Source organism: Haemaphysalis longicornis, unplaced genomic scaffold (assembly GCF_048455015.1).
Source record: "Haemaphysalis longicornis isolate Haplotype H1 unplaced genomic scaffold, Haemaphysalis longicornis Haplotype H1 scaffold_7, whole genome shotgun sequence".
NCBI classification, from domain to species: Eukaryota; Metazoa; Arthropoda; class Arachnida; order Ixodida; family Ixodidae; genus Haemaphysalis; species Haemaphysalis longicornis.
This window is the reverse complement of record NW_027526422.1, coordinates 59,655,816-59,799,994: the sequence shown is the minus strand read 5'-3', so window position 1 is coordinate 59,799,994 and position 144,179 is coordinate 59,655,816. Positions and strand designations below refer to the sequence as shown.

The window sequence follows — 144,179 nt, the reverse complement described above, 5'->3', positions numbered from 1 at the left end:
AAGGAACGTGTCGGGAGGGACTGAGACAAGTGCTGAAAGTGCGGCTCCGCGGCGATCCACCAGAGATCGACGCAAGCCTGCGTGGCTGGCTGAATATGACTTATGAGACAATGCAGTGACTGTGCGCGCCCAGGGGATGTTGTGTTGTGCGACGGTGTGCTACCCCTTTTTGGAGGAGGGGATATTGTGTTGTGCGACGGTGTGCTACCCCTTTTTGGAGGAGGGGATATTGTGTTGTGCGACGGTGTGCTGCCCCTTTTTGGGAGGAGGGGATGTTGTGTAATGTAGTTCAGTTCATGCCACCAGGTGGCGCACAATGCTAAGGTGGCCAAATTCCACCATCATCATCAGCACCCGCAAGCCCGGTTATAAATATCGTGTAAAAAGAATAAAGGCTCTCTTTTCCGTGGGTACGTGGTAGCGTCTGCGTCTCTCTGCCACGTATGGTGCGCGGCGGATACAACATATAGAGTTTTCGTTTTGCTGATGTTTGACAACAATTCTCCTTCAAACTGCCATTTCACTGAAACCCTTTCAGCATCGAGCCTAGATATACGCACTCCTGTACGCCATGGCCAATCCTCTCTAATGCAACTATCCCTACATGGACTTCGGCCACCGACTAAGCCCAGGACTTGGTCTTGGTACCGCTACACATTTCATGTTTGCACACGTTTGGATGAGCAGCTAGGCGGGCTATTTTTGTTTGCGTGCACCACAAGCATACTGCTGCTCCGTTCACATATGACGCATGTACGTGGAATAAGATGTCTTGCCGTTTCGGTCTTGACGATGGCTTTCTGCTTGAACACGAACCACTTGATGCCTTCTGTGCATGGAGGTGTTGTGAGGGAGCCGCTGTACGACAGGTAGTCCGGGTTATCGAGCCCACCGAAAAACTTCTTCATGTCAAGCTCGGTCCCGTCTGTCTCCTGTTTCGGCAGCGAACACGAGGACGAAGTTCGTTACAACGTCTTACTCGCACAAGGAGCTCACAGGTGACCCTTTCTACGTTTGCTTTGAGGGGGCCACAAAGACAGAATACAAGCTGGCTCCATTAAAACGACTGCTTCGTCCCGATAACAATGATAACGAATTAGTCAAAATTCTCTCCGGTCATTCTACCTACACTTTTGAAGGCTGCCACCATAAAGCTGCCTCATTTCCAACGCAACGCCTCACGGAAAATCAGAATCGCGCGGGTTACAAGTGCTCCGAGTCCTTTTTCTGCAGCAGGCAATTGGTGATCTTTGTTGTTTTTATTGGAGCAAGGCCAACATAGAGTAACGAGTGCCATAAAAAATAAATACTGATAAAGTGGCACGCAGAGTAAACAAAACTATGCAGTTGAAATAAACGTCTCTAAAATACACTAAAAATGACTGCTTTATAGGGCCAGGTTGCTATTACATGCGATAAAATATGAGCTGTAAAAATTTAATCTCAAATAAATACTTAAAACACGCTTAAGAAAAAATATGGTATCATTAGCTAAAACCTACGATGGCTGCAGCGCAACGTCGTTTCTCTACAGCTCTGGAAAGTTTTTGTGTCGTCTTGTGTCGAGTGTTTTGTATTTAATTAGAAGCGAATTATGAATAGGACATCTCCCAACTTGCCACACAGGGGTCTTGAAGATTCACCTAATAGAGGTGAGTGCGTGTATCTGTGTAGCCTATATGTAGTCTAGCTAAGGCAAATTCCGTCTGCCTGTTTTGAGAGCCAATCGTGTACCATCCCAAGTGGGGTTTCATTACGTGCCGTTTATTGTGTGCCTGTTCACTCCAGTCTGCCTGCCATGTTTTATGAATTTATTCTGTGATGTGTTGCTTGAGGTCAGTATAAGTTAGTGTTGTTATGTTGACTGACTTCCCAAGTGCAGCAGAAGCCACTCTTTGATCCGCAACGTCGTTCCCGGCAATGGCATAGTACGCAGAAACCTGGTACATAGCGACTTAGTTCAAGATTTCACGTCTATGCAGACAAAATAGCATTAAAAAGAGATCGAGAACGTGGTTTTTACAAAGCTTTCCAGATGATGGGAATATGATGGACGTAAGAATTTCTTGTTCTAAACTGTGATTGACAACAAGAAGAATGGTTTTCGCCTGTGCTTTGAAAACACTGCTATTAAAGTCCACAGTCCTGCAGAAATTTAACTTGGAACTGTGTTCAGCAGAAGACACCATGGAGGCAGTTTTGGACAAGTCCCAATAATATTTGCCGCAGTTGTATTTCTCCCACAGAAAAAAAAAACAAGTACTGCAGAATCGCTCTTTTTGGTTGGTGCCCTCGTTTCTACCTTTTGGGAAAAGACAGGCCCACGACATAAGCTGGAAATGCCTCGGAAGCATAGAGAGTAAGAGATGGATGTTTTGTTTGTGCCGAAAAAGATGGCCCCGAAAAAGAAAGGAGTATAAATAACTGGATGATTTATAAAAAATGCAGTAATCAAGTATCATTAATGGCGGAATTATCAGGAACGTTACCCATTGAGATTTTTTCGAAAACGTGTTACAATTAAACATACACCCCCTGATGCATTTCACTTCCAGTTTTTCACAGGACTAGTCCGGCAAGCGCCACACCCAAGGAGAAGCCCCAGGTGGAGCACTGGGTTCAGTACTTTTAGTGCTGTTTTTGTAGCTGACCAATATACCACAGTTGCTTAGTTCACCCTCGACCCCACGACGCACGCGAAAAATCGCAGCAGATATTCTTGTTCACACCACTGGAGCGGTGTGAAAGTAATTTGAGAATGTTCATTGCCTTCAAGCACCTAAAGTTTAGTTGTTGAAGTTGTTGAATGAATATGAGTTTTCCTTGGAGCTCTGCATATAAAACAGTTTGTTCTTTTATTAGAGGAATCGAGACACCGTGCAGAATGCAACTCTTCATGCGCAGTTCTAGCTTGCGCGGTGCAATCGTTACCCATAAAAGAATAAAGTATGACCATGGGTGGTGTCTTGATTTGTAACTAACGATATCAAACGTGTATTAGTGGCTTTACTACACTTGCTACATGGACGTAGGAGAAGAATCTCGCAGGAAGTTTAAAGGAGTACTGACACGAAATTTTTATGTTACGTTTTTTTCGCTGCTATGCGTGCCTACCAGCCCACTAATCATAGAATGACAGATTAGACGGTCGAGCGCAGCGTAAACATTCATTTACGGCGTCGTTTATTCGTGCCAGTTTCGGTTTCGACTGAAAAACGCCGAGCGGCCGCCATGACAGCATGTATAACATGACGTCACCATTCTTGCCGTATCGCTGCCTCTCTGGAAGCGCGCGCGAGCGAGCGCACGCGCGCGCCCAGACCGGCCGAGGTTTTCGCCGTCCCCACAGGCCCGGGCAGCATGACGTCAGTCGCAAAACAATGACGTGTACACACGCCCGAGCAGCGCGCGCCAACCACAGCCAGCGCGTCGGCTTCGTCACGGGAGCCCCGAAGTCGGCAGTTTGGGGCACGTAGCAGATGATGTCACGTCGGCCCGCTCTGGGATTTCTCGTGCGGGTGAAGATTAAAATGAATTTTAAATATGTTTCGCTGAACGGTTGCTGTTGAAACTTGCTGGGAGATATCTCCTGATAAAAAGGAAGCGTTTTACATAATCATCTCAGCTTTGAAATTTCGTGTCAGTACTCCTTTAAGTACACACCTCAGTACACCAGTCCTCGAGAATTGAATTTTCGCTTGCCCGCGTTGAATGTGGCTTAATTCTTGTTTCGTTGACATTCGCTTTACCAGTCCTCCTAACCAAAGGCGGCGTTTGACCCCCAGGACTTTACACGAACAAGAGCAGGGGCAAATTGAAAGTGGTAGGTACCTGTGGTGTTGTCATCTTTTTCACAAGGGGCTCCAGTGTATCCTTTGGGTTGCTCTCAGCACCCTGCGGCACAAAGCGCGTTGAACGCATTGGGAAACACAGAGCTTTACCGTGAAATGAGCACCTCATTCTCACGCAGTGAGGACGGGCAGAAAATGGTTGGGAGCTAACGTACAAAAAATTATTTCAGGAGCGGGAACTTGTTAGATTCTGCAAAGACATAACACACTCGATGAAACGATTGGCACTTAGTTCACAGGTTTTTTGTGACTAGTGACCCCTCCGACAACACAGTGTCCTGAGTGCCCAGTGTTTCAGGATTGATCTCACCACAAAAAGTGACTAGTGTTTGGAAAAGGAGATACACGTGTACAAATAACAAATATAAGTGCGCTAATTATAAAGAGAATTTAAATATAAATTTGTGAAGATAATGTAAAAAACATATTTGATAATGATACTTTTGTCGCATTTGGAAGAAGGTTACAAGGTTGCCTTAAGCAGCTTAAGGCAAATGGTCAGACGGACTCAGACGGACCCGTACGAGCCTCCGCGCATTGGGGACTCACTGATCCTTTTTTTCAAGGCTGTCCACGAATGCTTCGTTTCCCGATCAGCTTCCTTCGGGCACCTGCAGCCATGTGGTTCTTGCCTCTGTCTAACGACGGTCTCAAACCACCATTAAAAAATGCCTCTCTTTCGTTCTTTTTTACCATTCATCACCAGTAGGCAGAGGGTGGCATGCTTCTCTGCCATCCACAGACTTTTCGTTCAGGCTTTCGAGCTTCGACTCTCCAAATTTTATGTATCTCTCTCTCTCTCTTTCCACACGCAGACGCAGCACGCCGTTTTCTCTGTAGACACACATCGGTTGAACTTTATGCGTCTGTTTTCTGTCTATCAATGCCGCAACTGTGGCTCCTTTCCATTTACACCTTTCCTCTTTCCCTTCCTCTTTTCTTGCTTTTTTCCACCTTCTGTAGTATAGTTACGACATCTTATTCTTACTCTCCCCCTCTTTTACTCTCCCCGAGAGCTCTCATTGACGAGGGTGAGGAGAAAGGGAAGCCCTCGGAGGCAAAGTGTGTATAAGCGTTTTTCTGTCTATTCTAAAATAACCCCTGAAGAAGAAAGGTTCTCCTTTCGAAACTGTTGGGAACAATAAAACCCTTGTTCAGTGTTTTCCAAGTGTCTGCACCCAAGTTTTGACCTATTGCTACGGTAGTCCGGAACTTCTTACCTGCTATATATATGTATATATATATATTGAAAGCCGATGACTTACCGCCGCGAACAGCGCCGCCAGGACAGCGACGCCGCCAGGATTTATGATCGCCTCTTCAAGGGTCGCGTATCGCGCATCCATGTGCACAAGGTGTACCTGCATTGGTATGGTGCAAGGACGATTTCAACAAGCATAACAACTGGATCCGTAACGAGGGCTTTTTCGACCAAAAGAAAGCGATGTATACTAGTAGAACAATGCCTCCGCCATCTGCTACAAAATAGCCGCCACTCCTTGTCAAAAGATTGCCCAACAGTACCGGCGCCAAAACCAACAGCGTTTTGACATCACTGGCCACCGAAGTGACCTCAAACGTGTGTCAGTCTGAAAATTGAAGTTGCTCACCGACATGGTGGCTCTTGTTACTACTAAATCCAGTGTGAAAAAAACGCCTCGTTACAAAAGGTTAGTGCACTAAGCATCGTAATCATCTTCTCTTCTGTTTGTCCAGCAACTTATCTAAGAGTTCCGGCAGACGCGCAAAGTAGGTATACAGTGGCGGTTATCTCTTAATTACCGGTTGACCCCTGGCGTAAGGGCAAACACAACTCGGGGCATCTCTCCTTGCTGTTTGCTGCGGTTTCTCGCATTTGTCTCTATTCCCATGTTGCGAGCATCATCTCGTTACCACGGGGCTCTCAGCTGTGTTTGTCGCATTTGTCTCGAACCCCGGGGTGTGAGCCTCATCAGGTTATGTCGAGGCTACGAGCTGGGGTGCATTATTCTATCACCATAAGGAACATCTTCTCTCGATGCGTCCCTCATGCTCGGTCTGCCACGTACCTCGAGTGGATACGCCTTTCCATCGAGCGTGTGCTCGGAGCCTTTTTGGTCGTCCGTGCCGAGGTGGATGTGGAACTGGACCAGCTTGTAGTTCGTGGGCGGGTTAGTCTCATTGTCCGCCACGGTCCACTGGTAGTCCTCCTCGTCGACTTTAATGAGCACTGGGCGCGCACGGACAGTAGCTCACTCGGGATCGCTTCAATTATTTTGATATTATGATAGCATTGTTTCCATTACTCGCGCGACCACTTTCGTCATTCATTTACACCCCTGTTTCGTTCCCAAAGAATTTAGGCCAGGAAGATACAGCCCACCGTGGTGCTGTGTGAACAATACTTGGAGAGTAAAGGAAATACACGGAACAACGAGATATTTTTTAAGGCAATTCAAGGGAAAGAAACCTATTTTTTCATTCTTACACAGAACGTGTCGACTTAGTCGTATACCTGCCAATGATTCGTCCATACAACACATATTTAAAAACTAAAGCGTGCTTCGCGTCGTATACACCAGTAAATGTAGAACGATGCAACTTCTGTGATCAATTCTGGTAGACAAAAAACAAATATAGGTCGCAAACTGCTCAGAAGGGCTAGGGAAGGGCCTAGCTGTCAACGGGGTCCAAAGCAGAGACAGTGTCTTTGAATGATGAGAAAAACAGTGCTAACAGTTCCTAGCCCACGGGTTCGATACCGACCACAGCGGCTGCTTGCCAGATCGGGATCGGGGGTGGAAGCGAAAACGCCCCTGTGTAGAGATTTCGGCGTAGGTTAAGATATCCAGGTGGCCAAAATTAATTTGCAGCCCCGCAAATTGGAGCCCCTCATGGCCCAGGTTTCATCAGCGAACAAGCACCGAAAAGAATTTGGTTCAGCAATGCGGACCTGGTGAGACTAGAAATGCTTATTGCGTTAGGGTATCAGGAAAACATGTCTTTTATTCGTTGACTTGGAGCATCAGAGACAACTTGAGATTTCTCTGCATTTGATTTCCTCTGGCGCGTAGTCCACTCCGAAATCTACCATTTAAATTAAGAGAGTGGCTAGTGTCGCATGGGCTCAAAATTCTGACCTACATAGATTATGATGGGTAGAAGAGGTCGAGTGCTGCGGCACGATAAAAAACCTGCGACTACGGGTCTCTCGACTCACTAGCGTGACCGGAGTCGGTGACTGTGTACTTCGTCGTCGTTTTAAGGGACGTGGGAAGCGTCAGGCGCGGAGGCTCGGCCGTGCCGGGCGTCGTCAGTGCCACCGGCGACTGGTGCCGACCGCCGCACTGGTTGTTGCTGATGCACTTCATTGTGGCCCATTTGGACGCTCCTGTGCGCAGCCAACAAAAATATGTACCACGGGAAGGGAGCGTCTAGCGGCCTTATCACGCGTTAAAGGAACACCAAGGCAAAATGCAACTTTGTTCAATATGAAAGAACTTTCCGTTGGTAACTCACTCAGCTCCATTACAGCCACGGAAGATATATTCTCAACTAAAAAATGCCAGGATTGTTAAAACAAGCTGACCAATTTCAGGCTACATTGGAGAAATACGGGAAGGAGTAACGTATTATGCCTTTATTCGCACGCAGTAAGAGACAGCTATGAGTGCGTTAACTGCAGGTTAGAATTCCAGTGATATGATGGAACGGAATTAGAGGCCTATTATCACCCAGACTTGTTTCTTCTTTGGTGGCCTAGGTCGACTGCCGCCAATCACAAAAACAAGATTATGTGATGTCATAGATAATTCGCACCGAAAGTTGTTCGAGGGTCGTTGTTGCATCCTCTGTTTTCTTTAATAAACCGGGGTTTTAAACTAACCCAACTATTTTCGTCTTCTTGGCCGGTTTAAAGTACAGGCGTGCGAGGGCCCGCGAATGTCGAGTGGTTGCACGACGCCTGGCTTTTCCAGCTAGGCATAAAGACAAGTCCCGTGCTCGAGCAAACTGCACCATACTTTTCTTTCCCAGTGACGCACTACTAAGCAGAAAAGCCTGCCAGACAAAATTTTTCAAGCCATATGTTTGGCAGTTGAAGTATACGAGCGCTTTCCTACTCCGTTCGGGCCGAAATTTATCCTCAAAGGAAAACTGAACATGCACCTTAAAATTATCTTTAACATTCAACGGAAATATTGCTGTAAGTCGAAGCTAGGGTTCTGAAACAAAATGACTTCGGATCTTCCCGCTTCGATTGAAATATTTTCGAAACCCGATAACGTTTTTGCACTGACAAGTATTCATTCACTCCTCGGTTTCATATTTCCGAGACCAGGAATCCATATTTAATTTCGACTCCTGGAACTGGTGGTCCCCCAAAACAAGAGCATTCCAATGACCGCCTCACCGCGTGGTACCCACTGAATTACTGCCTTCGTGCACCACCATTCAGGGTGCATCTCGATTGCCTCGCGCGCACAATCCCCGTCGCAAAAACCTGTGACGTTAGCCCCGTGTCTCAATAATACCCCGCCAACAACAATAGTCCCACGCCATAATCACCGCTTGCCGAAAGCCCCAATGCCAATTTCCTCGAACCATTCTTCCGTGGATATACTACGAGGCGCCATTGTTGGATGCCTAAATGATTTAGAAATAGATAATGAACAACTCAAAAAAGGGCAGAAAGAGCGAAAGGGATAGTCACAGAGTTCAGAAGGGCAGACCATTGGCTTAAAAGCGCTTTAATTGCGTCTTTGTCGAAACGACACATCTCGGCTCACCCTTACTAGCATTGGAATGGCATGCATTCTGCCCTTAGCAGCACAATTAGTTGCATCGCCTTAGTAGGATTTGCGTGAACGCCATTACCACGTAAGTGATCACCAGCAGTGAACTTCATCATGGCGGCGTCACTGGCGTAGCCTAGTGGCCCGCGAAACCAACTGTTTCGTGGTCTTAGGGTGTGCCACTTCAGCCGAGCCACATCTGGGTCGACGGAGCGCAACATTCAGCAAGAAATGAACTACTTCACCATGGAGGTGATTCTGAACAAAAATACAGACTCCGCTGTTTTTAGACGGCCAAGTATGTTTTGCCAACATCTATGGCCAACATCAAAACTAACTGATAATTGCCTTACGCCAACTTAGAGGACGAAAACATGCACCATTTGAAGAGCTAGAAACATCGGACAAAGGTACCTTTACTTTTCCTCTATCTTTTAACAGCTATGATGTTTAAGTTGGGCCGGCGAACGTGCGCAGAAAAACCTCGTCGAGAGATGACATCACCGTGCGGGGAGGCACTAAGGTACCTTTGCCGCGTTGCGTACGGGAGAGACTCGTGGCGCCACTTCTAGGCGGCGCGATAAAACTTGTACAAATACGGCTTTGCAAACGCACCGCGGGGTTGCTCGCTGTGTCGCTTGTTGCAACGAGTGGTGCAGTTTCGATGGTGCAAAGAGAAGTATTAACGGCAAAATAAAAGAATCCCGATAGAGCGGAAGCGATAACGTCAATGAAACTGTTAATTAGCGTCCCCCATGCCAGACCACACAAGCGGGACGGTGGCCACAGAACGAGTTCAAAACGTTGAACAAACGCTCGCCGCGCTGCGCCATCCACTTCTCTTGGAGCTTCACAGCAAAGCCAGTGCGCACGCGTTCATTGTACATAGCCTAATGACCGAGTGTTCATTTCTCTATAAGGGTAACGACGAAACCACGCAGAAAACTCAATCGAGCCTAAAAGCACCACCACGCAGAAAACTTGGCCCAGCCTCCAAGCATAGCCATGCATAAACTTAGCCGAACCACGAATACGCAACGTGGGGCTGCCAGCTTCGCTGTTTGCTCAGTCTTCGCGCCACTAGTGCGAAGCTTTTTACTCTTTTTACTCTTTTTACTCTTTTTACTCTTTTTACTTTACTCTTTTACTCTTTTTACTCCTTTTACTTTCTTACTCTTTTTTACTTTTAATTTTTTTACTCTTTTCATATCCCGTTTATAAAAAAAGCATAAAAATACATTTAAATACACTGATGTCATATTAAGAGTACGGTACTTAATTTTGTAGTGGAGCAGTCGGCGAGGGGAAAATGTGTCACCAGCTTATGAGTACGGAGCTCTCCAAAACGTGGCATAACACGTGGGGCTTCCGGTGCGAGGTGGTCGTCCGGGGCATTTTAAATCGCGGGATTTCGTGCACAACCTTTTCCAAATAGAGAATTTTTGAAGGAGACATCATTTTTTTTATTGCGTGACAGTGTCACCTCTCCCTCAGCTCATTTATTGTATACGGAACCACATCCAGCACTGCCTCCGATGACGCCAGTGCCTACAGCACGGTGAGGTCAACGCAAGCAGCTTTCCGCCCTGTGGATACCTCGCAGTCATCTGTCATGCCTGACTCCATCGGTAGTGCCCACCCCTTTTCCCGCACACAAAACGTGAGCTCAATTTTTACCAGTGACCGGAAACACGGACAGAGTGACTGATGAATGGGTGGACGGACAGATGGAGAGACAAACAAAAATGTCAACGTGTGCCTAAGCAATTAAACACATTCGTCTTCAAAATGTGAACAGAATACCCGAAAGAGAAATATCCCGGATACACCAATATAATGGCTATCCGTGAAGGCAAGTCGCAGTATAAACTCATGTCGTTAAATCTCTGCACAATTTGTATTCGACGTAATACAAAAGTAAGGTTGATATGTTTCAAGCATCCGCTTACCGCCGTGGCCGTAGGACCAGTGGCACCCTTCGTCTGCGAAGAACTCGCAGCATTAGAAGAAAGCGTGGTGGAAACAAAATATGAAACACAGGAATGCACGTACCAGTTTTACATGTAACCGCGGTCAGACGAACGCGCTAATAGATGAGAGTTACTTTATACAAGATCGCTTTAATCGAAATCGCGCTTACTCGGAGTGTGTTGTGTGTCCCGCGTTGCAACGCGTAGAGAGCGAGTAAATCCTGCTTTTCTCGAAGGGTCGCTAAGTCAGTTTTCTGTCTTGATTACTTCGCTATCCTGAGGGCTTACTCTGTTTACTGAAAGTGCCATTCCCTTCTACCTCAATCGCATTTACGCAGAGCAGTAAGCGCGCTTACCCGCACTCCTTCACACATCACACTCGCTAGCCGTTAATGCTGCTCATTTACACTCGCCTATTGCGGAGCAGATGGCTCGGATAAAAATATCTGATAAATTTCTTATATAAACGTTTATATCACAATCTAAAATATCTCATTGACTGTTGCTTTATCGTACAAGATTACGAGTCGGTAGAAGAACACCACGGTGAAAAATGCCGCGCCTGTCAGTTAATTTCACAAGTGGAAACACATCAGCTAACGTGGAGATATTTTTTAAAGAATTTTAAGCGTTTTTATTTACGAGAAGAACAGCTTCATGAAACGTCGATTCGCTTTTGACATCAACTTAATCTGACATGCAAAACTTTGTTTTTCGAGACTTTTAGGCGCTTTTTTTACAAAGCGGAAACCTGCGTCGAAAGTGCAAGTTTTTTCTTGGCCGCATAATATTTTTGACGACGAAACATGTGACATATCGGACGCCATGGCCGGGTTTGTATGCTAGGCGGAACAGCTGGATTGCCTCAAGGGCTAAGGCAGTTGCTTTTTGAGGGAAGGGAAAGAGGAAGCTGTTGTTGAACAAAGTGTATAGAAATAGTGGACAGGAATTGTGTACGACAAACGGAGCTTTTCATTTATTCCCTCTCCGTTCTCCTTTACTCCCTCCCGCCAAATGTAAAAGTACACCTGGTACCTTCATAGACGAAGTAGTGCGCCGAAGTGCCTAAGAAACGGTGCAATTCATCTCCCCCGTTCTTGTTTTTCCATTTTCGCACAAGAGCCCAGATGGCGCGCCAACGTGCGCACGGGGGAGCGCTCTTCCTACGTCAGCCTAAGCAATTATGACCTTGTTTTTTGCAATGTTGGGTTGAATTTATTTCAAGAAAAGCCAACTACGTACTTGAAAGCACGATGCTTGTTCTGTTTCGTTTAATATTAACCCGTCGAAAGTTGCCACTTGCCTACTCCTGGCGCGTGGAACTATAGCTCTTAAGCTAAAGCAGCTACTTCGTAAGCTTTCATAGGTAGCACTTAATTTAATACCGAAGCGTAATTCTAAACCTCTCTAGCTGAAGGGCTGCAAATGCAGCTCTTCTGTGGAAATAACAACCAACCAAAATCGAAAGAGCTCGGTTCGGGCGCATGCGCACGCACGTGTGTGCATGTATGTGTGTGTGTGTGCGTGTGTGTGTGTGTGCGTGTGTGCGTGCGTAATAGCGTGCCTCAATACGCGACCTTTTAAAAGAGCGGGATGGCCGCAGAAAATGACTGTGTATTTATTGGAGCTACCCCGAAACAAATGCGATGGTACTATAATGTTGGGCTGGATGCAATACATAACCGTGAAGAGTTTTCTCTCAAAAGTTAGCATGAATAATAATCAGCCGCAAATTTAATATTGCTACTATGAAGCCGTCGCTCCTATACAGTATTCCTGAACCATCACAAAGCCACTGTGTGAAACGGAAAGTCCGATCTTTTTCTGTTGAAATAAAACTGCTGTCCTTGTTTTATTAGTCTAATAACAGGGAAATAAGGTGCACCGGAAAATAGAAGCAAACATGTTTTTCTCCCACACTCGTTAGGTATTGGGCATGTATATATGGACAGCGTCCCAGTCAATACACTTGAGAATAAGGTATGGTTGAATTGCTAACTTACGTCCATTTGTATGTTTATCTGCAACATCATTTTCATGGTTATTTCATTGTTGTTGGGTGAAGGTAAATGTCAACCAATTGTTGTTCATAATATAACATTGAAATCTTTGTAGCGCAAACGGCACCGGTTCCATCGCTTTTCTACGTTTATAATGAAGAATCCCTGGCATTGGTACCGAATTTCGGGCTACATCGCCATCTACTAAAACAAAATTGTTTATAAATCTACAAAGGCACATATCTGCAAGGATTAAAAGGTCCACGTTAGGTGCGCGCCATGACCTCTCAAACTCACCGTGGAAATTGGTTTCTGTGGTAGGCTTGAAACCAGGATCACTAGGCTTGCTTTCGGGCGTGGCGGTGGTGGACGATTCTCCTACGCGAAAACATTCTAATTACAAGTGTAGGCTTCCGACAGTTGGGTATATTAAAAAAAAAAAAAAAAAAACAGCTGTAAACAGCGCAGCCGGCAAAGAACATTATATTTTTTTAACGCACGCTATTTCCGATATCGGCGCACACAGGTGAACACCGTGTTCTATTGATTCCGTAAAGACCAGAAAGGACTCACTATACCTTTATGTTAAGATGGTGGTAAACCAGCGCTGAACAGCCGACGAGAACTCCTTGGCCCAACCTCCGCGAAAGAGGCTTGCGTCGACCTGGGGCGTTGACTTTGGCCACACGCGGCTCTATATTCAGTTTCTATAGGTCCTTCAGGTGCGCCTGTCAGCGTAGCAACGCACTATTACACTACATGGTTGTGTGCGGCCTTGATCTGCGGAGTTCAAAGTTCTTTCTCGGCGCTGCCTCCGTTCGTAAAGTTCGATATCCGTAAGTGTAAGCAGCCCGCTTGAGTTATCACCAGTCACTTTTACCTCGCGTTACACGAAAAGACGGATCAAAGGTAACGGCGTGATTACAGCAGCTCGAGAAGATAACGGTTTTTTAAGTGACCAGAGCACAAGACGTCACTGACAGATTTAACTGCCGGGAAATCTGGTAGTAAATTGAAAGGGAAAAGAAGACAGCGATGCCCCGCGTAGAATTTTTTTTTTTCTCCGCGCTCGTTTCACGTAGCAAGACTCCAGTGCGGTACGAAACGTTGCGCTGGCGGCAAAAAACACAGCAAAGAAACGGCACGGAAGACGAGAAAGAAACAAATGCGGGCGCTGTTCTTTTTTTTTTTTTTTCGTCTTCCGTGCCGTTTCCTTGCGCTGTTTTTCGCCTTCCGTATGACCCAACTAGCCCGCCTTCACACTCTAGTACAGTTGCACCGACGCGTCCGGCCCACCATTCCGCAATAAGGACGCCTCACAGCGGGTGGGTGCCCTAACACCAGTACCTCGACTCAAAGGAATAATGGTTATTTCATAATAGTTATCCTTTCGAGACACGGGGGTAGAAAATGTAACTGCAGTGAGCGCATGCCTCTGTGATCTTGGGCGGCATTTCTTTGCCCGCCTGCAGCTTCTTGTTGACCCCGTTTCACAGTTGCCGCTTAGGTAGACGCCTCCGAATCCCTGACAGTAGTGACCACGCTGGTGAAATTCAGAGAGGAGTGTGGTATGCGCCGCAGCGCGCTTAGTTCATGCAATCATAACTTTATGAAATCAAAATATATTCAATGTTACGTCGGCGCTTTGTGCGGTCCTTCGTAAAATACGTCCGTGTTTTGTGAATCTTCAAGATGACAGCAAACCAACTCGCTCAGCTTTTTGCGGTGACTTAGGGAATAAGTATGATGTAGAACGGGGGTCTTCGCTTTCAGGGCAGCCATCGGGTCTAGTAACTCGACTGGGTGGTTGGTGTAGCAGCTTAACTGCTGCCTTTAAAAAAAAAACGATCATGCTTTAGATGCATGAAAAAGTGGGCACAGACAAATTGGTCGGTGGTTATCGGTGACGTGTTTGGCCTTCGGAGTAGGAATACATAGAGGAGGCGAAACAACCATTGCGGTGTGCGTGGGCGGGTGACCAGGTAATGTCACAATGAAAGCTAAAGCGGTCTACTAAGCCTCATAGCTGCGACGGTGAAGAAGATGACATAGGCACCTCATGGGCGCGAGAGTAGCGGCCTCTTCAAGTATTGGCCGCTAACGGTACGCCTTCGCCCAGACTCTTCCCGTCCAGCATCACTCCCCCTCCCACACCGAAAACTTAGTCCCTCATTCTACCACCACTTTCACCCCTCGAATTTTCTCAGCTCAACTGTTCCCGCTGTGTACTCAGGGTAACCTTCCATCACCAAATTCGGGAGTGCTGGGCCCGCCCCTTTTCTCCCCCCTCCACAGCCTCTCTCAATAGGTGGCGTTGGTAAGCGATCCGGCCGCAAAACGCAGAGGCTTCTCGCCATGCGCGAAGCGGCAGTGGCGCCCTCACCGGCAGAGCTTCCACTCTCTGTGTAGTCTCCAGCACCTGGAAAAGATACAATTATTCATTCACTGAATCATTCATTCATTCATTCATTCATTCATTCCTTCCTTCCTTCATTCATTCATTCATTCATTCATTCATTCATTCATCCATTATTCAATTCAATTCAATTCAATTCACTTTTATTCAGCAAAAAGTAACGAAAACATTCGCATAACACTGCGCGGACCCTCTACACACGGCGCTAGCTTAACTTGCCACGGTGCTTCGTACATTATCTCACCGCTCCAGGAAGCGATGTTTCCCCTCCTGATTTCACTTACTCTTTGGTTGGGTTCCTCACTATTATTTGTCTTGGACATTGTTAATCTAGCTGTGAAGGCCTGTTGTGGCGGCTTCGTGACAAGTCGCTCGTGCAAAGGAAAAATGGTGCCATATTGCAAATGAAATTTCTTTGCTTTAATTTCCTAGTAGTTTGGCGCAAATTACTGCCAGGAGTCATTTCTGTTACATCGTGTATGAGCCTGTTTTTTTCTTGCTTTCGTTTTTTCGTCATACGGCGAGTATTTAGTCATCAAGCAGACTGGCAAAGGCCCCAGCTTCCCTAGAAAAATAGCTCCGCGCAGCTGTTGTCCACCTATTATATTCACGTGGCATACCATTTGGGTGTCACGTGACACACACTATTCCACAACTTTTACTTTTACCATTCATTATTTTGTGAATGTCTTGAGGCCGGCCCGCTGCCTCTGAGTGCTCCAAATTCCTGGTCAATGCCATAAGCTGGTCGGGGCCACGAAAAAAGGAACAACGACGGCAACTTCTCTCCCACTCTGGCACTGTGCAGAGATTGCACAGTTTGTAGAGCACTAGCTGGGCCGCATGCTGTGCAGACCAGTATTCGAATCGCCTCGCGTCCTCCTGGCCCTGATGGCGGCCACAGACGGCGGATGGTGGCCACAGACGCCCTGAACCTCCTGAGCCCCCGCCCCCCTCCACCCCGGCTAGCAGACCCTGTGGGAAAGGCCAGTGTTCACACATCCGGCAGTGGAACTGCAACGGCCTAGGCCGTCGCAGCGCGGAGCTGATTGAGCACCTGCGGCGGGAGTCCTCCGACGTGCTGGCACTGCAGGAGGTGTACATCTACAGCGACACGCCGCACCTTCCGGGCTACGTGTGTCATCTCAGCGCCACCAGCTGCCGCCTGAGGTCTTGTAGCAGCCCACCGTGCCTGGACGCCACCCATCCACCGGGAAAGTCGCGGGCAGCGGTCTATGTGCGCGCCACCCTCAACAGCGCTCATGTTGACCTGGTCCCAGTTGCTGACCGCCCAATGGAGTGTGCCGCCATGACAGTACGCATGGGGACAACGGACACTACCATTGCCAGCGTTTACATCCGGCCGCAGAATTCATGGTACGCCGTGGCGCTGTGTCGGCTGCGCGCTAACCTGGGCTCGGACGCTGTACTGTGCGGCGACTTCAACGCACATCACCCGGCCTGGGGGAGTCACCGAGCCACCCGAAGGGGACGAGAGCTGTTGGACGCCGCCCCCACCTGTGGACTCCACGTGGCCAACACCGGCAGTCATACTTTCGTCCGCCCTTATCGTCGTCGTGGCACGGTCCAGCAGTCATGCATCGACCTAACCCTGGTGACCCAGCGGTGCGCCTATTCCTGGGAGACCGCCGCCAGCTCGTGGGGTTCTGACCACTACCTCATACTTGTCCCCTCGGGAACCATCGCAAGCGAGCCGACACAAGGACGTACGCAGTCACTAGCTGGGTCGACTTTTGCAAGTAAATGACCAAATGCAACGAGGACTCGGAAGTCGACTTCCTCGCAGCAGTCGTGCGGAGCGCCGACAAGGCAACTGTACGGGGTGGGGTACCTCTCGGCGTACTACTCCCGGACTTCTAGCTGCTTTGGCTTCGGGCCCGCCGCAACCAGCTACAAATGCTTTGCGAAGCAAGCCCTCAGAGGATTGGACGGAGTACCAGCGGGCGGACTCTCAACGCCGCCGACGGGCACGGCAGCGTCGCAGGCAGGGCTGGGAGACGCTATGTTCGTCCATGGACTCTTGCAGGAACCCGGGCAGAGCCTGGCGTATCTTTAGGGCTCTGCTAAGGCCAACCACCACCAGACGGCGTCCCGTGCTCGTGGTCGCCATATCCCTGGGCATCACAGGGCCCTGGCGGAGGCTGTTCGCCGACCAGTTTGCCAGGGCCACTCAAACCCCGCCTCCAGTTCTTACGGCCTCCCCGGACGTGGCGCCACGCGCCCCACACGACCAGAGAGTGGTGTCGCTCTGCTCCACGGACATCACGCTCCGTGAGCTGCAAGCCGCCCTGAATCGCTGCCCCAAGCGGCGGAGCGCTCCTGGTATGGACGGGGTGGCGTACCAGATGCTGCGGAACATGCACATGACTCAGCTGAAGCCACTTCTGCGACTGTTCAACCGGGTCTGGCAGACTGGTGTCCTCCTACCACACTGGCTCGTGGGGCTCATCTGGCCAATTCTCAAGGTCGGCAAGCCCCCGACGGAACCAGAGTCCTACCGGCCCGTGTCCTTGGCGTCGGCTGCTGGGATGGTCATGGAGAGTGGAGCCCTGGCCCATCTTGAGTGGATCGCGGACGACAGCGGCGTCTTCCGGGAGCAGCAAAGCGGCTTCAGGTGGAAGCGCTGCATGGCTGACTCCCTCGGGGACGTCATCTGCATGCTGGAACAGGCCCGGTACGACAGGGAGATGGCATTCCTGCTCTTCCTAAACATGCGGTCGGCATTCCGCACGGTTGCCCACGGGGCCATCCTGGAGGCCCTGGACGGCATGGGCGTTGTGGGGCGCCTAGGAGTCTATATCCGAGCGTTCCTGTGTGACCGGACCCAGCGGGTGAAGGTCGGCCGGGCGACCAGCAGTTCTCGAGACGTCCGCTCCGGGCTGCCTCAGGGAAGCGGGCTGAGCCCGTTACCTTTCAACTGGGTGCTGGCTCCTCTCCCCGATTACATCCCTCCAGGCTTGCGACACCCAGTGGAGGTGGCGGTTTACACTGACGACGTGGCACTCTGGGCCCATGGCCCCACCAAAGACTGCCACATAGTCAAGGAATGCCTCCAGGAGGCTCTGGGAGCAGTGGCAGTCTTCCTCGACAGCCGTGACCTGCATCTCTCGGAAGCCAAAACGCAGGCCCTTATGCTGCACCCGGGAGGATGCAGCGCTCGACGGGCAACACTGTCCATCCCACTCAACGGACGGCCTCTTCCCTGGCGGCTGACCGTGAAGTACCTGGGGCTGCTCATTGATTGCCGGCTCACATGGCTGCCAGCTGTCAAGGCCCTCCGGGCACGCAGCACAGGGTGCTCCAAGGGATGCGGCAGCTTCCGGCACGAGGCAATGGCTGCTCACACCAAGTAGCGCCATGCGTGTTCCAAGGCATGGCCTCCGAAGTAGTGCTGTACGTGCTTTCACTCGCCTACCTGGGAACTCGACGCTGGCAGGAGCTGGAGATCGACCAGCGCAGCGCCATCCGCCTTTGCCTAAGCCTCCCCTTCACGTCCCCGGTGGCGGGCACTTACACAGAGACGGGCACCAGGCCCATCGAGGTGCTGGCCTTGCAGACGGGGCTGCGGCACATCCAGCGCCTGCTGACCGCACGCGACGGGGCTGCGCTCCTGCAGAGGTTCCGTAGCCGGCCCAACTCGCACATGGGAGTGCTGCTCAATATCTTCGAGGAGGGCATCGAGGTTCCGAATCGACCGCGCCTGGAGCCGCCACCACCAAACACCGGTGAGGCCCTGCAGATCTCCAAGACCACCGCGGGGTCCGCAACAAGTGAACTATATCACCCCAGGCCGTCCTCCACGAGGCGGCCGACATGCTGCAGGACGAGCTGAGCAGCTACCTGCATCTCTTCACGGACGGCTCCGTCAAGCACAGCAAGTGAGCGGGGGCGGCTGCGTGCGTGGTGCCTGAGCTGGGAGCCAGCCGGAGCTGCCGCCTGCCCTTCCCCACTTCCTCCACACAGGTGGAGCTGCAGGGCTGCACCTGGCCGCCGACTTCCTCCTCGAAAGGGGGCCCATAACCACCCCGGGGCGGTCATCCTCACGGACTCTAGGACTGCCCTGCTGCGGCTGCACGCAGCCGATCAGCCCAACAACAGCGGCTACCCGGAGCGCTGCCTTGCAACCAAGCTGCGCACTGTGGCCTCCCGAGGCTGCGACATGCGGCTCCACTGGTTGCCGGGCCACAGTGGCATCCGGGGCAACGAGGACGCCGACGCCCGAGAGGCCCACCAGGAGGACACCTCAGTCTCCCAAGACTTCACCTCGTTCGACGAGGCCCGCACTGCCCTGGCCCGCATGGTGCAGACGATCCACCCCGACCCTCGGGTCGTAAGCGGCCTGGCGCCCCGGCCGTTGCCCGCCCGCATCAGCAGGGTTGCCCGCTGCCTGCTTCTCTGCATGCGGCTCGACTGCTGCAATGTGGCGGAGCGTCTGCACTGACACGGGCGCAAGGACTCCCCTACATGTGCGGACTGTTCCGAAGTGGAGACGCTGTAGCACCTACTCTGCTTCTGCCCTCACCACGCGGGGCCGGGAGCAGAGCTCCAACGAGTGCACCATCGTCGAGGTCTTCCCATTGCCGGCATGGAGGACCTTATGTTCCCGAAGGGGCCTGCGGCAACCCAACGGGAAGTCTTCGCTTATCTGCTCCATTATCTGGAGACGACCGGCCTCACGCAGCGGCTGTAGCCCGGAATGCAGTGCCCGGACTCACAGCTATCTAGGACTGACAGCTCTCTTTATACCTTTCTCTCTCTCTCTCTCTCTACTTTATCCTATCACTCCCCCTCTACTTCCCTCCCCCTGCACTGGGTTGTATGCAGGTGAGCTCCCTGCCGAGCTCAAAATATCCCCAGTGAATTTCCTTTCCTTTTCCCGTCGCACACCACAACCACCAATCACCTCGTGTCATACATGTGTTTTTATTTGTTTATCCTTTACAGCGGCCGCGAACTGGACATTTACAACTACAACATTGGCCCGTTTTCGCAAAATGGTTAGCTTCTGACTTTCGCTTTAGAAAAAAGATATTCTAGGGCGGATGGCGAACGCTGTAGAGGAAATGCAGAGGACTTTAACCCTCCTTATTCATTGCCCGCGATGTTTGGAAACACGAATGATTTTGGCGCGCCTCTTTTTACGTCGAAGAAGCCACTGTTCATTGTAAAAACAGAATCTCGCATATCAGAGAAAAAGCGTGTTGAATAAACACTATAGGAGAATAAACTATGTCATGTTTGAGAGAAACAAGTTTCGCTTTCCGCTTAACGAGTTCACCGTAAGGTTTACTCCTGCAGCGGTTGCCCTGTTGACTCCTGTTCCCTTCTCTTGCCCTCACCAACCATTCTTGGGGCGTAGCATTTTTTTTTAGCTTTACGATAACGGGAGGCCCACTGGAAATCCCTGGGACTATTTCTCAAACTTTTCGCGAAGCACGGGGACGCCTTGATCTCTGATGAGTGCGCACAGTACGGCTTCCGCTATAAAAAGGGTACTGTTCCAGTAACAGCGTCAGCATGCGTACGCACCTCGTTTCAACATCAGAGCCAATCCGGCGCCTGCGGCGACCACTGCAGCGCTGAGCACGAGAGCCACCATGAGCATTGGGCTCAGAGCGGACGGTGACTCTCTGCGTGGAAAATGCAAATAAGCATTTTACCGATGCCAAGTAAGCGCCAGTATACGAACTACAACGGTAGAAAAAGAAGCGATTATGCCCGATTTTTCATCCCGCGTAGCTTCTGTCATTCTGAACGGATTTTTTAAACTTTTGCGGGACCCTTTATTTCTGAATTCTTGTTCCTTAATTTGTTGGCCAAGAAATCGTTATATGAAATATGGGCTGGCTATAAGGCTCGGGGCTCTTCTCAAAGTACTGTGGTTGCTATACAGGCTGATGAGCTCGGAGCAATACAACCCACAAACATCTGTTACGGACCTTGGACTCCGAGACACGCACCGCCGTTGGCTCCGCTCGGCGGTACGTCACGCTTTTGTGAGCAGCCGAGGAGCATGCTCAGCTTACCACTGGTGGCACGCGGGGGTAGCCAGTTGCACTGTTCCTGCACTGCTAGCGTCTACATGTCAGAGTTATGATGCGGGAAACGAGTGTTTGGGGACCAGATAGGGAGCCCCAAAACAAGATGCTCGCTCATGAAAATTTTAATTTCCACTAGCGCCCTTCATTTCTTCCATGCGGGGCTGCCGTGGTGAAGAGGTCCGTCCATGGCCGGTTGGCGCAGAATAGTAGTTGTGGCGGTATGCTTGTGTTTATTGACGCCAGGGTATCTACGACCAAAGAACGCCAATGCTCTATTAGGTGGTTTTTCGATGTCACGTTCAGGCATACAATATGTATGGGATGGGTATGGTACGACCTAAAAAATCTGTCTACATGAGTTGTTGCGAATTTGCCATCCCACCGCTGGCAACCAGTTGTGCGTACGTGACGGCGTTCCGAAACGGGCTCCGTCGCCTCCGTCATGCGAGGTAGCATGGGGGTCGAGCGGCAAGCAAAGGTGCCGCCTTGTTGACGACGACAAGAAGCCGAAGGCAAACTTAACTGGGTTACTGCATGGCGAGAGATGAGCCGAAGCAGCAAAAGAACAATACCCTTCTGGGCGAGGTTAGAGCACAGGACTCGCGCAGAGTGACAGCATTGATTTGCTGCTCCAAAACGAGTCGAACTTCTTGCCTCGGGCCCCGTATTTATGTCCAGAGCGCAAACGGTCAAGCAGTACTCCTAGTGCTTTTGCACACAGCGCGAACATAGTAGACAAACACAACACTCTTTCTAGAACTCGTGAGTGATCGCTGATAGTGGCGCACGCTGAGTCTCTGAGAGGGGGAATAGGAGATCTCTGCTGCTGCGTCCGCTACCTTCGGGCAAGTCGCTACACGTAGTGTTTACAACTGCCGAAGTTCGAATCACGCCGACAGCTTGGCGCCCGCGATGATCCGGCCGTTCCAACGCACGTTGCGGCTTCTCCGAGGCAGCTTTCCCACACACCGGCGGACTCCGCAAAACTTTGCATTTCGCGCGGACGTGATAGCGGTGCGCAGAATCATAACAGGGTGTAGAGGGCCCGTATAATAAAACATGAAGACGCTCATAATGGAGCATAAAAGAGTATTATGGTTTGGTCGTGACATCGCCTGGAGGCTCAGTGCGTGCTGCGGAAGCGGGGCTCTTTGTGCACACAATAGAATCACCAGGACCTCCCTCAAGGATAAAAGGGTCTCAAGTCATGCCCTGCGCGATATGAGTTTTAAGAAGAATTGATATACGCAAGATAGGCCAGAACACATTTGTAAGTGTACATTGTTTCACCTCCTAGGAAAAGTGACGGGTGTAGCGCAATGTTGTATGTGTAGATTTTAGGGAAATGTCGTTTTTCTCGCAGCATTGCAGGATGTGCACTCAGTGAACATGTCATCGCCGCAGTTTTTCGGACACCGCTATAAGCAGCCGCGCCGATGACTACACCGTGTGCAATTTTTACCAGCAATATCACCGCTTTTCACGAATGTGTAAACTAATTTTCAACAACAGGTCTGTTCTGGCGGGCGCCGACAAGTTTTAGCTTCTCTTGGTTCGTACGCGGTCGTCCTCGCCCATAGCGCAGGCAGATGCTTGCGGCGGTCGCGTGTGGAGATTTTCCGGCGTTCACTATATCTTGTAAACGACGCGCTTATCCACATACTAAGCTAAGCTCGTGTGCAGAGACGGCGACGGTCGGCATTCCTTCCTAGAGGCACGCAGTGCCAAGGAATAGCTAGCGTATACGGCCGCTAGAACCGCCGAAACCACTGGCGGCTTCCCCCAGAGCCGGAAACGGTAATTGGCTGTAGCATTTGAGCAAATCCGCCAATAGCAGCGCCGCAGTCTTCAACGCCAGTGTGTTTTAGCCTCACACCCTAACAGGTACGTCAGTGCTCTCTTGAATGGCGGCAAGGTCTCACATGTAAACAACGAACGAAAGAACTATTTTCTTGCTTATTTGTATGACCGTTTAACAACGCACAGGGGTAACGTTTCGTATGCTTTCGTGAACACGTAATCTAGCGATTGCGTGCGGGAAATCACGGAGTTGGGAAGCCTATTTTGGGCGCTGTTAAGGGAATAAATTTTAATATATGTTGTAGGCTAGCTTACGCTATCCTGAAGAAAGTTACCACATCCACATCTATTAATCACTCCCTAGAAATCAGTTTTCATTTGTATGTGTACTTTACTCAGCGATTCCTTCTGTTTACCTCGACCGACCGATCGACCGACCGACCCACCGATGACGAGGACAGTGACAATGCAGCAGGACAGAGATTTCGGCTACGTACTCATCATGATTGACAAGCAGACAAAAAAAAAAGAACGAAGGAAGAAACAGACGAAGCGGTTGCTTCTGACTTTTCCCCTGTTTTCTGAGCTAATTTGGTACCAACATGGGCAGTGACAATATTAAGATTAAACTCCTGGCCCAATGTGTTGGGATAATGAAAACAACAAAATACGCGGGCGGGAACTGTTTTAGATGCGACTGCATCTCATTCACTCGCCTTGTCCCTCCATACGGCGTTGTTGTTGTCCGTCCACACCCCTCCCCCATTCTCCTCGCCGCGCGAGGTGCGCTCTCCGCCGCTCACCCCCTCTCCTCTCCGATAGCGAACACCCTCTCGCGAGGGGCATTGGATTGGATTCGATTGGCTTGGCTTGGCTTGGATTTGGATTGGATTGGATTGGATTAAAGTGGATTGTGTTGGATTGTGTTGCGTCATAGCCGCCCCACATTGCGTCATAGCCGCGACAGGGGGTTCACGGCACGTTTCACGCGATGGGAGAATCAACCTAACGGAAACAACAACGGAACCCCCTATGCGTCGCATCTACACAGGAGTTCCCGCGAGAGGAGGTGGGAGTAATTTTTTGCGAACTGCGCAGGCGAAGTCCCGATGTCACAAACTTTTATGGATTCTTGTCAAATCGATTGCGTTCTAGAAGTCGTCGTATATCAATGGCAATGACAGTTTGTGTGTCGTTCCTGTGTGAATCTATATCACCGATAAAGACGACTATAATAAAAATCGTGCACCCCTACATCTAACGACAACGATTGTTGAACGCATGATGGATTCCTTGGTTGTCGTCTGAGCTTGGACTTTGACTTGCAGACGATCTAAGCTTTGACTCGTTGCGATTTGACTTTGACACGCACGCAGCTTCGACTTTTGGTTGCAGCAGCTTTAACGTGGACCCTTTTCCATTTGATATCGCACGAAGGAAGCTTCGCATTCCACTACCCTCGTCGTTAGACGGAGGGGTGCAGGCATTTTTTGCCCAATTTTGCACGTCCAAACGCCATTTTCCAAATAAGAACTGGTTGGACCATTACGGGAAGTGCGAAATGGGATAGACGTCGGCCTCATAACACGAGGGACCCAGGAACGATTCCAAGAACGGGGGACGTTTTTTCTTCCATTTCACACACGATCATCATACTCGTCAAAGGAAGTTGGCTTTACTGCAGTGCGTTCCGGACGGTACATACGTCATCACTGCGACATAGGCTTAGCTTTAAAAGGCCCTACATAGGGCACTCAGATTTCTGACGGCTTGTATGTCATGGAAGCCCGACAATCTGCCGTACTCAGCTGACGCCATAACACTCCTAGCTGATTCATCCCCTAGCCACCCTCGTTCTCCGAATCCTTGCTAGTACAGAGAGCCTGCATTGGCGTTGAAGACCGGTGCTTTCGCCCATATTCAGATGCCATGTGACCACACATACGTTTCTCTGCTGGAGTCCTCCGTGTGGACAGGAGCAGCTTCGGGAGCCGGATTCGGTGCAGGGACAATTCCTGGATGCGGAGTTGCAGCTGCAATAGAGATAAAATAACTGTCCTCTTTAGCCCACAACAAGCTTAATATGTGAGCTTAGTACTCAAATACGGCAGTTACAAAGGCCCCTCCGGGAAGTCAAACACACGCTTCTGCTGGGACACACAACACACCACACGCACAAACACATGCTTTTGTCCAGGCAGGACGAGAAACAAAAGATAAAGAAAAGGATGTGAGCTGTCCCAGGAGAAGGCGAGTCAGCACTGCGAAGGCGGCAAAATTGAATTGCATTGAACAAACCTTCGTTCAATACATTAGGAGACACTGGGCCCCCTCGATTATCAGTCCTGGATCGTCCGCGGACTGCCGAGACGCGATGCGGCGCTCGAGTTTCCCATGTGTTCGTATTGAACTTACGGTCTGAAGGCAGTCCTCGGTCTGCCGGCGGACCGTCCAGGACTGGTAAATCGAAAAGCCCCATTAAGCGGAACAGTGTGAGGGGTAATAGCCTAGAGTGAATCACTGCTGCATACTAGACAGCTTTCACGTTTAGTGGAACTGCTTTGATTTTTCTTTTATATTTCGCGTTTGTGCATCTGAGGTGACCGTAGCTTCGTGTCACCGCACTTTTGCCTGCTCCAGCCTTAGGCATGGCTATCTGCTTAGTTTCATTGAGAGCTTTTCGAGCACTTCTTCATGCGAGGCAGCAAACTGCGCAATGCCACCTTTTTGCGCTGCACGAGTTCTTTCATATACGAAGCTGCTTGTTAGCGACGAAGACTGTGAATGCCGGACGCTTCCTTAGTACATTCTCCATGCTTTCTGTCTGATGCAGGAGCAAATACCGCAGGCGTCCATTGTGTGTCACAGCTGCTTTCAGTTTCTCTTCCGCTTTCCATTGTCCTGGAATCATGCTGCAAGGCTGGGGTGAACGATTGCTATTCAGTGTGTTGAGGTTTGATTGGTATATCCAGTGGAATAAATGCACTAAGAGCGTCGCTGCGGATCCCAGCGCTAGGTGAGTTTCAGCGGTGTTTCAAGTTTTTTAGGACGCATAGGAGATTCTGGGCATGGAGACGTTCAAATCCTCACTTAAGAAGTCTGCCAGCGTCTTTCTATGTATAAACCTGCTTCTCCCCTATTTAAGCAGCACTTAAGACGAGATAGCGGTAGCTCGCCGTATCATTTCATATACAAACCACTTTAAAGCGAAGATTTCCTGGTCTGACTGATTCGGCGTCGTAACCAGTAAGCACTGAGGACACAAGTTGGCGATGATGATGATAATGATGATGACATAAAAACGCTTCATGTCGTCGGAATTGAACTTGGGCTCCGTGCGTAATGAAGCAGATCTCTATCCGATTGCACCATTTCACACCACTAAATTTGTGGTGTTGAACTAAACACCACCCGCTACACCTTTAGCGCATTATCTGTTCAAAAGTTCAAGTCCCCTCCGTCTAACGAGGACGATTGCTTGGGGGAGGTGGGGGCGCTCAGCTTTCCCGTGAGGGATTCATTTCTGTCGTCATAGTATGGACTTTTAGTAGCAGGCAGTTTGTACCTCTATCGTTGACGTTTAACTTTGAATTTAGCAACTTTGACATTGGCACTCAACCTTTTGATTTTCGCACCCAAGAAAGCTTCGCGTTTCAACCATCGTCGTCGTTAAACGCAGGATCCTGTGGAACACCAATATTCAATAGGAGGGAATATGGACATCCTATCATCGTGGATAATGATTTATTATTCCATACAAACTTATCCAACAGAACAGAGCAAGAACTACTGTGGTGTCGAGTACAAAAGGTCCTTACAAGCAATTTTCACAAAGAATGCATTTTCAAATACTGAAGTACCGTTCTGGTCGCCTGCAGAGCAAATCACTGAAATTAATGGTAAATTCCGATGTATACGTAATACGTATTGTACTTAAAAAAATGGCGAAGATTGCACTAAGTTGCGCAAGGCTTGAACCATAGCGAACCTGCAGGATATGTTTCTACGTAAGCACTGAAGAACGCATCACTACGCGTTTCTACAACTTTGGAAATGTTTTTTTACTTCTTCCGTCATCGCTTTGCACTGAGGCAGTAAATAGTCGTCGTGATATGCATCGATATCGTCGTGTTCCCCATGCCAAGCAGTACATGTGCGGTAGCCCTTGATCACAGCTGGGGCGCACGGCGGTGTGTGCGTGCACAATGCATGCGTCCCGTTCCCGTAGTGCACGTGTGGAGGTTCCATAGAGCAGGTGTTGTGCGAGATGTGGCGTTGTTGGTTGCTAGGCGATGCCAGGCGCTCCTCGGGGTTTTCGCCAGTTCTGTTTTTTTTTGTTTTGCTAAAGCCACTGGCCGAGCCTGGTACTCTAGGCCTCATGTTACGCCTCGTTTGGTAACAAGTATCTTACATGTCAACACTCATGCAGTGGCTTCTCAAAGTTTAGGTGAGTTAAGAAAACAGGGGATGGAGTATGACAACTACAACAGTCGGCATGGATAGCAGTGTCCACTGTCCACCACTTTGTATTAACTCTTGGTTGTTCACGCACTCTTTCGCAGCCGAAAGCATCGAAATTACACGCAATCCCAAGCGTAACCATTAAGGTCATGGCATGGACCGCTTGCAAAAGGAATGGGGAATGCGGACGACGCCTGTACTCAATACTCTTTTCAGAGACCGTGCTCACCGGCCATGTCTTGGTTGCGGAGAAATGTGTGGCCACCTGGGAAAAGGAAACACAGGGAAGAAGTTGCGCACCCACACCGACGGCGGCGGCAAAAACAACACCTAACCTTCGTCAGCGACTTTCTAACAGCGAATGTACATCTTATTAAAACGACGAGGGTAGTTTAAACTGCTCAATTTAAATGACAAACTGGTGATTCAAGAGGAGATAATCTGAGATGGCGGATAGTTTGTTGCCGGGATTGTTGACGCCAGTTAAGTTGCTCGCGAATGTTACAACACAGTTAATAAATGTGCAGTACTGCTGCTACTTCAATTAACTGAACTCCGACTTTATAAACAATAGCGTCGGACTTGTCCGGTTCTCATATGCGGGTGGTCTTCTACCGCTCCTTTGTTTCACAATGTTGAATAAATGAAGTAAGGCCTCAAATTCAGACTGTGTACCATGCTGCAGGTAGGCAGAAGCTCCCCTTGTATCTGTATTGCGTGATGCGCGTGTTCCTTATTCAAAATTAAATTTATTTAATCGGATCTCCCGAAATAACCATCTGAGGAAACTATGTGGAGAAGTCACGCAGCAGAGAAGGCGCCGGAAGACCCGAACGCGCGAAGGAAGTCTGAGAAAATGCAGTTTTTCTTGAATTACTGTCCAGAAAAAACTGCATTTCCCCAGAGTTCTACAACGATAGCTTGTCGAAACAAAAATACAGACTTAAAGATGTAACAACACACTGTACTCACCAAGATAAGATATGTATCATATTCCTATCCCCAGCACATGTTACAAATCAGCGAATTTTCTACGCCCTCGACGGGGCATGCATGAAGATAACAAACTAGGAGTTTGTTTCATTAAATACAGTGCGTTGTGACGATAACAATAAAACCAATTTTATCGCCAACTTCAAACACATAGTGGATATATTAGTTAAAACAGATGAACCAGTGGCTACTCACCAGCGACTTTCAGGTGATCTTTTTATGACGTCACAGCGTATTGCTGTGACGTCACCGCCAAGGAGCATGACTGGGCGGTTGAAGTATGAGCTTCTTATTATGTTTGATTGCATCTTTTGAGTGGTAACATTCAGTTAACACGCTGGTAAATCCCTCTGAAGCCCATATCGCGTCACTGCAGCGTGAAACTACATTTCTTGCGTTTGTTTGTTTAAAAGGCTAACAACCAAATGCTTAAAGCTAGAGCGTTAAAAGCCACGTCCTACGTGGCTGCAATGTAGCTGAGTGAGCTACCAAAGGCTAGTTCTATCAAATCGAACAGGGTTATAATGTTTCTAATGGCCCTTTTAACACCAAGGGTTTTGTTCGACGGCGCTGAGTGCGCCTTTATTTGGCACAAAATTTGCTGCCAAAGGCTACTGCGGAGTCCGTAGAAATAAGGTAGCAATATGTAGTATAAAAGTAATAAAGATCCTCATCCTAATAAAGAAAATTGCAGCAATTCAGATAATTTTCTACTAATGTGTAGTATTCTTATTCCGCATGTCTAGAGTGTGAGTTCTTAAATCCAAATATTGGTAAGAGTAATGAAAGACGTTCGAATATTTTTATATTATGTTTAAGTTTTATTTGCTTTTTTTTTGCGGGTGATATGAATAGACACCATTATAGCGCTGAAGTGCCTTTGCTTTGCCAAGTATGTTTTTCCTCTGTAAAACCGAGGCGTACTGCAGACTGGTCTCTTCCCGCTATTTTTTATTTATATTTCCGAAGTTATTTTGCAGACTTTTCTTGTTAAGGCGCTGACTATCTGCGGAGGTGTATGTATAAGAGGCACTTCTTGATTTTTTCAGCTCATCTTTTGTGGGAAAAGATTTTTCTATTTTAATTTTTTCGTTCTTCAAAATTATGTGCGACCGATTATCTCCATTTAGGCTGTTATAACGATTACATGCATTAAGAAAAATCTTTATTTTGGTGGTAATGCAGGGAGTTACATAAATCGCGATTTCCGGTATTCGTTATTCGCATTTGTTTACGTTTTCTTGTGGACTTCCTTCTTTTATTCATAAATTTTTAGGGGAGGTGTGTAAGATGTAGATTTTTGGTTTTGTCAGGTCGTGTTCGTGCAAATTTTATGGCTTTTTTTCTTATTTTCTTATGTTTTTCTTAGTTTTGAGCGTGTCGAAATTCTCCACGACAATATTTCGCTATTTAGGCGCAAATATACAGAATAAAGGTATTACTTTGGCAAAATCTGCCTCTTTGTGAAAATTCAGGGCGTTACACGGTCCTGGATGGGGGGGGGGGGGGGTGTGCTCAGCTGAGGGTGCTATGAATTAAAGCCAAATACATTTCTTGCGTCGAAGCATCGCAGTTATGGATACCAGGAAGAGTATTTTTTGACACTGAAACGAATTTGAGCATTCGGATTCCAGTTATCAATGCCAGACGAGCAAATACGTTGACAAGCTTACCTGCTGTTCTGGAGCTGCAGAAACCTACGAACGATGATGATGATGTTCCTTGGTGAACTGCATGGCCACCTCGCCTTCTTTTTTATTTTTGAACGACATCAACGGAGGCAAGACGAAGAAGACGATGAGAGCCTGGTCGAATTCAGCATGCACACACGAGTTCATGCAGGAGAGCTTGTGGCTGGGCGAGTGTTTCTTACAAGAGGGACTAACAGTCGCCACAGATGCATGAATTGTCTGGTGCTCAGAAGGTACAGAGTTAACGGTAAGAAACGCGGACGCTGTTTGTTACTTTTCCACAAGGTTAGGATGATGATGATCCTTGCTGAGTGGCGCATTCCCAATAAGAAAGACCACCAATCTCACCTGTTAACGTTCGCGCCTTTGCCTTTGTGTTTTGTGTGCTTGTTTCAGCGGAGCTTCACTCTTACACCAAGTCCCTGCAGTAGTATCGCATATTGTTTCTTAAAGCCTAAAAATTCCTGCTAGCCTTTCTTCTGTATCAATCATGTTTTTTGTCAAATGAAGTTCTTCCGCTAAGTGTAATTTTTTTTTTCGACTCGGAAACAGGAGACTCGAAGGACGCGTTTAATGACGACCCTCGCCGAGAGGCCGTTGCAAAAAGCGATGGTCAAGAAGGCACGAGGATGAAAGATGAAGAAGATGGTGTGGTGCTCGCGTGCGCCACACTGATGATGAGTTGCTAGATGGGATTGGCCATTCGAGTAACAGTTATGAAAGAACGATGACGCCTGTGCTCACAATATCACCGATTCTTTTCAACGTAGCGATGAAGGACCTTCCCCCACTTCTGGAAGACATCCCGCATCTCCGGCACGCACTGTACGCAGATGACCTCACCCATTGGACCCCCACAGGATTGATAGGTGAACAGCAAGATGCTATGCAAACAGCCATAAAAGCGGCGCATCTTTATCTGTGGGCTATAGGTCTCGAATGCGCATCCAGAAAAGTCAGCACTCCTTGCCCTCAGTAGTGGGACGGCTCAACGAAAGAATAGGTGCATCCCGGATCCGGAAATACACATAGCAGGCAAACCAGCCCCAAAAGTATCCCATCTGCGCAATTTTGGACTAACAGTCCCCGAACATGGATAAGGCTTCCACACCCTAGCCCCACTACAAAGGACGCTCAGTGAATTGGTTCATTTAATACACCGCGTATCAAATCGCCGATTTGGATTGCAAGAGTCGGACACCTTGCGCATGGTGCAGGCAATACTAGTCAGCCGGATGGCCTACGGTGCTCCGTACTTGGCTCTCAAAAAGAATGAGAAGGCAAGATTGGATATCTTCGTCTGCCAAGCCTATAAGACTGCCATAGGATTACCCTCAAAGACATCGACAAATACATTGCTTCAACTTGGATTCCACAATACCTGTGAAGAGATACAGGAAGCCCATCATACCTCACAAATAGAACGCCTCAAATTAACGCCAACAGGGCGAACGACTCTCAGAAGATTGAACTATACGACACCGCCAATACAAGACCACAAGATTAGAATTCCCCTACTTATTCGGCAGAACATTAGGGTAACGCCACTACCACGCCACATGCACCCAATTTACAGTCAAGCTCGCCGAATCGCGCGAGCCAGGGTCATGGACATAAAGTATGGCCGAAACCCGACTACAAGGTATACTGACGCGTCCCCTCATCTTCAGCGGCCAGCCCATGCGATATGCATCACCAGTTCAATGGTGCAAGTAATGACCTGCCTCACCGTCCGTACAACACAGACGGAAACCGCAGAGGAAGTGGCTATTGCTCTAGCCGCAAGAACTAGGGAGGTTGCAATCACAGTTCTTACGGATTCTCAAGCAGCGTGCCGCAGCTATCTACGGGGACGCATCTCTAAAGCAGCCCTCCGCATCGTTGAAACCAAGGGTCAGCTACCCGAAATAGAAATCGTCTGGGTACCCGTACACATCCCTCGCCGGTAATGCGGGCGCCCATGCCGCTGCCCGCGCGCACGTACATTGGGCCATTATCTACGAGGGACAAACATCACCTGCTGCTCCCAAAACGGAACCTCTTGTCAAATATGGAGATATTCTGGCCCACTATCGCCAAAGCCGAAGAATATTCCCGACTCCACATCTCCAGCTATCTAGACAAGAAGCCACCAGCCTGAGAAGACTACAAACTCCTATCCCCATCGCATCCTTCTTCACGCGATCTACCCCGCCATACACCCGGCCATCTGTAATTTCTGTCCTTTGCCTGGCACGCTAAACCGCCAAGTATGGGATTGCGGACAAACCCCCGGCCTACCCCCCAACCCTTCCCCCTCTTACGAGCAGTTGGTGGCCTGCCTGAAAAGTCCGGTCCCTGCGACCCAGCGCATGCTGGTGAAGAGGGCCTGGACTGACAGCCAAGGCCAAGACATCCCGGACTGGGGACGCCCCCCACCGGGCGGGTGTCCTAACAGCAGCACCAGCGCTCGTAAAATAAACATTTATTCCTCTTCCTCCACCCATTCATTTCATGAGCTATGGGAGACATAGTTAACCAGCAGTCGGCTGGAGGACCAGACTATCCTGGTGAGTCGGGCCAAGACGGGTAGTGCAACGCAAGGATTCCCAAATTAGGGTTCCACTCCCATTATTGTGCTCATTAAAATAATTTTCTTCTCTCTCTCTCTAGCTTCTGTTAGTTTAGCAAAGTGTTCCATACAACACTATAGCGCATACCGGTAATGTTTGATTGGGCAACTCCTCCACCTCCCCTTGACCCTCCAAGCGAAATCATTGCCTAGCGAAGCAGTCCTGCATCATATTCACGCTTCCCACTACGCCTCCCCCCCCTCTTGTCGGCCCTCGCTGAGGTGAAAGTGCCAGTAAATTTTGGTTCGTCGGTCATGTTGGGTGTTGCCGTAGTGAAGGGGTGTGAGGCACCCGATGACAAGACAAAGGCCCCAGATGAAGAAGAAAAGTTTATTTACCCGTATGCGCAAGTACTTATAGCAGAGATCAGCCACAAACAGAAGAAAAAAGAAAAACTGCGTCGAAAATAAATTGCGCCGGGCTATAAAGAAGGGCATCGCCGCACATTCCCTGATAGGGGTCGGAAGCCCCAAAAGTTGCCGAACCGCCGCACGGTTGGTGAGAAAAGCGTGGGGCTCTGACGCCCAGACACCACCACGGGAGCAAGTCCCGATGCGAACGTTCTGGGCCACAGCTCCGGACAAACTCGTTGAAGTTAGCACGTTCCGCGACCGGCTTCCCTTCTTCAACCGGTCCTCGCCCGAAAGCAGTGTCCCGACTACCTGAGGGGGGAGTTCAACACCTCCGTCTGACTTTCTGACGATCAGAAGGAAAGAAAGGCATCCTCCGACCTAGTTCAGGGAAGAATACCCTGGCGTGGGTGGCGGCAATTCCTTTCGCTCTTGCCGACGAAGGGGAGACCGAACAGAATAAACACAAAGAGAGGGGTGACCTAACCCTGTCTGGGCCCATCGGCACTGCCATTGCCTCAGTACCCCAGTCCAATGCCAACGTGGGTATGAACAAAGGGTCCATTCAATCCAATTAATTCCCATTAGTGCGAACAGGACCCACAGCTCCTAAAGTCGTCGCTAGTAGACTCGGTACCCTCACCCCCGGTCCTTTTCTCCCTTAGTCTTTTTCCACCAATACAAAATTGTCTTCTTGTGCGCTCCCTCCCAGAATCTTTCGCCATGCAACCCAGTTCCGTTGCGCTTTTTCGCCCTTTCCCCTCTTTTCCCTATTTAATATTCCAGGTTTCCTCATCCCGCTGCACTGGACGGTCCCTGAATGTCAAAAGGGCTCATAACCTGAGGCAGTGCATGAGCGCTGGAAAAACATTGCTGGCAGTAGTACACTCTGCCTCGGAGAAACACCGCGATTAACCTCTGCATGCTACCTGGGAGCAAGAAGTCGCCCGGGGAACCTGTCTATGCCGATCACCTTTGTCGTTCTGCACATTGTTGACAGACTACACCATGAACTTGGGAATGTGGGTGGGAGTAACAGGATATGAAACACAGACATGATTATTCGGAAAGCGGTGAAACAGACGAAAAAAAAAATGTAACGCAAAAATAAGCCGGGTACCTGCTTGCTATGCCGCAAATGACACCTTAGGGCAATAACGCTCCCCGAGTCCGGTCACACGGTAACTTTTTTCCGGTTGAATGACATCAAGCGCTTTGTTTTCCTACCCTGTCACTTTCCGACCTCTTATCCTCCCCTCTCCCTTTACTGCCCCTTACTCCATCCCAGCCTTGCCTCTTCTTCCTGGCCTTTCCTATCCCCCCTTCACACCTCCCCTCTTTCCCAGCTTCCATGCAATGCCTCCCTGTCCCCGCTATTCTGCTCTCCCTTAGCCCTGCCAACATTACCCTCCCTGCTTTCACCCTCCACTTCCCCATCCATCCCTCACTCCTATCATATACTTCTCCCTGAAATGAATGGGTTTATCTCCTACTCGTGCAAGGCAAAAAACGCCACATTTGGGAAACCAGAGAATCCCCAGCTTCGAGGGCTCGAATCTTGTTCTTAATGAAGTGTAACCACCGAGGGAGTTTGCATAGCGTGGGAGAAATCGTGAAGACAAATGAACTGAGTTTAAAGAAAAGTGCACGCAAACTGATTTATGCCGGGAGGAAGAACTTCCTAGAACGGCATTCGCGTGAACATTTCACAAAAGGATTGCGTAGGAGAACAACGGCCTTTGTTGCTATCCTACCTTCTATGAAGGCGTCAGGAAATTCGCCATAACAGCAACCAAGGTGGCATTACGTTATTTAGGCAAGTCTCGCTTGGCGAACAAAAAGCGGTCTCCCGATACCATACCTTGGCAAAGTTGGTCCGGCTCACTCAAACTCACTCACAACTTTACTTTCGAAATAGTTTCACTCAAACTCAGACTCATTGCTGAGCAGCACATCTGCACTCACTGAAACTCAAACTGACAGTGCACGCTAAACTCAGAACTCACTCGGACTCAAAACTCAAAATGTATTCGAAACTCAAAATGGACTCGAAACTCAAAATGCACCCAGAACTCAAAATGTACTCAAAACTCAAAATCAACTCAGACTGAAAACTCAAAATGAATTCAGAACTTAAATGGACTCACAACTCCCTGGTGGTAGGAATTTACTGAGGCTCAAATGGACTCAGAATTCATTAGCAGTCAGAGTTTTAAAATTCACGCGTGGTAAAAATATTACGGGTGCAAATTCGTGAGCTCACACTCTTGCGTTCGGTAACACATGACACCGTAACTCCTGTGAGGTCGGAAACAATTTTTGTTGCAGATTTATTACAGCTATACCTGCTGGCCATGACGATTAGCGCGGCTTGCAAGAAATTGTAATCATATATTGGATACCAAACACTTGATATAGGCTGCGTGTTCGTGTTCATGACAGAGGGGGTCCAGACTCGATAGTGTGCTGGGGCCCTGGGGAGAAACAAACAACATTGTGCGAGGGGACGTGCGCTCACTTCTCAGTTCATTGACATCGAAGCTGGTTAGGCTTACGGTCTCTTGCATTCTTTGTCTGCATCCTGAAAAAACACCTTGCGTCAAAGCGAACTGTCCCCACGATTCTGTGATGCGCGAGGCGTTCATGGATATGCCTTTGCTTTTTTAATGCGTAGCATTCTCTGCCGAGTACCCCCTCCTCACTCCCCAGCCAGGAACGTGTAACGCCCTGCATTTAACAAAAATGCAGTTATCGCGAAAGTTCAACCTTTAAGCATTATAAAAGCGTAAATGTAGTTCATTGATCAAACGAAATTGAAGAACAAGAAATCAGAAAAAAGAAAAAGTAAGGAAGGAAGGAAGAATGTAGAAGAAAGGCAGGAAAGTTAACCTGGCTAGAGCCTAGTTTGCTATCCTGCACGTGGGAAAGGGGAAATGGGCAAAAAAGAGAGAGGAAAAAAAAAGAGGAAAAGTTGGACCAGACACGTATGCCCAGCACTGAGGCACTGACAGTGATTGACACTGGAAGCTCTCAGTCTGTAGCCTAGTGTTCTAGTTCGTCGCCCGTAGAAAACGTAATAGCTCCTTAGTCGCCTTCTGAGCGGATGACTGAGAAGGCCAGTGGCACAGAATCTTTCCCACCGAAAATGGCCGCCGAGAGTCCAGGTTCCTCAGCGCTGACGACAGCTTTTTTCTTTCAGCCGAGTAGCGTGGGCACTGGCATAAAACGTGGCGTATCGTCTCCGATGTGCCGCACGTTTCGCACTCCGCCCTTGCTGCCATCCCTATTAAGTACGAGTAAGCATTTGTGAATGCCACCCCCAGCCAGAGACGGCAAAGAAGAGTTGCGTCAGACCGTGGGAGGCCTAGTGGAAGGGGACGTTGCAGGTGCGGGTCAAAGGCACCAATGCGTGCGCATGTGGAATCTTCTGGAGACCATTGGGAGATAGCTGTTTCCCGGGCAAGAATGCGGAGGACCCTAGCTGCGTCCGTCCTAGACAATGGGATGAGTACAGTTGTCGCTGTTTGATGCGCCAGCCGGGCGGCAGCGTCCGCACTTTCGTTGCCGACAATGCCGACAATGCCGGAAGCCACTGTAGGGTGACATCATGACCCGCCTGGGCAGCACGGTCGTATACCATTCTTATTTCTGTCAGGAGCTGTTCGTGAGGTCCCCGGCACAGCGCTGACTGGAGTGACTGAAGTGCAGGCTTCGAATCACAGAAGATAGCCCATCTGCGGCACGAACTTTGCTCGATGGTGTGAAGAGCGCTACGGATGGCCGTAATTTCTGTAGCCGTGGATGTCGTAAGATTGGCTATCTTGAATTTGCTGCACAGTGACAGTCGTGGTATAACAACAGCTCCGGCAGAACCCGACGATGTTATCGAGCCATCAGTGTATACATGGGTTCGGTCACTGTATGTCTCGTGCATGTACGTCAAAGCGAGCTGTTGCAGGGCCGGATTTGGAAGATCGCGTTTTTTTTGTCACTCCTGGGATATCTAGCCACACTCGGGGCTGCATCACACACCACAGCGGAACGAGCGGTCTCATCGCCGGCGTGTAGTTCGATGGAACGCTGGTGTTGTGGGCAGCTACTACCCTTGCGAACGACGCCCGGGGATGGGTCGCTGGTATTCCATAGTGCCCCTGTCCTTTCTGGAGCGTGCCGCACAACTACCCGGGCACTTCAGGGTATTCAAGCTCAGGCCCTGCGAACCTGTCTTGGCCTACCACGATGTACGTCCACAGCAGCGACCATTGCCCTGGCTCGAAATCACCCTTTGGCAACCTTTGTGGACGTCGAAATATCAGGACACATATCAGGCACCTCGCCCGTCTACCAGAAAAAAGAAAAAAATATCGAAAATGGGGAACCGTGTAACGCGGGAGGCATGGATAGCCAGAGACTGGGTTAAAATTCAAAGTGATGTGCCGCTAGGGCATGTGGGGTATCTAATTGATTGTCTCGAGAAGAGAAATCACGCGAGAGAAAAAAATGCTTTGTTGTCATCATCATGACTTGTTATAGTTAGTTATAATACTGGTTGGAATTCATAATTATGACCCGAAAGCGTGTGGGGTCTCGAATTAAAGGATTCGATTAAGAAAACAACGTTGGACAAAGAAGAAATACACCATGGTTGTAATCATGACATAGTTACGGTGAGTCATACAATGGTTTAAAATATATTGGAATGCCGATAGTGTGTGTGGAGTATCGAATTGAAGATCTCGGGGAGGGGATTCACGTGGTACAAAAATTGCTTTGGTTATAATCGTGACAGAGTCATGGTGAGTCATAGATATGGTTAACATTCAAAGTGGTGTGCGCTAGGGCGTGTGGGATGTCAAATTGAAGCTCTCAATGAAGGAAATCACGTGATACAAATAAAAATTTCTCCTTGTCATTATCATGACATAGTCATGGTGAGTCATCGATTGGGTTAAAAATCAAAGTGATGCCGCCGTCAAGCATGGGGTATCTATTGGAAAGTCTTGATGAGGGGAATCAATTTGGAAAATAATGGATGCTTCCTCGTTACCCTCATGGGATAGTCATGGTAAGTCATAAGTTAGGTTAAAATTCAAAGAAATGCTGCCAGGGTGTGTGGGGTATCAAATTAAAAGTTTCGATGAATAAAATCATCTGGTCAGATAAAAAGGGCATCCCGCTGATCAACTGTGCAGATTCATCGCAGATGCCAGAATTTCAGCACAAAGGAATTGTGGTGTCAAAGGGAAGGGTTTGAGGGAGAAAATTTGAACCAGGCAATGACTGAATCGTAAGATCATTATGTGCAGTCACTTTATAAGGAAAAATTCGGAGTGTTTTGTAAGCTCATCAGGGCTGTACAATTATTAGTTTCCGTGCCAGATTCGCGTCTAGCTAAAGCAAACCCATGCTATTAGAAATGGCGTGTTCAGCTTTGAAGGACGGCAGTATTGTAAGCGCGAAGCTAGGAAGCGTGGAAATTAATTTATTTCACTTCCACATTATCCCCATCATCAAACACTTGGATGAACACTTCGTATTCTTCTGGATTGATCATCATCATCGTCGGTTCCTGGACCGGTGTTTGGAGACGGCTGTGTCGTAGAATAAACTTCCTGCTTCACCAAGTACCAAAGGCCCTTACAATATTCAAAAACCCTCATTGGGTGCTTCAGAGGCATCAGTCGTGCTTGCGGCATCTCACCAGGCCATCTTTAACGCGTGGCTTGGTCGGCACCCTGCGGCTCGCAATGTCTGGGAAAAGCCCCCGTAGCCACCAAAACAACGCTGGTGAACGGTCACAGGACATGATGGAGATGGAGATCGGGGAAACTTTTAAATGTTGGGAAGGGTAAACATCCGCAGCCATCCACTTCTCCCTGTACCGCGCTTCTATAACTTGTATAGATCGGAGTTTTGCTGGGCCGGCCATTTCCTAATAATCGAGGCACCACCTGGAGGCCTTTTCGTGGGGACTGCGGGGCGAGCAGACGACGTCGCAGTCCCACGCTGTTGCTCCGCGCCGCGCGTGGATATCAGACGTCTAGGCGGCATCGAAAATCGGTGTCATTTATTCTGTACGTCAGCAGCGACAAGTTCAACAGTGCTTTAAGGAGAACGTTCAAAGCGTCCGAGAGCTGTCAGATTTGGCCATAAATTCCATCCCCAACCCTCCACGCGGCGGTCCACCCCACACGTGCTTTGTCCTGACGGGGGATGCCTGTGAGGATACGTTTCGCAGTGCCAGCAGGACGCCATACTTTTCAATTGATGTTTATTTTCGTAATTGTGGGCAGGTTGCCGTCATTGCCTTTACTTGGCGATGTAGAGAAGCTAATCGCCCGGGCGTGATTACGCCGTTGTTGGCTGCACCAACAATCAGCGTTATGGTAAAGTGCTTCTTATGCAAGAAACGTGTGAAGTGCACCACGATAAAAGAAGTGTCTGCATGTGCGGAGTCTATTCGCCGCACAAATTTCCCGCGACCCTTGAGCGCCGCCGCGAATTAGTCGTCGGGCTGAATCGGAACGACTTCGAACCAAGCAACTTTGCCAGAATACGTACGGTCATACGCTGCTTCTAGAAGCGCGGTTTATTGACCCCCATGTTCAATCCCTATCGCACGTTTATGTTCCCTGGAGGTATGTCGTGTTCATCTTATCGATGGCAAGCAGACAAAGATCACCTGGACGCCTATGCTGCTGGGATGTGCGAAAAAGTTGAGCCGAAAGCGAAATAAAAGCGTCGCGGTGGCAGAGAACGCCCGGTCATAACAGGAAATAGGTTTTCGCGGTTCCCACCCGGTGCTGAAACGCTAAATTTCTTTTAAGCATGCTAACGGCCGTGAAATCTTGGTGTAAAAAAAAGTTTCCCCTGTTTGGCAGCAGGAAATGGTGTTATGCGGCGGCAAACATTTTACTTTTATGATCATGTACGTCTACGACCTGCACAGTTAAATGAGTATTTCAGGGCCTTGTTTACCAACAAAACTCTGTATGAGGTGTGGGAGCGCGTCTTAAATGTCAACACGTTCGCGCACCGACAGCAGCAAGCCATGCTTGGAAGTTTGAACGATCGCGCGCGATCGGAGGCATTCGGTCATTGCGCCAACCCACTCAATTCTGAGCGTACGTAGGAGGCCGATCAGTCCAATAGTTCGTAAGCTGTTTCATGGGAACGCAGACTTGTTGACGGATGTTGAGTGCTGTAACGTGTCCAATGAACCACACTTTCAAGATAGCGCGCGCCAACAATTAACGAGCACAATTATGTCTATAGGGCACTGAATAAGACTTTTTTACATAACTGGCTATTATTCAGTGCCATGATTTATGATGGTTGCACTCGATCCACCTCCCTTCACCGATACAAATATTTTGATACCCCACACGCCCTATCGGCATCGCTTTGAATTTTAACCCAATCTGTGACTAGCCTTGACTACATCACGATGATAAACAGGACGCATTTTTTAATTGATTCCATGCCATTTTCCTCGTCGAAAATTTTAATTTGATAATCAAGAAGCTCTAGTGACGTTACTTGGAATTTTCACTCAATCTATGACTCACCACGAATATCTCATAACTATAACCAGAAGGCATTTTTATATTTGTCCCACGTGATTCCCCACAACAAGACAATGTGATACCCCCCACACTATAGCAGGATCTCTTCAATGGAAAGCGCTTAAACTTTGACTGGTAAACAAGGACGAGAAAAACTACAACACAGGACGAAGCGCGCTTCGTCCTGTGCTTCGTCCTGTGCTTCGTCCTGCGCTTCGTCCTGTGTTGTAGTTTTTCTCGTCCTTGTTTACCAGTCAAAGTTTAAGCGCTTTCCATTCAAGCTATGCATAACCAACTAGCCCCAACAGATGCCCTATAGCAGGATCATTTGAAATTTTAATCAAATGTGACTGACCATGACTCTCATGACTGTAAGCAGAACGCATTATTTATATGCCCCATGTGATTCCCCTAACTGAAACCTTCGATTTGATACCCCACATGCTTTAGCGGCCTCACCTTGAATTTTAACCCAATCTATGACTTACCATGGCTATCCCGTGACTACAACCCGGAAGAATTTTTATATTTGTCACACGTGATCCCCTCATCGAGACCAATAATTGATACCCAACACATCCTAGTGGAGTCAATTTGAATGCAGATCCAAACAATGAATAACTATCTCATGATATCCATACCGAATTTTTGTCCCATGTTACTTCCTTCGTTGCAACCTTCAGTTTGAGGCCCCGCACAGCCTAGTGTCATTATTTTGAATTTGAATCGAAGTTATGACCCATTATGACTATTTCATGATACTAATCAGGAAGCATTTTTGCCTTTGTCTCACGTGATTCCCCTCTTCGAGAACTTTAATTTCATACGCCACACGCCCTAGCGCTATGAATTTGAATTTTAACCCAATCTACGACTATTCATGACTAGGTCATGATATAACCATAAAGCATTTTTATCCCACGTGATTCCCATAATGTAGTCCTTGAATATGATTCCCCACACGCCCTCGCGGCATCATAATGAATTTTAACCCAATCTATGACTTATTATGACTGCCTGATGACTATGCACACGAAGCATTTTTATTTACCTCACGTGTTTCGTTAATCTGGACCTTTAACTTGATACCTTACACTCCTTAGCGACATCAGTTTGAATTTTCACCGAATCTATCTCATAATGCGGTCATTATTCTATCTAAATGGACGTCGCCCAGACAATTCAGTTGATAACTCATTTGAACCGCGGAGGGGACAGTCGCCGCCCCTTCTCACCCCGGCGCTCAGCGCTTCCTTTTTGACCTGAGCAAATCAAGCCGTTAACAGATGCAGGTGGTCAACAGCAAGCAAGCGCCACCGTGTGCTTTCACAACCCTCTCCCATCTTCTTAGACCATCCATCAAAAGGAATAGGTGAGATAACCAATTTTATGACCTCACCAGTCGACTATCATTCACCCGCCCAACCGATGATGATGATGATTGCTATTGGTTTCCCCTTTGAAGCGGGGTGATGACATGTCATCTTACCAAAAAGGACTAATATAACCATGTTTTACACTCTTGGTTTAATACTAGCGCTGCTTAGGGCAGGCACTAAAGCTTATTAGGCCCGAAATACCGCAAAATCAGAAACCCTTCCCCCCCCTCCCCCCCCCCCCCCTTTTGCAGCAACCGATCATGCGCATCGCGGATGCTGCCGTACCCGTAGGTAACCTGAATTTCGAGCCGAAAGCGATGCACGAAACTTAACAGCCAACCATAGCTGCCTCCTAGGATACCCATGTGTACTCAGAACTCAAACTGGCGTCAGAACTCAAAATGTACTCAAACTCAAAATGTATGCAAACTCAATATGGACTGAGAACTTAACCTGTACACATAACTCAAAATGTACTGACAACTCAGAATGCGGACTCAATCTCAAAATGTACTCAGAACTCAAAATGTACTCAGAACTGAAAATGTACTCAGAACTCAAAATGAAATCAGACTCAAAATGTACTCAGATCTTAAAGTGTACTTAAACTCAAAATGTATTCATACTCAAAATGTACTAAGAACTTATAATCTACACAAATTGAAAATAGACTCATAACTCACTCGGTCTCAGGCGTACTCAAACTCAGACGGCCTCAAAGCAACTCAAGCTGAAACTCACCGTGCCACACTAGCCTCGCGCACACTCAAACTCAAACTCACGCCTGAGTTTGAGTCCAAATGAGTCTGAGTGAGTGGACTGCTTGGTGGCCTGGCTGTGGCTACCTGTAGCTGGCTGGCTTTCTGGATAGCCAATTTCCTTCCGGGCACTAATTAGCAAAGCCAAACCAACGCTCTTTCCCTCTGCCTGATGAGCCCACATACATGTGCCATCCGTGTTCCTGCATTCCAGGAGGCGATATTTCCCCTTCTTTGACCCCTTCTTCTCCACCTACGAGGCATCGATCTGGCGCAGACTTCACAGCATCCCTATTAAGACGACACCAGCTTCCCCACATACCCCTCTCCATCTACGACTCCATATGACAGTACTGTAACCACCTCTACTACTAAAACCACCTACTACTTATCCTGGCTCTTGCCCACACATACCACACCGTCCACCGATTCCCCTCCCCCTTGAGTACCGGGAGACCATGCTTGAGCTGTCACCGGAGCACCTACGAGCCCTGGTGACCAAGCCCTGGAAGCAACGCAAACTCGCGGACTCGTGGATCAAGCAGGCTGGCCACATTTTCTATCCCCTCCTGATGCCAAAAAGCGTACACTGCTGCTTACTTACCTTTATATATGGAGAGCTGATCTTTGCAGCACATTTTTCCGCGGAGGAAAGGTTAAAAACAACCGAATTTATTAACTAAATGAGCCTTCCGTGTCCACTTTTTTTCCCCGACGCGTTTGTCATCGCACGATCCGGAGTCACTGTGGGAAGACCGTACCGTAGACGTCGAATTGGTGATGGTGGGGGCACTTGAACCGAACAGGAAACTGGGAGATGAAGGGCACACAGGAGTTCATTCTGTTTTCTACGCCCGAAAGTGCTTGAGTACGCGTCCATGTAGGGGCTGAGGCGGCCTGTAGTTTTTCTTTGAGTGCGATGCAATGTGCTTTCGGAACTCTGCGAGCTGAAACCAGAGCAATGAGAGAAATGTGGCTTTGACTTCGATTCTGCGTTTGGCGCTGCTAGCTGATGATGAATACCATAAAGACACCACAGAACTTTGTTTTTCCTAAGACTGAGATGTTCATATTTGGCCAATATTTTGTTCGAAAATAAATGTTTCCTTCATCACTCAGTAAGTTCCACATTTACCGGAAATTACCGGGAGTTACTGTTTAAACACCAGATGAAGACAAAATACAAGTTTGGTTCATGTCAAAAATGTAATTTGCTTCGAAACACTGGCACCAGTTTTATCAAAAACGTCGAACAAATAATGGAGGTAGTAATGAAAACAAATGATGCTTAACAAAGTGTGCTGTTGGGTGAGTTTCTATTCGCGCTTTAGCTATTTTTTTGAAAACGAATGAAGCAGTGGCAACTCCCAAGCCACTTTCCGGTGATTTCACTATACTTCATAGACTCTAGTTTGTGCGATTCGCCTCCGCCTTGGCGTTTGTATTGCGGCCTCTATTTCCGTTTGATCGGAACTGGAATTTAACGTGCACATAACACAACATTATAGTGCTCGCCCATAATACGTCACTTCTGTCCATATAATATCACGGCTTCACAAATTTGGAAGTATTTTATTTTTCCGCGGTTTTTCTGCTAAAACACTTGTTTCGTGTCTGGAATGCAGCTGCATGAGTTACAAAGGGCTAGTTTCTTCAAAGTGAACAAAGGAGCATTTTGCCTTCAGAGCCCCTTAAAGGAGCACTGACACGAAAATTTTATGTCGCATTTTTATTGCTTTGATCGCTGCTTAATGGTCTGGCGAACACGAAACTGCACTTTAAATACTTCAGTGGGCGATAATTAATTACAATTGAATGGCCTGAAAGTCGTCTGTTTCAATTTTCCGCGCTTTCAACCCGAAAGGCGCACATGACAGAATTCCGGCATGACATCACCGCTTTGTGCGGACGTCAAAACAGTGAGGAGGCTGGTGGGGGCGTTGCTCCGACCGCGCCGCTGCTAGAGCTGAACGGCTGAGCTGCCCGAAGGTGCTAGGCCTACCATTGCGGCGGAAATTCTATGACCGCTTTCAATAAAAGTCCTGACGGCGACTTCTGTTGCGATTCCGGGGTATATTATCACTTGCTTTCCCGTGTGTGGAACTGTATTTTTGCCACAGTGCCTTTCCGGGCAGCGGTTGTGCCTGTAGCTCTGGCTACGTGCACCCTTTTGGGAATGCGCCGGCACCCAGTCGCCGCTCGCGTGGCCGCGCCTTTCGCGCGCGTGAAGTGACGTCACGGGTTTTTGACGAGCGCTGTCCGCGTCACTTTTTGTGGCTACCACGGGATGACGTCACGCTAATGTACATTTGCTGAGTGGCGCTCCGTCTGCTGTCCCGTCAGCGTGATAAGCGCGATCCAATTAAAGTATGTTCTTCCCGTCCGCAGGCCCCTGATATTTCAGCCAGGGTATTCTGTTGAGTAAAGGAAGCGAACTGTGCGAAATTATCAAGCCAAAAATTGGTGTCACTACCCCTTTAAATGGCAGTGCTGCAATCAGATGCACTCATGCAGGTAGCCAGTGCGTTGACCAGTACAGTAAAAATAGCCAGTATGTTGACTTGGCGCCAACTAAGGGGGTGTGATAACTGGAAGACCAGTTATAAACTAAACTTTGGTAAAAGAACGAAGTAGTATAGCGTGTGATTTTATTCTAGCGTAGTCCAATAAATATGGCAATAATTTGACATAAAATGAACGTCAGAGAAAACATAAAAAAAGGTAAAAAGAAAAGCAAAACGTAAAATGTCTTAGGAACCAAAACACAGAACCCATTCAGAAAGAAAAATAACAGAAGTAGACGTGACCAGAGGTTATTTTGTTGATTTTTCTGCTCCTTCAGGGACATTGCAAAATGGCTGATCGTTGCGACGTGACGATACATCAAAGCCGGGTAAGGTTGGTGCGTAGCTTTCGACAGAAAAATAATGGCCAGTTGTATTTATTACTTTAGGCAGAGTTAATGGCGTTGTTTAGCTAAGCCCCCGCCCCCGTCCCGCCACATTTTTGGGGAAGAGGGCACGGCCGCCATGCTCCCAACGAAACAAAACAGTTTGCTACCTTGTGGGCCAGTTCAACAAATGTTTTGTATTCCTTACTGCCCAGGGGCGCAAGGATGCAAAAGCCAATTTTGCTATTAAGTTCCGTGGCCCGAGAGTACATTCACGACAGCAGTACAAGATACCGCATGAAAATTTTGACAACCAGCTGCTACCGAAACAAGTTAGTGTAAACTCCACCAAAGTATTAGATAGTTCGTATAAACGTTTCGTTTTGTTGATGTTTGACTCTAATTACCATTAAAACTGCCATTTCACTGATACCATTTCCGCATAGAGCCCAAATACACGCATTCATGTACGCCCAGGCCAATCCTCTCTAATGCAACTATCCCTACATGGACTTCGGCCACCGACTAAGCCCAGGACTTGGTCTTGGTACCACAATACATTCCATGTTTGCACATGTTTGGATGAGCAGCTAGGCGGCCTATTTTTGTTTACGTGCACCACAAACATACTGCTGCTCCGTTCACATATGACGCATGCACGTGGAATAAGATGTCTTGCCGTTTCGGTCTTCACGATGGCTTTCTGCTTGAAAACGAACCACTTGACGCCTTCTGTGCATGGAGGTGTTGTGAGGGAGCCGGTGTACGACAGGTAGTCGGGATCTTCGAGCCCACCGAAAAACTTCTCAAGGTCCAACTCGGTCCCCTCTGTCTCCTGTTTCGGCAGCGAACGGCAGGTCGAAGCTCGTTACAGCGTCTTACTCGCACAAGGAGCACACAATGGACCCTTTCGAGCAGTGCTTCGAAGGGGCCACGAAGACAGAATACGAGTTGGCTCCATTAAAACGGCTACTTTGTCCCGACTACAATGATAACCAATTTGTGAAAAATTCTCTCCGCTCATTCTATCCACACTTTCGAAGGCTTCCAGGAGTAAGCAGCCACATTTCCAATGCAACGATGCCTCACGGAACACAAGAAACGCGCGGGTTACAAATGCTGCGAGCCTTTTGCTGCAGAAAAAAGATGGTGATCTTTGTTTTTTTAATGATCTTTGTTTGAAGAATAGCAATAATTAGACGATTTATAAAGAGTTGCAGTGAGCATGTATCATTAACGGCGGATTTATCAGGAACGTTAGCATTAAGAAATTTTTGAAAACATGTTGCAATTAAACGTACACTCTCTGAAGCACTCAAGTTCCAGCTTTTCATAGGGCTAGAGCGGGAAGTGCTGCATCCAAGGTGAAGCCCCTGGTGCAGCCCTAGGTTGAATACATTTAATGCTGTTTTCAGAGCTGACCAACACACCACACTAGCTTAGTTCAGCCACAACGCGACAAATCAAGCAAAACATCGCAGCACAATTTCATTGTACGCACCATAGGTGTGCTGTGAAAGTCATTTGAGAATGTCCATTGCCTTCAACCATCTAAATTTCAATTGTTCAAATTGTGGAATGAATCTGAGTTTTCCTTCGAACTCTACACAAAAAAACCTTTTGTTCTTTTGTTCTTTTAATACAGGAATCGATACACCGTTCAGTTTGAAACTTCGTGTGCAGTGCTAGACTGCGTGGTGCAACCGTTACGAATTAGAGAATACGTAAGACCACGGCTGCTCTCTGGATTTGTAGCTATCAAGCCTGCCTTAGTGGCTTTATACTACAACGAGCACTTGGGCGTAGGAGAAGAATCTCGGAGGAAGTTCAAGTACACACCTCAGTACACCAGTCCTCGAGAATCGAATTTTGTCTTGTCCGCGTTTAATGTGGCTCAATTCCTGCTTCGTTGACAATCGTTCTACCAGTCTTCCTAACCGAAGGCGGTGTTTGACCCCCAGTACTTCATACGAGCAACAGCAAGAGAAAAGTGAAGGTGTTAGATACCTGCGGTGTTGTCAGCTTTTTCACTAGGGGCTCCAGTGCATCCTCTGGGTTGCTCTCAGCACCCTGCGGCACAAAGCGAGTTGAACGCATTAAGGAACACAGTGCTCCAGCGTGAAATAAGCATCTCATTCTTACGCACTGAAGACGGACAGAAGACTGTTGGGAGCTAGCGTACAAAATTTTTTTTCAGGAGTGGTAACTTGTTAGATTCTGCAAAGACATAACAAGCTTGATGAAACGATTGGCACTTAGCTCACAGGTTTTTTGTGACTAGTGACCCCTCCGCCAACACACTGTCCTGAGTGCCCAGTGTTTAAGGAATGATCTCAGCACTAAAAGCGGCTAGTGTTTGGAAAATGAGATACATGTGTGAAAATATCAAATATAAGTGCGCTAATTATAATGAGAATTTAAATATAAAATTGTAAATATAATGTAAAAAATGTGTTTGATAATGATGCTTTTTCTCGCATCTGGAAGAAGGTTGCAAGGTTGCCTTAAGCTCTTGACACTAAGGCAACCTAACGTCGCTTTGTAGAGAGGTCAGATAACAACCTGAGAAGGGCAATCACATGATCAAGCAGCAGCTACGGGAGATACAGCATGTAGGAAACATAATAAAAAACAAACATAATAAAAAACTAACTCAGAAAATGTAGGAACTTGTTGCGAAACTTGAGGACATGAAAGTTTCGAGTACGGCGAATCAAACTGAATTAGCAGAGCTATCGAACCTGAATAACTGAAGTAAAACTAACGACATCTGTGCGTTCAGCTAGGCGGTGATTGGCAATGCGCTGAAAATAAGGGGAAGATCAAACGCAACAAAGCGGAAGCTAGCTAAAGGCAAACACAGAATGAACGCAATCAGAGACGAGGAGGGAAGCAATCCGCACATGTACGAGATAATTAACGTAGCAGAACTATTCTACGGGAGGCTCTATGCTAGCGAAGTTAGACAAGGAGAAACTACAGAGGGTACAAGCTTAGCTTGCAATGTCCAACTAGTGACTAAAGAGGAAGTTGAAAATCCTCTCTCAGGCATGAAAAGCTGCACGTGACGATGACATGTCATTAAACCTTTTAAAGGAGGGATAAATATGGTACTGGAAAAGCTTTGTGCAATATTTTCAGAATGCATAAGGACGACCATAGGGCAGACAGACTGGAAAAAACATCCATATAATTCTCTTTCACAAGATGGGATATGCCAAAGAACTTGAGAATCACAAACGCATTCGTCCACTTTCAGTTGTATGCAAACTGTTTACCAATGTAATTGTTAACCGCATAAGTGACAGCTCACATTCCTGACAACACAGACAGCAGTGCTTCTGAAAGAATACTCAACAATGGACCACAGCCACGTCGTCAATGACGTCAGTAAAATGACAGAAAACCCCCGGGAGTTTCGAAAGCCCCTTTACACGACATTTTAGACCATTAAAAAGCGTTTGAATCAGTAAACACGGCCAGTGTGCCTGAAACCTTGAAAAATGAGGGAATCAAGGAGACCAAAGTAATGAAAGCCCCTAAATGACGTATTTAATGCATATACGGGTAGGATAGGATAGGCCATTATGCTGCGTTTTTGTAGCCGCCCCTTTCCATAGGGACGATTTCCTGTGCAATCCGGGTGAACTTCCCAAGCGTTGTAGTCCCACACAAGGGTCGAGTGCCAGGCCGGGGAGTAGTTTGTAGCTATTTTACCGGTATGTTCCCGGCGCCACCAAGGCGCACGAATGCACATGGTGCCTTCCACAGCCACAGTGGACGCTCAACTGGTAACCCCTGTGGCAGGACATGCCACCAGACTCATTCAACCCCCGGCAATGCTGTGTTGTAGAAGGCCGGGATGCCCCGCTCGATGGACAATGGTCAGGGGCCCCGTGCAAGTGTAAGGCAGCTTTCCAGGCGTGAATTTCCCTTTCAAGGGTCCGCACTTGACAAGGACGCCTGTACCCATAAAAGAACCGGTGGGTTTCAATCTGTTTCAATGACCTACCATATCCTCCCCTTTGCTTTCCGAGGTTTTCTTGACTGCCAAGCTTTATTTCTGTCTTATTTTCAACGAGCCCCTCTTTTCCTATTCTGATTCGCTACATGCATAGCGAGGGCCTCTGTTCTGGCAGTCTTGATGCCATAGGAAGCTTAAGAGTGTTCAACGCTGGTCGACCACTCTCGACATGGCGTAGACACTCGAGTCACGGCCCGGGGGTTAAAATGAAGGTCCCCTTCACCCCGAGAAGTCGGACTGGCGCTGGCTACCACCCCCAAGCACAGGAAAAAATTACATTGACATAAATACCCCAGAAAGTGGAGGGGAAAAATAGCCCCGCCGGTAGCGTAGTGATTATCGCACCAGACCGGTATTCTGGAGGTCGTGGGTTCGGATCCCACCTGGCGGGCATTTTTTCTCCACTTTCTTTCCAAATTCTTTATCTGCTTCACTTTTCAGGGGTTTCTTTCTTTTTCTTTTCTTTCTTTTTCAGGGGTTATTAAAATAACCCCTGAAGAAGAAAGCTTCTCCTTTCGCAATTGTTGGGAACAATAAAACCCTTGTTCAGTGTTTTCCAAGTGTCTGCAACCAAGTGTTTTGCCATATATATATATATATATATATATATATATATATATATATATATATATATATATATATATATATATATATATATATATATATATATATATATATATATATATATATTTATTTATTTATTTATTTATTTATATATACTGTAAGGCACGCACCAGGAGTATTGGGGGACGTCTTCATTAGGCGAACCTTGTCTTACGTGACAGGGAGCGAGCACCAAAGAACAACGAAGACGGACGTTGATGATGATAGAGAACTAATGACGATGATGAAGCATAACTGCGTGTGGAAGACAAGCCTGCGAAGTACCAGTCCACTGGCGCATACCCTTCTGCTAGTATTTGGCACATAGCGTTTGTGTACAACTACTGGGGGATTGTCCGGAGGCATATTCCTTTGGCGTTGTGGCCCTAACCGGCGCTTAAATTATATATATATATATATATATATATATATATATATATATATATATTCCTTCCTGGCACACACTGAAAGCCAATGACTTACTGCCGCGAACAGCGCCGCCAGGACAGCGACGCCGCCACGATTTCGAATTGCTTCTTTGAAGGTCGCGTACCGGGCATCCATGTGCACCAAGTGTACCTGCATTGGTACGGTACAAGGACGCGTTGAACAAGCGTAAAAGCTGGCTCTGTAAAGTAGGCTTTTTCGATCAAAAGAAATCGATGTAAACTAGTACAACAATGCCTCTACCATCTGCTACAAAATAGCTGCCACTCCTTGGCAAAAGATTGAACAAGAGTACCCGCGCCAAAAGGCAACAGCGTTTTGACATTACTGGCCACCAAAGAAACCTGAAACTTGTGTCAATATAAAAATTAAAGTAGCTCACCCACATGGTGGCGCTGCGTTACTACTAAGGGCAGTGTGAAACACCGCCTCATTACAAAAGGAGAGACCACTAAGCATCATCATCGTCATCTTCTCTTATGTCTGTCCAGAAACTTATGTAATAGTTTCAGCAGACGGCTATATTAGGCGCGCAACGGCGGTTATCTCATAATTACCGGTTTACCCCTGGCGTGAGGGTAAAGATGGCTGGGTGGCATTGTTCATTACTTTTCCCCGCTGTTTCTCGCATTTGTCTCTATCGCCATGTTGCAAGCATCATCTGGTTACCACGGGGTTCTCAGCTTTGGTGCATTATTCTATCAGTATCAGGAACGTCTTCTTTCGATGCGTCTCTCATGCTCGCTCTTCCCCGTACCTCGAGTGGATACGCCTTTCCGTCGAGCGTGTGCTCGGAGCCTGTGTGGTCGTCCGTGCCGAGGTGGAAGTGGAACTGGACGAGTTTGTAGTTCGTGGGCGGGTCGGTCTCATTGTCCGCCACGGTCCACTGGTAGTCCTCGTCGTCGACTTTAATGAGTACTGCACGGGCACAGACAGAAGCTCACTCGGGATGACTTAATTGTTTTGATGTTATGATAGCATTGTTTCCATTTCTCGGGCGACCGATTTCGTAATTCATTTCCACCCTTGTTTCTTTCCCAAAGAATTTAGGCGAGCAAGATACAGCCCACCTTGAGGCTACGGGAACAATACTTGGAGAATAAAGATATACACTGAACAACGACATACTTTTGCAAGGCACTTCCAGGGAAAGAAGGATATTTTTTGCATTCTTCCACCGAACGTGTCGACTTAGTCGTATATCTGCCTATGTAGCTGAGAAGAACCTCCTGCTGAACTAGTTGGTGAATAGTTGCCATGATCTAAAGCGCAACAAAAAACACGGATGAAGAAACAGAGTATACGAGAATGCCTTCCATTCGTTGACTTGGAGCATCAGTGACAACTTGAGCTTTCTGTGCATTTGATTTCCACGGGCGCGTAGTCCACTCCGAGATCTACCATTTAAATTAAGAGAGTGGCTCGTGTCACATGGGCTCCAAATTCTGACCTACCTAAATTATCATGGTAAGAAGAGGTCGAGTGGCCACGGCATGATAAAAAACCTGCGACTCGACTCACTAGCGTGACCGGTGTCGGTAACTGTGTACTTCGTCGTCGTGTTTAGGGACGTGGGCAGCGTCAGGCGCGGAGGCTCGGCCGTGGCGGGCGTCGTCAGTGCCACCGGCGACTGGTGCCGACCGCCGCACTGGTTGTTGCTGATGCACTTCATTGTGGCCCACTTGGACGCTCCTGTGCCCAGCCAACAAAAAAAAAGCACCATATGAAGCGAGTTTCTACCGACATTATCACGCGTGAAAGGGCCACCAAGACAAAATGCAACGAGTTCAAAATTTTTGAACAAATGCTCGTCCCGCTGAGCCATCCACTTCTCTTGTAGCTTCACCGCAAAGCCAGTGCGCACGCGTGCATTGTACATAGCGTAATGACAGAGTGTTAATTTCTATTTAAGGGCTAACGACGAAACCATTCAGAAAATTCGATCCAGCCTGAAAGCATAACCACAGAAAACGTGGCCTAGTCTCCAAGCGTCATCATGTACAAGCTTAGCCGAACCACGAATAAGCAAGGTGGGGATGCCAGATTCGCTGCTGGCTCAGTCTTCTCGCCACTAGTTCGAAGCTTTCCTAATTTTTTGACTCTTTTCATATCCTGCTTATAAAATAAACAACGCGTAAAAAATACATGTACAATACCGTGATGTCTTATTAAGATTACGGGACATACACAGCGCATCTTTCGGAGCGGAGAAGTCGGCGCGGAGAAACTGTGTCACCAGCTTATGAGCCCGGAGCTCTCCAAAACCTGGCATAACAAGTGGGGCTTCCGGCGCGGTGCAGACGTCCTGGGCATTTCAAGTAGCGGGATTTCGTGCACAACCATTTCAAAATAGAGAAGTTCCGAAGGAGACCCCATTTGTTTATTTTGGCACAGCGTCGCCTCTGCCACCGCTCATTTATTGTATACGGAACCCCATCCATCACCGCCTCCGATGACGGCATTGCCTACGTCACGGTGACGATCAATCCAAACAGATTTCCTTCCTGTGGATACCTCGCAGTCATCTTTCATGCTGGACTTCATCGGTAGTGCCCCCCGTTTTCCACACATAAAAAGTGAGCTCGATTTTTCCCAGTGACCGGAAACATGGACAGACTGACAGATGAATGGGTGTACGGACGGACAGACTGACCAAGATGTCAACGTGTGCCTAACCAATTAAATACATTCGTCTTGGGTTTGTGAGCACAATAAACAGAAGAGAAACACATACACCAATTGAATGGCTATCCGTGATGTCAAGTCGCAGTGTAAACTCATGTCGTTAAATCTCGGCACAAATTTGTATTCGGCGTAATACACAAGTAAGGTTGAAATGTTTAAAACATCCGCTTACCGCCGTGGGCGTAGCTCCAGTGACACCCTTTTTCTGCAAAGAATTCGCAGCATTAGAAGAAAGCGCGGCAGAAACAAAACATGAAACACCGCAATGCACGTACCAGTAATATATGCATTCGTGGTCATACAAACGTGCTCATAGGTGAGAGTTTCGTTATAAGAAGATCGCTGTAATCGAAACCGCGCTTATCCGGAGTGTTTCGTGTGTCCCCCGTTGCAACGTGTAGATAGCGAGTAAACCATGCTTTTCTCCAAGGGTCGCTTATAACGAAGTCAGTTTTCGGTCTTTATGACTTCGCTATCCCGAGGGCTCACTCTGCTAATAGTGCCATTCCCTTTTACGTCACTCGCATTTGCACAAAGCAGTAAATGCGCTTTCCCGAAGTCCTTCACACATCACACTCGCTAGCCATTAATGCTGCTCACTTACACTCGCCTCTCGCGGAGCAGATGGCTCGGAGAAAAATATATAACAAATTTCTTACATAAAGTTTATACCAAAATCTAAAATATCTAATTGACTGTTGCTTTAACGTACAAGATTACGAATCGGTAAAAGAACACCACGGTGAAAAATGCCACGTCTGGCAGTTAATTGTGGTCACAAGTGGAAACACATCAGTCAACGTGCAGAAATTTTTTAAAGAATTTTAAGCGCTTTGATTTACGAGAACAACTTCATGAAACGTCGATATACTTTTGACATCAACTTCAGTATGAGATTCAGAAATTTTGTTTTTCAGAGTTTTAGGCGCTTTTCTTACGAGGAGGAAACCAGCATCAAAAGGGAAGATTTTCTCTTGACGTCATATTGCATATTTGAAAACTAAACCGGTGACGTATCGGACGCCATGACAGGGTTGGTATGCTTGGCGGAAACAGCTGGCTCGCCTGCAGGGTAACCCAGTGTCTTTTTTAGAGGAGGAAAAGAGGAAACCATTGTTGTGTACTACAAGTGTGTACTACAAGCGGAGCTTTTCATTTACTCCCTCACCGTTCTCGTTCACTCATTCACGTCAAGTGTAAAAGTACACCTGGAGTCTTTATAGATTAAGCAGTGCGACGCAGTGCCTAAGAAAGTGCTTAATTTCGCTCCTCCTTTCTTGTTTTTCCCTTTTCGCACAAGAGCCAAGAAGAAACGCACAACGTGCGCACAGGTGCGCACGTTGTTATGTGCGTTCATCCTACGACACCCTTAAGAATTATGGACTGCTTTTTTGCAATGTTACGTTGAATTTATTTCAAGAAAAGCCAACTATGTACTTGAAAGCGCGATTTTTGCTTGGCTTCGTTTAAAATTAACAAGTCGAAAGTCACCCCTTGTCGACTTTTGGCGCGTGGAACTAGAGCTCTTAAGCAGCTACTTCGTAAGCTTTCCTAGGTAACAGTCAATTTAATACCGAAGCGTAATTCTAAATCTCTCTAGTTGAAGGGCTGCAGGCGCTGCTCTTCTGTGGAAATAACAGCCAACGAAATCCGAAAGAGCTGGGTTTGTGCACGTCCGTACGTGTCTGTGTGTGTTCGTGCGTACAGGCATGCGTGCGTGCGTGACAGCGTGCCTCAATACGCGACCTTTTATAAGAGAGGGATGCAGCAGAAAATGACTGCGTGTTTATCGGAGCACCCCGAAACAAATGTGATGACACTATAATGTTGGGCTGGATGGAATACATAACCGTAAAGAGTTTTCTTTCAAAAGTTAGCATGAATATTAATCAGCCGAAGATTTAATACTGCTACCTTAAAGCGGTCGGTCCTAAACTATTCCTGCCCCATCGAAAAGCCGCTGTGTGAAGGGGAAAGCCCAATGTTTGTCTCTCAGGACAAAAATGCTGTTCTTGTTTTATTAACCTAATAACATGGAAATAAGGTGCACCGAAACTACACTCGTTTGGTATTGGTCTCGTGTATTCGGACATAATCCCGGTCAATATATTGTATATACACTTAAATTGTATACACTTTAATTGTATTGTATGCACTCGAGAATAAAGTATTGTTGAATTGCAAACTTACGCCCGTTCGTATTTTTATCTGCAACATCACCTTGATTGTTATTTACACAGCTTCACTGTTACATCATTTAAGTGAAGGTCCATGTCAAACTTTTTTTAAATTTATAACCTAACATTGAAATCGGCGTACTGCAAACGGCAGTTTCCGTCGCCTTTCTGCGCATAATTAACAATGCCTGATATTGGTAGCAAACTTCGGGAAACCTCGTGATCGACGAAAAGAAAACTGTTTATCGATCTACAAAGGCATATATGTGCAGGGATGTAGTGGTCCACTTGAGATGCCCGCCCAGACCTTTCAAACTCACCGTGGGAATCGGTCTTTGTGGAACCTTTAATACCAGGATCACCGGGCTTGTTTTCGGGCGTGGCAGTGGCGGGCGATTCTCCTAGGCGAAAACAGTCAAATAATAAGTTTAGGCCTCTAACTCCGTGGTTGCATTTGAAAAAAAAAAAAGCTGTAAACGGCGCACTCGGCAAAGAAAATGCGATTTTTTTAGCGCGCGCGTTTCTTTCAGTATAGGCGCACGCAGGTAAACGCTGTGTTCTATCGCTTGCCGTCGAGACCCGAAAGAACTTATTGGTAGCACCTTTATGTTGACATGGTGGTAAAATAGTATCAAACCAGTATCAAACAGCCGACGAAAACTCCTTTGCCCAACCACTCCGAAACAGGACTTCGCCGACCTGGGGCATTGATTTGCCCTCACCCGGTTCTATATTCCGTTTCAATAAATCTTTCCAGAACGCCCGTCAGCGTGGCAACGCACTCTTACACTACATGTCTGTGTGCGGCCTAAATTTTTGGAGTTCAAAGTCCTTTCTCGTTTCTGTCCCCGTTCGTAAAGTTCAATATGCATAAGCGTAAACACCGCGCTTGAGTTATCACCAGTCACTTTTACCTCGCGTCATGCCCCCGGCGTCCTCGAAAAGACGGTATCTAATGTAACGGCGAGATCACAGCAGTTCGAGAAGACAATGGTTTGTTTAAGTGACCAAGAACACACGAAGTCACTGACAGATTTCATTGCCGGCCAATCTGGTAGTAAATTCAAAAAGGAGAAGGAAACACCTTTGCGCCGCTCAGAATTATTTTCTTCTCCGCGCCGGTCTCACAAGGCTTCAGTGCGCCGCGAAACTTTGCCACGGTGAGTCAGGCACAGCATCCCGGACTAAGGACGCCTCCTACCGGGCTGGTGCCTTAACACCGGAACCTCGAGTTAAAGCAATAATGCTTATTTCATAATAGTTATCATTTTGAGACATGCGGGTAGAGGATTTAGCTGCATTGAGCGCGTGCCTCTTTGATCGAAGGGCGGCATTTCTATGCCCGCTTGCAGCTTCTTATGAGGCGTACACCTGCGTGCGCGACCACTTGTTACAGTTTCCGGTGAGGTAGACGCCTCCGAATCCAAGGCAATAGTGACCATGACGGTGAAATTCGGAGTGTGGTACGCGGCACAGCGCGCTTACTATATGCCATTATAACTTTATTAAATCAAAATAAATTCATTGTTGAGCCTTCGTTCTCTCCGTTCCTTCCGCAACTACATCCGTGTTTCGTGATTTTCAAGATGGCAGCAAACCAACTAGCTCAGCTTTCTGTATTAACTTAGGAGGTAAATATGAAGTGGAACTGGGGTTTCCTCTTTCAGTGCAACCGTCGGGCCGAGAAACGTGATTGGGTGGTTGGTAAAGATGCTTAGCTGCCGCGTTTTTCAAAAACGAGAATGGTTTAGATTCATTAAGTGGGCAAGCGTAAATTGGTGGGTAATTATCGGTGACATGTTTGGTGCTCCGAGTAGGAACATGTCAAAAGCCCCTTCCGCTCTAAAATTACTCCTATACAAAACACTAATTCGCTCAAAACTAGAATACGCAGCAGCAATATGGGATCCCTTTCACGTCAATTTAGTACAGTCACTAGAAATGGTTCAGAATAACTCGGCTCGTTTCATTACATGTAATTACAATCGCACCGCAAGCATATCATCCATGAAAGCAGACCTTAGTCTATCATCCCTTGCATCACGCCGTAAAGTTTCCCGCTTATGTCTTTTTCACAAGCTCTACCACCATGCCTTCTTACATAATGAATTCATAATCCGTCCACATCACATTTCACAACGTTTGGATCACGCCTTCAAAGTCGGCATTCCTTCATGCAGAACTATCTTTTTTTCGAAGTCTTTCATGCCACGTGCATCAAAGGAATGGAATGGCCTTCCAAACCCGACAGCAACCATTCGAGACTTCAACCTTTTCAAGAACGCAATAGCTAACATTGTATGACCAGAAACGTGCTGACTGTATAACTATTGTTCTCTTTTTGTTCTTTCGTTGTGTTGTTATTTACTGTTTCTCCCTACCCACTCCCCTCTGTAATGTCTATTGACCTTGAGGGTAAATAAATAAATAAATAAATAAATGTAGAGGAGGCAAAACACCCATTGCGGCGGGCGTGGGCGAGCGGCCAGATAATGTCACAATGAAAGCTGACGCGGTATAGCAAGCCTCTGAGCTGCGACAGTGAAGAAGATGATAGAGGCACCTCATGGGAGAAAGGGTAGCGGCCACGCGAAGTATTGGACACAAGACGGAACTTCTTCGCCCAGACTCTGCCCCGTCCAGCGTCGCTCCCCCTGCCACATGGAAAACTTAACTCCTCCTCACTCCCTCCCTCTACCACCACTTTCACCCCTTGCTTTTTTCCACCTCAACTGTTCCCGCTGTGTTTTCAGGGCAACCTTCCAACCAAAGGCGGGAGCGCTGGGCCGAACCATTTCCTCCCCCTCCACACCATCTCCCAATAGGCGGCGGCGGTAAGCGATCCGGACACGGGGGGTGCAGAGGCTCCTAGCCATGCCCGATGCGGTAGTAGCGACCTCACCGGGAGAGGTGCAACTCTCTGTGTAGTCTGCAGCACGTGGGAGCGATGCATTCATTCATTCATTCATTCATTCATTCATTCATTCATTCATTCATTGCTTCATTGCTTCATTCATTATTCTCCCCCTACAGATGGGGCTAGCTTAACTTGCCACGGAGTTTCTTGCAATAATCGGCCGTCCCAGGGAGAGAAGTTTCCCTTCTGATTTTGTCACTCTTTGGTTTGGTTCCTCAACTTCATTTGGGCTTGATATTATTAATTTAACTGTTAAGGCCTGTTGTGCCCACTTCCTGCCAAGTCGCTCATGCAAGCAAAAAGTGGTGTCATATTGCAAATAAAATTTCTCTTGCTATAATTTTCTTCTATTTTGGCCCAAATTACTGCTAGGAGTCATCTCTGCTACTTCGCGTATGCGCGTGTTTTTTCGCGTTCGTATTTGCGTCATACGGCGAGTATTTAGTCATCTAGCAGACTGGAAAAGGCCCTAGCTTCCCTAGAAAAATGGCTCCGCGCAGCTGTTGTGCCCCTGTTATATTAGACGCAACGCATCTCATGCTCGCCCCTCTGTCCTTCCTGCGTCTGTCCGGCGTTGTCCGCACAGCTGCGCCTCTCCTCCTCTCCTCTCTCCGATAGCGAACACTCTCTCCCAAACAGCTGCGGGTTGGCGCAGCACGCTCTCACTCCATTGCTAGCCGCCGGTGGGCGGCGCTGCGCATGTGCAGTACTCTCTCTCTCCGCGCTCTCCTCTCCTTCGGGCGCTGTGAATATAAAGCGGCATGCCGCGCTCCGACGGTCTCAGTCGATGGTCGTCCGCGTTACGCTTGCACTCTCTCGCAGTACTCGACGATTGCTTGATGCAATCGTCGAGCCCCTAACTGTGCACTTTACGGACCACAAGGCACTCATTCTCGTCTGCAATAAAGACCGTACCTGAGCATACGTGTACTGCATGTGCATTGCATGGTGAAAATGGAAAATTACGCCCACCTCCCCTTCGCGTGAGAATCCCTGCCATAAGCGTAATCAATACGATGGAAAACGCCAATGGAACCCCCATGAGATGCGTTGCATCACACCAGGGTTCCCGCGAGGGGAGGTGGGCGTAATTTTTCACGTTCCATACCATTTGAGTGTCCCGTGGCACACACTATTCCACAACTTTTACGTTTCCCATTCATTGTTTTGTGGATGTCTTGAGGCGGGCCCGCTGCCTCTCAGTGCTCCAAATTCCTGGCCAATGCATAGGCGCGTCTGTGATACGAAAAAAGAAACAGCGACGGCAACTGTTCTGCTACCCTGTTCTCCTACCTCCTGCGCAGTTTGTAGAGCACTAGCTGGGCCGCATGCTGTGCAGACGAGTATTCGAATCGTCTCGAGTCATATATGTGTTATTAATTTGTTTATCCTTTACAATGCCGGGCCGGGAATTAAACAACTACAACAGCCCGTTTTTGTAGAATGGGGAACTTTAGACTTTTGCTCTAAAAAAAATCTTGGAGGTGTCTTTTATCCTTGTTTTACGGTAACGGGGGCCCCTTGAAATTTGCGGGATATTTCTCAAACCTTGCGCTAAGCGCGGGGACGCCCCGATCCCTGATAGGTGTGCGCAGTACGGCTTCCGCTGTAAAAAGGGTAACAGCGCCAGCATTCGCGCTCACCTCGTTCCGACATCAGAACCACTCCGGTGACAGCGACGACCACCAAAGCGCTGAGAACGAGAACCAGCATGAGCATTGGGCTAAGAGCGGACGGTGACTCCCTGCGTGGAAAATACGAATAGGCATTATGATGATGCCGATTAGCGGCAGTACAAACTATGAGATCACGGTAGAAAAAGGAACGTTATGTACAATTTTTCATCCCGCATAGCTACCGTGTTACTAAACGCATTTTTTGTAACTTTTTCGGGACGCTCTAATTCTTAAGTACTGTTACTTAAAGGGGCCCTGAATGGCATTTTGAGCACACTAAATGAAGTAGCGCAATCTTTAGATTGGGTCGTCAAGGTCACCTGGGCCAAGTATTACTCTTTTACGCGCAGCGGAAAGCTCACACTTTTGTTGCAAAGTTTGTCGCTTTTTTTTCACCCTTTCCTTCGTGTTTTTGGACGCCGCCATCTTCACATGTCTACATCATCGATTCCCAGATGTTCGTCATGAGCTAGACATCCTGCTATTGGGCGGCTTTTTCACGCACTTCCGGCAAAGAGATGAGTCGTCTGCTCAGCGTCGACTCGCCGGCTGATCTGCCAGCGTAGTGCCGGAGTGCTTGGACATTTTACGACAGACGAAACAAGTGTAAACAAACGCTTAACCTTTCGTATTGAATGCAACACGGCCATAACACGACATGGATATTCTCTTACCGGAGTACGTTCCATAAGGAAAGCGTTGAAGCCCCGTGGCACTTCTTTCGTGCAATCACAGAGAACGCCCTGAGCCGAATGCCCGGGTTTGACGGATACATTTTTTTTTCCACTTCAAAACAATCCAGAGATGCGTTTCGAACGAACACAACGTCACAACATGCGTTGCAAGTCTGAACCGCGATTGACAGACGATGGGTTGCCTCCTCCTGCCCGTCGTAAATTCGGCACTCACCTCGCGCGCGGTTTGCGGGGACGAACAGCAAGTCACTTAACTCTGGCGCGCAAGCCGAGATGGCTTTTAGCCACGCATACTGCACATACCCCATGCGAGGTTGAGTCGTACGTCGCTCGAGAAAGATAATCCAGACCATGGGAAGCACTATCCACCCGCAGAAGCACAACGTCGCATTTCATCGCGAAACAAAGGCGTCCACAACACACACACTATCGCCTCCTGTAATGCCAAACGCATCTCACACTTCCTAATGAGAGTGAGTGGTACGTCTGCACTGCCCGCATGTCGCGAGGTGGGGCCCCGAGCTGAACCGGGATCACGCAACCGTAACTGACCTCTGGGGTGGTTTGTGCCTTGTTGCCAAGGCAACCGATGTTTGAGATCGTCAAAGAAAGGCGCTCGCTCCAGCGCTAGAAAGCTCAGAGCAGCGCCGGAGCATGTTTTGCCAACGTTGCTGCTCTCCACCACGCGTCGCCCCAAGCTGAACTGGTCACATGATTGAAGCGTTTTGTGCACGGGTTCTGTATCGGTTTAAAATGTCTTTTTCACATGGCGCCGGCAGGAATTACCACCACCGCAAAATAAGACCCGGCACCAGCGGGGCCACATCTTATACGGCGCTTTTTGGATAAACAGTGCGCGGTGCATGAAAGGGACCCAACGCAAGATGCTCCCCAGCGTCTGCCAGTTCGCCGCCGATTAAAAGTCACGTGCTGCACTGCAGCAACGCACACTGCGAAAGGGCAAGGCCAGGCCACCGCACACATGCGGCCAGATTTTTCGTTCGCTTATCCATCCTTGAGCGGAGTGCGGAATTCATGGTGTCAACAAAACTTGCCCGTAGCAGACGGCAGTCGGAGGAGCGCAATGCGGAAGTACGACACCGCTGACTAGCGCAGCATCATGGGAGGGAGTGCTTGCGCGCCGTCAACAGTTGAAAAGAGGAGGAAACGCGGCGCGACGATAATGCGTGGTTTTCGATTTACGATTTCTCAGCTAATACTCATCGCTTTAACAAAATTCTTGCGGGAGGAGATTGCTAAGACATTGTCTTATTTGGTTACATGTACATCCATGCATCGGCGAAAGGTATTTCAGGACCCCTTTAATGTGTTTGCAAACTAATCCTTATCTAAAATGTGCCGGCTATAAGGCTCGGGGTTCTTGCTTTTTCTGCCCGCCTCTAAGCACTGTGGATGCTACGAACAGAACAGCTTCAACCAAGACGACGTAGAGATCTCTGTCAAGGCCCTTTGGCTCCGAGATAAGGGAGGGAATTTGCTCAGCTCGGCGGTACGTCACGCTTTTTTGAGCAGCCGACGCGCAAGCGCCGCCTACCACTGGTGGCGCGCGGGGGTCACCAGTCACACTGTTCCTCGCTTCTGCCGTGCTAGCGTCGGGATGTCAGACTCATATAATAGAGGAAACGAGCGTTTGGGGACCAGATAGGGAGACTAACACAACATGCTCGCTCACAAAAATTTTTGATTTCCCCCAACGACTAGCGCCGTTCATCTTTTGCATGCCGCGTAGCAGCGGCGAACCGGTCCCTCTGCGGCCGGTTGGCGCAGAATAGTAGTGGTAGTGGTATGTTTGTGCTTATTGACGCGAGGGTATCTACGACCAGAGAGCACCAAGAATATATTAGGTGATTTTTCAATGTCAGGTTGAGGCATGAAATATGTATGAGATAAATATTGGACTGCCTAAAAATCTGTATATATGGGTGTAGAGGGCCCGTAGACTAAAACATGAAGACGTTCGTCGTCGTCGTCGTCATCATCATCATCATCATCACCACCACCACCACCACCACCATCATCAACAGCAACAGCAACAACAACAACCTGTCTACGATCACTGCTACGCTCAACAGATCTCTAATTATCCCGGTCCTGTCCTAACTGCGACAATTTATTCCCGCAAACTTCTTGATCTCATCTGCCCACCTAACTTTTTGCCGCCCCCTGCAACGCTTGCTTCTCAAGGGATCCACTGTGTTACCGTTAACCCTGTAATGCCCAAACAATGAAAACAGTAGATAAAAATTCTAAAGCTTTAGGTTGTGACTCAAAGAGTAAAGATATTCAGATGCCATGTGACCATACATACTTTTCTTCCTTGAAGACGTCCACGAGGGTAGACCCGGTTGGTACACGAGAAGCTTCCGGAGCCGGAACCTGTGCAGGACCATCTGCCGGCTGCGGAGGTGTAGCTGCAAGAAAGATAAAATAACTGCCTTCGTTAGCCCACAACACGCCTAATTTGTGTGCTTAGTTCTCGAATACGGCAGTTACGATGGCCCGTACGGGAAGACAAACACACGCTTCTGTGGGGGCACACAACACACAACACGCATACAACATGCACAAACACATGCTTTAGTCGAGGCAGAACAACAAACAAAAGATAAAGAAAAGGATTTGAGCTGTCCCAGCAGAAGGCGAGTGAGCACTGCGAAAGCGGGAAGATTGAATTCCATTGAACTAACCTACGTTCGATACAAGAGACACAGAGTGGAAGCGTATAACGAGAAATAGCCAAGAGTGCACTTCCGTGCTGTGCACTTGACAGCTTTGACGTTTAGTGGAAATGCTTGAATTTTTTCTTTTAATATTTTGTCTTACAGCAGCTCAGCCGACCGTAGCTTCGGTTCTGCGCACTTTTGTCTGCTCGAGCCATAGACATGCTTTTTCTGCGCACTTTCTTTAACAGCTTTTCGAGCCCTTCTTCATGTGAGGCAGCAAACTGCGCATTGCCACCTTGTTGCGCTCCATGAGTTCCTCCATTCACCATGCTGCTTGTTAGCGACAAAGACTGTGGAAGCCGCCACCCCCGCTTCCTGTGTTCATTTTCGATGCCTTCTGCCTGTGATGCAGGAGCAAATACCGCAGCCATCCATTGTGTGTCACAGCTGCTTTCAGTTTTACTACCGCTTGCCGTTTTCCTGGAATCATGCTGCATGGCTGGGTTGAACGTTTCTTTTCCAGTTTGTTGAGGTTTGATTGATATGTTGAGTGGAATAGATGCACCTTAAGTTTCTATGCGGATACCAGCTCTAGCTGGTTCCAGTAGTGTTTCAAGTTTTTTATGACACACACGAGAGTCATACGGAGACTCTCATATCCTGACTTTATCAATCTTCCAGCATTTTTCGATGCATAAACCTGCTTCTCCCCATTTTGAGCCGCACGTAAGACCAGATAGCAGTAGTCCGCCGGATTATTTGACATACAACACGTTTTAGAGCGAAGCATTCTTGGTCTAACTGATGCGGTGTCGGTACCACCAAGCACTGCAGAAAATCCAACTTCACACAATGCGGGGACACAAGATGCTGATGATGCTGATGCTGATGCTGATGATGAATTGGCTCCAATCCACGCTGTGAATGTGGTTGGAGAGCAAAGTTTTAAGCCACACCCCCAACAATTGCCCATGCAACGTCTCTTGAATTCGGACGCGTGGATATACAAAGAGTGAAACCAGAGGTGCTGCCAGCCGTTACGTGGAATTCGCGGGGGTGGCGTCCCGAATGCAGCATTGGCGTCGGCCAAGGCCGGGCCTAAGCGGTGGACGCCGACGCTCTAGCACGGGGGTAAGTCGGGAGACAGAAAACGGAGAGGAGGGTCTTTCGAAGGGTCAGACAGCGGAACCTAGCCATCCGGATGTGCTAGCTCGGGGCTGCACGACCGCGCCACACAAACGGAGACACCGAAACAATTCGGCATGTGAGCTTAGTGATTCCCATTTATACCCAGTTAAACTAGTTAGTTTAGTAAGTTTAAGAATTGCGAGAAAGGTGAGGGAACTGATATAATTGCGATTTAGCAGAACCAGATGATACTTTCGCCTTTGTAATACCTCTTACAACCGAATTGGTATTCACCGATTTAGAAAATGAAGTCCCATTCGTGGAAAGCACTGTGCAAGAGGTAACGTTTCTCTATCGGCGATATGTCTATATGGTTTGTACATTTTGTTTTCCCGCCTGCAAAGCAATCCTTAACGTACGTTTGCCGTACGACCACAGAATTGCGTCGGGTACGGGTTACCCAGGACGTGCCGTCGAACAAATTAATCAAGCCGTGCGAAGGCAGCGGGCAATGTACGGGAAGCTGCGCCAAAACAGGCCCACCACAACTACCGCTAAAGCAGACGACAAAGCCATGCCGCCGACGCCACCGCCGGCGAGCAGGCGCTCACTTTTTTATTTGCGATAGAATGCCCGTTGGCATAAAAGCCTATTTATAGGTAGAGATGGGCCCCCGTCTCTAGGAGGAATGCAAGAAGGGAGCGGTGGTGGGGTCCCCAGAGCCACCGCTGGAGGTCGGGGTGTCTTCCAGGATGGAGGCCTGTGCCTCTCAGGGGTCGGTTTCTGGCTGAGTTTAGTGAAGTACACGCCCATATTAGGTGGTCCGAATCAGCTTGTGCGGCAGGAGCTGCGCAGAAGGGACAGGTGTCATCGAACGGGGCATGGTAGCGTGGTGGCCACGCCCGGGTCACAGCAGGTGAAAGCGCGGAAAACGCTCGGTAAATCCGCCGCGCCATCTACAGTGTGTTGAGGCGTGCGTGAAACCCTCTGCCCGCCCAACGCCAACCCCCCCCCGCCATCGCCTCCGCCGCGTTAAGAGTTTGTTGTCCCGAAGTCTACGAAAGCACCGTTGGCAGGTAGAGGCATACAGCTTTGCTTTAATACGCTACCTGTCGTCGGAATCGAACTCGGGCTCCTTGCGTAATGAAGCAGACGTCTATCGAACTGCGCCTTTCCACGCCGTTGCGTTTGGGCTGTTGAGCTAAAGACCACACACTACACCTTTAGCGCATTCTCTGTTAAAAGTTCAAAAACGACTATTGGTTAGGGGAGGAGGGGGTGCTCAGCTTTCTCGTGAGGGATTCCTTTGCTGTCGTCGTAGCTTGGAATTTTAGTAGCAGGCAGTTCGCACTTTCATCTTTGCCGCTTTGACTTTGATTTCAGTGGCTTTGACTCGAAACATCTTTTGATTTCGCTCGCACGAAAGCTCCGCGTGTCAACCATCGTCATCGTTAAACGCAGTGGATTTGATTTTTCATCGAGATCCTGGTGAACACCAACACTCAATTGCAAGCAATATCTGCGTACCATCATCGCTGGTAAGGATCTGAGATTCCATACCAACGTATTGAACAGAAGAACAGAGCGAGAAATACTGCGGTGTCGACTCTAACACGGCTGTACAGGCAATTTTCACGAAGCGGTTAACATAATGAAGCGCAGTGCCGGTCTCCTGCCAAGCCAAACCAATGAAATCAATAGGAAATCACAATGCATGCGGTTCATTGTAATTTACGAAAATAAGGTTGCGTTTTGACGATTAATGATGATGTTCGATGCGGAGGGGTTCGAAATCCAACGTGCGGACAACAACGCAGGTGTCTCTTTCAGATATGCGGCCATATCATACCATCACTCGTACCTTTTGAAATGCGCTCATCTTAGCGAAAAGCCACACCATTTTTTTGCCATCGCGCCCTCATAGCGGAGTTCATCCCGCGGGCTCTGCATCAGCATTTAAAGGGACGCTAACACATCCCATAAACGCTTTCACTGTTTCCTTCGCGCCTGGAAGCACTGCGAAAGCTACAGTTATCGACAGCCCGGAGCGACACTGTGATTTGCTCGTCGCCGCAAATACGCCTTCCCTTTCTGCTTTGCTTTTGTGAATGTTTTTGTGAAGTGCTATCGAAGCCATTAATTGCTGCAACTGAAATAGGGCTGACCAATAGCCGCTATCCCACTGTAATGGCGTAATTCGAGCGTCCGAAAAACGCCAAGACCGGGAAAAGCAGAAAATTTTTCGAGCAAATTTTTCAGTTATCTGATGGGCACAGAGCCGTAGTTTTTGGCTGAGATAATTTGCGACCACCAATGCAAAGTACTGGATGTGTTTCTTGACTACGTTCTGAAGACATTTAGGACATAAAAAAGGTCGAAAGAAAGTGTTGCAGGGTCCTTTTAACAGTGGTAAACAGAAGCTTCTTAAGTTAGCGTCGTCCATGCCGTATCGATGCTTCGAATTACCACGCAAGGCTTCTTTCAACGCAACAAGTAAACCCAATAATCACAGTTAACCTGTTTCTCTAGAAGCATTGCAATACTCGCAAAATACTCAAAAAACACCCATTGGTGGCAAAATCAAAGCTGTTATGGTCAAGGCGTAGGGCGACGAGCAGCTGCAGTTGCTCTCACCATGCATTTCCAGGTCCATTGCGGCCCTCCCTGCAGTTTTCCGCTGGTGGAGAAGCATAGCCGCCAGTTTAAGGGCCCAGCCTCCGGTAACATCAACGTGGACACGCTAAGGGATCGGGTGTGCCGTAAGACAAACCGCGAAAGAAGACGTCGCCGTGTAGCAGGAGTCGACTGATATTGCTATAGCCGTCAACGAGCGGTCATCGGAACCGGACAGAAGTGATCCTGTCGGATATTGGAAGCATATGCAGGTTCATCACCGCCAGTTTGACGAGCGACGATGTCACCACCTCCGCGGGGAATAAAAGCCGCTTCTGCCACCCCACCGGAGCGCGTACCCGCGGGAGACGCATAGTGTTTCACACAGTTGCCTGTAGAGTAACGTGACGCTGCGGTTTCCCGCCACACCGGAACCACGAGAACGAAGCGTAGCGACGACTGCAGTGGCGCTTGGCAGATTCTTCACAGCACTACAGAATTTACCATCAGCCCTACGCTTTTGGGTTCTGTGCAGCCGGTTTGTATATTTAGTACGCTCAACAAGTTTAACTCGGGTGCACCAGCTATGCTTTTGAAAGAAAATTGAAGGTGTAATGTGCAAAAACACGCGCTTGCAGGCGTTAATGCTCGCTATTCGAAATTTGTATCGTGATAAAATGTAATGCCGAACAGTGTATCAGGCGGAGATTCTGTGAGTGGCACATGGGGCTATATGCAACTATACAAGCCGACTAGTCTTACATTTAAGTCAATTAAATCCCATAAAGATGGGTTGTTACTTTAACGGCAGAGGTGTTTAAGCCTTTAGTTCCTCCGTATAGCGTTACCAGGAAAAAAATACTAAGAAAAAAGACCGAGCGCACGTCAGCGGGCGGCTCGTGTGGTGCTCCCGGCGTCGGCCACCTCGACCTTAGAGAACAGTCTGCCCGAGTTGCAGGCGATCTCTCGCGAGAACCTTTATTTGCCAGTTCACGTGCGTTCGCACCTGAAGTGGGTAGCACAGACGCCGAGTTCGCGCTACAGACATTTAGTTCGCGAAGCCGGCGGCTGCGGGTTCTAGCGCGTGCTAACGCGGTCAGCTTTGGGAGAGCTGGGAAAGGCTGCGGACAACGCGTTCCGGGCCAGCCAGTGATGGAAAACTTTCAGCGGGAAGTGCGGAAATCAATGTGACGTGCAACAGCCGGGTCCCCGACGAAGGGCGAGGGTCCGCCAGTTTTAGATGCGACGCATCTCATTCACTCGCCTTGTCCCTGCATCCATCCGGCGTTGTTGTCGGCGTTGTCGGCTTCCACCCCTCCCCCATTCTCCTCGCCGCGCCAGCTGCGCTCTCCGCCACTCACCCCCTCTCCTCTGCGATAGCGAACACTCTCTCGCGAGGGGGATTGGATTGGATTGGATTGGATTGGATTGGCTTGGTTTGGCTTGGATTGGATTGGATTGAATTGGATTGGATTGGAACTCTGCGATGCTTCGCATCACCTCAGGGTTCCCCTCGGGAAGATGGTGTAATTTTTTGCTGTTCTGCAAGCTTCGCGAATTTTTTTCCAACCGGATGCGCAATCGCCAACTCACAATTCACATATTATGTCTCTGTTGATTCTGGCAAAGAGAAAATAGTCCGGCAACAATTTGAAACAGCGAAGCAGGACTTGTGAGGCGGGTCGATAGGGTTCAGTAAAGAAACGCCGAAACTGCAATTTCAGAAATGGAGACTAAAACAATAAGGGTCGGAAATGATACACTCTCTGTGCAACATGTTCAATCGATGATTCGAGGTAAGCTTTCTACGTAAAAACTAAATGGGTGATAAACGCACTCATAAATTTTCCCTCGAAACGGTGCATATTACAGCCAGTCCGAAGTTAGATGGAACCGCGTGCCAGAGGCAACTCTCGGTGAGAAAACAAAGAATCGTCACAGAAACTGCAAGAACGCCATCTTGGCTTTCCGTAGCTTCTACTGCATCGTAATTTGTCTCTTACGGTGCGATAGGTATCGGGATTTGATATTTTCTTTGTGGTATTAACATCAGTGATTGATTGATTGATTGATTGATTGATTGATTGACTGATTGATTGATTGATTGATTGATTGATTGACTGATTGATTGATTGTGGACTTTCTCGATTTACATCCGCTCGACGTGCCTTGAACCTCACAGTACAGTCAAGACTGTGTGCATGCCCCAGCTCAGGACCTTAAAGGAGTACTGACAAGGAAGGCGAGATAACTTCGGAGAGAGATCGGTGTGAACACACATACATCATCTGCAAAATATCAGCGGCAAATGCAGCCCGGAATATATTTAAAATCAATTCTAAAGTGCGCGAAACGAAACCGAGTGGCCAGCGGAGGACCTCGCGCGATCGACATTCCCTGGATGTGGAGTAAATAAACAACATTCAAATACGTCACGAGTTTGTTGTCCACTTCCACTATGCCGGCATTTTTCGCCGGCTCGTGGCTTCTATCGGAGGTCAGTGGTTTTGGTATCGAGTTCAACAGCGATTGATGGCGCTCTTTTTTGTGTTTTTATTACACGCGAAGCGAAAACGAACAAGGGTAAAAAAAGGGCACTTAGCGAGTCACACGGTAGCTCCGCAGGCGGCGGCCACGGCCGCGAAGTGGCGCAAGTCAGCGCACGTAGCTCGGGAGATAGCTTGTTACCGCTGCACAAAATGGGACCCAAGTCCCAAACCGAGCAGCACATACGAGAAAGGAGTTAATGGTGCGATGGCGAATAACATTAAAAATCGTTATCTGTATCGCTTACGAGAGCATCAATCGAATATCCGCCGCGTGTCAAGCCTAGCACATCTGTGGACAGACCTGTAGTCAGACCGGCGGGCTGCACCCAACGCGTGTCTCCCCTCCCATGGCTCGAGTGTCGCGCGTCGTTCTCTAGACGCGGCGGCAATTCGCACTCGCGGCGCTGCTGTTCCCCGCACAGTCGGATGATCTCCGCAGTCTCGAAAGGCGCAAAATTTCGGCGCACGGCGCAATAAATTTACTGACATGTGGGCTATGTCACGCCTCCCTGGTAAGAAATATCTTACTTATAGGACAGTCAGCACAGGAAAGAATTGTCCACTGCACATCTCTTTGTATAACGCCTTGGTAGGTGACATTCTCTTTCAAAGCCGAAAAGATCAATATTACACGCAATTGCAAGCCTAAACTTTAATGTCATGGAATTGGCCCCTTGCAAGAGGACTGGGGTGAGGTATGCACTCAATACTCTTTTCAGAGACCGTGCTTACCGGCCATGTCTTGGTTGCGGAGAAATGTGTCGCCACCTGGGAAAAGGAAACACAGGGAAGAAGCTGCCCACCCACACCGACGGCGACGGCAAAAACACCTAACCTTCGTCAGCCACTTAGTAACAGCCAATGCACCTATCGTTAAAACGACGAAGGTCGTTTAAACTGCGCAATTAAAGTGACGAACTGGCGATTCCAGAGAAGATAATTTTAGGTGGCGGATGGTTAGCTGTTGGGATTGCTGACGCCAGTGAAGTTCCCCGCGAAAGTCACAACACAGTTATTAAATGTGCTGTAGCGGTGCTACTTCAACTAACTGAACTCTGACTTTATGGACAATAGTGCCGTTCCTGTAGGGTTTTCATCTGATGGTGTCCTTGTAGCGCGATTTTATTTGGTTCACAATGTGGAATAAATGGAAGGAAGGCCTCAAATTAAGCCTGTACGCACTGTTGCAGGTTGGCGTTTGCTGTTGGCGTTTGCTATGTACCAAACTTTATTGGTACAAAGTAAACACATTTTGTACCAAAACATTGTGCCAAATGTCATTACTTTTATACTACATCTGTCTGTCGCACCTCATCTTATCTCACCTCAATTTTTCATCTCGATAAAAAATTGCAGTACTTCTGATTATTTTCAAATAACGTGTAGCATTCTTATTCCGCTTGTTTACAGGGTGAGTTCTGAAAATCCAAAGATGGCTATGAGTAGCCACAGACGTTCGAATATTTTCTTATTATTTTTAAGTCCTATTTTGTTTCTGATCGCAAATTATGTAAATTTACACCATTTTAGCGATGAAGTGCCTTTATTTCTCTGAGTATGAGTTTCACCTGCGGATCAGGGGTGTACTGAAGAGTTGGTCTGCTCACGTTATTTTTTATTCATATTTCCAACGTTACTTTGTGGACTTTTCTTGTTTAGCCGCCGATTATTTTGGGCGATGTATAAGATGAATCTCTTGATTTGGCCAGTTAAGTTTTGTGAAACTTGCTTTTTTTTTTTGGTTCTTTAAAATCCTGTCACACAAAGTATCTCTGTTAGGCTATCATAACGATTAAAGGTGTTAAAAAAACCTCAATTTTTGTGGAATTGCAGGCCTCGCGTTACATAGGTGGGTATATTCGGTATTTTTTTTTCGCATTGTGCACGTTTTTTTTGCGCACTTCTATCGTTTATTTATCGGTTTTAAGGGAGATGTATAAGACGCAGATTGTTTATTTTGTCAGCTAGTGTTTGAGACAATTTTATGTTTTCTGTGCTTCTTATTTCGGCATTGACTGACTTTATACGCACGACGTCGTGTAGTCTGGCGGAAGCCAGTAAACGCACGACGCGACTCAGGCGCCAACGCGGCAGTTGCTGAAAACTGAAAGCGCCCGCCCTCATCATACGGGTTGACGGGTTCCCCATGCCCCTTGGCGGCTTCGACGGAGGTGGCATGGCATTCGAAGTTGGGGCACGATTTAGTTTCTTTAGCGATTTCGATCGCGCCTTCAGAGAATTTCAGGTCCGGAACAACGCCTTTTTCGTAGTGAAAGCTACAAAAACAGTGGACGTCGTCAATTCATGGCTAAGTGTGCGACTTGAACGACTGCAAAAGAAACTGAAGTACACAAACGCGACAACAGACTCGGACATCACGATAACAGAATCAGACAATAGACTCGGACATCACCGATAATGTAATTAAAGCCCCCTATTATTTTCGGAACGATCGGTGCAGTTTGTTTTTGAGTGCCGCGGTTGCTCGCATGACTGTTATGTTACAAGCTGATACTTCTACGCATGCCGTTTTGTTTTATTGTCCGGAATAAACTGGTTATTTCTGTTTCTTGCGCGTCGGCGTCATTTTGTCGAGGGGGGTCAGGCTCGCGAACCCTTCGCACATGAACGAAGTTCCTTCACGACGTATACATAAACCAAGCAGTTCTTGGAACGTTCAGTGCACATTTGGTTTCTAACTTTTAGTGCACGTAAATGGCTAATGCCCAAAGCAAACATGAAAGCTCGTATCATTGCTCAATACATGCGGATGGGCTTGAAATTAAATGTCGTGGGTATTCATTTCGAAACTCGCTTGCATGTGGCCACCGAAATCCGTTTAAGAATAAAATGCAACATCTGACTTCGTTTTTTTATAATTTGTTGCAACTGAACTTGAACCTGTAACTTTTTTAACGCGCATGAGTAGAACGATTTGCCGCATCGTTTAGGCTATCGGTCAACGTAATCCTCCATATACACCCGCCGCGGTGGCTCAGTGGCTAAGGCGTTGCGCTGCTGAGCACGAGGTCGCGGGTTCGATTCCCGGCCGCGGCGGCCGCTTTTCTGATGGAGGCGAAAAGCAAAAACGCCCGTGTGTACGAGATTTCGGCGCACGATAAAGATCCCCAGGTGGTCAAAATTAATCCGGAGCCCTCCACTACGGCGCGCCTCATCGCCTGCGTTGCGTCGGCGCGTTAAACCCCACAATCAATCAATCCTCCATATACGTGTTAATTCTAAATATAGGACAGGTGCTTCCATCGGCTGGATAAGAGCACCACCATCCGTTGTGGGTTCGATGGGATCGCAACCCGAGCGCTTGTGAACTGCATTGACTATGCAGATGTAAGCCGAGATAAGAAATACGTGAAAATTATAGCCTAGGTTATTTTTAGGGAGCTGAACGTTATTTAAGAGCCCCAAATTTCCCATCGGTATAATTGGGAATATGGTCGGTCTGTCAAGGACGTAATGTGGCACAGAGCATATTAAATAAGTCGCATAGCTGCAATCGTAGGTGAAATAAATGCATTATCTGGTTCTATGTGTTGCTTTGCATCCATAACATCAGCTGTGCTTTTTTTTATTGCGATACGGAGCGGGGAAGCTAAATGAAAACCCATTTCGAGGAGCGTTGTACGGCTGTCATTTGAACCATCGGCTTGGTCATTTGAATCATCGGCTGTCATTTGAACCCGTGGTATGGTACCCGTGGTGTGACGGAAAAGGGCGATAGAGCCGCTTGGAAATTCGGCAAAACGCTCTATCAGGGCGATTGGGACGGGCGGAGCAACAGCGCGGCGCCGGTTGCTTTGCCTGCCGCGTTGGCGCGTCATTCACGTCGTGGGTATAGTGGCTTCCGCGAGACTTCACGACGTCGTGCGTATAAAGTCAGTCTTCGGGATTTTCAATATTCTGTCTTGGCAGTACGTTTTTCATTTAGGTCGTTATAAAGTTAAAGGTGTTACCTCCGCAAAATCTGCATTGTTGTGGAAGTGCCGGGCGTTACATGGTCCTGGCGGGAGGGGGGGGGGAGCAAAGTACTTGGCAAAGAATGCCAGGAATTAAAAGCAAACTACCGTGCTGGCGTCGAAGCATCGCAGGGAGCAGAATTTTCGGACACTGAAACTGCTTTGGAAAGTCGGTTTCCAGTTACTCATGCCATACGAGCAAAGCGCTGACAAGCTTACCTGCTGTTCCGCAGCTGCAGAAACCTACGCCCGGCCACCTCGGTTTCTTTTTTTCTTTTTGAACGACATCAACTGCGAGAAGAGGAAGACGATGATGGCCCGGATCCCCTTGCCTAAGAAACCCGGATTGGGATATGCACTGGATAACATAAGACCGATAAGCTTAACGTCTAACCTTGTCAAAATTATTGAAAGAATTTTATTGTCCAGAATTGAGAAGTTTTTAACCGGTGCTAACATATTGAGCCCTCGGCAGGTGGGATTTAGGCCAGGCTGTTCGATATGGTCGGCGCACATAGACCTAGAGAGCCGCCTTCATCTGGCTCGACGTTCTAAAGAGGTCGCAGCACTGGTGACATTGGATGTGGCCAAAGCGTACGATTGCGTTGAACATGGCATACTTTTAGAAAAGATGGTGCGCTTATCTTTCCCGGAATATATTATTTCCTGGGTCAGGTTGTTTTTAACAGGCCGCAAATTCTTTATTGCCCAGAACGGGGTCACCTCCTCGAGTTACATTCAATCGCGAGGTCTACCACAAGGATCCGTCCTGTCTCCAGTGTTATTTAATGTGTTGCTGAGCGAGGTGCCCGTTATTGCGGGAATTCAATCATATTTGTATGCTGATGATTTAGCCTTTTTCGCATCGTCAAGGAATATACATTCTTTGCACCAGTCCCTGCAGCTGTACCTCTCGATCTTAGGATCGTGGCTAGACGGGCTCTGCCTATCCTTAAACGTTGGAAAGTGTGCCCTCCTGGCATTCCCGGTTCAAGACCCTATTTCCATTTGTCTGACATACCGACAGAAAATAATTCCACAAGTTACTTCCCTGAAATATCTAGGTGTGATATATGAGAGCAATCTAAACTGGCGTCCTCATATTGATTATACTGCAGCCAAAGCGGGGAGGGCGGTTTCACTGTTAAAAAGATTTTGCAACAAGAAGTCGGGTATGCGTAGAGACATTCTCCTCATGCTCTACCGCCTATACGTTCGACCTATTCTAGAATTCGGATCCATCCTTTTTTCAAGTTATCCGTTTTATAAGCTACGTCCATTGATTACACTAGAACGACAAGCTTTGCGCTTGTGTTTGGGTTTACCGAAGTACGTCCCTATTTGGGTATTGTACTGGGAGGCTCGCATCCTTCCCCTGATTCCCCGATTCAAAGTGTTGACAGTAGAGGCATACCTTCGCGTAATGGAATTGCCTATTTCAAGGTCGCAAATGGTCTTCGTTCACTCCCCAACGCCTTTTTTCGCTCAGCCATGGGCCAGGTACAAACGCCCGCAGGTGCTGTTTGTACAGTCTCTATTAGCCCCATTAAACGTCAACATTCTCTCGATTCCTTCCTTTGAACCTCGAAATGCGATGGTGGAAATTGATTTTGATAATATTTTCCCCTCCAATTCCAAATATCTGCCGGAGAAGACTATAGCTGGTCTTCTAATCACCCATTTAGAGAAGTTTCCAACCCATGTGGTTGTAGCCACAGATGCGTCTGTTCAGGAAAGAAAGGCTGGTATTGGTATCTTTTCACCTGCACTTGACTGGGCATTTTCTTTGCGGTTACCCAATTTCACAACAATATTCTTGGCAGAATTTTTGGCGATTGCCCTTGCTATTAGAAAACTCAATGAAGACAATTCGAAAGTGATTATTGTGACGGACTCGCTTTCAGTCTGCTCCACTCTATCTAATCCAAGATTTACCCCTCTAAGCCGAACGCTCTCGATGCTCCTACCACCCTATGTACAAGAAATCCGCCTGGTCTGGGTTCCAGGACACAGGGGTATCCACCTTAATGAAACCGCTGATTATCTGGCGGGTGTGGCATTGAATGGACCGCTGGTTGATGCTGTGCCCCCCATAGCCCAAGTTGTTGCATCCCGGTTTCGCAGGTATAGCTCGTTGGACAGCCTGCACCCAGACAGTATCTCTGGATGCCCAGAAATTGAGCACCTCCGGTATGCGTGGAAGAGTGATGTTGTGCAGTCGCGAATGTGCGAGGTCACTTTGACCAGCTTTCGCTGCCGAGTGCCCAATTTGAATTTCTACCTTCACCGTGCACGCTTAGCGCCTTCGGCCCAATGTGAGTTTTGTCAAGAGGAGGAGACAATCGAACATTTCCTGCAGTCTTGCCGGCGGTTCTCCTCTATCCTAAATGGATTCCTGGAGGTTCCCCTCCGGCGCCTGGGTCTTTCCTTGTCTGTATCGAATTTACTGTCATTTGGGGCATCGGGTTTAGGTTTCTGCCACGGGGATGTTTGTCGCGCCCTTCACGCTTTTATTTCACAATCCGGTCGCCTACCCTGTTAAAAGACACTTCGTACTTTCTTTCTCTGGTACGTGTAGTATCTGTTTTTACTTCAGTATGTTATAGTTTTTTTTTTCTTTTTTTTCCCCCTCAAAATTGCCAACATCACTTCCCTCACACTCCACAGCTCTATTTTACCCTTAGTTTGAATTCTTGACCAGTTTCCCCAATCTGACTTGGCCAATCCCCCAGAGTGGGTACGCGCCACTGATTTCTGGTTCCAACCAACCAACCAACCAACCAATTCAGCATGCACCCACGAGGTCATGCAAAAGAGTTTGTGGCTGGGCTAGTGTTTCTTACAAGAGTTACAAACACTCGCCACAAATGCATAAATTGGATAGGGCTCACGAGGGACAGAGTGAAAAGTGAGAAACACGGACGCAGTTTGCAACTCTTCCACAAGGTTAGGATGATGATGATCCTTGATGAGTGTTGGAAAAATCAGAAAGGAAGAAGAGGTGGCCATTAGCAGCTGCCTGCTGATAGTGCTATCATCATCATTACAGATCGAGTTCCATCCGCCATTAAAACGAATCACCCACGTCCCGCGGTCCCCACCTCGGTTCTTCAACAAAATGGTGCCGTGACCAGGATAGGAGAAGATCTACAAAGTTGAAGAACGGAGTGTGCGGACCGCCATCAACGATGACGTGAGTGACACGGCTGCGAGGAAACTACGGCTCCTGTCCATCGACCGCAAGCGTCTGCGAAGAAAACCCAAGGAATTGAGGACGCACCAAACGTGTACCGCATACCACGCCCTGAACAACTTTTACCGATTCTCCGCGGACGCCTCGCGGACACTGAAAGTCAACGACAGCGGCTTCGACCTTCCACCGACCGTGATCCTTCCTGACGACCACGTAGACATAAACGACGTCGAGAATGGACCTGGAAGCCCTTTGCCAAAGACGGAGCCTCGTCCGAAAGAAGGTAACCACACTGATTGACGACATCAAAACTGAGATGAGCGCCGAGTCACCATCAATCTGTAAGCTCATTTTCTTAAAGAAACGCCTACTCGAAACACATGATATTCTAAAGAAGCTTGACAGCGATATTGAAGAACTTGTTGATTTGGATCATTTAACCGAGGAATATGAAATCGCATTAGAATTCGAAGATTCCATCCTGTTCACCAAATTTAGAATGAACAGCTTGTTTCCCGAGTTGGAAAACCATTCCGACGACGACATTGTAGCAACAGCACCGGAAAAACATCCAGGTATCTCCAACAACGACTCCACAGTGCAGAGTAATGACTCCCTCAACAGGAAGAGTGATTTGGGGATACTTTTTAATGATCGTGGAGAGCCACAGGTCACTCAGCCAGCTGCTTCCTTTAAACGAGGACTGGATGCAATAAAAGAAAAAGAGGAGACAACTGCTACCGCTCTGTGCTCAGACGAAGAATTGGAAACGGCTTCCCCCATAGTGCACACTCTGAATGATAAAATGGCTCTAGTAACTCCAGTAAAGATGAGTTGTGGTCAGAGCTACGGCAACGCGGTGGAGACACCTGAACAGTCATCGGATTCGCGTGGTTTTCATGGCACTCCAGTAAAGATGAGTTGTGGTCAGAGCTACGGCAAAGCGGTGGAGACACCTGAACAGTCATCAGATTCGCGTGGTTTTCATGGCACGAAAACACTTTCTGTGCTCAACGAACAACTTCATGGAGTCCAACAAGCACGACCACACGCGAACAAACGATTCCTTCAGAACAATCGACAGCTCGGCCGAACCTCACACTCATGGACGTAGCCTCTAGACACATGCTGCCATCGCGAAACGTCGGATTTGGAGATGATTGGGTTGGTTAATGCAAAATGTGACGATTTCAAGTTCCCGAAGTCGAAACGAAGACTGAGAAAACAGAAAATCCAGTCAGCCCTACGATCAGCACGTAGAATCACCCTAAACAAGTCTCCACCGAAACGCATCATCAAGTGCGGATTCATCGAAAAAACAAGGAGAAAAAAGGTATCTTTAAGAAAGAAGATCGTTACACACACATAACGACGCGTCCGGATTGTGACTTCTTCCACTATACAATCGATCCGCCGCACATGCCGCAAGAAGCTTGCACGAGCACTGTGCCGACGATGGTCCAGATTCCCCGTTTAAACTGGCCTGACTCCTCAGGGCGAATGTGGCACAGACGCTTCAAGCATCGATGAAAGCAGAAGACCGGACTATCATGGTGTGGCCAAACACGACGGACATGACATGGATTATGACCACAATGAGCTGATTACGTGACCTTGGACAAAAGTGTTAAAAGACGAATGCTTGATGACCGCTGGAAACTGAGTGCCCATTCTCCGTCATTCACGTCATGCCCATTCTCCTCCGCCATTTATCGCGTGGCCGGGAGGATGTTGGAAAAATCAGAAAGGAAGAAGAGGTGGCCATTAGCAGCTGCCTGCTGATAGTGCTATCATCATCATTACAGATCGAGTTCCATCCGCCATTAAAACGAATCACCCACGTCCCGCGGTCCCCGCCTCGGTTCTTCAACAATGAGGGGCGCATTCCCAATAAGAAAAACCAGCAATCTCACCTGCTAACGTTCGCGTCTTTGCCTTTGTGTTTTTTGTGCTTGTATCAGTGGATCTTCATTCTTAAAACAAATCCCTGTAGTAGTATCGCGTATTATTTGCCAAGGCCTAAAAATCCGCGGGATTTTTTCTTCTGTATCAATCTCGTTTTTTTGTAAAATGAAGCACATCCGCTCACACTAATTGAACAAGGGTATTGGTACTACCAATCAATATTAGTACTGGTACCAATATTGGTATTGGTACTACCAAATACTCTCGTCTTTAAACTTTGACTGTATCCGGCGCAATACATTTTCCGCTCCCATTGTGGTGGATGGTGCCTGCATTCCTACATTTGTTCCACCACTCGTTTTGGGTGACGAAAAGGGTGTCGAGCGACTGCAAGACCCCTGGTTTTCTCTAGGGTGTTGAAAGGGTGTGAAATAGGTGTTCAATTACAAAAACAAAAACAGCGGAGCTGGTGGTCAACCTAGCTTCTTCCGGAGTTGCTAAGTTTTGTTAGGCTTTTGGGTGTTCTTGAGACTAGCAATAGCTTAATGTGGGCCAGTTGGTTCGACATGATCACAGGGTTCAAATGCGCAAGAAAAACGCGGACACTAGAAGAGGAAAAACAACCAAGACAAACGAAGACAAATCGCTTAGTTTGTCTTTGTTATTTTAAATTCAGAGCATTTCAGTAACTCACAATGTCACCCGCGTTGACGTCCGCCGTAGTCAGCACCGTCGTTGTCCGCACCCTCCCCCTACACTACATAAAAAAAAATACTATCCGGCGCCTGGTTTCGATCCCTCGACCCTGCGGGCTGAACGCATTGTACATGGTGCTCTACCCACTGCGCCACAAAGCCGACACAGAATGGAAGGCTACGAACGCGCCTTATATCCTTGACTCATTCAAACTACGTCAAGAAGCTGCCGATACAACGCATTCACTACCACCAACTCCTCAAACACTAAACGTTAACGCAATACACCCACCCCCTATGCGACGCATTTACTCGAGTTCTCCTCGCGGGGAGATGGGCCCAATTTTTTCTCTTCTAGTGTCCACTTTTTTATTGCGCCTTTAAACCCTGTGATCATGTTCTTGGGAGGCTAGGCAGAGGGGTGCGGCCAAGTTTAGCCGGATTTTACAAGGCTGTTTCAGTGTGTCTCCCGTAAAGTTTAAGTCTAATATATGCTAGATGGACATCTGGCGCTGCAATCATGGGTCGTCGTGGGCTCTGTCATTGCAGTTCGCGACGTTCCTCGCCTACTTGGCTTGACTAGCAACATGGCTTCGTTTTTGTCTCGAAGCCAAAACCAACACAAAAGGGTAACATATTATCCTTGTTTATCTCGCATGAAGCTTCTAAATGATCCCTGACATATAAATCTTTTTGTAGCTTAAATTTTATAATAACAAAACAAATTTGATAAACCTTCTATAGTAATATTGTTGCTTTTTTGCAGCCAGAGGCAACTTTTGAGCCAGTTCACGTGCCATGCCAAAGACAAGTGGAACATGCTTGCTTGGTACACCACGTACGCTTGCTGAAGTGTTCGCCTAACAGTGGCACCAGACTTCTCTGCAGTATAGTATGAAACTACATGGTGTGCCCCACACTGACACGTATCCAAGATGGAAACAACCTGGGTCGACCCCCCGCTCCGCTGTTTCTCCAGCCTTGCACCACTAGTGCTATCTGTGCCGATTTGTTCCGTTTTAGTATCCACCCCCCCAAAAATTTACACCATCTTCCCGCGAGGGGAACCATGGGGTAGATGCGACGCATCGGGGGTTGCGTTGCGTTTCCGTTATGCGTTCGGCATCACGAGCTCTTCGCTTCGCAGCTTTGTCTTCGCTGGTGCTAGCATTTCTGTTATCGGGGTGGCCGGTGCTTGTTACGGTTGCGCCGACCATCGCGATAGCAGGCCTGTTAGACTCCATTCAAATCATTGGAGGATGTCATCGGAGCGCCGGCGGCGGGAGCGGCGGAACGACTGAGCGGAGCGGCGCAGTTAGCGCGTTTATATGCAGCGGAATGAGAGAAAGCAGCGCATAGCAGGGCATGCGCATGTGTTAACCGAGCGCAAGCTGCGCGCTAACGCACAGCTGGCACGGCGACGGGAGTGAGCGCAGCCGAGCGCAAGCTGCGCGCTGACCGCGCTGACGCACAGATGGCGCTGCGGTGAGAGCGGTGGAGCGCGCAACTGCCGAGGCGAGGAGGGAGGGAGGGATGCGGACTACGCCGCGACAACGCGGGACAAGGCGATTAAAGAGATGCGTTGCATCTAAAATGGCATTTTTATAATGGTATGGCAGGGGGTGCGCATACGCATGCACCCCTTGTGCTCGCACTCGGGCAGGCTCAAAAGCGGGATTCACTGTTGTAATAACCTATCTGCGATGGTGCGGCTAACAAGCGGCACAGTTCTTTTTCATGAAATTTTTTCGCTAACGCCGCCAAACCTAGCTCAAGCCTAATCAGCTCCGCTGGTCGTACAGTATGTCAAATCATGTTGTTTTAACCGTCGTGAGATACAGAACATGCCTCCACTTGTAGAAAACGTTCAGTCCACCCGTGGTAACAGGTATAAAATACCTCCAAAGTTGGAAGTCTTTCACATCCTTTTTCTAAGCTGGCGATTTTTCACGGCGTTTTTTAGTTTCCAGCACCATAATTTGAAGCTACATCCCCCTGGGAAACGGGTGTTGAAATAATGAACGCCCTTCTAAGTAGGTGTTGAGATGCAGTAGAAAAGGTGTTTTGTGTTCAATACAATTCTATGACTTATTGAACATAAGAACTACCTCACGATTAAAGAGCTTTTGCAAATCCTCATGCTGACTTGTATACGCTCACATTAAAATACTCAATTCCAACATTAGCTCTAAAATATATGATTTTGCAACAAGCCCATCGACTCTGTCAGAGGAATTTCCTCTGCCGGCTATAAGAGCAAGAAGAACAGATGTGTTTTTAAGTATGTGCTCGCTCTTACCATGCATTCCGCTGGTTTTCTTCCTTAATTCATTTGGAGTCCATGTGTGACTTGTGCGGGCTGAATATATGCAATTTCACACCGCGCGCTCAGCCATCCACATTGTCACGTATAGCTGGGCTGCCCACACCATATAGGGTGCTGAGCAATGTTACACCATTTTTACGGTGTTCACAAAAGACCCTGTTTTCGTCATTACACATTTTTTTAGACCAAACACCTTTGAAAGGTGTGCGCCATGGGACAAGGTTTCACACCCTCTCTGGCCAAAAAAGGGTGTACAAAACTTTAGTGTGTACGGAAGCCTGGTCGTGAGCGGGCCGACGGCGCCGTGGTTCAGCCTGGTTGCCGCATCGCCAACTTATGCTTTGAAGGCCCCAGTAGTGACATGCGTGTGCCGTTGCGCAGCGCCAGGACTCATTATCGACATACGCTTTGACGGCCCCCACCACGGCGGCGCTTCCAGTTCCGGGCGGTGCCTCCTGCGGTACCCGGCTGCCACATGCGCAGACGTCCAAGCGCCGTTTTCCGAGGGATTGCCGACTACTGCGGTCGCACTACATCGCGACCACAGCACGAGGAAACTATTTTTTCACGGCAATGCTGCGACTTTTCGAAGTAAGCACCCGTTACGTATAGGGTCGGCCGGATTATAGACTTCTATTGTGGTATTTTCTATTGACTTAGGTAGGAAACCGCTAAGTCGTTCGAGGGATGAATTATTGATTTTTGTTTAGAAGTTCACCTTTTTTTGATTTACGTTGTTTTGTTTGCTCTATTTTGTTCATTTAGGGGATATATGTATGTTTTCTTCAGGCTGCATCAGCTTCCCTTATCCCTCCTTCTTTGTGAGTCGAGACACGTCACACCTGCTGCTGGTGTCGCGGGAAATTTCTTTCATTCGTGAAGAGTCCTGTACTCCTCAGTATAGAGAGTTTTAGCATATCGTTACCGTGTTTACGTTACCGTTTACCGTGTTTGCGGGAGTCGACTGCGCAGTGCAAGAGTTACCGCGAACGGTAACTTACCGGCACAGGCTTCACCGTCGCCAGCGGCTTCCGGTAACACGGTAAACGGTAACACAAACACGGTAACGATATGCTAAAACTGCCTAATGTATCTCCCTTGCGCAAAGATTAAGGTGAAGACGAAGAAATGCGCCATGCGGGTATGCCACCGCGCAACATTAAGTCTAACATAACGATTCGAGTTGTGGTGTCGCCAACCGGTACGCGTTGCTAGCCTTACAGAGATACGGCGTTTATTGGCATGTCGTTAGGTTGAAGTTTAAGGAAACCAAACGTTAACGGTAAATTCCAGACGTTAGACGTGCCAGCTGCTTCAGCATTCACAAACATATATCCCGTGATGTCTAGTACCTAAATCATCAAGTCTGCGTTGCCGGGCATCGCGTGATACTGCAGTGGATCCCTGCCCACAGCGGCATCACAGGCAATGAAAAAGCAGATGAGGCTGTCAAGAGAGGATTACGACTATGGAACCTGAGGAACATTTTCTTCACGAAGCACGATGCCTCGAGACTAGCAAAAAAAACTTGTTTTCAGGGAAAGAAGCACCTTCTGGTCTCTCGCGGAAAACCAGCACCCATTCCTGCATCATGTCGATCCAACTTTGGCACTGAGATTACCGGAGCGACTTCCACGTCGTCTAAAGACTTTGCTCCATCGATAACGTGTTAACGTAGCGCTCACAAATACCTACCGGTATCGCCTTCGCCTAACCTCTAACTCGTATTATGACAACTGTAATTCACCAGAAACCATCGAGCATATTTTACTGGATTGCCCTATGTACTGTCAAGAAAGAAACAACCTCGCATAGAAGATCGAGTGCCTCAACCACAGTTCCATAACTTTAAAAGCACTTCTGGGACCATGGCTATCTCCCTCGTGTCAGCGTAAAGTGCTAGCCACATTATTCGAATACCTCAATGACATCGCCGTCGCTGAGGTAATATAGGACCAGAACATCCTTGCACTGTGCACCGTCTATAGACTTTTCACGTGTCGCACTGACGGTCCCCAACACACACGCTGCCTCCTTTTTTTACTTCTTTTATTTCCTTCTTTCTTCTCTATCTTCCTCCTCACTTCCTATTGCAACTTTATTCCCTCCACCCCAACCCGCAGAGTTGCATGTAGGAGTTAACATGCTGGCAGACCTCTCTGCTTTCCTCTAATAAGGAGCTTTCTCTCTCTCTCTCTCTCTCTCTCTCTCTCTCTCTCTCTCTCTCTCTCTCTCTCCCAGACGTTAGACCTAGCGTCGCGCTTTGATGTCTAATGTCGGCAAAAGGTACTTACCAGATGAAGTACTCATTCTACTTAACGCTGCGGCGGAATCAACGTCTTAAGACCTCAACACGTATTGTTAGGCGTAATCTGGAACGCTCCTGTGAATTCCCGATGGTGAAACATCAAATAACAGTCCAACAATGGCAAAAAGGAACATACGTACGCCCAGTACGCATGTATTTATAAATAAAGAAATTTAAATTTAAAAAATTAGTTTTCCCAGCAGCTCAGCTATGTGAAAATTTGGTCCACAGCTGTCGTCCAAAAACTTATTGTGCAATGCGTTCACATTACAGATGTACCACCCTTCTCCACCCATTCCTTTCATGGGCTGTGGGAGACACAGTTAACCGGCAGTTGGCTGGGGGACCAGACAATCCTGGTGACACGGGCCAAGACGGCTAGGGCAACGCATGGATCCCCGAACTAAGTTTCCAGTCTCACTATTGTGCCCATTAAAATTTTTTTCTCTCACTCTCTCTCTTTTGCTTCTGTTAGTTTAGCAAAGTGTTACGTACCACAGCATAGTAGCGCATACCAGCAATGTTTCATTGGGTAACTCCTCCACCTCCTCTTGACCCTCCAAGCAAAATGTTTGCGTTGCGAAGCCGTCCTGCATCATATTCACGCTTCCCACTACCCATCCCTAGTCTTCCCTCGCTGAAGTGGAAGTGCCAGTGAATTTTGGTTCGTCGGTGATGTTGGATGTTGTCGTAATCAAGGAATGTGAGGCACCCGATGACAAGACGAAGGCCGTGGATGAAGAAGAAACGTTTATTTACCCGTATGCGCAAGTACTTACAGAAGAGATGAAGAACGAACACATGACAAGATTAAAACTGAGTCGAAAATTGAAATGCGCCGGGTATCGCGCCGGGTATTAAAGGAGGGTATCGCCGCACATTCCTTCATAGGGGTCGGGAGGCCCAAAAAATGCTGAACAGCCGCACGGTTGGTGAGAAAAGCGTTGGGCTCTGTTGCTCAGACTCCACCACGGGAGGAAGACTCGATGCGAACGCTCTGTGGCACAGCTACGGACAAGCTCGTTGAAGTTAGCGCTTTCCGCCGCCGGCTTGCCTTATTTAACCGGTTCTCGCCCAAAAGCAGTGGGTCGACTACCTGAAGGTGCTGGTCAAAACCTCCGCCACCCTCGAGCTCGAGGCGTTTTCAGACGCCAGACGGAGCGGTTCCCAGGTCGCGGGAACCGTATTGGGCCAGCAGCTCCTGGCCCCTGGCCGTCAGCGCGAGCTGGGTCGGCAGGGCGGGGCTGGACCGCAAGGTCTCCCATCGCTCGTGGAGTGGGGTAGGAGGGGTGGAGGGAGGGTGGGGGGGTATAGGGGCCTGGAGTTCAGTGCACTCCGCCAGTATGTGTGCGAGCGTGCCGCTGTTTGTTTTACAGAATGGGCAGCGGTCCACCTCGTGTTCAGGGTAAAATGTATGCAACAGGAAGGGGTGGGCTAGTGACCCCGCCTGGATGCGCCTGAGTATGGTCTGTTGCTCCCTGGTCAGGTGCGGTGTGGCTCGGGGAGGGTACGCCGCTCGTCTTTGTATTCGTTCGTAATTTCTTTATATGTGAGTGCCGGAGTTGGGGTGTCCGTGTCCTGCCCTGCCCGGAGGGTCATTGCTCGGGCGTCGAGACAAATATTTTGATAGTCAAACCTTGTTATATCGAACAGTGCGCGAACCGTGAAATAGTTCGATATAACCGAAATTCGATATATAAAATTTGATCAAAAACGCGTCAAAATGCAGCACGATTCAATCACTAAAAAGGCAACGACAAGAATGACTACTCATGAAGCGTTAAAGTGAACTATTTATTCCCAGGGGAAAAAAACTGCAGCAGCTTTGACTGTTTCTTCGAGTTGACTGCATGTCGTACCACAGCCTGCTCCATGGTTTCCAAAGAGTCCACGAACCCGAGACCACTACCTTCCATTCCGCCGGAGTAGCGGCGTAAAAGTTCCACAGCGGCCACAGCTTCGCCCGCAGTTGGGAGCGGAGCGGGGTCCTCGGTGGTCGAAGGGCCAGGTTCGCCATCCACCGCCTCTGAAGTCAGCTCGCAGGTGACCTTTGCGGCGATTTCCCCGTCGGTTAGTTCAGCCGCGGTCCCCGTTTCGTCATCGCCGACGAAATCGTTGATGGTCATGCTCTCTGACACAGCACCCACAAAACGTGAGAACTCGCTCAACGTCTCTTCGAGCGCAGGTTCTTCGAAATCCTCAGACGTTTCATCTTCCTCGGACGATTCCTCGGCACCGACGACGAACCGAGCGTGCTTAAAGCAGTTGGCGATCGTCTCCTGCTTTACGTCATCCCAAGCACCTTTGAGCATTTGAATGGCAGTTAAGAGGTCGATCTTGAGGTCTTGGCCCATTCGCAGCTTGAGGAGCAACTGGGCGCTACCGGCGCCTCAGGCATGCGTTGGAGTCGCAAACGCCTGCTGCGCCACCGCTATTCTCCCCTGCGTTGCGGGAAAGCCTGCCGCCTGTCCCCGGAGCACGCGCTTTCGGCCGGCGCTCAGTTCGATATATCCATTTCTTAACCGACCGAGTTCGATACAGAAAATTAAAAATGCATGTAATTCTTTAAAAAAAAACTGACAATGGTTCGATATAGCAATAATTCGATATACCCGTGTTCGATATAACGAGGTTCGAATGTACCCTACATGCCCTATCGCCATAACTTTGAATTTTAACCCAATCTGTGACTAGCCATGACTAAATCACGATGTGAAGGAGGGCGCATATTTTTATTAATTCCACGCGATTTCCCTCATCGAGACCTTTAACTTGATACCCACGTAGCCCTAGTGGCATCACTTTGAATTATCACTCAATCTATGACTCACCATGACTACCTCATAACTATAACCAGAAGGCATTTTTTATTTGTCTGACGTGATTCCCCTCAAGGAGATAATAATTTGACACCCCACACACCCTAGCAGGATCATTTTGAATTTCATTCAAATCTGACTAACCATGACTCTCATAACTGTAAGCGGGACGCATTATCTATATGCCCAACGTGATTCCCCTAATTGAAACATTCTATTTGATACCCCACATGCTTTAGCGGCCTCACCCTGAATTTTACTCCAATCTATGACTTACTATATCTATCTCTTGATTAGAACCACGAAGCCTTTTTTTATTTGTCCCACGTGGTTCCCCCCATAAAAATCGCAAATTTGATATCCTACACTCCCGAGCGGGGTCACTTCGAATTTTAATCTAATATAAGACTCGCCATTACTATGTCACGACTATAACCAGGAAGCATTTTTGTATATGTGTACGTGATTAAACTGATCGAGACCATTAATTTGATACCCAACACATCCTAGTAGCCTCAATTTGAATGTTAACCCGAACAATGACTAACCATGAATATCTCATGATATAGCCATACCGCATTTTTCCCCCATGTGATTTTCCTCACCGCAGCCTTCAATTTCATGCTCCGCATAAACTAGTGTCATCATTTTGAATTCGAACCGAAGATATATGACCTATTATGACTATGTCATGATACTAATCAGGAAGAATTTTTCCATTTGTCCCACGTGATTCCCCTCTTCGAGAACTTTAATTTCATACGCCACACGCCCTAGCGCTATGAATTTGAATTTTAACCCAATCTACGTCTAGCCATGAATAGGTCATGATATATCCACAACGCATTCCTGTCCCACGTGATTCCCTTCATCTAGACATTGAATAGGATTCCCCACACGCCCTCGCGGCATCATTTTGAATTTTAGCCCAATCTATGGCTTATTATGACTGCCCAATGGCTATACAGAGTGAGTCAGTGAACAACTTTTTATTCGCCCAGATTTGTCGCTTAACCGTCGGTCAGGAGTCCTTGGTCCCAACGGCGGTCGTAGCCATCTGGACGAGCCGGGTCTGGACACCCGGGTCGGAGCTGATTAGCGCGGTCTCCCACTGCTCCTTCAAACTTATTTTGAGCGCAGGCTGTCCTGCCTTACTGATTTGTGGGTAGTTTCTCCGGAGAGGGCAAGAGAATACCATGTGATGTAGGTCAGCCCTGTCACCGCACGCCTTGCATTCATCTGAATAGAGCCCTGGGTAACATTGGCTGTAAGCTACTGGATTAGGGAAACAATCTGTCTGCAGCCGTTGCCACGCTAATGATTGCCGTTTGCTCAGTGTCTTGTCTGGGGCTGTACAGAGGAAGTATTTTTGAATTTACCTCGCGTGATTCCGTTAATTGGGCCATTTAACTTGATACCTTACACGCCTTAGCGACATCAGTTTGGATTTTCACAAAATCTATCTGACAATTATCAGATAGATTTTGTGAAAATCCAAACTGATGCGGTCATTATTCTATCCAAACGGGCGTCGCCCAGTCAGTTCACTTGATAACTCATTTGAAACAGCGGAGGCAACAGCCGCCGCCCCATTCTCCTCTGGCACTCACCTCTTCCTTTTTGACCCTAGCAAATGAAGCCGTTAACAGAAGCAGGCGAACAACCAGCAAGCAAGCGCCGCGTGTGCTTTCCCGCCACCCTCTCCCACCTTCTTAGAGTACCCTTCAAGAGGAAAAGGTGAGATAACCCCTTTTATGACCTCAACGGTCGACAATTATTCACACGCCCAGCCGCTAAATCAGACACCCCCACCCCCTACCCCAGCACCTCCCCACCAACCGATCACGCGCATCGCGAATGCTGCCGTACCCGCAGGTAACCTGATTGATTGATTGTGGGGTTTAACGCGCCGACGCAACGCAGGCGATGAGGCGCGCCGTAGTGGAGGGCTCCGGATTAATTTTGACCACCTGGGGATCTTTATCGTGCGCCAAATCTCGTACACACGGGCGTTTTTGCTTTTCGCCTCCATCAGAAAAGCGGCCGCCGCGGCCGGGAATCGAACCCGCGACCTTGTGCTCAGCAGCGCAACGCCTTAGCCACTGAGCCACCGCGGCGGGTACCCGCAGGTAACCTGAATTGCGAGCCCAAAGCGACGAATGAAACTTAACAGCCTACCATAGATGCCTCCTAGGATACTCATATGTACGCAGAACTCAAAATGGACTCAAACTCAAAACGTATTTAAACTCAAAATGTACTCAGAACTCAAAATGTACTCAAACGCAAAATATACATAGAACTTAAAATGTACTCAAACTGAAAATGTACAATTAAAGCGGAGAGTTGGGCGAGTTGGTTACTGACTAATGAACTCATACTTCTAGCGAACTTTAACACAGGAAGAAGGAAGAAAAGACGAAACACACGCTAGCCACAATTAAACAGGTTGACAGAGCCCACTGTACTAGAAATAAGGACAATAAAAGTGGAGAGTTGGCCGAGTTTGTTACTGACTAATGAACTCATACTTCTAGCGAACTTTACCACAGGACGAAGAAAGAAAATACGAAACACACGCTAGCCACATATTTCATTAGTCTGAAAATGTACCCAGAACTCAAAATGTACTCAGAACTCAAAATGTACTCAAATTCAAAATGGACTCAGAAACCATTCGGTCTTAGGCGTACTCATACTCAGATGGCCTCAAAGTCACTCAAACCCAAACTCACCATGCCACACAAGCCTCGCGCTCACTCAAACTCGAACTCACGCGTGAGTTTGAGTACAAATGTGTCTGAGTGAGTGGACTCATGAGTGAGTACGCCAACCTCTGCTCCATACACTCAACCAGGCTGTGGCGGCAAAATGCCTATTGGAGGCGACGGCCTCGCGATACACCCATTCAGGTGGATAGGCCAATGACGAAGGCAGTATGAAACTGTCTGCGGCTGGCTGGCTTTGGCTGGTTGGTGGCCTGGCTGTGGCCATCTGTAGCTGGCTGGCCTTCTGGCTGGCCAATTCCCTTCTGGGCACTCTCATCAGCACAGCCAAACCACCGCTCTTTTCCTCTCCCCGGCTGAACCCACATACATGTGCCATCCGCGCTCCTGCATTCCAGGAGGCGATACTTCCCCTTCTTTGACCCTTTCTTCTCCACCAACGAGGCATCGATCTGGCGCAGACTTCAAACCATTCCTATTAAGACGACGCCAGCTTCCCCACATAAACCCCTCGATCTACGACTCCTTATGACAGCACTGTAACCACCTCTACTACTAAAACCACCTACTACTTATCCTGGCTCTTGCACACATACCGCACCGTCCACCGATTCCCCTCCCCCTTGAGCCCCGGGAGACCATGCTTGAGGCTTCACCTGAGCACCTACGAGCCCTGGTGACCAGATCCTTGGAGGCAACGCAAACTCGCGGACTCGTGGATCAAGCAAGCTGACCACATTTTCTATCCTCCTCCTTATGCTCAAAAAGCGTTCACTGCTGCTGACTTACCTTTATTTATGGAGAGCTGATCTTTGCAGCCCATTTTTCCGTGGAGAAAAGGTTAAAAACAAACGAATTTATTAACGAAACAAGCTTTCAGTGTCCACTTTCTTTCCCTGAAGCGTTTGTCATCGCACGATCCGGAGTCACTCTGGGAAGACCGCACCGTAGACGACGAATGAGTGATGGTGGGGGCACTTGAACCGAGCAGGAAACTGGGAGATGAAGAGCACACCCGGAGTTCATTCTGTTTTCTACGTCCGAAAGTGCTTGAGTACGCGTCCATTTAGGGGCTGAGGCGGCCTGTAGTTTTCCTTGGAGTGCGATGCAATGTGGTTTCGGAACTGTGCGAGCTGAAACCAGAGGAATGAGAGCAATGCGGCTTTGACTTCGATTCTGCGTTTGCCGCTGCTAGTTGATGATGAATACCATAAAGACACCACAGAACTTTGTTTTTCCTAAGACTGAGATGTTCATATTTGGCCAATATTTTGTTCGAATATAAATGTTTCCTTCATCACTCAGTAAGAGTCACATTTACCGGAAAACCGGGAGTTACTGTTTAAACACCCCATGAAGACAAAATACAAGTTTCGTTCATGTAAAAAATCTGCTTCGATAACACTGGCACCAGTTTTATCAAAAACGTCCATCAAATAATGGAGGTAGTATTGAAAACAAATGACGCTTAACAAAGTGTACTGTTGGGCGAGTTTCATTTCACGATTTAGCTATTTTTTGAAACAGAATAAAACAGTGCCAACACCCCAGCCACTTTCTGGAGATGTCACTATGCTTCATAGACGCTAGTTTGTGCGATTTGACTCCGTCGTCCAAAGTCACCGGCAAGAAACATCACTTGGCGTTTGTATTGGGGCCTGTATTTCCGCTTGATCGTAAGTTGAATGGTAATGCACTGCACATAACACAACATTTTAGTGCGCGCCCATAATACGTCATTCCTGTCCGTATAATGTCACAGCATCGCAAAATTCAGTAGTATTTTATTTGTCTGCGGTTTTTCTCCTAAAAAACGTGTTTCGTGGCAGGAATAGAGCTGCATGAGTTACAAAGGGCTAGTTTGTTCAAAGTGAACAAAGATGCGTTTTGCCTTAAGATCCCCATAAATGAGTACTGACACGAAAAGTTTACCTTGCATGTTTATTGCTTTTAAGGCTGGTTAATAATCGGGCGAACCCAAAAACATCACTTTAAATACTTGACTGCGCGATAATTAATTACATTGAACGTCCTGAAAGTCGTTTGTTTCAATTTCCCGCGCTTTCAGTCCGAAAAGCGCATATGACCGAATCCCGGCATGACCTCACCGCTTTGTGCGGACGTCAAAACACTGCGGAGGACGGTGAAGGCGTTGCGTCGACCGCGCCGCCACCGGAGCTGAACGGCTGAGCTTCCTGAAGGTGCTTGGACTACCATTGCGACGGAAATTCGAAGACCACTTTGAATAAAACTCCTAATGGCGACTTCTATCGCGGTTCCGGGCTATATTATCGCTTCTTTTGTAGAACTTTTTTTTTGCCGACAGTGTCTTTCTGGGCAGCGGTTATGCCTGTAGCTCTGGCTACGTGCACCCGTTTGTGAATACGCCGGCGCCCAGTCGCCGCTCGTGCGGCCGCAACACCCGCGCGTGAAGTGACGTCACGAGTGTTTTAGGAGCGCGTTCCGCATCCATTCTTTTGGCTACCACGGGATGTTGTCAAGCTGATGTCAATTTGCTGAGAGCGGCTCCGCGTGTGGTTCCGTAGGGGCGTTAAATGGGATCCAATTAAAGTACGTTCGCGTCGCAGGCCTCTCATAATTCAGGCACGGTAATCTGTTGAGTAAAGAAAGTGAACTGTGCCATAATATTAACGCCGAAACGTCAGTACCACTTTAAATGGCAGCGCTGCAATCAGATGTATTCATGCAGGTAGCCAGTGTGTTGACGAGTACATTACAGATAACCAGTAGGTTGACTTGACGCCAACTAAGGGGCTGTGGTAGCAACTGGAAGCAGGTTCGCCTACCAGATCCAAAAAAAAAAAAAAACTTTGGTAAAACCACAAAGCAGTATAGCGTGAAATTTTATTCTAGCTTAGGGCACTAAATATGGCAATAACCGAACATAAAAACAGAATGTTTGAGAGAAAACAGGAAAAAAAATGTAATAAGAAATGCGAAACGTAAAATGCCTCAGGATCCAAAACAGAGAACTGATTCAAAAGAAAAAATAACAGAAGTAGACGTGACCAGCGGTTATTTTGTTGATTTTTGTGTTCTTCAGGGACATTGCAAAAGGGCTGATCGTTGCGACGTGACGAAACATCCAAGCCGGGTAAGGTTGGTGCATGGCTTGCTACAGAAAAATAATTGCCAGTTGTATACTTAAAGGCCAACTCAGAAAGCAGAAAAGCATTCGCGGTAGACGGGCTTCTTAGACGCATCTCAGTTTCCGCCCCGCGAAGGAATTCAGCTGCATGCACAGAGGACAATACTGTGATATGTACCCCGGGCCAACCCTTCATTTCCCTCTTTTTTAGTAGGCCTTTCTGCCCGGCGCGAAGGAATTCGAATTTCGAAGCTTCTAGAGCCGCGTTAATCCCCCGCTGTATATTTAAAGGCCAACTCCGAAAGCAGAAAAGCATTCGCAGTAGCCAGGCTTCTTGGACGCATCTCAGTTGTCGCCGCGCGAAGGAAATCAGCTGGAAGGTACCCGTGCAGTGTAGCGTTCAGCGGCTCCTCCCTCGCGGAACGACGCTACGGCATTTCGCGTTCCGAGGTACAAAAGACCTCTCCTCAGTAGCAGATGGCCCTGGGCACTAATTCCACCTCTGTTGGTGTGTATGCGAGGTTACCATTGCTTACGGTATTGTAACGCGCTTACTACCTGTATGTTGGGGCCTTCTCTATTTTTCTCGGTTTGCGATGCGAGCAGTGAATGCCCCCGCGTTCAGTTTTCGACTATGGCGTCCGCTGGTCTCGCAGTAGTTGTGTTTCTAACATATAATGTCAAGGGTACCGACGGCATACTTTGAAACTGGTGGAAACTGCGGCTGCCACCAAATGGAGTTTCCTAGGCGCTTTGAGGTTATCCAATTACAACTACAAATAGTTTTTTTTTATTTTTTAGAATTCGGTATGGATGTGAAAGCTACCAGCAACTCATCCTTTCTTTTTTCTTCAGCCTTGCAGACGTTCTTATCTGAAATACACTAAACCAAAGTACCATTCACTGATTACCTTATCAAAGCATGACAGGCATGGTTGTTTCTCCACGGGACAATAGCTATGGCCGTTTGTTATTGGCTCACCCGCTGAGCTTTACTAAGAATCACCCGACACCATGTAAGACCCTAAAAGATACAACGACCAAATAACAACTCCGACTTTTCTAGATATACACAGAATGTTTTCCGTAGCACTGTGTGAGAATTTAACGTGCCGCTTAAGAGCAGATTTATTATTATGAGAACACGTGCGCGACGGTTTCTTCTTTTCTTTTCTTTTTTTTTTCTTTCATGTCAAAATATCCCAGGTATGGAGTGCTGCCTGGTCCGGAAGTAAAACAGCCTCCCGGATACCTTGGAGGCTACACTCGAAAGGTTCAACCATGCTAGGAAGGGTCTTGGGGACACAGACAGCACTCCCTCACCTGAGAAGGATCTGACCACCCTGGTTTAGTAGTTGGCCAAACCCCCTCATGAGTGACCAACCCAAATCTCGGCCCTCAGTCCCCAGCAGTTGTAGAAGGCCTGACCACGGCGGCGGTCAGGCAAGTGATACAGCGGAGGGTGCTAAGAATTCCTGGATCCGGACAAGCCGCCTATGAAACTTGAACTTGGCAACGTTCAACGCACGAACCCTCTCTAGCGAGGGTAGCTTAGCTGTACTACTAGAGGAACTTAAAGACGTTACGTGGGGTATTATTGGGCTCAGTGAGGTTAGAAGAACAGGAGAAGGCTGCATAGAACTGACTAGCGGGCATATTTTGTGCTATCGGGGGCCTCACGAAAAAAAAGAGCACGAGATAGAATTTTCGATCAACAGGGAAATAGCAGGAAATGTGGAAGAATTCTTTAGTGCTAACGAAAGGGTTGGAGTCGTGGTGATCAAGCTTACCAAGCGGTACAGGTTAAAGATAATACAAGCGTATGCGCCAACAGCTAGCTACGAGGACGAGGCCGTGGATAGTTTCTAGGAAGAGGTCTAGTCAGCAATTAATAAGGGAACCGCGCAGTTCACAATTGTAACGGGAGACTTTAACGCAAAAGTAGGTGCAAAGAGAGTAGGAGAAAAATCAGTGGGAAATTTTGAAATAGGCATTTGCAACTGTCAAGGTGACACACTGGTTGGATTTGCAGAGAGAAATAACGTCAAACTACTGAACACATTCTTCCGGAAACGCAAGAGTAGGAAATGGACTTGGAAAAGTACTGACGGGATTATAAAAAACGAAATTGACTTCATTCTGAGTGACAATCCAGGTATTGTGCAAGAAGTGGAGGTACTAAGCAAGATTCGGTGCAGTGATCATAGGATGGTTAGGTGCAAAGTAAGGCTAAATCTCAAAAAAGAAAGAAGGAAGCTCGTAAAAAGTAAGAAGCCCGACGTCAGGTCAGTAAGAGACAGGGCGCGTCAGCTTAAAATAACCCTTCCGAACAGGTACGCACTTTAGACGTTAGAACGAGGACAGTGTGGGCACTCTAAATGATAACCTAACACAGCAATCACAGAGTCAGAAGCGGCTACTGGAGAAGCAGTATGTAGGAAGCAAACTGGAAAACTAACTAGGCAAACAAAGGAACTTAATTTTCAGCGCCAGAAGATGATATTGTCGAGTACGGTGGATCAAACTGCACTAGCCGAGCTGTCAAAATTAATAAACAAAAGTGTAAAACAAATAACACTCGTGCATACAACATGGCGGCCATCGTTGAAACTTTAGAAAGAGGAGAAAGCTTGAAGGCAACAAGGAGGAAGCTGGCTATTGGCAGATATAGAATGTAGGCACTTAGAGATGAACACGGTAACGTTACGCACAATAGGGAAGAGATAATAAAAATCGCAGAAAGGTTCTACACCAGGCTATACGCGAGTGACGCTGGAGCGAGACAAAGTACCGAGCCCACAAGCGTTGCTTGCGATGTTCCACCAGTAACGAAAGAGGAAGTAGAAAAGGCACTTAAGGGCATGAAAAGAGGGAAAGCTGCAGGCGACGACGGCATAACCATAGACCTTCTAAAGATGGTGGAGATATAATTCTAGAAAAGCTTGCTGAACTATTCTCAGCATGTTTAAGGACTTCAAAAGTACCAAAGCCTGGGAAAACGCCAATATGGTTTTAATCCACAAGAAGAAAGAACAAAGATCTTAACCAATACAGACCCATCAGCCTTCTGTCGGTTGTATACAAGCTATTTAGCAAGATATTACTTAGCCGCATAACCGCCAGCCTAGAGTTCCAACAAACCACGGAAGAGGCTGGGTTCAGAAAAGGATACTCTACAATGGATCACATCCATGTCATCCACCAAGTAATAGAAAAATGCGCAGAGTATAGTAAGCCACTTTACATGATATTTATAGACTTTGAAAAAGCGTTCGATTCAGTAAGCACCGCTGCAGTGATGGACACCTTAAATGACAAAGGAATAGAGAAGACCTACCTACTACTCCTAGACGACATATATGAGGAATGCACCGGCAGGATTACACTTCACAAAGTGATAAATTCCCGACCCGAAGGGGAGTGCGACAAGGAAACACCATCTCACCAAAATTGTTCACAGCATGCCTGGAGAGTGTATTCAGGAGGCTTCACTGGGAAAACTTTGGCTCACGGATAAACGGCGAATGCTTGAGCCATTTAAGGTTTGCAGATGACATTGTCTTGCTCAGTGAATCTGCAGAGCAACTCCAAAACATGATTGAGGAACTAAAATCACAGATTCGCTGTAAGGGTAAAGATGAACATGAATGAAACTAAAGTGATGATAAATAAACATAATGGACGCGCATTTTTTAGACTAGGAGACTAAACATTTGAACAAGTACAACAATATAACTACCTTGGTCAGATGGTCAATTCGGACCCAAACCACGAGAAAGAAAACAGGCGCAGAATAGGTCTGGGATGGGGTGCATTTGGCAAGCACTCGCAAATAATGAAAAGTAAGATGCCTCTATCCCTAAAAAGAAAGGTATTCAACCAATGCGTCTTGCCGGTGATTACATACGGAGCGGAAGCTTGGCGACTTACTAAACAATTAGAAAGCAAGCATAGGTCCGCTCAACGTGCCATGGAGAGAATAATGCTAGGAGCAACGCTTAGGGGACAGAAAACGAGCTACCTGGATGAGGGAATAAACTAGGACAGATGATATCATAGTCCAGGGTAAGAAAAAGAAAAGGACTTGGGCTGGCCATGTGGTACGGCGTACGGAAAACAGGTGTACCACAAGGACAACAGAGTGGACACCGCGAGACGGGACTAGAAGAAGAGGAAGGCCATTAACTCGATGGAGAGATGAAGTAAGAAAATTCGGAGGCAAGGAATGGGCACGGACAGCACAGGACAGAAACGGGTGGAGGTGAATGGGGGATGCCTTTATTCTGCGATGGACCCAAATAGGCTGTTGTTGGTGATGATGGTGATTTATTACCTTAGGCAGAGTTAATGGCGTTGTTTAGCTCACTGCCCGTCCCCGTCCCACCACATTTTAGGGGAAGAGGTCATGGCCGCCGTGGTCCCAACAAAACAAAGCAGTGTGCTACCATGTGGACGAGTTCTAGCTATTTTTGTATTCCTTACTGCCGACGGGTGCAAGGATGCCAAAGCCCATTTTGATATTAAGTTCCGTGGCCCGAGAGTACATTCACGACAGCAGTGCAATGATACAGGATGAAAATTTTGACACCCAGCTGCTACCGAAACAGGTAAGCGTAAACTCCAGCAACAGTATTAGATAGTTCGTATATATATTTCGTTTTGGTGATGTGTTACAACAATTCTAATTAAAACAGCCATTTCATTGAAACCCTTTCAGCAGCGAGGCTAGATACACGCATTCCTGTAAGCCATGGCCAATGCTCTCTAATGCAACTATACCTACATGGACTTCTGCCACCGACTAAGTCCAGGACTTGGTGTTGGTACCACTATAAATTCCATGTTTGCACATGTTTGGATGAGCAGCTAGGCGGCCTATTTTTGTTTACGTGCACCACAAGCATACTGCTGCTCCGTTCACATATGACGCATGTACGTGGAATAAGATGTCTTGCCGTTTCGGTCTTGACGGTGGCTTTCTGCTTGAACACGAACCACTTGACGCCTTCTGTGCATGGAGGGGTTGTGAGGGAGCCGCTGTACGACAGGTAGTCGGGATCTTCGAGCCCACCGAAAAACTTCTGCAGGTCCAGCTCGGTCCCCTCTGTCTCCTGTTTCGGCAGCGAACGGGAGGTTGAAGCTCGTTACAACTTCTTACTCGCACATGGAGCACACAGGCGACCCTTTCAAATATTGCTTCGAAGGGGGCACGGAGACAGAATACGGGTTGGCTCCATTAAAACGACTACTTTGTCCAGATAACAATGATAACCAAGCGGTCAAAATTCTCTCCGGTCATTCTACCCACACTTTTGAAGGCTGCCAGCAGTACGCAGCCACATTTCTAATGCAATGGCGCCTCACGGAATACAAGAATTGTGCGGGTTACAAGTGCTCTGAGTCCTTTTACTTCAGTGAGGAGATGGTGATCTTTGTTTTTTTAATGGAGCAAGGCAAACTGAGTGGAACGAGTGCCAAAAAAAATACTTATAAGCCGGATCATAGAGAAAATAAAATTATGTAGTTGAAGTAGAAGAAAGTGCCAAAATGCGCTTAAATGAATGGTTTATAGGGCGAGGTTGCTATTATGTGACATCAGAAATGGGCTGTAATAATTTAATCTGAAATAAATACTTTAAACACCCTTAAGCAAAATTATGGTATCATTAGCTTAATCTATGATGGTTGCAGTGCAATATTGTATCTGACAGCTCTGGTAAATGTTTGCGTCGTCTTGTGTGGAGTGAGTGAAAAACTTCATTAAACGAGAGGCCATGGGGCCCTGGGGGGGAGCAAGGATGAGGGGAAAATGAGAAGGTCACAACTCGCACAATGAACACAGTTGCAGTCTTGGGGTCCTAAGTGTTTTGCATTTAATTTGAAGTGAATTACGGATAGGCCATCTCCCCACTAGCTACAACAGAGGCTTGAAGATTCACTTAGCAGAGGTGAATGCGTGCATCTGTGCAGCCTATCTGTAGTCTTGCTAAGGCAAATTCCGTCTGCCTGTTTTGACAGTCAATTCTGTATCATCCCAAGTGGGGTTCCATTACGTGTGGATTATTGTCTGCCTGTTCACTCCAGTCTGCGTGCCATGCTTTACGAAGTGTTTGTGTGTTGTGTTGCTTGAGGTCGGTATAGGGTAGTGTTATGTTGACTGAGTTACCAAGTGCAGCAGCAGCCACTCTTTGATCTGCAACCTCGCTTCCGGCGATGCCACTGTACCCAGGAACCTGGTATATAGCACCTTAGTTCAAGATTTCACGTGTATGCAGAAAAAATGGCAATAAAAATAGATCAAAAACGTGGTTTTTACAAGGCTTTCCAGATGATAATTAGCGTACGTCAGTCAGGGAGTACGCGCATATGACGGACTTCAGAATTTGGTTTTTTAAATTGATTGACAACAAGGCAAATTGTTTATGCCTGTGCCTTGAAAACACAACTATTAAAGTCCATAGTCCTGCAGCCATTAGACTTGCATTCGTGTGCAGCACAGGGCACGATAGAGGCAGTTTTTACAAGTCATAATAGTATCCCCCGCAGTTGTATTACATCGAGAGAAAAAAGTAGTGCTGCAGAATCGCCCCTTTTGGTGCCCTGGTTTTTTCAGTTTGGGTAAAAGGCAGGTCCACGACACAGGCTGGAGATTCCTCAGAAGCATAGAGAGTCAGAGATGGATGTTTTGTATGTGTCGAAAAAGAAGGCCCAGGTTTGGGATGCCTCGTCTCTATCTCGAGAGGGAACGGCATGGAAATAAATGGACGATTTATAGAGTTGTAGTGAGCATGTATCATTAATGGCGGATTTATCAGGAACGTTAGCCATTGGGAAATTTTTGAAAACATGCTACAATCAAACGTACACTTCCTGAAGCAGTCAACTTCCAGCTTTTCACAGGGATAGAGCGGGAAGTGCCATATCCAAGGCGAAGCCCCACGTGCAGCACTGTCTTGAGTACTCTTAATGCGGTTTTTAAAGCTGACCAACACACCACATTAGCTAAGTTCAGCCACAACCCGACAAAGCCGGCCAAGGATCGCAGCAGAAGTTCCTTGTACACACAGTAGGAGCGGTGTGAAAGTCATTTGAGGATGTCCATTGCCTTCAACCATCTAAATTGCAGTTGCTGAAGTTGTGGAATGAATGTGAGTTTTCCTTCGAACTCTACACAAAAACACTTTTTTGTTTTATTACAGGAATCGATCCACCGTTCAGCTTGGAACTCTTCGTGCGGAGTGCTAGCCTGCACTATGCAACCATTGCCAATTAGAGACAACGTAAATATGACCACCGCTTCTGTCTGGATTTGTAACTATCAAGCGTGCGTTAGTTTATTTATTACAACGAGGACGTGGGAGTAGGAGAAGAATCTTGTAGGATGTTTAAGTACACACCTAAGTACATCAGTCATTGAGAATCGAATTTTCCCTTAACCACGTTGAATGTGACTCAATTCTTGTTTCGTTGACATTCGCTTTACCAGTCATTACCGAAGGTGGTGCTTTACCCCCAGAACTTTAGACCAGCAAGAGCAAGGAAAAAGTGAAGGTGTAAGATACCTGCGGTGTTGTCATCTTTTTCACGAGGGGCTCCAATGTATCCTCTGGGTTGCTCTCAGCCCCCTGCGGCACAAATCGAGTTGAACGCATTAAGAAACACATAGCTTTACCATGAAATACGCACGTCATTCTCACGCAGTAAGGATGCACAGAAAACTGTTGGGAGCTAACGTACAAAAAATCATTTCAGGAGCGGGAACTTGTTGAATTCTGCAAAGACATAACACGCTCGATGAAACAAGTGGGACTTAGTTCACAGGTGGTTTGCGACGAGTGACCCTTCGGACAACTGAGAGTCCTGAGTGCCCAGTGTTAAATAAATGATCGCAGCACTAAAAGCGACTAGTGCTTGGAAAATGACATACATGTGTAGAAGTACACTAATTATAATCAGAATATAAAAATACAAATGGAAATATAATGTAAAAAATGTATTTGATAAAGATGCCTTTTTCTCACATTTGGAACAAGGTGGCAAGGTTGGCTTAAGCTCTTAACACTAGTGCAACATAACGTTGCTTTGCAGAGAGGTCAGATGACAATCGAATCGCGGCAATCACATGATCAAGCAACAGCTATGGGAGAGTGGAGAAAGGAAGTCCTCTTCATTAAACGTCAGGAAACTTTTTTTATAGTTTTTGTCAACCACAAACTCCTTCGTGGCACTCACCGAAAGACGATAACTTACCGCCGCGAATAGCGCCGCTAGGACAGCGACACCCCCACGATTTCTGATTGCTTCTTTGAAGGTCGCGTACTGCGTATCCATGTGCACCAAGTGTGCCTGCATTGGTACGGTACAAAGACGCGTTCAACAAGCGTAAGAGCTGGCTCTGTAAAGTAGGCTTTTTCGATCAACAGAAAGTGATGTAGACTAGTAGAACAGTTCCTCCACCATCTGCTACAAAATCGCACCACTCCTTGGCAAAAGATTGCCCAATTCCCCAAGAGTACCGCACCAAAAGGCAACAGCGTTTTGACCTCACTGGGCACTGAACCAACCGGAAACTTGTGTCAATCTGAAAATTGAAGTTGCTCACCCACACGGTGGCGATGTGTTACTACTAAATCCAGTGTGAAACACCACCTCGTTACAAAAGGGGAAGCATCATCATCGTCATCTTCTCCTCTGTCTGTCCAGCACCTTATGTAATAGTTTAGGCAGACGCCCATACTATGTGTGCAGCGGTGGTTATCTCATAGTTACCGGTTTACCCCTGGCGTGAGGGAAAACATGTTTTGGGGTGGGGAGGCATTGCTCATTACTGCTTCCTGCTGTTTCTCGCATTTGTCTCTATCCCAATGTTGCGAGCATCATCTGGTTACCACGGGGCTCTCAGCTTTGGTGCATTATTCTATCAGTATCAGGAACATCTCTCGGTGCGTCCCTCATGCTCGGTCTGCCACGTACCTCGAGTGGATAAGCCTTTCCGTCGAGCGTGTGCTCGGAGCCTTTTTGGTCGTCCGTGCCGAGGTGGAAGTGGAACTGGACCAGTTTGTAGTTGGTGGGCGGGTCGGTCTCATTGTCCGCCATGGTCCATTGGTACTCCTCGTCGTCGACTTTAATGAGTACTGCGCGCGCACGGACAGAACTTCACTCGGGATTATTTCAATTATTTTGATATTACGATAGCATTGTTTCTATTACTCGCGCGACCGGTTACGTCATTCATTTCTAGCCTTGTTTCTTTCCCGAACAATTCAGGCAAGGAAGATACAGCCCACCATGAGGCTGCAGAAACAATACTTGGAGACTGTAGATATACACTGAACAACGGCATATTTTTTCAAGGCAATTCCAGGGAAAGAAGGATATTCTATGCATTCTTACACTGAACCTGTCGACGTAGTCTTATAACTGCCTATGCAGCTGAGAAGAACTTCTTGCTTGACTAGTTGGTGAATAGTTGCCATGATTTGAAGCGCAACAAAAAACACGGACGAAGTAACAGAGTAGGCGAGACAGGCGCTGTCTCGTTTACTCAGTTTCTTCGTCTGTGTTTTTCGTTGCGCTTCAAATCATGGCAATCTGTCTATGATTCGTTCATACAACACTAGGACTAGGGAAAACGTTCTTCACATCGTATACGTCAGTAAATGTGGAACGAGATGCAACTTCTGTGATAAATTCTGGTACTTCAACAAACAAACACAGGTCGCAAACTGCTCAGAAGTGCTGGTACAGAGCCCTAGCTGTCCGCGGTGCACAAAGCAGAGAGTGTCTGAAGGAGGAGAAAAACATGGTAACAGTTTCGAACCCACGGGTTCGATCCAGACCACGGTGGCTGCTTCCCAGATTGGGGGGTAGTGGAAGCGAAAACGCCCTTGTGTCGAGATTTTGGCGCACGTTGAAGGTACCCAGATGGCCAAAATTAATTTTCAGCCCCGCACTTCGGCGCCCATCATAGCCCAGGTGTCTTTTCAGCGAACAAGCACCGAAAATAATTTGATTCAGTGACGCGGACCTGTGGAGACTACAAATACTTCACTGCATTGAGGCATTAGAAAATAAAATGTCTTCCATTCGCTGACTTGGAGCATCAGTGACAAATTGTGCTTTCTGTGGATTTGATTTCCTCGGGCGAGTAGTACCGAAATCTAGCATTTAATTAAGACAGTGGCACGTGGCGGATGTGCTCCAAATTCTGACCCATATAAATTATCATGGGCAGAATAGGTCAAGTGGCCGCGGCATGATAAAAAACCCGGGACCTGCGGTGTCTCGACTCACTAGCGTGACCGGTGTCAGTGACGGTGTACTTTGTCGTCGTGTTAAGGGACGTGGGTAGCGTCAGGCGCGGAGGCTCGGCCGTGGCGGGCGTCGTCAGTGCCACCGGTGACTGCTGCCCACCGCCGCACTGGTTGTTGCTGATGCACTTCATTGTGGCCCACTTGGACGCTCCTGTGCCCAGCCAACAAAAAAATGCGCCACATGAAGCGAGTACCTAGCCATCTTATCATGCGTAAAAGGGCCACCAAGACAAAATGCAACTTTGTTCAATATGAAAGAACTTTCCGTCGGTAACTCCCTCAGCTACATTCCAGCTACGGAAGATATATCAAATAAAAAATGGCAGGACTATAGAACCAGCTGACACACTTCGGGCTACAGTGGCGGAATATGGGAAGGGGTAACGTATTATGTCTTTATGTGCAAGCAGCAAGACACAGCTGCAAGTTCGTTAACTGCAGGTTAGAATTCCAGTGATACAATGAAACGGAATCAGAGGCCTCATTATCACCAGGACATGTTTTTTCTTTGATGGCCCTAGGTCGCCTGCCGCCAATCACGAAAACAAGATTATGTGACGTCATAGATAATTAACACAAAAAGTCATTGGGAGTTGGCGTTGCGTCCTCTGTGTTCCTTAAAAAACCGGGGTTTTAAAGTAACCAAACTATTGAGTCTTCTTGACAGTTTAAAGTTCCGGCACACGAGGGCGCGCAAGTGTCGAGGGGTTGCATGACGCCTGGATTTACCAGGTAGACATAAAAATAAGGCACGCGCTCTAACAAACTGCTCCATACTTTTATTTCCCAGTGGCGTACTACTGAGCAGAAAAGCCTGCCGTAGAAAATATGTGCGAGTGGAATATTATAGAATTTGCAGCACTTTTCAAGCCATGTTTAGCAGTTCATGTCAGCCAGCGCTTTCCTACTCCGTTCGGGCCGAAAGTTGTACTCAAAGGAAAACTGAAAATTTCTTTCCCACTCAACAGAAACAGTTGAACGTGGAGTGTGAAAAAAATAACTGCGTATCTTCTTGCTTCGATAGAAATGGCTTCGAAACCAGATAACGTTTCGCACTGACAGGTAGCGCAGCTATTGCTTCGTTCACTCGACCGTTTCGCATTTCCCAGCCCCTGAATGCATATTTAATTCTGACTCCTGGAACTGGTGATCCCAAAACAAGGGCATTCCAATGACCGCCTCACCGCGTGGCACCCACTGTCTTCGTGCACAACCATTCAGGGTGTATCTCGATTGCCTATGGATTCGCGTGATTTGGGCGAACTCCACTGCCGTGAAAGTGATAACCACGAGTTAACTTCATCATGGCGGCGTCAGTGGCGTAACCCACTGGCCCACAAAACCCGTGGTTCCGTGGTGTCTAGGGGTGCCACTTCAGACGAGCAATGTCTGGTTCGAGAGTGCAACATTCAGCAAGAAATTAACTACTTCACTATGGAGCTTTTTCTGAACAAAAAGTACTCACTCTTTATAAACGGCCAAGCATGTTTGGCCAACACCTATGGCTAATATCAAAACTAACTGATAATTGCCCTAGCGATTCAAAGGACTAAAACATTCACCATTAGAGGAGCTAGAAACGCCGGACAGAGTTACCGTTACTCTTCTTCTATCTTTAACAACGATGCTGTTTAAGCTGGTGGTTGGGCCGGCGAACGTGCGCAGAAAAATCTCGTCTAAGAATGACATCACCGCACGCGCAGGCATTAAGGTAGCTTCGCCACGTCGCCCTCAGGAGGGACTCTTACCGCCGCGTGTTAGGTGGCGCGACACAACTTGTACAACCATGGCTTTGCAAACGCGTCGCGGGATAGCTTGCTCTGTCGCTTGTTGAGACGAGGGGTGCAGTTTCGATGGCGGGAAGAGAAGAATTAATGGCAAAATAAAATAATCCAGAAAGCCCAGAAGCAATAACGTCAATGGAACTGTTAATTAGCGTCCCCTACGCCAGACCACAGCCGGAACGGTGGCCACCGAACGAGTTCAAACATTTTGAACAAACGCTCGTCCCGCTGCACCATCCAATTCTCTTGTAGCTTCACCGCAAAACCAGTGCGCACGCGGTCATTGTACATAGCTCAGTGACCGAGTGTTCATATCTTTTTAAGGGCTAACGACGAAAGCATTCAGAAAATTCGATCGAGCCTGAAAGCATAACCACGCAGAAACCGTGGCCTAGTCTTCAAGCGTAACCACGCATAAACTTAGCCGAACCACGAATAAGCAAGGTGGAGCCGCCAGCTTCGCTGTTTTCTCAGTCTTCGCGCCACTAGTTGGAAGCTTTCCCTATTTTGTGACTTTTTTCATAGCCTGCTTATAAAATAAACAAAGCGTAAAAATACATGTATAATACCGTGATGTCACATTAAGGGTACGGGACATACACAGCGCATCTTTCGGAGCGGAGCAGTCGCCGCGGGGAAAATGTGACTTTTGAGCCCGGAGAGCTCCAAAACGGGGCATAACAAGTGGGGCTTCCGGCGCGAGGCAGTCGTCCTGGGCATTTGAAATTACGGGGTTTCGTGCACAACCTTTTCAAAATAGAGAAGTTCTGAAGGAGACACCATTTTTTTATTGCGTGGCAGCCTCCCCTCTGCCACTGCTAATTTCATTGTACACGAAACCACATCCAGCACCGCCTCCGATGACGCCAGTGCCTACAGCACGGTGACGATCAATCCAAACAGATTTCCTTCCTGTGGATACCTCGCAGTCATCTGTCATGCTGGACTTCATCGGTAGTGCCCCCCGTTTTCCGCACATAAAAAGTGAGCTCGATTTCCACCAGCGACCGGAAACACGGACAGAGGGACTGATGAATGGGCGCACGGACAGATGGGCAGGCGGATAGACAGACCAAAATTTCGACGTGTGCCTAACCATTTAAACACATTCGTCTTCGGAATGTAAGCGCAATCACCGGAAGAGATATACCCCGTATTCAGCAATAGAAGGGCTATACGTGGTGGCTGGCCGCAGTATAAACTCATGTCGTTAAATCTCTGCGGAATTTGTATTCGACGTTAGACACAATGTTGTTGATATGTTTCAAGCAATTGCTTACCGCCGTGGGCGTAGCTCCAGTGACACCCTTTGTCTGCAAAGAATTAGCAGCATTAGAAGAAAGCGTGGCGGAAACAAATGATTAAACACAGCAATTCACGTACCAGGATTATATGTATTCGCGTTCAGTCAAACGTGCTAATAGATGAGAGTTTCGTTATAACAAGATCCCTCGAATCGAAATCGCACTTATGCTTTTTGTTTCAATGGCCCCCCTTTGCAACGCGTAGATAGCGAGTAAACCCAGGTTTACTCGAAGTGTCGCTTATATCGATGTCAGTTTTCTGTCCTAATGACTGCACTATCCCGAGGGCTTACTCCGTTTACTAAAAGTTTCTTCCCCTTTTACCTCAGTAGCATTTTCGCTGAGCAGTTATCGCACTTATCCAAACTCCTTAGAACTCGCTAGCCACTAATGGCGCCCATTTACACTCACCTATTGCGGAGCAGAACGCTCAGATAAAAACATCTAATAAATTTCTTGTATAGACGTTTATATCAAAATCTAAAATATCTCGTTTAGTGTTGCGATAACGGACAAGATTACTGGTGGGGAAAGGAACACCACGGTGAAAAATACCGCGCCTGGCAGTTAATTTGTTGTAATAAGTAGAAATACGCCAGTCAACATTTAGAACTTTCTTGCAAGACTTTTAAGCGCTTCTAATTACGAAAAGAACAACTTCATGAAACGTCGATTCACTTTTATCAAGTTCAAGCTGACATTCAGAACTTTTGTTTTTGAGACTTTTAGGCGCTTTTCTTAGACGGAGAAAACCAGCATCGAAAGTGCAGATTTTCTCTTGGCGTCATATTGTTAGTTTGACAACAAAACCTGTGACGTATCGGACGTCATGGTAATGTTGGTATGCTTGGCAGAAACAGCTGGCTTGCCTGAGGGGTAAGGCAGTGTCTTTTTCAGAGAAGGGAAATAGGAAACCGTTGTTGAACAAAGCGGATGAAGATGCTAGACACGAAGTGGGCACTAGAAGCGGAGTTTTTCATTTACTTCCTCACCGTTCTCGTTCACTCCCTCACGCCAAGTGTAAAAGTACATCTGGAGCGTTTATATATTAAGCAGTGCAACGCAGTGCTGAAGAAATTGTACAATTTCACTCCTCCTTTCTTGTCTTTCCTTTTTCGCACAAGAGCCAATACGACGCGCCCAACGTGCGCACGTTATGTGCGTTCATTCTACGACATGCTTAAGAATTATGGACTTCTTTTTTGCAATGTTAGGTTGCATTTATTTCAAGAAAAGCCAACTATGTACTTGAAAGCGCGATTTTTGCTTGGCTTCGCTTAAAATTACGCCGTCTAAAGTCGCCGCTTGCCTACTTCTGGCGCGTGGAACTAGAGCTTTTAAGCTAGAACAGCTACTTCGTAAGCTTTCCTAGGTAACAGTTAATTTAATACCGAAGAGTAATTCTAAATCTGTCCAGTTGAAGGGCTGCAGGCGCTCCTCTTCTGTGGAAATAACAACAACCAACGAAACCGAAAAGAGCTCGTTTCTTATGTATGTACGTGTGTGTTCGTGCGTGGGTTCGTGATAGCGTGTGTCAATACGGGACTTCTAAGAGCGGGATGGCAACCGTAAATGACTGTGTGGTTATCGGAGCTACCTCGAAGCAAATCTGCTGGCACTGTAATGTTGGGCTGGATGGAATACATAACCCTAAGTAGTTTTCTTTCGAAAGTTAGCACGAATAATATTCAGCCGCATCTTTAAAATTAATACCATGAAGCGGTCACTCCTAAACTATTCCGGCACCATCACAAAGCCACTGTATGAAGAGGCAAGCACAATGTTTCTGTTAAGACACAGCTGCTGTCCTTGATTTATCAGTCTATTAGCAGGGAAATAAGCTGCATCGAAAAACAGGAGCAAACACGTTTTTCTCTCACAGTCATTTGGTATTGGGCTTGTGTATTCGGACAGCGTCGCGTTCAATATATTGTATACACACTTAAATTGCATACACTTGAATGGTATTGTATGCACTTAAGAATAAAGTATTGTTGAATTGCAATCTTGCGCCCATTCGTATGTTTATCTGCAACATCATCTTCATTGTTATTTACCCAGCTCCTCTGTTACAGCATTTGAGTGAAGGTCGATGTGAAACAATTTTTTATTTATAACCTTACATAGAAATCCCCGTACCGCAAACGGCAGTTTCCGTCGCTTTTCTACGTTTAATTAAGAATGCCTGGGATTGGTCTCAAATTTCGGGCCACCTCGTGATCAACGAAAAGAAAATTGTTTATCGATATACAAAGGCAGATATGTTTAGGTATTAAACAGTCCACTTTAGATGCCCGCCAAGACATTTCAAACTCACCGTGGGAATCGGTGTTTGTGGAACCTTTAATACCAGGGTCACCGTGCTCGTTTCCGGGAGTGGCAGTGGCGGGCAATTCTCCTAAGCGTAAACAGTCAAATTATAAGTGTATGCCTCCGACTCCGGGGTTGCATTTGAGAAAAAAGGTATCTTTAAACGGTGCATCCGGAAAGAAAAAAAGCGATTTTTTAGCGCGCGCTCTTTCAGTATCGGCGCACGGAGGTAAATGCTGGGTTCAATAGCTTCCGGTCTATACCCGAAAGAACGCACTGGTAGCACCTTTATGTTGACATGGAAATAAACCAGTATCAAACAGCTGACGAAAATTCTATGGCCCAACTACGGCGAAATAGGATTGCGCCGACCTGGGGCACTGACTTTGGCCTCACCCGGTTCTATATTCCGTTCCTCCACGAACGCCCGTCAGCGTGGCAACGCAGTCTTACACTACATGTTTTTGTGCGGCCGAAATTTTTGAAGTGGAAATTCCTATCTCGTTTCTGTCCCCTTTCGTAAATTTCAATATACGTAAGCGTAAACACCGCGCTTGAGTTATCACCAGTCACTTTTACCTCGGGTCATACCCCCGGGGTCCTCGAAAAGACAGCATCTAAGGTAACGGCGTAACCATGCAACTCGAGAAGATAACGTTTCGTTTAACTCACCAAGAACACACGACGTCACTGACAGATTTCATTGCTGGCCAGTCTAGTAGTAAATTCAAAAAGGAGAAGGAGACACCTATGCGCCGCTCAGAATTATTTTATTCTCCGCCCTGGTCTCACAAGGCTTCAGTGCGCCGCAAAACTTTGCCACGGCGCGTCAGGCACAGCATCTCGGCCTAAGGACGCCTCCTAGGAGGCTGGTGCCTTAGCACCAGCCCCTCGAGTCAAAGCAATAATACTTATTTCATAATAGTTGCCATTTTTAACACATGCGGGTAGAGGATTTAGCTGCAGTGAGCGCGTGCCTCTTTGATCGTAGGGCGGGATTTCTATGCCCGCTTGCAGCTTCTTGTGAGGCGTACACCTGCATGCGCGACCACTTTTTACAGTCGCCGGTGAGGTAGACGCCTCCGAATCCATGGCAATAGCGACAACGCCGGTGAAATTCGGAGTGTTGTACGGGGCACAGCGCGCTTAGTGTATGCATTTATAACTTTGTGAAATTAAAATAAATTCATTGTTGAAAAGGCTCTCTATTCGTTCCTTCCTCACCTACGTCCATGTTGTGTGACTTTTCAAGGTGGCAGCAAACCAACTGGCTCAGCTTTCTGTATTGTCTTAGGGGCCAAGTATGATGTGATACCGGGGTCTCCATTTTCAGTGCAACCATGGGGCCGAGAAACGCGATTGGGTGGTTGGTGAAGAAGCTTAGTTGCCGCGTTTTTAAAAAAACGAGCATTATTTAGCTGCATGAAGTGCGCATACGTCAATTGGTGGGTGATTATCGGTGACATATATGTTTGGTGCTCCGAGTAGGAATATGTAGAGGAGGCTAACACCTGTTGCGGTGGGCGTGGGCGAGCGGCCAGATAATGTCACGATGAAAGCTGACGCGGTTTAGCAAACCTCACGTCTGCGATGGCGAAGAATATGATAGAGGCATCCCATGGGAGATATTGGCCGCAAGACAGAACTCCTTCACCCAGACCCTGCCCCGTCCAGCATAACTCCCCCTCCCACACTGAAAGCTTAAATTGGCAGTGACACCACTTTTCGGCGTTAATATATTGCACAGTTCGCTTCCTTTACTCAACAGCATACTTTGGCTGAAATATCAGCGGCCTGCGGACGGGAAGAACACACTTTAATTGGATCTCATTTATCGCGCCGACGGAACAGCATGCGGGAGCGGCACTCAGCAAAGGAACCTCAGCGTTACAACATTCCGTGATAGCCAAAAGAAGTGACACGGACCGCGCTCGTCAAAAACTCGTGACGTCACTTCACGCGCGTGGCCCCGCGAGCGGCTACTGGGCGCCGGCGCATTCACAAACGGGTGCGCGTAGCCAGAGCTACAGGCATAACCTCTGCCCAGAAAGGCACTGTTGGCAAAAATAAAGTTCCATACACTAGAAAGGAAGCGATAATATAGCCCGGAATCGCAATTGAAGTCGCCATCAGGACTTTTATAGAAAGCGGCCACCCAGTTTCCGCCGCAATGCTAGACCTAGCACCTCCAGGCAGCTGCTCAGCCGTTCAGCTCCGGCGGCGGCGAGGTCGAAACAACGCCCCCACCGGCGTCTGCCGTGTTTTGACGTCCGCACAAAGCGGTGAGGGCATGCAGGGATTCTGCCATATGCGCCTTTCGGGCTGAGAGCGTGGGAAATTGAAACAAACGATTTTCGGGGCGTTCAATGTAATAATTATCGCGGGCTGAAGTATTTGAAGTGCTGTGTCGTGTAAGCCAGCCCATTCAGCATCGATCAAAGCAAGAAAATGCAACATCAAATTTTCGTGTCAATTCTCCTTTTATACCTCCCCGCTCTCTCATTCTACCACCACTTTCCCCCCTCGCATTTTCCCAGCTCATCTATTCCCGCTGTGTACTCAGGGCAACCTTCCAACCAATTGCGGGAGCGCTAGCTGGGCCGAACCATTTCCTCCCCTTCACACCATCTCCCAATAGGCGGCGGCCGTAAGCAATCGGGACACGGGGGGTGCAGAGGCTCTTAGCCGTGCGGGAAGCTGCAGTGCACGCCTCACCGGGAGAGGTTGCACTCTCTGTGTAGTCTGCAGCGCGTGGGAGAGATTCATTCATTCATTCATTCATTCATTCATTCATTCATTCATTCATTCATTCATTCATTCCTACATTCATTATTCTCCACCTACACATGGCGCTAGCTTAACTTGCCCCGGAGTTTCTTGCAATAATCGGCCGCCCCAGAAAGAGACGTTTCCCCTTCTGACTTTTGTTACTCTTTCGATTGGTTCCCCACCTTTATTTGGCCTTGATATTGTTAATATAGCTGTGAAGGCCTGTTGTGCCGACTTCCTCACAAGTCGCTCGGGCAAAGGAAAAGTGGTGCCATATTGCAAATGAAATCTGTTTGCTTTAATTTCCTTGTTTTTTGGCGCGAATTACTGTCAGGAGTCATTTCTGCTACACCGTGTATGGGCCTCTTTCTTCGCTTTGGTTTTTTCGTCATACGGCGAGTACTTAGTCTTCAAGCAGACTGGCAAAGGCCCCAGCTTCCCTAGAAAAAGGGCTACGCGCGGCTGTTGTGCACCTGTTATATTCACGTGCCATACGATTTAGGTGTCACGTGGCCCACACTATTCCAGAACTTTTATGTTTCACATTCATTGTTTTGTAAATGTCTTGAGGAGGGCCCGCTGCCTCTCAGTGCTCCAATTTCCTGGCCAATGCATAAGTGCGTCTGCGCCACACACAAAAAAAGAACAACGACGGCAACTTTTCTCCTACCCTGGCACTGTGCGGAGTTTGCGCAATTTGTAGAGCACTAGCTGGGCCGCGCTGTGCAGACCGGTATTCGAATCGCCTCGAGTCATACTTGTGTTATTAATTTGTTTATCATTTACGGCGCCGGGCCAGACAATTACAACAACAGCAACAGCGCGTTTTCGGAGAAGGGGGAACTTTAGACTTTCGCTTAAAAAAAAATATTGCGGGGCGGAAGGCGAACGCTGTTGAGCGGATCCAGAGGACGTTAACCGTGCTTATTCGTTGCCCGCAATATTTGCAAACACGAATGCTTTTGCCACGACCCTTTTACACTGTAGAGGCCTCTGTTCATCGTATAAAAACATAGTCTCGCATATCAGAGAAAGAGCGTGTTCAATAAAGACTATATGATAATAAAGTATGTTATGTTTGAAAGCAACAGGTTTCGCTTTCCGCTTGCCGAGTTCACCAAAAGGTCCTCTCCTGATTCCAGGGTGTAAAGCGTCGACGGAACGCAGGCGATGAGGCGCGCCGTAGTGGAGGGCTGCGGATTAATTTTGACTTCCTGGGGGTCTTTAACGTGCGCTGAAATCTCGTACACAAGGGCGTTTTTACTTTTCGCCTCCACCAGAAAAGCGGCCGCTGCGGCCAAGAATCGAATCCGCGACCCGCGAGCAACAAGTTGCGCTTTCCGCGTGACGAGTTCACCAAGAGGTCCTCTCCTGCGGTGGTTGCCGTGTTGGCTGTGTTCCCTGCTGTTGCCCTCCCCAACCATTCTTGGAGGTGTCTTTTAAGTGTGAATACACTTTATAAGCGACCCCAAACCATCCACCGCCGGCGTCGGCGGCGTCGGCGGCGTCCGCAGCGCTCTTTAAAGAAGAAACAGCGTCCGGCGCCAGGTTTCGATCCGAGGACTTTGCGGGCCGCAGCCCGACGCTCTACCGAATAAGCCACGGACGCGACGCTGATATTGTCAGTAACGCGCCTTATATCTTTAACGCATTCAAACTACGTCGTCAGCGGCGTGCGTTGGCGACTCAGCGGCGTTATAGCGGCTTGATAACCATGGTGTACACGTGATACTTCAAACCCGATGGAAGAGATGGAAGAGAAGGCGGCGAGGCGGTGGGCTGCGGGGGCCGAGCGCAAGCGCCGCAAGCGGGCCGACAACCGTGCATTCGCACTTTCACATTCTCCCCCTCGGGGAAATGCGGGGGAATTTTTTTATCTTGTTTTACGTTGACGAGGGCCCCTTGAAATTCGCGGGATTATTTCTCAAACTTTACGCAAGGCACGGCGACGCCCCGATCCCTGATAGGTGTGCGCAGTACGTCTTCCGCTGTAAAAAGGGGTACTGTTCTAGTAACAGCGTCAGCATGCGTGCTCACCTCGTTGCGACATCAGAACCGCTCCGGTGACAGCGACGACCACCAAAGCGCTGAGTACGAGAGAGAGCATGAGCATTGGGCTAAGAGCGGACGGTGACTCCCTGCGTGGTAAATACGAATAGGCATTATGATGATGCCGAGTAGCGGCAGTAGAAACTATGAGCTCACGGTAGAGAAAGGAACGATTACGCCCGATTTTTCATGCCGCATAGCTACAGTGATACTGAACAGATTTTTATAACTTTTGCGGGACGCTTTAATTCGTAAGTACTGTTACTTAAAGTGTTCGGAAACTAATCTTTAGTGCCGGCTATAAGGCTCGGGGATCTTGCTTTTTCTTCCCGCCTCAAAGCACTGCGGATGCTACGAACATACCAGCTTGGACCAAGACGACCTAGAGAGATCTGTCAAGGCCCTTAGGCTCCGAGATACGCGAGGCCATTGGCTCCGCTCGGCTGTATGTCACGCGTTTTTGAGCAGCCGATGCGCATTCTCCGCCTACCATTGGTTGCACGCGGGAGTTGCCAGTCACACTGCTCCTCGCTTCTGCCGTGCTAGCGTCTGCAAGTCAGAGTTATATACGCCCCAACACAACATGCTCACTCAGGAAAATTTTTGATTTCCACCAACCACTGGCGCCCTACATCTTTTGCATGCACCGCCGCAGCGACGAACCGGTCCCTCTTTGGCGCAGAATAGTAGTGGTAGTGGTATGTTTGTGTTTATTAGCGCGAGGGTATCTACGACCAAAGAGCGCTAAGAATCTATTAGGTGGTATTTCAATGTCAATTTCAGGCCTAAAATATGTATGAGATAAATATGGGACTGACTAAAAAATCCGTGGGTGAGAGGGCCCGTACACTAAAGCATGAATACGCTCATAATCATCATCATCATAACAATCAATCAATCAATCAATCAATCAATCAATCAATCAATCAATCAATCAATCAATCAATCAATCAATCAATCAATCAATCAATGTTCATAATAGTGCCCAGGAACAGCGGAAGCCTTCGCGCTGGAGCACTGAGAGGGGAAAATGCAGCACTGTAGTACATCAACAATTTGCTAATAAACATTGAGTGAGCAAAACAAACTGCAAAAAGAGCAAAGAAGAATAAAAATAAAATAGTGCAATCAAACCGACATTACACAATCAATTCGTGCTGGCGCACAGAAAAGGTATAAGGCAGCAATGAAATACATCAACAGCTGTCGAATAAACAGTCAGTCAGCAAAAAAAATAAGAAGAAACTACAACAACTGCAAAGAAGAATAAAAATACCATAGTGTAATTTAGCCAACATTACACAATCGATAGAAACTGTAATGTCTGGTCCATTGCAAGAAGACATCTTACAATAAGCGTAACTATACCGGAAGGTAAGTGAAAGAAGGAAGTCTTTACAAGACCCGGGAAGCGTATATTTTCAGTTTCAAATGGACGGATGAAATGAATATGACAACTTATAATGATAAAAAAGACAGAAAAAGAAAAATTCTACGATAATTAAAGTCGCAGTATCAGCATAATACACGAATAACCAAGAAAAAGAACAAGCTCGGTGAAGTCAATGCACACGTCAGGACGATAAGTGAAGAAAAAGAGCACTGCCAAGATCAACCTAGTGTATCAGAGCTAAAAACCCCGCCAAAAACTCCCGATGGGGACGCTGAAAAACATCGAGCTTCTCGGAGTGAACATTATGCAGATGCTGCAGCCTTTGAAGATTAGAACGTGTACTTAGAGCTTAAGCTGTTTTAAAAGGGTGGGCGAGCATTGTAGCTTTTTGTGGAACACGAAAACTGATTGATTCAAGCAGTTCCGGGCATAAAATAATACCATGAAGCAATTTGTACAAGAAAAGAATGTCTGAGGGGGTCCGCCGGGAACTTAGAGAAACAGTTACAGGGAGAGGCTCCGAAGGAAAATTATGTCTAAATATTGATGAATTTGGTCTCTACTCGCTCTATACGTTGAAAGTTGGAACTACAGGTCACATTCAAAACGACAGAAGCATATTCTAGTTGCGGCATACAAAGCGTCCTGAATAGTTTTAGGAATGAATAAGGAAACCGGAATTCTCGTGAAAACCTGCATAGAGCCCCAAGAGAGCGGAGCGCCCGCCTAGTAAGTTGAGTGACATGAGGTGAGAAAGTTAAGGCACTGTCGAAAAGCACGCCGAGGAGTCTGATTTCTTAAACTCTAGACAGGTAACCGCCATTAATACTGTAGCAAAATAAAGTGCGGTTCGTTTTCCTGCTATAAGAAAGCAGATAATCGATCGATCGATCGATCAATCAATCAATCAATCAATCAATCAATCAATCAATCAATCAATCAATCAATCAATCAATCAATCAATCAATCAATCCAATCAATCAATCAATCAAAACAGAGACTGTAAATTATGGTACATTACAAAAACCCATCGTACAATGACCATAGCAATAGGATGAAGCATCAATTACACAAAAATGTATCAAACAAAGTACCGGAAATATTTGTAACTATTCACAGAAAGTGATAGGTTATAGATATATTTGTTACTGTGGCCTGCTCGGGCCACTTAAAAATATGCATGAAGAGTTGACTACAGAAGTGTGCCATAATACATACAACGTTTACGCCCGCAGCTTCAACATCATATACGAACAAATGAGAACAAACCCTGTGAAAACAACGCACATATGAGTAAAATAACTGAAGAACACGAGTGCTGCCGAAATGAAGTTAGCGGGCCACGGCTCACAGGCCGGCCGAAAACCCCCGAAGGGGATGGCAAAAAATAGCAAGTTCCCCGGAGTGAAAGTTCTATAGGCGTTGCAGTCTAGCAAGAGGAGGACATCTGCTAAGTCGTGTAGCTGTGTGGAAAGGGTGGTTAAGCCTTGTTGCTTTTTTCGGAGCACGAAAACAGATTGCTGCAAGCAATTCCAGGCATGAAATTGTACCATGAAGCAGTTTGTATAAGAAAGGAAGGTCTGAGCGTGTTCGCCGGTAACTAAAGAGACGGTTACCGGGAGAGGCGCAGAGGGAAAACGATGCATAAATATTTATAAAAATTTGGTCTGTACACGCTCCACACCTTGAAAAATAGATATTCAGGTTCCATTCCATATGCAGAGGCATATTCAAGTTGAGGAATACAAAGTGCCATAAAAAGTTTTAGGAACGAATGAGGAGACTTGAAGTCTCGTGAAAACCTGCATACAGCACCAAGGGAGCGGAGCGCCCGCCGATTCAGTTGAGTAGAATTAGGCGAGAAAGTTAGGGCGGTGTCGAAGAGCAGTCTGAGGTCTTTCTCGTCGACTCTAGATAGAAAACCGTCATCAATGCTGTAGCGAAAGGAAATGGGGTTCGTTTTTTGGATATAAGACATTACATTTGTTTTCGCCGGATTAAGATTTAAATTGTTATCTGAGCACCAGTTAGCAAAGGAGAATATATCTTGCTGCAGGGCATCACAGTCATCGATGGACTTTATACGTCTGAATATTTTGATATCATCAGCGTAGAGAAGAAAAGAAGACTTTTTAATTACGACTGAGACATCATTTACAAAAATGGAGAACAAGAGAGGGCCCAACACGGAGCCTTGGGGCACACCGCTTTTTGATCTATACATAGAGGACGTCTGCCCATTAACGCAAACGAAACTGAACCGATTGCTTAGATAGATACCCAGCAATGCCATGAGTGGTGTATCAATGCCCGACTGCAAAAGCTTATCAAGTAACAACACGTGGCAGACAACATCAAATGCTTTGCCCAGGTCACAGTAGAAAACGTCCAACTGGCGTCATGGAGGCCTGCTCCATGAAGCAGGCGAGATTAGTTGTTGTCGACCTTCCTGACATAAAACCATGCTGTTTACTTGTAAGAAACTGCTGTACAGAACTAGACAATACCATGTGCAGCGCTGCCTCGAAGAGCTTGGAGGCAGCACAAAGGAGAGAAACTGCTCTATAGTTTTTGGCATCCGATTTGGTGCCTGACTTGAAAAAGGCCCATTGAAAGTAGGTGTAGACCCGCCGGGCGCGCTTATAGGATGGAGGAATATAGCTTTAAAACGGCATTTGGGGCTCCATGCGGCCAGTTATCTAGCTATATTCTTTTGAAAAAGGCTTAGGAGGTATCAGAAATGATACAGTGAGCATTTCTGGGTAGTAGAAAGGACTAGGTGCTAGTAAAGAATCATAAAGGTGGCATATCTTATATGATTCTTGGGCTATTACACCAACAGTTATCTTGCTGTCGCATTACATGACCTGTTCACACCCGTTTCGTCTTCTTAATTTCTGCTAATATTTTCTTATCACGCGTTTGTTCCCGGCCTCACCTCGCGCGCTTCGTCTCCCTTGACGTCACAGCTATCATCTTCCGCTCAATTGCTCGCTGAGTCGTCCTCAAATTAGGTTGAACCTCAGAACCATTTTAGTAAGGCTGAAGACGCTCATAGTGAAGGATAAAAGAGGGTTATAGTTGATACGTCACATCGCCTGGAGCCATAGTGCGTGCTTCCCTAACGGTGATCCTGGTGCACACAAAAAAATCACCAGAACCTCCCTCAAGGATAACAGGGTCTCAAGTCACGTCCTGTGCGATATAAGTTTTATGGAGTTGATATCCGCAATATAGGTTAGAATACATTTGTAAGTGAACATCGGTTCATCTCCTTGAAAAAGTGAAGTCTGTAGTGGAATGTTGATGTGTAGATTTTAGGGAAATGTCGTTTTCTCGAGGCATTGCAGGATGTGCGATCAATTAACACGTCATCATCGCAGTTTCTCAAACACCGCTAAAAGCAGCCGCGCCGATGACTATACCGTGTGCAATTTTTGACACCAATATCACGGCCTTTCACGAACGTGTAAACTAACTTTCAACAGTTCTGTTCTTACCGGCGCCGACAAGTTTTAGCGGCTCTTGGTTCATGCGTGGTCCTCGCCCATAGTGCATGCAGATGCTTGCGGCGGCGCGTGTGGAGCTTTTCCGCTGCAGAAGACGCTCCGTGCTTTTCGGCGTTCATCATATATTGTAAACTACGCGCTCTATCCTCAAACTCAGCTAAACACGTGTGCACAGATGGCGACGGTCGACATTCGTTCCTACAGACACGCCGTGCAAAGGAATCGCTAGCATAGCCGGCCACCAGAACCGCCGAAACCACTGGCGGCTTCCCCCAGTGCCGGAAACGATAATTGGCTGTAGTATTTGAGGAAACCCGGACATAGCGGCGCTCAGATTTTAGCCTCATTTCAGCCTCACACCCGAACAGCTACGTCAACGCTCTTTTGAATGGCGACAATGATTCACATGTCAACAGGGAACGAAAGAACGATTTTCTTGCTTGTTTCTACGGCTTTCTTACTACACAGACGTGCAAGGTTTCGTATGCTGTAGTGAACACGTAATCTATAATTGCGTGCGGGAAATCGCGGAACTTGGGAAACTTATTTGAGACGCTTTTACGGGAATAAATGTGAATATATGTTTGTAGGCTAAATAACGCTATACTGCAGAAACAGTTACCACATCTGTGCATCACTCCGTAGCAATCAGTTGTGTGCGTATCACCTTGATTGAATGATTGGATTGATTGATGACGACAGTGACAATGCCGCGGAACAGACAATTCGGGTATCCTCGGTATTCAATTGCGTGGAATGCATGCAGGCAACCAAGTGTGCACCACCATATCTGTGGCCAAGCGTCTGTTGCTAGGCGACGTTGTGCGCACGGCTCGCAGATCAGGCACCTCCCTTCTCCTCCATGCAACCGTGTGAGTGCGCCCGTGGCCTCTGCGCCGCCGGCAGCCGATCGCAGGCAGAGGCCACGGCGCGCCGTCACTCGTTACGTCGGGCTCCGCGGGATGGCGGCACTTTTCCAGCTAAGCACGACTGTGAAACACATGACTGTGTTTCACGTTACGAACTCTTCGCCGAACACGAAGAATTGGGTCGAGTTCACTGTGAGTGCGATTAATGACATCTCTGTTGGCGCCACAGTTCAGAATAGGATTGGAACGGAGCAGATGACGCACGCCGGTGTCCTTTTTTTCTTCGGCGTGCGGCCGCAGTGGGCCAGGCTGCGCCGTGTCCGTGGCGCATCGGCCATGTCTGTGGCCGTTTCCAGTGTTGCCAAGCGAAGAAATTGACCACTAAACTTTTCAACGAATACCGTCTATACGTACTCAGCTTGGTTGACAAAGCGCCCAAGAGAACGAATGACGAAACGGATGAAACGAGGGCTTCAGCCGTTGTCTCTTTTTTCGATCGTATTGTGCACCAAGATTGGGTGTGACAATAAGATTTAACTACTTGAAAAATGGGTTGGGATAATGCTCACAACAAAATGGTGTGTGGAAAAACGAAACCGAAACTCAAAACGAAGAGCTTGGTTCGGCTAGATAGCAACACGCCACCGAAAGAATCCAAGCCAAGAGAAGAGGAGAAGACCCTAGAGAAGAGGAGAAGACGCGAGAGGAGAGAGAAAGGGAAGATGGCGCGAACGGAAGCCTAACAAGAGGCACGGTTATTGTAGCTCCTTACAACCGTTAAATCACGCAAAGTCGCTCAACCAAAACCTTGAAAGTGGCCCAAATCTGACAACTGACCTCGTTGGACTACTGCTTAACTTTCGAAGGCACAGAATTGCCTTAGTGGCAGACATCGAAAAGGCATTTCTGCAAATTGGAATACGAGAAGAAGACCGAGACGCCTTGAGATTCCTTTGGTTCGAGACCGCACCAGAAACGACTGAATTGAAGCCGAAAGTGCAGGCGTGGCGAATGACGAGGGTCCCGTTCGGAACAACAGCAAGTCCCTTCCTACTTACAGCAACGCTAAAGAACCACCTCAGAAGCATGGAGGGAGAGTATCCCGTCACTGCAAGAATTCTAGCTGACTGCTTGTACGTGGATGACCTCCTAATTGGAGCAGAAAATGGGGAAGAAGCCTTGAAGATTTACACGGAAGCTAATGCTATCTTCAATGCTGCCTCCATGAAACTGCACAAATGGGCAACGAACAGCAAGGAAGTGAGTGAACACATCAGCGACGGTCAAGAATCCAGGCATCTAGGTTACCTCTCGGGTGTTCTCAAGGTGCTGGGATTAACATGGAACCCCATCAGCGACGAGCTCACATTCACGCCGACAACGAGCGCACCGCCCGATCCTGGAACAAGCACGATAAGAACTGTGCTAAAAACTACAGCTCGACTGTATGATCCACTTGGATGGCTGACACCATTCACCGTTAGAGCCAAAGCCCTATTCCAGGAACTCTGGCAACGAAACGTGGAGTGGGACGCAGTGTTACCGCAGGACTTAGACACTAAGTGGGTGCAGTGGTGTTGTGAACTGAACGAACTGCAAAGAGTGCATGTACAACGTTGCTACCGTGCTGCCACGACTGGACTTCCGCAGAAAACGTTGCTACATGTGTTCGCCGATGCTAGCCCTGTGGCCTACGGGGCAGTGGCGTACATTTGTGTTACAGATGCGGAAGGCAATACTACGTCTAGTATCCTCATGGGCAAGTCGAAGATCGCACCTATCAAGCAGCTGACACTGCCGAGGCTGGAGCTGATGGCTTGTTTGTTGGCAGCTAGATTGGGCCGATACATAACGAACAACTTGAAGGAACGACCGCAGGAGACATACTTCTGGACAGACTCGACTGTGGCCCTGCACTGGGTGACAGGCGAACCGTCCCAATGGAAGCAGTTCGTGCAGAATCGAGTCACCGAGATACAACGCATCACGAACCCTGCGTTTTGGAAACACTGCCCTGGATCTGGAAATCCGGCAGACTGCATGACCCGAGGGTTCAGCGGTCAGCAGCTTGTGGAAAGTTCCCTCTGGTGGAAAGGACCTGAGTGGATGGGGTTGCCCGAGAACTTCTGGCCGAATCACTCGCCACCCAGCAACACCTCGGCGGCAACAGATGAAAAAAGGGTTCCGGCAGTTCTCCAGGCTACAAGCTCCACGTCACAGACAGTGCTGGACATAACACGATACAGTGAAGCAGCGAGACTTCTCCGTGTAACAGCTTGGATTATGAGATACGTTCATAAGTTGCGCCATACCAGCAATGAATCTGGCTCGTTAACGACACGCGAACTGGACGAAGCCGAGAAACACTGGATAAGGCTAGCACAGCGTGAAGATCTGCAGCGAGAGATGGAATGCACACAAACGGGTGAACGTTTTCCCGCAGACTCACCACTCCGAGATATTCCCGTGTTCATGGACAATGACGGTGTGCTCCGAATCACGGGAAGACTCCAGCAAAGTGAGAAGCCGTACAACGAACAGCATCCCATCGCGTTAACAAGCGGCCACCGGTTAGCGGAGCTGATCGCTCGCCGATGTCACCTTCAAGTGTTGCACGGAGGAGTGCGGGACACACTCGTACAGCTGAGAGAGAAATTCTACGTGGTGCGTGCACGCCAGCTGGTGAAAAGAATAATTAAGGGGTGCATGACCTGTCCGAGGTTCAATGCTCGTCCAGCCACCGAGGTAATCGCACCGCTTCCGCGAGACCGAGTCACCGAGGCACAACCGTTTGAAGTCACGGGTGTCGACTTTGCGGGACCGCTTCTGGTCAAAGGAGAGAGCGCAATGCACAAGTCGTATGTTACATTGTTCACTTGTGCCGTAACCAGAGCTGTTCATCTTGAGCTCGTAAGAGACATGTCCACTGAATCGTTCTTGATGGCACTCAGGAGATTCATATCCAGGAGAAGAATCCCTCGAGTCATATACAGCGACAACGCCATGTCTTTTAAAAGAGCAAACAAAGAACTTTCGCAGCTCTGGAAGTCATTGCGCCATCCTGCAACACTTGACTTCATCTCAAACGCACGCATTGAATGGAAGTTCATAGTTGAGCGTGCTCCATGGTGGGGTGGGTTCTACGAACGCCTCGTTGGATCCACCAAGCTTGCACTGAAGAAAGTAATTGGCTCAAGATATTTGTCATTCGATGAGCTTGCAACCGTGCTTTCGGAAGTAGAGGCAGTACTGAACTCCAGACCATTAACTAACCTCTATGACGAGGCTGGGGAACCGGAACCACTATGTCCTTCCCTGTTCTTGACGGGCAAACGACTGACAACGCTACCAAGTGTGGGGATTAAGGATGACAATATTGACGACAGCCTGCACAAGCTTTGGACCCGTCGACAGCTGGCCATCAAAGCCTTCTGGCGTATATGGACCAAGGAATACTTGGCAGAGTTGCGAAATCTCCACAACGGAAAACGACGCCAAGGGAAAACCCTTGCGGTTGGGGACTTGGTTCTCCTTCGAGACTCGCAACCACCCCGGCAGCAATGGAGAGAGAAGAGAGAAAAAACTTTATTTCTGGTCAGATTAAGACCTATGCATGGAGCCTTGCAAGAATCCAAAAGGTGTTCCCAGGACGAGATGGAAAGATCCGATCGTGCATCCTGAGAATGCCCGGAGGGTCAACGCTCAAGCGACCGATACAGCTAGTGTACCCATTGGAAATTACGTAGCAGTAAAAGAAAATGACTTCCGTCATTTTGGGGGGGAATGTGTGGAAAAACGAAACCGAAACTCAAAACGAAGAGCTTGGTTCGGCTAGATAGCAACACACCACCGAAAGAATCCAAGCCAAGAGAAGAGGAGAAGACCCTAGAGAAGAGGAGAAGACGAGAGAGGAGAGAGAAAGGGAAGATGGCGCGAACGGAAGCCTAACAAGAGGCACGGTTATTGTAGCTCCTTACAACCGTTAAATAAATAAGTGTTTGTGTCTAAACGACGTCTCCTACCTTCAACGATTCCCACATGGTGTGGGCCGCATGAGGGACATGTTCTTGCGAACTGCGAGGCGAAGTCGCGATGTCACAAACTGTTATGGCTTCTTGCCAAATCGATTGCGTTCTCGAATACTTTCGATATCAATGGCCACGATAGTTCATGTTTAGCTCCTCTGTAAATCCATATCATCGACAAAGGTTACATTCATGAAAAAAATCGCGCACCGCACCATCTATCGATTACGGTAGCTGAACCCGAAGATTTCTCGTGAGGAATTCGTTGGTTGTCGTCTGTGTTTGGACTTCAACTTTCAGACGATTTAGACTTTGACTTGGTGCACTTTGGCTTTGACTCGCACGCGGTTTAGTCTTCTGATTGCAGCGGCTTTGACATGAACCTTTTTCTTTTTGATTTCACACGAAGGAAGCTTCGTGCTCAACTGTCCTCGTCGTTAGACGGAGGGGTGCATGATTTTTCTTTTTAATTTTGCACGTCCATGCACCGCTCTCCAAATCCGAAGTGATCGACCGTGTTGGAATGGCCCAATCGGATGTACAGGTCCGCGCAGAAGTAAACGGAGCACGGGAGCTGTGGCCGTACTGCATCGCTGCGCCGCGTATGGGTGCCGACGGGAACCATGGAGCGCCGGTCAAAGAGTGTGTTCGCCCTGCCCCCGCCGCCCTATCTGATATGTTTAATCGCCGCTCTTCTGGCGTGTCATGCTCGGCGAGACGGTCTTCAAAAGGCAGCGCTGGGCTATAGAGGGGCGCTGGTTGCATTGCCGCTCGCAGGCATCAGCTGCGACCGCATCTGCTGCTTATGAGCTGGACGAAGCTGCGCGCGCCCAAAAACGTGCCGTGTTGCGCGCTCTAAAGGGCGGCATAATATTGTAGGCCGCTGTGGTTTAGCATAGCATGCCATTGCGATATAATTAATTGTAAGCCGGCAACAAAATTACGATGTACACTAGAGAAAGCCCATTCACAGACATTTTTGTTGTTCGGGAAAAAAAAATCTCGCTTCCGACATTTTTTTTTTAAATATTGAGCTTGTCCCAAGTTATTGCTTCCGGTCAGTCCAGGTCTGTTCTGAATACAAGGAAATAAAAAATTTCCATGTGGTAGAAATTCTGTGTTAGAGAACACCGTAACGAATCAGTACAATCGTTGTCTTCTATTACAGCAGGCCTCACAGGGCGCATATTTTGTTGTCGCATTAACTCTTTCGCTCCCGTTGACGAAGATAGCCGTCATAAGATTTTGTACCAAATTAACCGGTGACGAGTATGGTCGTCATCGGTCATGACGACTATACTCATCACCGGTCATTTTGAGGCTCCCACGGCGCTTTTTTGTAAGATACTCAGGTAATGCGGTGAAGCCATCTTTCCATTGAATGCGAAGTTGAATTTAAATCTGACCCGCCGCGGTGGCTCAGTGGCTAAGTCGTTTCGCTGCTGAGCACGAGGTCGCGGGTTCGATTCCCGGCCGCGGCGGCCGCTTTTCTGATGGAGGCGAAAAGCAAAAACGCCCCTGTGCACGAGATCTCGGCGCACGATAAAGATCCCCAGGTGGTCAAAATTAATCCGGAGCCCTCCACTACGGCGCGCCTCATCGCCTGCGTTGCGTCGGCGCGTTAAACCCCAGAATCAATCAATCAATCAATGAATTTAAATGTGCAACACTTTCTTAACTAATACAAGGTGCTCGTTAAAAATAACAACGTCGCTTTTATTGCACAAACAAAATATGTGCCCTATGAGGCCCGCTGTAATAGCAGGCAACGATTGTACCTATTCTTTACGGTGTCCTCTAATACAGAATTTCCAAGGCATGGACTTTTTGTATTTCCCTTTCTTCAGAGCAGACCTGGACTGACCGGAAGCAATAACTTGGGACAAACCCAAAATTAAAAAATACATCTCGGCAGCGAGATTTTTTTTTCCGAACAACGAAAATGTTTGTGAATGTGCTTTTTAATTGTCCAGGGTAATTTTGTTGCCGGCTTACAACTGATTATATCGATGTGACATGCTATGCCAAACCACAGCGGCCTACAATTTTATGCCACCCTTTACAGTGCGCAACAAGGCACGTTTCAGGGCGCACGCATCTTCGTCCAGCTCATGAGCAGCAGATTCGGTCGCCGCTGATGCTTGCGAGCGGCAATGCAACCAGCGCCCCTCTATAGCCCAGCGCTGCCTTTTGAAGACCATCTCGGCGAGCATGGCACGCCAACAGAGCGGCGATTAAACATACCAGATAAGGCGGCGGGGGCAGTGCGAACACACTCTTCGGCCGGCGCTCCATGGTTCCCATCGGCGCCCATACGCGGCGCAACGATGCAGTTCGGCCACCGCTCCCGTGCTCCGTTTACTTCTGCGCGGACCTGTACGTCGGCCTCATGAAACGAGGGACCTAGAAGCGATTCCAACAACGGGGAGGGAGCGTTTTTTTTTCCACTTAAGCCACGATCATCATCACCATCAGAGGAAATTGGCTTTCCTGTAGTGTGTTCCAGTCGGTACGAACGCCATCAGTGCGACATAGAAGGCTTCGCTTTAAAAAGTCGCTAAATGGGGCACTCAGATCTCTGACGACTTCTAGGTCCTGAAAGCCCGACAATCTCCCTTACTCAGCTGACGCCATAACACTCCTGATTCCTCCCGTAGCCACCCCTCTTTCTCCGAATCCCTGCTGGTGCAGAGAGTCTGCCTTGGCGGTGAAGACCGGCACTTTCGCCCATATTCATGGTCCTTGTGACCACACATACCTTTCTGCCTTGAAGAACTCCCGGAGGGTAGGCCCGTCTGGTACAGGAGCAGCTTCGGGAGCGGGATCCAGCGCAGGGCCATCTCTCGGATGCGGAGTTGTAGCTGCAATAAAGATAAAATAACTGTCCGCTTTAGCCCACAACGCGCTTAATTTGTGAGCTTAGTACTCGAATACGGCAGTTACAAAGGCCCTTACGGGAAGTCGAACACACGCTTCTGTTGGGGCGCACAACACACAATAGGCACACAACACGCACAAACGCATGCTTTTGTCCAGACAGAACAACAAACAAAAGATAAAGAAAAGCATGTGAGCTGTTCCAGAATAAGGTGAGTGAGCAATGCGAAAGCTGGAAGAGTGAATTACATTGAACTAACGTACGTTCAATACATCAAGAGAGAGGCAGTGGAAGAGTATGACGAGTAATAGCCAAGAGTGAATCCCTGCTAACCCGTACGGAGGCGGTTCTCTTTCATCAACTGCAAACTTACTCTGTTTTTACGCCAGCCCTTGCCCGGTACGTATGCCCCGAGGTGTACGCCAGCGACATCTGTCGTCTATGCCAAAAGCACGAGCTACCCTGGTACATCTACTACGGAACTGCCAGCCTCCTACTAGCCCCACTACGACGTCCCCACCACAGTTTGAAGCTGCAATGAGAAGCGAAGACTACGAGACACAAGCCTGGGCCACTAGACTACTCAACAACGCACTAGACCAACAGAGGCCGGCTCGCCGTCCAGTTGGGATTACCCATGGCACAGCCCAGGATAATACCGGAAACCATCGGTACTTGGGTTTGATAGCGCCTGGGACAACCACATCCCCCTCACCGGACGGCTGAGTACTGGTCACTCTCACTGGCGCCCCTAACAGGGTAGCCTCCCCTTGACTCGCTCTTGGGTGCTCTAATAAAGTTCTTATTCAACTCCCTGCTGCGCAAATGGCAGCTTTCATGTTTAGTGGAACTACTTTATTTTTCGTTTATATTTCATCTTACTCTAGTTCAGCCGACCGTAGCTTCGGTTCGCCGCACTTCTGTCTGCTCCAACCATAGACATGCCCTTTCTGCTCACTTTCTTTGACAGCTTTTCGAGCACTTCTTCATGTGAGGCAGCAAACTGCCCAATGCCACCTTGTTGCGCTTCATGAGTTCCTTCATTTACCATGCTGCTTGTTAGCGGCAAAGACTGTGGAAGCCACTCCCGCTTCCTGTGTTCATTCTCGATGCCTTCTGCCTGGGATGCAGGAGCATATACCGCTGCCATCCATTGTGCGTCACAGCTGCTTTCAGTTTTACTACCGCTCGCCGTTTCCCTGGATTCATGCTGCAAGGCTGGGGTGAACGTTTGTTTTTCAGCTTGTTGAGGTTTGATTGATACATTCAGCGGAATAAATGCATTATGATTTTCGCCGCGAATACCATCTCTAGCAGATTCCAGCGCTGTTTCAAGTTTTTTATAACACCCACGAGAGCCTGCTCATGGAAACTCTCGTATCCTCACTTTATCAATTTACCATCATTTTTCTATGCATGAAGCTGCTTGTTCCCGTTTTGAGCTGCACGTAAGACGAGATAGCTGTAGTTGACCAGATTATTTTATATACAACGCGTTTTATAGCGAAGATTTGTGGGTCTAACTGATGCGGTGTCGTTACCAATAAGCACTGCAAGAAATGCAACTTCACCCAATGCTAGGACACAAGATGATGATGATGATGATCAACTGACTCCAATCCAAGCTGTGAAAGTGGTTGAAAAGCAAAGTTTTAAACGACACCCACTACAATTGCCCATGCGACGTCATTTGAATTCACACACGTGGCTCTACAAAGACTGAAACCAGAGACTGCAACCATCACCAAAGCAGAAGTGTATGAGGTGTCGTATGAGCAGAAGTGTATGAGCAGAAGCAGAAGTGCCTCTCACCCCAACACGCAATCTGCACCAGGCCCTGACGGTATTACCAATCGTGTAATCACCAACCTTGATGACTCGTCCATACAGGCTCTTACCGCCTGCATGAACATGGTGTGGAACACGGGGAACCTTCCCCTCCCGTGGAAAAGCGCCCTGATTAAGCTCATTCCCAAACCTGGAAAGGCTCTAAAGTTAGAGAACTTGAGGCATATTTCACTGACCTTTTGCCTCGGGAAGCTTATGGAGCACGTGGTTTTGACCCGTCTCAACCGCCACGTGGACACGCATCAGCTTTTCCCGCACACCATGGTGGGTTTCCGGTCTTCCGTATCAACGCAAGGCGTGATGTTACAGCTTCAACATCAAATAATTGACAACCCGGGCGTGTCTCCACTTGATTCTCGAGTCTAATGCGGCTTGACTTGACTAAAGCCTTTGACTGTGTGGCCCACAGTGCCATCCTTCATAATCTCAGTAACTTAAATGTGGCCAACAAGGCGTACGACTACATTGCCGACTTTCTGTCCCAAAGGACCGCCCGAATAACGGTACAGGACCTCAAATCTGACCTTATAGGTCTGTGTAGCCATGGCACCCCACAGGGGTCGTTCGTATGACCATTTCTATTTAATGTGACCATGATTAAATTACCTGCCCTACTACAGCAAATCTATGACGTGCATCACAGCCTCTACGCTCATGATATAACAATCTGCACCGCAGGAGGCAGGGACGGAGACATTCAGGAAGGGCATCAAGAGGCTGCCACGATTGTTAAAAACTACGTCTCCTTACGCGGACTCACGTGTTCGCCTCAAAAGTCAGAGATAAGGCGGAGATTCTGCGAGTGGCACATGCGGCAATGTAATGCACCTATACAAGCCGACTAGCCTTACATTTAAGTCAGTTAAATCCCGTAAAGATTGGTTATTATTTTAACGGCAGAGGTGTTTAAGCCTTTAGTTCCTCCGTATAGCGTTGCCAGAAAAAAAATACAAAGAAAAAAAACCCGACCGCACGTGAGCGGGCGGCTCGTGTGGTGCTCCCGGCTTCGGCCAGCTCAACCTTAGAGAACAGTCTGCCCGATTTGCATGCGATCTCTCGCGAGCACCTCTATTTGCCAGTTCACCTGCGTTCACGCCTGAAGTGGGGAGCACAAACGCCGAGTTGTGAAGGCGGTTACTGCGTGTTCTAGCGCGTGCTAACACGGTCAACTTTGAAGAGATGTGAAAGGCTGCGGACAAAACGTTCCGGGCCAGCCAGGGATGGAAAACTTCCAACGGCAAGTCCAGAAATCTATGTGACGTGCAACAGCCGGGTCGCCGACGATGGCAGATCGCCCGCCAGTTTTGCTGTTTCTCCAGCCTTGCAACACTATGTATTGCAAGCTTCGCGATTTTTTTTCCCGCCGGATGTTTCATCGCCGACTCACCATTCACGTAATTAAGTCAGTTTTAAGTCTGGGAAAGAAGGTCGCGTTCAACAAAGAAACGGCGAAAATGCAATTTCACAAATGGAGACAAACAATAAGGGTCGGAAATGATACGCTCTCCATGCAACATGTTCAATCGGTGATTCGAGGTTACGCTTTCCGCGTAAAAAACCAAATGATCGATAGACGCACTCAAAAATTTCCCTCCAACCAGTGTATATCATAGCCAGTCCAAAGTTAGATGTAACCCCGTGCTAGAGGCAATCCTTGATGAAAAAAGAAACAATCGTCACACAAACTGCAAGCCCGCCACCGTGGCTATCCCTAGCTTCTACTGCATCGTAATTTTTCTCTTACAGTCCCATAGGTATTAGGATTTGATATTTTGTGGTCTCTCTACCTCGCAATATGCATAACGCTAGCTTTGAACAAGGCAGGCATTCATGCACACCGCGAGGAACCACCGTGGGTTCGAGCTAGTTGAGCACGCTCACGATACTGAAACGCCGTCGCGCCAACTTAACACCGCCTCTGTTGGGCAGGTGGAGAAAGGGGCGACAAAGGAATATGCCCAGGGTACGGAGGGAAGACGTTTATTTTACACTGACGTTCTAATCACATATTTTACAGTCCCAATTACACAATTTGCAGTACAGGTACGTACTTCCCGTTAGGTGAAAGGGGCGACGGGGCGCCACGCGCAAGTGCGCACGTTTCGTCGGCGCAGAGCCAGTGGGCTCTTCTGTCAGGGCAAATTCCGGGGTGCTCGCACGTTGTGCGCGCGCGCATCGCCGTGCTGGCCGGATCGGCTCGCAGCAGCGAGGGAGACGGGGCCCATTCGCTCACAGGCGCGTACCGCACGGCGTGTTCGTCGAGTGGTAGGTACGGCCTTACTATATGCAAGCGTAGGGACAACAGGAGCAGCCTTAGGCACGGGCCGCAGCCGGAAGGGCTGGTGGGCTTTCGCCGGCGCCACAGAGTGGCAGCCGGCTGGTAAAGAAAGCGTCACATACCTTCGGCCAACGCCTTCGGCGTCCTGGAAGCGTCTCCCCGAACGGACCCCCGCGCAGGGCGCGCGTTCGCGTCCAAGCGAGAGTCGGGTTCGGGCCTCGTTCAAACGGACCAATGAGGTGAGGTTAGCTCCGCTACCAGGGCGGAGCGCCCGCTGCGTGACAGTGTTTTATCGCCGCAACGGTCTCTGCAGGCTTCACCTCACGCAAGAGTTTGAGAGACGGCTCGGCTCTACACAGAGGCGCCAAGACGAGCCGGAATTTCGGAGGAGAGAGGGGAAAAGCGCCGCGTGATGGCACAAACCCAGTGATCGCGCAATGGCCTGGGCGTCAGGATCCCCACACTCCCCTCTCCTTAAATGCCCTCGCCGGTCTGAGAAGAGTTGACCGGCCATCGCCCAGGCATGCAAAAGACGGCAAAGAGTAGAAAAGAATGCATGCACAGGGCAGTCTCAGTCCCCAGCCCATACAAAATATTTAAAAACTACACTACCAACACTACCCCCCTCCAGCACAAATGATACACACAGGAAACTACACGCGACACTGAGATAGATAATACATAGTAATTGGTTCCACATGCATGCACAAAATGAAGCTATTGAAATGTACTATTACAATGAACGCGACACTATTAAAAACAATAATGGTAATAATATATACATGCAGGACGACACTATGCAACATAGGATTACAAAAAAAAAGAAAGAAACACACTACGACGACAAAGAATTAGGGCAAAAGAGTTAGGGCAAAACTACGCTGAGTTACGAAAATAATATTTCTACAAAAATTCGGGAGACTCAGTTCCGCGGTGCTTGTGCAAAGTTCGGCGGTGGGAGCACAAAAGTTTTTCTGGGAAACGTCCGTTGTGGTCAATCGAGGAGAGAAAATGTTGGGCACCAGTGCCGGAACGACCTCACCGTGGCGCGAGATAGCAGCTCCACGAAGGGGGTACCAGCCAGGAGGACATGCGGGTTGGGCAGCCAGCCGGCAGGTATGACGACCATGATGGCGCTGCTCAGGTGTAGACCTCGCGTGGCACTCGATGGGTGCCCCGCCAAAGAGCGACGAGCGGCGCTGGTGGTGGCTGCCGCCCAGCGCGAGCGAGGCAGCGGCCGGACGGCAGCCGTGGTGCCGATGACGCATGGTGCGGTTCCGATGACACCGCCATATTGTCCGCATCTGGAGAAGGCACCTATGCCGCAACGCGCAACTGGCCGCCAGTCCCGCCCTCGTCGGTGCAGGGCAGCCCGGCCACGTTCGCCCGCTGAAGGCGGCGCGCAGGGGGTACATGCCGTTGACCCCCGAGTCAGCACAGCTGTTAATGGCCCGGTCAAGTTCACTGTGCGGAAAACCCCCTCCTCATCCATCGGTGTCTATGCACACGGACCCTTCACCACACTGACGAGGCACCACGTGACCGCGGGCGCACGGGATGAAGCAGACACCACTCACGAATGCACCGTTGGGTTCGCTGAAGCCGGCAGAGGCACAGACCACACGCACTCACGAACATCCTATGCGCGTTACAGCGTTCGTGCCACCCGAGCCAAGTTCCTTCGCCACAACGCGGTGCGCCCCACTCGTAGCGTACGCCCGGCCCGCGTTTTCCAGGAAAACACAACCTCCCGTTGGCATTGAGTATATGGTCCCCCAAAGTCTGGCCTGCTCTCCCAACCGCACACAGTTCACGCAACGGCCTCCAGTACGCGCTGCTCGCCCCGAACACCGGGGCCGTGGACGGCCGAAATCCGACACCTTCAAAACAAGCCCATAACTCTCGACCCTGGCTGCGCGCGAAAGCCAATGACAGTCTTCGAAGGGCACTCCCGCGACCGACCTAGCCGCCGCTTTTCGGCATTCGCTCTTCCCTCAAGACTGCGCCCGAGTAAAAAAACAGAAGAGAAGTAAACTAGCCCTGCTCACTGCTAAACTGGATAAAAAAAAGAAAAGAAACGTACACAGCACTTCGTCCCGCATGCGCAGACTAAGGGGGTTCCTGTACCAAATAAATAACGTCAAAGCACTGGAAAAAGAAAACACTACATCGTGCACCGACAACACACACACATAAAAAAGAAAACAACCCTAACGCCTTCAACGAGGCTAACACACGAACCGTACCGAACCCAGAAACTAAGCAAACAAAATAGGTTCATGCTACATCACGCGGTACAACGCTCAAAATACTAAGCGGAACACTTCCTCACCCTGTGCAATTAAACTAGTGCTCTAAACAATAACAAAACAAATTAGGACAAGATACATTACGTGCAGTCTTCAACGCCCAAATGGGGACACACTAATACAGACAGTGCCACGTAACATGCACACTCTTACAAACCGAGTAAAAAGAGAAAACATGCGCTTACAGCTTTGCTGGAGGGGAGAGACAACTGACCACACAGATTGGGCTGGGGCGGCCGGGGCGGCCGCGCTGACTGAGACTGAGAGAAGCGAAGTCAGCACGGGGGCGAAAGCGCCTGCCGTTTAGTGTGCTATGATCACTGAGGTGACCTCTTCGTGACGTTATATTGATGAGCCGGCCGAGAGAAGCCTGGATTAACGTGGGTGCCGTGTCATTACCGCGCAGAGCCACTGTGCTCAAGCGCCAAATAGTCAGCCCGTGACACCATATAAGTAAAGCTCTGCTTGCTTCTCGGCAAAGGTCCCTTCAAGTCGCAAGCAACTACCTGCCAAGGACGCATACTGTCAAATGGCTTCACAATTCCAGGCGGCTTCCCACAGTGCGCCCTCGCCGTTTGACAGACATGGCAGGACCGGCAACAGCGAAAATGTCTCGCCTCGTCCCGGGCCAGGTCACGGAGCGACTCAGTTTACCAAAACTTTGGAGCCGCCTAAATGCCCGGCGAATGGTTCGTCATGAGCTTAACGCAGCAGTGCGCAACTCAGACTTAGGGGGTTACCACATTGAATGGTTCAATTGCCTCATCATCGGTGGCTACGTAGTTAAGCACGAGTCCTTCACCGTCCAGCAGAAATGAGTCCCCCGGGGCGTCGGCGACACACGCTGACTTCAACCCCCCTCCCGCGCCTGCTACAAGACAAGTAGCATCTCGGCGCACGCCCGCAGCAGGACAAGCTACGTCTCGGCGTCTAAAAAAAATTCAAATTAAAAAAAAAAAAGTGTCTCCCAGAGACCGTCGCAAATCCGGCGACAAAACGGGTCATTCTGCTAGTCGGCTACTAGCTCTTTTCGGCTCAATACAACCGCCTTGCAACGGGCATCGCTTCCCCCTGATGATTTTACAGCCGAGGCCCGTCCGCTTTCCGGCGGCATGGAGTTCGCGAAAAGCGCCTGCCCCTCTCTGCGGGGTGTCCGCGCGCTCTTTCTCAACTCTGGGCCCTCTTCCTCTACTGAACGGCTGTCAATTTTGCCTCCTTTACTGGCACACGGTTTTGCGCCGCCGGCTAAAGTCACACCTGGACAATGAATCTCGATATATTACGAAGCACGAGATAGCGCGTCAACTACCACGTTCGTGCTCTACTCTCAGGGGACGGCAACAAGCATATATCTCGCGTGCACTACTCCGAGTGGCGCCTGTGGCCTTTCTCCCGGAATACGTATACCGCCGCTCCAGTGGGGCGCGGTTGAACCGTCGCACTGCCCCGTGGGGCTGCGTTAACGAGGGGTGCACGCACACTCGCGTACGGAGGGGCAGTCGCCTCGTCCCCGTAGCAGCTACCGCTAGCGGATAAGCATTTAGACTGATTCCGGTTGCGTACTCAGCTTAATTAGTGGCCAAAGGCTAATGAGCCAATGGCCCCACGTTGGGCGCCAGTTTGTGGTCTCTCTACCTCGCAATATGCATAACGCTAGCTTTGAACAAGGCAGGCATTCATGCACACCGCGAGGAACCACCGTGGGTTCGAGCTAGTTGAGCACGCTCACGATACTGAAACGCCGTCGCGTCAACTTAACACCGCCTCTGTTGGGCAGGTGGAGAAAGGGGCGACAAAGGAATATGCCCAGGGTACGGAGGGAAGACGTTTATTTTACACTGACGTTCTAATCACATATTTTACAGTCCCAATTACACAATTTGCAGTACAGGTACGTACTTCCCGTTAGGTGAAAGGGGCGACGGGGCGCCACGCGCAAGTGCGCACGTTTCGTCGGCGCAGAGCCAGTGGGCTCTTCTGTCAGGGCAAATTCCGGGGTGCTCGCACGTTGTGCGCGCGCGCATCGCCGTGCTGGCCGGATCGGCTCGCAGCAGCGAGGGAGACGGGGCCCATTCGCTCACAGGCGCGTACCGCACGGCGTGTTCGTCGAGTGGTAGGTACGGCCTTACTATATGCAAGCGTAGGGACAACAGGAGCAGCCTTAGGCACGGGCCGCAGCCGGAAGGGCTGGTGGGCTTTCGCCGGCGCCACAGAGTGGCAGCCGGCTGGTAAAGAAAGCGTCACATACCTTCGGCCAACGCCTTCGGCGTCCTGGAAGCGTCTCCCCGAACGGACCCCCGCGCAGGGCGCGCGTTCGCGTCCAAGCGAGAGTCGGGTTCGGGCCTCGTTCAAACGGACCAATGAGGTGAGGTTAGCTCCGCTACCAGGGCGGAGCGCCCGCTGCGTGACAGTGTTTTATCGCCGCAACGGTCTCTGCAGGCTTCACCTCACGCAAGAGTTTGAGAGACGGCTCGGCTCTACACAGAGGCGCCAAGACGAGCCGGAATTTCGGAGGAGAGAGGGGAAAAGCGCCGCGTGATGGCACAAACCCAGTGATCGCGCAATGGCCTGGGCGTCAGGATCCCCACAATTTTCATTGTGGGTATGAACACCAGCCATTGATTGATTGATTGATTGATTGATTGATTGATTGATTGATTGATTGATTGATTGATTGATTGTGGGGTTTCTCGATTAACATCTGCTCGACGTGTCTTGAACCTGACAGTAGTCAAGACTGTGCGCATGCCCCGGTTCCGGACTTAAAGTACTGACACAAAATTTTGTAGCCGAGATAATTTCGGAGATAGATTGGTGTGAACACACATACTACATCTGAAATATATCAGCGGCACATACAGCCTGGAACATATTTCAAATGAATTTTGAAGTGCGCGAAACGATGCCGAGCGGATAGCGGAGGACCTCGCTCAATCGGCATTCCCCGGATGTGGAGTAAATAAACAACATCCAAACACGTCACGAGTTTGTGTTATCCGCTTCCACTATGCCGACGTTTGTTGCCGGCTCGCTGCTCCGATGGGAGGTCGGTGCTTCTGCTCTAGAGTTCAACAGCAATTGGTGGCACTCTGTTTTTATTGGTTTTTATTACACTGGACGCAAAAACATTCCGGGGACACGAAAAGCGCTCTGAGCGGGCCGCACGGTCGCTGCGCAGGCAGCGGCCACGGCCGAAAAGGGGCGCAATGCAGCACAGGTAGCTCGAGTGATACCTTGTTACCGCTGTACGAAATGGGACCCAAGTCCCAAATAAGGCAGCACAGTGATGCGATGGCGAATTGCATTAAAACATGTCATTTTCCCCGCTTACGAGAGCGTCAATGGAATATCCGCTGCAGTGTGAAGCCTAACACATCTTTAGCAAACCTGTAGGCAGACCGGCCGGCTGCTCCCAGGGCGCGTCTCCCCTCTTACGGCTCGAGCGTCGCGCGTCGGTCTCTAGCCCCTGCAGCAATTTGAACTCGCGGCGTCTGCATCACGTCCACGGTCGCTTCTGTCTTAAGTGGCTGACGAGATCAGTACGTACGTAAGGGCATTAGCAGAAACTGCCGACAACGCGGAATCGAGAGTGCTACGGCATCTGTGGTCTGCGATATCTGTCCGACAGTCACGTGGGTAGATTTGTTTATAACAAATCCATCCTTTCGCCGCACCCGCTGAAACCGAAACCGCGACTGAGCGCATTCAAAACGTTTTTAAATAAACAACCATCGCGCGCTGAAGCAAATTCGGTTTCTACACGTGATAAATAGGTCGTTCGCTATACTTATAGCAAGAAAAAAAAGACGAGATGCAAATATTTGTGCCAGTGCCCCTTTAAGGTGAGATCGGGCTGGCAAAATCGCTCCTCTTGCGCGCACAGTCGGAAGACCTTCGCACAGACTCGAAAAGCGGAAAATATTGGCGCACGGCGCAATAAATTTAGTGACGTGGCGTCATATGTCACGCCTCCTAGTTAAGAAATATCATACATATCTACACTCCTGAAGTGGATTGTCAGAGTTTAGGTGTGTAGAGAAAACAGGGGATGGAGACTGGCAAATAGAACAGTCGGCATGGAGAACAGAGTGTCCACCGTCCACCACTTTGTATTACGTATTGGTAGGTCACGTCCTGTTTCGAAGCCGAAAGCATCGATATTGTACGCAATCGCAGGCCTGACCATTACGGTCACGGCATTGACCGCTTGCAAGACGACTGGGGAATGCGGACGAGGTCTGCACACAATACACTTTTCAGAGACCGTGCTTACCGGCCATGTCTTGGTTGCAGAGAAATCTTTCGCCACCTGGAAAAGGAAGCATAGTGAAGAAGTTGTGCACCCACACCGACGGTGGCGGCAAAAACACCTTAACTTCGTCAGCCACTTTGTAACAGCCAATGTACCTCTTAATAAAACGACGAAGGTCGTTTAAACTGCGCAATTAAAGTGACGAACTGGCGATTCAAGAGGAGATAATTTGAGGTGGTGGATGGTTTGCTGTTGGGATTGTTGACGCCAGTGAAGTTGCTCGCGAAAGTCACAACACCGTTCTCAAATGTGCCGCAATGGGGCTACTTCAACTAACTGAACTCCGACTTTATGAACAATAGCGCCGGACCTGTACGGTTTACATCTGATGGTGGCCTTGTATCTCAATTTAAATTGTTTCACAATGTGGAATAAATGCAAGGAAGGCCTCAAATTAAGCCTGTATGCACTGTAGCAGGTTGGCATTTGCTGTTGGCATTTGCTACGTACCAAATTTTATTTGCGCAAAGCAAACAAATTTGTACCAAAATTTTGTACCAAACCTTAGTAATTTTATACTACATCCTGCTACCTCACTCATCTCATCTCAATTTTTCATCTCGATAAAGAAATTGCAGTAATTAAGATAATTTTCTACTAATCCGTGGCATTCTTATTCCGCTTCTCTGGAGTGTGGCTTCTTCAAACCCAAAGAAGGCTATGAGTAGCGAAAGAGGTTCAAATATTTTTTGAAGTTCTATTTTGTTTCTGATCGCAAATGACGTAAATTTATACCATTGTGCTGACGAAGTGACATTACTTCTCTAAGTACTTTTTTCTCCCGTAGATCCAGGGTGTACGGCGGAATTGGTCTGTTAACGCTATTTTTTATTCGTATTTCCAACGTTATTTCGCAGACTTTTCTTGCTTTGTCGCCGATTATTTGGGGAGATGTATAAGATGAATTTCTTGATTTTGCCAGTTCACTTTTTTTTAAATTGCTTTCTATTTTTTTGGTTCGTCAAAATTCTTCCGGACAAATTATTTCCATTTAAGCTATCATAACGGTTAAAAGCATTAAAAAAATCTCCATTTTTTTGGGAAATGCGGGGCGTTACAGAGGTCGCGATTTTTTTCGGTATTTTTATTCGCATTTTGCACGTTTTTTGCGCACTTCTTTCGTTTATCGGTCTGGGGAGATGTATGAAATGCAATTTTTTTTTTCTCATATCATGTTTGTGACAATTTTATGTTTTCTCTGCTAATTACTTTGGGTTTTTCAGAGTTCTGTCGAACAAATTTTCCTCATTAAGGGCATTATAAAGATTAAGGGTGTTAGCACCGCAGAATCTGCATTTTTGTAGAAATGCAGGGAGTTACACGGTCCTGGCGAGGAGGGGAAGGGGGGGGGGTACTCGGCAAAGAATGCTAGGAATCAAAAGCCAACTACCTCTCTTGCATCGAAAACATCGCAGTTGGGGATACAGGGAACAGTATTTCCCGACACTGAAACGGACCATACGAGTAAAGCGCTGTCAAACGTACCTGATGTTCCGCAGCTGCAGAAACCTACGCCCGGCCACCTCGGCTTCTTTTTCTTTTTGAACCACATCAACTGCGAGAAGAGGAAGATGATGATGGCCTGGTGGAATTCAGCATGCACCCACGAGGTCATGCAAGTGGCTGGGCTAGTGTTTGTTACAAGAGTTACAAACACACACAAATGCATAAATTGAATAGGGTTCACACATGACAGAGTGAAAAGTAAGAAACGCGGGCGCTGTTGGTTGCTCTTCCACAAGGCTCTGATGATTATTATAATCCTTTATGAGTGGCGCATTCCCATTAAGAAAGACCACCAATCTCGCCTGCTAACGTTCGCGTCTTTGCCTTTGTGTTTTTTGTGTGTTTGTATCAGCAGAGCTTCATTCTTAAACGAAATTCTGGTAGTAGCTAGCATCGCATATTGTTTCCTAAAGCCTAATAATCCTTGCGATTCTTTCTTCTGTATCAATCTTGTTTTTCTGCCAAAAAAAGCCCATCCTCTCACACTAATTGAACAAGGGTATTGGTTCTACCATTTAGGGATAAACCACATATTCTTGTCTTGAAACTTGGACTGTATCCGGCGCAATACGCTTCCCACTCACATTGTGGCGGATGGTGCCTGCCTGCCTACATTTGTTCCACGACTATTGCCATTGAAATTCTCCAACAGAAGAGAGATCTACGTGAGGCCACACGTGCTTTCATCGCACAGTGTGGAACAGAGCACTCCAGTAGGCTCGCTCGCTGGGAGGAGGCCTTGCTGTGGAGGCTTCGGGTCGGAGTCGCCCTCTCTCTCGCTGCGACTCGGGCGTGGCATCCACGCTATTAGTTTCCGTTCACTGAGAACTGCCCCTTCTTCGAAAGTTCTTCTGAATACGCTGACCCAGGACGTCTGTTAGGGACGGGCCTTTAATTTAAAGGGACAACTTGACACCTTCAAGGCACTGGTCACTAGCCTGGCAGACCCCCTCCCCCAGACCTCCTGGTTGGATGTGGAAAACCACGTCCTCGTGGCGTTCCTCTGCGAGACGAGAGCCCACAATAAGCTATAATATACGTCTATGCCCTAAGGCCTTCTATTGCAATTAAATAAAAGGACTTCGGCTCCCGCAGAACCCCTCCGCTAATGACTGCCACTGTTCCTTCAGCTTCGTCTCATCTAATGTGCAACACATTCCCAGTATTGTCTGACACCAAAATCGTGCCCCGAATGGAGGAGGCAGGAAATAGGTTTAATGGTAATGACGAGTTTAGTCTCCCCGACCATTGGGCCTAGCTTGATACGCCATATGCGAAGGTAGAAGCTGCGAAACTATAAAAATGCTATATCTGATATTAAAACACTTCTAAATAACTGTAAAATCGCAGGAATTTTTACTGAATAACTACTGCGGCTGTAATGATGGGAGCACTACACCTGCGTTATCATTCTTCCAAGGGCCTTGGGTACTCGTTGAAGTAGGACGTTTATTCTACGACACAGCCGTCTCCGAACAACGGTCCAGGAACTAACGATGGTGATGATCAGTGCAGGAGAACACGAAGTGTTCCTCGAAGTGTTTGATGATGGAGATAATATGGAAGTGAAATAAATTCTCACCCTTCGCAGCTCGGCGCACACAATATGAAGTAAAAATGAATAGCCTCATTACGTTATATTGTCGTGTGTGCAACTGCGCATCTGTTGACATAGCCGCTATCTCCCGCGTGGGTATGTGCCGTGAATATGGCATAGACTAAGAAACGGACCACCGAAGACGACGGCGAAGAAACGCGCGTACTTGTGCCTTGGTTGCCACATCTCATGTTTGGCAGTTTATTTTTTCTGTTTATATTTCCCCCTTAACGCCTATTTTAAATGCATTCGTTTGTTGTGTTCCTTTCTTTTTTTATTACGAATGTTTGCAGCATAAAACGGTGGGGGTGACTGAGTCTAAATGTATGTAAACGGGAAGTTTTTAGTCAGAAAGTCTAAAAGGCTCCGGTGATATGGCCCAAACAGCCAACGTCTGCAGTCGGGCAGCCAGCCTGGGTTGAGTCCCACACTATTTATAGTACTTGCTGTCGGGAACGTTGGAGGCCACGGCAATTCCACAGAAGATAGTGAATATCTGCGGTCGATGCCGACGTGGTGCAAAATGGACACATCCGGCAAATGGAGCCCGTCGATCCGGGGGTAAGGTGTGGGTGACAGCTGGTGTAAGAGCAGCCCCGACGCGAATCCTTCGTAGCGCCACCTCCTCACGGCGGGTGAGCCCACCAGGGAGGTTTATCCACACGGAGGAATAGGTGCGCGTGTAGAGCGCCGAAGGTCTTCTTTGTCGGTGACCAACTTTTACATTGCGTCGAATCGAAATGAGGGCAGTGGATGCGTCGTGGGAAGTACACGAGTCGCCGCATGTTGCAGTCCAGGGGTCGACGTCCTCTGGGCCCAAGTAATCTTCACTCTGAAGCTAAGAGTCGCAGCCTTCGCGTGGATGGTTTGGGACATGGGCACTTGATGAAGTACCTTCCGAAGGTCTCGGACTGCTGGCATTGAATCATGTATATAATTTCTCTCGGTGAGCGCCCCTTTCCCGGCCAATCCCCGTTAGTTGGTATGAGCCACATCTAGCACCACCATCATAGTGGAAGCACTTTCGGTGTTCGCTTGCGTGACCTTGTCAACAAAGCGTACCGCCTAATAAATCCCCCTATTCCTTTGTGGAGCCATCTTGCGTCTCCATTTCGCCGGACGCAAGAATATGTTCCGTTTTGTATGCTCAGTAAGAAAGCGTGGGAACGTTTAGCACCGACGATTCATCTCGTCCGTGCTGTTGATGCCGCTGGTAACATGTGTCTACCCGGTGCCTGCATTGTCGCTGTTCGTGCAAGTTGCGTGCCGTGGAGGCGGTGGGAGGAGCCATCTCAAGCATGGTCCTGTCCTTCTATGTCAGCGGTGAGTCAATAGGCATGTGCCCTTTTAGTTATGGTTTACTGCAGGGTAATTAGGAGCAGCATTCCGGATAAAAATAGTCCGAAATAGTCTGAATAGAAGAGAAGCCCGAAGAATCTGCGAGTCGCAAAATTTATCGAAGTAGGATTGAAGAAGTCGCGAATGGTTCAGGACAAATCTGCTTACTTAGATGTTGCTTGTAGGTCAATGTCACCAGGAGCCTAAAAAAAGTAGTGTATATAAAAAGCTCGCAACGTGTAACCTGTTTCGGTTTTTGAGATTGCTTCAACCGCAGACTACATGCAAACTTATAGCCTCCAATATCAAAGTTCGTTACCCCGGCGGCAGTCAAGTCAATCCCCATTCAATCAGATGGTAGCCAGGTGGCTTAGGGTTCAAAATGGCGTCGTTGTGGAGTCGCACCGTGGCTCTGTCGCTGAAAATGCTGTGCGAAAAATCAATCTTTTGGCTTTAGTTTGTCCGAAATATCCTTTGTTGAGTGTTCATATCTAATGGGAAAACTGGTTGTTCCTCGGGAAAGTCGGGTATCCAGCAAGTTCAAATTTTGGGAGTCCGAACAAATTGTCAGCTACTGTATACCACAAAAAAAGCATTTTTAGGCGTTAAAAATCCCATATAGGAGCATATAGCCAAAATAGGCGCTAAAAAGTCCATATAGTCCAAATAGCCACGTACAGGCACAATGAACTGCTGCTTAAAATGCTCCGCTTCCCATAGTTCATGCTTATATGTTAAATAGACTTGATAAGGACTCGAGGGAAAAATAGGCATTTTGCGTAAAGTTACGTTCTCTAGTCATAATCCACATACCGTAGGCCAACAATAATTTGTGCTTCACCTGGCATTGTGTGAGTGTAACTAAAGGCAGGACGACTGTCCTGTCGTAGTTCCACCCAACGGAACTTTTGATGGAGGAGCTCGCAGCCAGCCGCATTTGTCGTCCTTGTAATTAGCGTGTCATGATTAACGCACTCTCACGAGTCACTCCTAGCAGAAACTTATAAACTCATAAGAGCAAAAAACGGGCAAGCACCAATTTACTGTCAGAACTCCATTAAGAATACCGGCGTGCCCGTCAACCTGATACCGCGTTTCAACCTTGTATTTTTTTTTTGTAAACATGTCGACGCAAACATGTTGTAAAACCCAACCTACTTGCGTACGACTCCAGCCTACGAAGTGCACATCAAAAAGGCTCAACTATACATAACTTCTAGAATGCTGTCCCTAATTATTCTGCAGTAAACTATACGTACAGGTGCACATGCCTATTAACTCACCGCCGACATAAAATAACAGGACCATGCGAGAGGCAGCTCCTCCCGATGATGATGATTGCTATTGGTTTCCCCTTTGTAGCGGGGTGATGACATGTCCTCTTGCCAAAAAGGGCTGATATACCTATGTTTTATACTCTCGGTTTAATACTAGCGCTGCTTAAGGCAGGCACAAGAGCTTATTACCCACAAAATACTTTTTTTTTCCTGTTACAGGTGGTAACTGCCCTAGGCAATATTCCCCTCTCTGCTTTTCGTCCACCAGCATTCTAATCTTCTTTTCGTCGCTTCGACAGCCTTGATGTTAACTTCCTCTGTGCTACCCTTAAATCCTAGGGCTTCTGGAAATCGAATATTTCCCTTATGTAGATTTGGATGGATACCCTCGCATTCTAACACTGTGTGCGGCATAGTTTCTGTTTCTTTTCCGCAGACCACGCATACCCTATCATTTTGTGAATACTTCCCCACAAAGCTCTTAGTTCACAGGCAACCTGCTCTAGCCTCAAAAAGCAAAGCACTGCCCTGGGAATTATCGTGGAAATTGTCTTTTCTGATGTTCAATTTCCCAGCCCTGTACATCTCTAACGACGTTTAAGCTTCAATTTTTTCTCTCACTTTATTCGTTTCAATCTGCCTTGCCTCTTTTTTGGTTTGGTTTCGTTTTGTTTCGCCATCAGGTAGCCGATGCAGACAGCGGCAGAGCCTCAGATGATGAACGGCACTATCCTGGCGAATAGAACAGATCAGGAGGACAGGTGAATTTAACGAACACTGCCACCGACTTGGAAAGAAACTGTTAGATGGAACGCTTCGTGCTTTGGAACGCTCCACAAGGCGTCATTTTTCTGCCCCGTCATTTTTCTGCGAACGGTGAACCTGGCGTTTTCCCACAATGGGCTCTTCGCATTAATAATCAATAAAACTGTCATGTGCCTTATGAAAGTCGTATGGCAGAAGCTTAACGAGCCACAGCGATGACTCTTCCATCGCCTGTGCCTGTGGCTGGCTGTGCCTGTGGCTGGTTGTGCCTGTGGCCGGCCGAGCCGAGAGGACGATCTCGACTCGCTACGATGACCGACGTTCGATGCTTGAAGCAGGTGAGGGATGAGGACTGCTTTTCTTGCTGGTTATTATGGTTATTTAGACTATTTACATTACTCGAAGTATTTGCATCAGGGCTAAATGACGGTTACTTTGTCACTCTGCCCGCAGCATCCTGTTCGCCATGATCCATACTGAACTTGATCCCTCTCGACAAACTCGACCGCCCCCGGACAAAATCCGGCACTCCGGTTTTGATTCCAAGAACCACGTCTCCAAAGGGGGAGTTCAAGAAAAAGCGCAAATCCTTTTCAACATGAGACCACGGATTGGCCACAAGAATCAACCAATCCTAAACATGTCCCCACCTGCGGTCACATGATCCAAGGCGCTCTCTCATGCACTCAGTACGTTTCTCGCGCACGTTATTGCAACCGACAAGCAAATACAAGACATCTGCAACCTAAAACCTAAAGTCACTGACCACGCGGAGTCGTCTAACCATTACGTTAGGCGGGCGGCCCCTGCACAAAGCCAAAGCCAAGCGCTTAGAGCGGTCTTCGCGCGGCCAACATCCTAGTTTCCTCGCCTTGCCGCCTCGCCTTTGTCTGCGCGCGCGCTTGCACAATGAGGGAGTCGTG

At 48.1% G+C, this 144,179-nt stretch overlaps 1 protein-coding gene and 1 long non-coding RNA gene across 2 annotated transcripts; both read right to left on the bottom strand.

The window, feature by feature from the left end:
- Positions 1-24,982: 24,982 nt before the first annotated feature.
- On the bottom strand, positions 24,983-106,228 carry LOC144146310 (uncharacterized). The gene is made up of 15 exons (XM_077678270.1): positions 106,201-106,228; positions 103,117-103,287; positions 101,797-101,957; positions 101,074-101,169; positions 100,386-100,448; positions 97,779-97,934; positions 86,079-86,541; positions 70,501-70,536; positions 52,166-52,336; positions 51,402-51,562; positions 50,681-50,776; positions 47,578-47,640; positions 46,250-46,405; positions 27,562-27,597; positions 24,983-25,021 (listed from the first exon to the last, which is right to left on the bottom strand). Exons 2-15 carry the CDS (start codon positions 103,265-103,267, stop codon positions 24,983-24,985), a joined length of 1,848 nt encoding a protein of 615 aa, XP_077534396.1. The 5' UTR covers positions 103,268-103,287; positions 106,201-106,228.
- Positions 106,229-108,541: 2,313 nt separating this feature from the next.
- LOC144146807 (uncharacterized) lies at positions 108,542-125,994 on the bottom strand. The gene is made up of 3 exons (XR_013317716.1): positions 125,907-125,994; positions 113,341-113,441; positions 108,542-108,622 (listed from the first exon to the last, which is right to left on the bottom strand). It is a non-coding gene; the product is annotated as an uncharacterized LOC144146807 (long non-coding RNA).
- Positions 125,995-144,179: the final 18,185 nt, after the last annotated feature.

Bases quoted from the DNA above. Each gene is read 5' to 3' on its own strand.
- LOC144146310 (XM_077678270.1), bottom strand. From the start codon at position 103,267: ATGAAGTGCATCAGCAACAACCAGTGCGGCGGTGGGCAGCAGTCACCG. The intron at 100,449-101,073 runs GTAAGTTATCGT...TTTGTGCCGCAG, and splicing joins TAGCGGCGCTATTCGCGGCG to GGGGCTGAGAGCAACCCAGA. The intron at 50,777-51,401 runs GTACGGGGAAGA...GTACCAATGCAG, and splicing joins GAAAGGCGTATCCACTCGAG to GTACACTTGGTGCACATGGA.